General features: G+C 38.2%; 9 protein-coding genes, 1 long non-coding RNA gene, 1 other non-coding gene and 1 pseudogene across 12 annotated transcripts; 2 read left to right on the top strand and 10 right to left on the bottom strand.

Annotated features, from left to right (window-relative positions):
- Window positions 1-8,912: 8,912 nt before the first annotated feature.
- On the bottom strand, window positions 8,913-14,699 carry LOC141612426 (uncharacterized). Its single transcript, XM_074431199.1, has 6 exons — window positions 14,472-14,699; window positions 12,843-12,882; window positions 12,663-12,746; window positions 11,671-11,836; window positions 10,196-10,454; window positions 8,913-9,373 (listed from the first exon to the last, which is right to left on the bottom strand). The coding sequence occupies exons 1-6, from the start codon at window positions 14,526-14,528 to the stop codon at window positions 9,182-9,184; spliced, it is 798 nt and encodes a 265-aa protein (XP_074287300.1). The 5' UTR covers window positions 14,529-14,699; the 3' UTR covers window positions 8,913-9,181.
- A 92-nt stretch (window positions 14,700-14,791) lies between these two features.
- Window positions 14,792-14,865, bottom strand: TRNAV-CAC (transfer RNA valine (anticodon CAC)). The gene has a single exon. It is a non-coding gene; the product is annotated as a tRNA-Val (tRNA).
- A 1,085-nt stretch (window positions 14,866-15,950) lies between these two features.
- LOC141612425 (serine/threonine-protein phosphatase PP1-like) lies at window positions 15,951-19,647 on the bottom strand. 2 transcript variants are annotated; one of them, XM_074431197.1, is made up of 4 exons: window positions 19,214-19,647; window positions 17,770-18,329; window positions 17,334-17,554; window positions 15,951-16,322 (listed from the first exon to the last, which is right to left on the bottom strand). In XM_074431197.1, exons 1-3 carry the CDS (start codon window positions 19,431-19,433, stop codon window positions 17,369-17,371), a joined length of 966 nt encoding a protein of 321 aa, XP_074287298.1. In that variant the 5' UTR covers window positions 19,434-19,647; the 3' UTR covers window positions 15,951-16,322; window positions 17,334-17,368. The 2 variants fall into 2 exon arrangements, with proteins under 2 accessions (XP_074287298.1, XP_074287299.1); XM_074431198.1 differs by having other exon boundaries at window positions 17,330-17,554; window positions 19,214-19,582.
- Window positions 19,648-41,494: 21,847 nt separating this feature from the next.
- Window positions 41,495-43,154, bottom strand: LOC141614746 (protein NRT1/ PTR FAMILY 5.6-like; annotated as a pseudogene).
- A 446-nt stretch (window positions 43,155-43,600) lies between these two features.
- On the bottom strand, window positions 43,601-45,806 carry LOC141612420 (chalcone synthase-like). Its single transcript, XM_074431188.1, has 2 exons — window positions 45,483-45,806; window positions 43,601-44,718 (listed from the first exon to the last, which is right to left on the bottom strand). The coding sequence occupies exons 1-2, from the start codon at window positions 45,658-45,660 to the stop codon at window positions 43,721-43,723; spliced, it is 1,176 nt and encodes a 391-aa protein (XP_074287289.1). The 5' UTR covers window positions 45,661-45,806; the 3' UTR covers window positions 43,601-43,720.
- Window positions 45,807-48,778: 2,972 nt separating this feature from the next.
- LOC141614745 (putative mitochondrial protein AtMg00820) lies at window positions 48,779-49,159 on the bottom strand. The gene has a single exon (XM_074433491.1). The coding sequence runs from the start codon at window positions 49,157-49,159 to the stop codon at window positions 48,779-48,781; it is 381 nt and encodes a 126-aa protein (XP_074289592.1).
- Window positions 49,160-59,106: 9,947 nt separating this feature from the next.
- On the bottom strand, window positions 59,107-63,909 carry LOC141612421 (protein NRT1/ PTR FAMILY 5.6-like). Its single transcript, XM_074431189.1, has 4 exons — window positions 63,633-63,909; window positions 62,874-63,091; window positions 60,743-61,278; window positions 59,107-59,980 (listed from the first exon to the last, which is right to left on the bottom strand). The coding sequence occupies exons 1-4, from the start codon at window positions 63,766-63,768 to the stop codon at window positions 59,158-59,160; spliced, it is 1,713 nt and encodes a 570-aa protein (XP_074287290.1). The 5' UTR covers window positions 63,769-63,909; the 3' UTR covers window positions 59,107-59,157.
- Window positions 63,910-76,109: 12,200 nt separating this feature from the next.
- Window positions 76,110-79,304, bottom strand: LOC141614744 (protein NRT1/ PTR FAMILY 5.6-like). The gene is made up of 4 exons (XM_074433490.1): window positions 79,076-79,304; window positions 78,726-78,943; window positions 77,021-77,577; window positions 76,110-76,947 (listed from the first exon to the last, which is right to left on the bottom strand). Exons 1-4 carry the CDS (start codon window positions 79,257-79,259, stop codon window positions 76,110-76,112), a joined length of 1,797 nt encoding a protein of 598 aa, XP_074289591.1. The 5' UTR covers window positions 79,260-79,304.
- Window positions 79,305-80,319: 1,015 nt separating this feature from the next.
- On the bottom strand, window positions 80,320-82,166 carry LOC141615376 (uncharacterized). The gene is made up of 3 exons (XR_012529826.1): window positions 81,677-82,166; window positions 81,538-81,557; window positions 80,320-80,480 (listed from the first exon to the last, which is right to left on the bottom strand). It is a non-coding gene; the product is annotated as an uncharacterized LOC141615376 (long non-coding RNA).
- A 6,491-nt stretch (window positions 82,167-88,657) lies between these two features.
- LOC141612419 (uncharacterized) lies at window positions 88,658-98,083 on the bottom strand. The gene is made up of 2 exons (XM_074431187.1): window positions 95,267-98,083; window positions 88,658-89,511 (listed from the first exon to the last, which is right to left on the bottom strand). Exon 1 carries the CDS (start codon window positions 97,124-97,126, stop codon window positions 95,960-95,962), a length of 1,167 nt encoding a protein of 388 aa, XP_074287288.1. The 5' UTR covers window positions 97,127-98,083; the 3' UTR covers window positions 88,658-89,511; window positions 95,267-95,959.
- LOC141614743 (putative mitochondrial protein AtMg00310) lies at window positions 93,322-93,999 on the top strand. The gene has a single exon (XM_074433489.1). It carries the CDS (start codon window positions 93,322-93,324, stop codon window positions 93,997-93,999), a length of 678 nt encoding a protein of 225 aa, XP_074289590.1.
- A 1,502-nt stretch (window positions 98,084-99,585) lies between the features above and the next one.
- LOC141614741 (uncharacterized) lies at window positions 99,586-100,518 on the top strand. Its single transcript, XM_074433488.1, has one exon. It carries the CDS (start codon window positions 99,586-99,588, stop codon window positions 100,516-100,518), a length of 933 nt encoding a protein of 310 aa, XP_074289589.1.
- The last annotated feature ends 6,563 nt before the right edge of the window (window positions 100,519-107,081 follow it).

The raw sequence follows: 107,081 nt of genomic DNA, 5'->3' as shown, positions 1-107,081 counted from the left end.
ATGTGTTGGGTTTTAATTTGAAGATAACATTTTGATCTTATCTTTTATATACAAATATTTTATGAATATATTAATGCGAAAACTAGAAATATTATTGTGATATTACCGTAATTATATACTATATATATATAATTAAAAAGTATATAATTAAATATAGTTACAGTTTTTATTACGAAGTCAAATATATAAAGATAATATGGAAAATGCATATATAAATATTATTTTTGGTATCAAAACCCACACAGTCGTAACCTTGGAAATATTGGAAGGGTAATCCTCAATTTAGCAAATCGTTTTGCTTGTATTGAGTTTAAATTTCTGAGGAGGGACGAAAAAAAAGTAACTCATTATATATTGCTCACCTTATCTTCCTCTAGCTTTCTTCACTAGCTAGTTTTTGGGAGATACTTGACCCGTCATATACTTATGACGGATATATCCGTCACAAGGGAGACTTATTGATGTGTCAAATGTGGCATAATTCATGTTGATCTTATAATCCGTTATTTGTTCGTTACACTTACACATAATGCCCATGTGCATAGCGTACAATAATACATGTGATCACTGAAAAGCGCCAAGGCTCTGATTGTCATAGGAGCAAGGATGTATCAATACCTGTCAAAACCTAACTCGACCAAAAAACTGACCGTAATTCGACCCGTAAATAACCCGGTGTTTTCAACCCTAACCCGAAAAATCCTCAAACCCGTTTTGACCCGTAAATAGCGGGTCGAAACCCGACCCATAACGGGTTGACCGTTGGGTCAAGACAATCTATCTTCCTTAAAATTGATAATCTCAAATAGGTATTGACATATAAAATTTTAAGGAAAGATATGTATATATACGGAATGTCACGTCATCACCTTGAACCATACGCCACGTCATCACATCAAAATGTGTGCCACAAATCACACTTTCAGCATATTACGTCGATCCATATTCTACGTCAGCACGGCCATGTCATTATTTCAGGCGACATGCCACATCATCATCTTGAAGTGTGTGTCACGCCATTACTTTCACCGTGTTACATCAAACCGCATTCCATGCCGGCACTGCCACGTCATCACCTCGATCACATGCCCCGTCATCACTTCGAAGTGTGTGCCACACCGTCACTTTCATCGTATTACGTGGAACCACACTCCACGTCAGCACTGTCACCTCATCACCTCTGATCACATGCCATGTCATCATTTTCATCTTATTTGAGTCTCAATGTCATACTTAGCGAGTTAGTGAAGGTAATGATGATGACTGATGAGGTGGTGATGGCGAGAATGGTGACAATTAAGTTGATTATTAAGACGAGCAAGATGAGAAAAAACGTATAAATGGTAGGAATTACGATATAAAAGAAGTTTTAAGAAATGACAGAACCGTTTTTTACACGAAATCCGTATCGACACGTTCGTATAACGGTGTGAATGTGTGATATTGAAAATATTAAGCAAAAAATGTTTAATCTTACAAATATCATATATTAAACTAGATAATAATAAAAATTTAAGAATAATTATGTGTTTATAAGTGGAATCAAAGAAAATGATTTTTTTTAAAAAAGGCGTTAATCTGACACGTTCTGACCCTAAACTCGACCCGAAACGCGTATAAACCCAACCCGTATAAACCCGTATTTTTCAAACCCGAAATATACCCAACCCGTATTTTACTCGAACCCGAAATGACCGAACTCGTAACCCGCCCGTTTGACCCGTTTGACAGGTCTAGATGTATGTATGTCTATAATATGATTGCCATATCACACTATCTACAATTACTTATGTCTATATAATTATGATACGGAATATTGTACTAATTGAGGTAAACTGAATGCAGGTGAAGTAAGAGTTAAATTTGTGAAAAAATTAGCTAAACAGAATTGACTGAAACTAAACAAAACTGAACTGAAATGAGCTGAAATTAAGTCAGAAAGAACATGGCCAGTATTGTATAATTGATCAATATATTATCGTCGATATATTATTTTACATCACTATATTACTCGTATAAAACCGTCTCAGAAAATTTACTATATTTTCTCCTAAAACCAAAGATAATTATGTGGCTGGGTAGGGAATAATTGTCCAAGAGTGAACTCCTATATATTGATAAAATATCTTGAGCCATGCAAGTGTCAAGTATACATAGGAAGTAGAAAAGGATGCATGTGTGAGGTGCAGTCTTATACTTGGTCGAGAGTTAATGAATGAAGATGTTTAAGATATGATGGCAACGTTTGAACATGCATGGTTATTAACTAATTGGATCATGGTCCACATACAATTTCAAACAAATAGCTATACGTGGCAATAAAATTTGTGCTTCTATGTTAGTTTAGTTACGCATGTTTGTTTAGTTATAGATTATTATAAATGTTATAGTTTGAATTATTGGAGATTAGTTAGTTTACATCTCATGCATTGTTGCAAAAAACATGTTCTAAATGGTTGTACAATATTTAGATGATGATAAGGGTTAAAGTCTAGTTCCTTCAATGTATGTAAGAAACACGTTTACGGTTACATGCGAGGTATTTCAACGAGACGAACTACTAATGTCATAGTGTAAATTAGAAAAAAAGCGAAAATTTCAAGTAAAAGTTCCAGTTTTCATTGGTCATGGGGAAAGACATTCCCGCCTATAACACCGCCGTACTTCACCATTGTATGTGCATGTATTAGAGGTCTTTAGAACAAATAATATGAGCATTCGATCCATGCATGCATATATGGTGTACATGTTGGCCGTTGATAACACATTAAGTGAACACGATCATGAAGTCATACTTCACATCATTATTACCGTAGTGATAAATGTACTACGTATATTTACAGGTTCAATATTTGAGTTTTGATATGTATGTATTATATATTTTAATCATATTTTCTCGAATCATTTTCTAATTACATCTTGGAATTGAATAATTTTAATCATTGTCGACCAGGACAATCTCAATGACACCAAATCATACTTACATGTCAAATACATACCACACGAAATTTATTCTAATCTTGGGAAAGAATTAAGCTAATATATACATACAATTGTGTTCTATTACTTACGTACTATGAAATAGACAAGACTTCATTCAATGACGCCAAGGAGATGTACATTTATTTACCATCAACATTCAATCAAGTTATGTTAATAGTATGATGTACTTCTCAACAATGATAACATATTAAAAGCTCTAGTCAAACAAATGAACCATCCTTTACACTTAAAAAATGCTCTTCAAACAAATTTACTTTCGAGTAATCATTATAAACGTAGACATTTTAAGTTGTGTTGTATTCACATTTTAAGTTTAAAGGATATTCGTATATTAAAATATGTCAGAATATAAAACTAATCATGTGACTTCGACATGACCATCAACTTAAACAGTTGATTGAATTGGTTTTTTTACATGTAAATCTTAATGGTTAGTTCATATAAAATTAATTTTTTTTTATATTTTTCGTTAGTGCGTTTGAGTTGAATTATCTCTTAGTCAACATCTTTAGGTGAAAATCAAAACATATTTGGCATCTTTAATTGCAAAGCAAAGCATCTTAATTTGGCATCTTTAATTACACATACAAGAATCTTTTTTTTTTTTAGCCATGCATCACATGTATGTGTCCTACAATTGTAGAACAAAAGCCATACGACTTTTACTAATGCCTACTTAAAAACAAAGAATTTATAAAGTTGAAATAAGATAATAATATCTATTTTAAATTTAAAACGGTAAGCTAGAGATTAACAAAAATGTTGTCATATATATGCATGTGGGGGCATATTTGATCATGTTCATCCTAAGACGGTTTCTGCCGTCCTAAGAGAAACTTACTGATGAAGAAGTCGAGTAAGGCCCTGTACTTTTGAACTGAAACCGTCTTGAACTGAACTGAACTTAATGGAGTTGAACTGAACTGAATTGAACTGATTTGAAGTAAATAGTTAATTTGTGAAGAAAAAAACTTAACCGAACTAACTGAATGATTTGAATCTGAACCTGAATCTGAACTGAACTAAATAGAGTTAAAGTGAATTAAAATGCATTGAAATTAAGTTAAAAAAAAATAAGGCGCAAGAGAATCTCGATTCAAATACAAAGAACTTTAAACATACAATAACCATAAAGTATTAACCATAGTAAAAATATAAATATGCTAAGGTGACAAATTGACAAAAGCTAAAGCTCCAAAATTATCGTATTACAATAAACAGTGAGATTGCAGGACACAAATTTGTCAGTAAATTTCTACATATCATATGATTGTTTAGAGATTTGGTCCTTTAGAATTTTGTTAACCAATGATATAGGTCCAAGTTTCCCAACATTAAGTGGACAGTCTTTATCATTTTATGTTGTATAATCACGATCTAGTACTTTATTACTATGTACGCGGCGAGTATGGGGCCGAGATTTTAATAATTTTCAAGCATCAAATGCCACCTGAACCGTTCAGGTAAACTTTGCCACTTCGTGTAATATATAACCAGTTGTATATATCGTACGGTATAAAATTTGAACTTTGTGATAAAATATCCGAATTTTATGTCAAAGAATATGAGCTTTATTATAAAGTATTGGGTTTATTCATTTACACATTAAAAACATGTATTTTGAATTGGCTTAGAAAGAATACATATAAACTCGAATTCTTATACCTTAGTTGTACAATACTTATGGTACAGATGGTTGTATAATCTTATTTGTAAAACTTTGCCATTGAGAATATATTTTTCAGTTTTTCTAACGTATGTCCTAAAGATATATAATAAGTGATTAATTAGAGAAAAATTCTTAAAAATAACTGAAAATCATGTATGGAGTAACAATTTTTATTCGGTAGAAGTTTAATTTCGATTTCAAAGCTAATTATTAGCCACAACAATGAAAAATTGTTGTTTTATTGTGTTAGAATATGCAAACGGGTTGAGAAATTGTTGTTTTATTGTGTTAGAACATGCAAACGGATCGAGTCATATTCAAATAGAGGAGAGACAGACCACTCAATACAAGCGACTGATGCGAGGTTCCATCCTAAAAGGTGTAACGCCCCGAAAAACAAGCAGGCAGCTTAAAATAGCCCTTTTATTAACAAAATAAAGCAGCGGAATTACAAGGGCGTCACCGCCGTATTCCCCATTCGGAGAATACAAGGCTTATACAATAAAAAAACAAAAAAAAACTATTAAAGCTTAAAACTATTTACAACTTATACTTATTATCCTCTATAATGTCAATTCCTCACACTTGACCTTCCCCGATACATGTACCTGAAAAAGAGTGAAAGTAACGGAATCAGCCAACCACAGGCTGAGTATGACTCTAGTTCCCTCCACCGGCCTTATGTCATATTATATATTCATAAAATTCTCCTTATTACCATATCACCCAATACAATAACTTACCAAAATACAGTATTCCCTGTATTGGGGACCAATCCAGTATCCCAGAAACATTATATGACTACCATACCAACATGATATATATTCATATCACATTAATGTCGGTCTACCATTACTGAAAAGAGAAACATTATGGAGATCCACACTCACCCAGGTCTAAGACCCACCTCCATGTACACAGGAACAGAATAATTTCACTCGAGTCAACGCCCTTAGTTCTCATGGGCCAACACCCCTTTCTTTATATATATATTTGGAGTACTCCCGGAGCCAACGCCCCCTTCTGTGTACACAGGTTACGACATAATGTCACCTCAAATCAATAATCGTATCCCTAATGCTACAATTGGCCAATTATGCAATATAACAGAAGTACCCTTATCACAGTCATGTATTCATAAGACGATAACTAATATAACATGTGAGCAGTATAACAATCATAAGACGAAATTAACAATAAAACAAATATAAACCAATTAATTCTAATCTCTTATTGCAAAGATAAACAATTACTTATATCGACGAAGGGTCCCGAAATCATAACAGGATATTATAAAAGTAGTGCTCAAGAAGTATCTGGTCACACGTTGAATGGTTGCTAAGAGCTCCATCTCCTTCCTCGTCTAAATTCCTTTTTTTTTTTTTTTTTTTTTTTTTTACTTTTGGTTTTACCCGAACATCACTTTTAAGTGATTGACTATGTTTTTCGTATTTACGTTGATGATTCTTATGTACTCAACCAATTAGATTAACCAAGTCATCTATGAAATCATACGTGGAAGTGTGGAACATGCTCCATGATCTATATTATGACAAGGCTAAAAAGTAAATCAAACCCATATTTTCTATCTACTTGATTACAAGACACATAGCCTCCACGGCCCAATTTCGATATGTTTCTCGTACAAACGTCATTCCGATACTTAACTATATCTAAAGACTAGAAAATTTAATGATATATACGAAATATTTTTTTTTTTTGGGATATTACATTCTACCCTCCTTAAAATAAGTTTTGCCCCGAAACTTGAAATAGAAAATTGAAAAGTTAAAAACTTTGTCTTCTAAAAACTTTAAAAAGTTATTAGAATATAACAAAAGTCTTTTAATCATATTTATAAAATGATTAAAAAGCGTAAGTCTTATATAATGGAACGCAAGAATTCCCGTCGTGAACAAGAATTCAAGTAATCCAATTCAAAGACGAACTCAAACATGTGTTAGTAGGCGTTGGACTGGTTATTAGACGTCTTTAATAACAAGTCCTAGCATCCCAACAACTGCACAAGGCCAAAGAAAAACAAAATTGAAAATTTCATTTTCAAATTCTTAGTAAAGGTAATTAATAATATTTTTTTTTTGATATACAATAATAAATTTTCAAAATGCACCAAAGACCTATTTGAACTAATTAAAATCGAAATACGTGATATAGTTTGAGTATCAAAACTTTAAAATCACGTACTAAAACACCACAAAGATTTTCCAAATTAAAAGTAATGAGTAAAAATACGAAAGATAGAATACACAACACTTGACTAGACTTTCTTACTCGATCTAATATATATGTAAGGCTGCACATCACGAGATTAATAACATCAAGCAATTTACGCACCCAAAGAAATTGTAACACACACATATACAACAATCACAAATGTAGGTACTCTTAACTCCTAAGGATATAAGTTACACAAATTCTCATTATAGACGGATACTATCCGTCTATACGTATAGACGGATACCATTTTCCTTCACAAAATACTCATTTGCCATAAAGTGGGAAGCACATGGGGATGCTCCACCTTGTCTCCCCTACCCATTTTATTAGAGGTCTTTACCCGTCTGTTTGCCTCACCCGTCTATACCAAGACCTATTGTATAAGTTAAGGAAACGAAACAATCCTAGCAATACCATATCTACCCCACTCTCTCTTAGTCGGCTTCAAAGTTAGCCTATTGGTTTCGAATTTTATATTAGCCCAAAAATCTTTTCTCTGCTAGACGTGTGGCCGAAGGCTCAACACGCGGTTGCAGGGCGGCTCTGATACCAATCTATAATGCCCCAAAAAACAAGCAGGCAGCTTAAAATAGCCCTTTTATTAACAAAATAAAGCAGCGAAATTACAAGGCGTCACCGCCACTACCAATCATTTGGGTTGATACAGGGCTTTACTTAATAAAATGTGCAGTTGTCATGAGATGAAAAACCCGCCGTTGGTTATTGATAAAATAGAAACGTCGCTGTTCATGTCAGCAGCCACTACCAATCATTTGGGTTGATACTTGTCAAATGCCAAGTGGCAATTTTTGCGAGGTCCAACAAATATCCTTCAAAATCCTTTTTTTTTTTTTCTATAAGAAAGTAAACATTTACACCAAATTTAGGCCACCGCTACAAACAACAGCAAGTCTTGCTGATGGCGTATATTTGGTCTTTTCAAAAGACGCAGCGAAATGTCACCAACATTGATGAAAATGTAACCATTTTAAGGTAAATAATTTTTAAAGTATAATAGTTTGTCATTAAAATGGTAACGTTTTGTAGTTAAAATAAGCGACGTTTGGCGTCTTGTCTTCACCAAGACCAATATATTGCCATCAATGAGAATTTGTGTACAAACATTAAGATAACTTTTTTCATGTTCCCTTTATGCTTTTGATAACTTTTTACTATTAATCGACGTCCCAAATGGCTATTTATTAATGCACAAATTCTTGTTTGTGACGGCACTTATCCGTCACTTTTGAGTGACGGATATCATTTTACCTCACAAAGTACCCACTTTTTCTCTCTCTGCAACACTATTTATGTGGTCCCCTTTCTCCACTAACCCATTTCGTTACCATTTTATCTCACAAAATATCCGCCACAAATGGTAACCCGTCACAAGGGAGACCAATTGTTATTAATGTTACTAGTAATTATAGTGTAAAACGGTTTTATACCGAGAGATAATCCCTTTATATGAACAATAGTTATTGCATAAGACAATCTAACATTGTGATACGGAAAAGCTAGTATATATATTAGCAATAATCGAATAATCTTTTTAGAAAAATGGACCGTCTTATTCTAGCTTTTGTATTACAGTAATTCTTGTGTAGGACGGTCTTATTATATAAAAAGACAACTCATTTATTAACCGTAAATGAATAAACTTCTTACAAAAATGAACCATCTCATAGTGTGAGACAATCTTATTCTAGAATTTATGTTTGTATTATACAAAAAACACTCATTTATTAATAGCAATAAATGAACGATTTTATAAGCATATCCATTTTGTCGTTAAATGTGACGACTTTTATAAGTGAACCATTTTGTGTTTTATATATTCTATGATTTTTTATCTTGTAGACTTGTAGTTGTTGCATTACTTTTGGTTTTAACTTTTATTTTAATTGTAAAATAAGGTCATTCCGTCAATGGTTAAAACCCTTATAGAGTTATAGTCCGTCTATCAGGAGGCCTATTCTTTTAATAAGTAACCCACAAAAAATATCCAACTAAAACCCATCACTCGAGCAAAATTACATTTCATTTACACAATTTAAAGCAGCCCAGAGGAAAAAATCCGTAGGCAATAAGATGAAAAATGTACTCCAAAAGTTTCCCAATAATTTACACTACTCAATCTCTTCCATGTCTGACGATGTCTCTTCGGAATCTAAGTATCTAACAAAACATCAAAATAATAATCCGAGTGGTAAAACGTAGAAAAAGCAGAGAAGACGATCAACTTCATAATATTACGATGAAGAGCAAGCTTTAGACGAAAAACCAGAGTTTGATGAAGAGTCCTAAAGCAAATTGCAAGACAAAAGCAGCTACCAAAACCACCATGAGATCGTTCCCCTCGACACTTGACCTGAGGTTTGAGGCAACAAAGCAGGCTGACACACCACTTGCTAAGAGTATGACCACCCACCTCAGGAATTCCACCGGAATTACGAGCACAAACTGCAGTTTGTCACAAATTGTGTCAAATCTTTATGGAAGCGATTATTTCAGTGTCATGAACTGATTGATAACGACACAAGATTGTTACGGAACCTTGTCGCAGCTAGAGACACCATATAGCAAAATAGAAATATGTGATTACATAACCTTGTATACGACTCAAATAACCAGAACAGAATAACTCGAATCGGGACCTAAATACTAAATACTCTACTAAATAGTGAACCTTATCTGGAATGATCCGAATAACCTAATAGGAGTATAGGACTGATTTAAATCACACTTTTAATTTATCAAAGTAACGAATGACAAAAGCCAATACAGGGCCCAGAAATAACCAAACCCAAACCGATTCACTACCTATAACCATTGACCAACAAAATGACCTTACTTGCCCTGAAGAGAGTCATATACCTGAAATGACCTATCCAAAGAATCATGTACCCGACCGAGTCGTTCGCCCGATCTAGTACTATTGAGGGCCGTTAAAATGTCAAATAGCCAAATCAGGTAAACACTAATGGAATTGGGCCAATGGGCTATCTGAGGAACCTGGCAAGCAAAGGTTCCTCAAATTCAATCATAGCCCTTTCCCAAATACAATGAAATGTAGCAAGGGCTGATTTTGTTCGTGAGACTAATATGGTAATATCTCTCAGTGATACCTAGTGCAAGGCTGCAAGCTAAAAGAAGGGCTGGATGGAGAGTTTAAATATTTTATTCAAGCAAAACTTACCAACATTAGTCTGGACATACATGCAGATGCAGATCGAAATTTGAAATTTGAAAGACGAATAGATATAAATGATGAAGGATACTTACACAACTTAGAATGAAGATGAAAAGTGAATAGCCCCACATGCACCAGAAGCGTACAAGGCTGGCAGGTGACCCCATATACTGAAGTAAGAAATAAAATGCTAATGGCACCACTATTGCATATCCATAAACTGCAGTTGCTGCCAAGCTCATAAAACTGACGTTAAAACTCCAAGTTGAACTCCCTATTAAGTATGTTGCCAGATTTCCCAATGCAGCAATCACAAAGACGAGCGTTGTAGAGATCCAGATAAGGCCATAGCTGAAAAATTCATGACCTTATCACAGTCAGCTTTGCGTTTCCAAAGGAAGACAAGTCCAAACATAGATAAATACTGTTGGGCAGAGAATCAACATTTAATTAGAATGGTTTCATGTCTTCTAAATATTTTTTTGTTTTCAAGCATGGGGTGGAGAAAATATCTCGAGAACTAAAGGATATATGGTTATTTGGTAGCCTTTGAAACAATAACTCTGAGATGCTGACACTAACCACGATTTTTCGAAGATTATTTCAGAATAGGATTGATACAACAAACGTTTCCATGTACATAAATAAAATATTAACATTTACAAGCATCTAGAATTTATGTTAATAGAAATGTTCACACTATGCCGCATGAAATTCTAACTTCTAAGGCTACTGGATCCAGTATTCCAAGTCGCACCTTTCCAAGAATTACTCTTGGAAGGATTTCCAAGAATGACTTTGAAACAACGAGGATGTAAAATATGTGTTTATGTTTAATGAAGTTTAAGCATAATCCTAAAATGTTTACACTCTCAGAATTAAATCACATTTAGCGGTATGTTTAATGAAGTTTAAGCATAATCGCAAAATATTCCATTTCCAGTGGAGCCAAAGACTCGGTACTCTTTGGTTCGGATTATGTTGGAACAAAGTAAAATGGCTCACTAAAGTGGCCGCACTTCTCCTTCGATGCAATTCTCGACGCAATTTGCATCTTGGATCATTCCGAAACAGTTTCTTTGTTTTTTTTGGTGCAAAGAAACAGTTTCTTTGTGTAATGTAATGTTGTATTGAGGCACTGGGGTAATTTAGTCTTGTATTTATACTTCATGACAGTCCATACACAGGCTTGCTCATCATGAAGGCTAAAATTAGTAGAACAGCCGCAACAGCGCCAGTTTGATTTGTAATCAGAATTTGCATTGACTAGTGTTGGTTTTTTTAAGCTCAAGTGCAATAATCATGAGAACAATTCAAACTGGATTTCGTACTTCAGCAGTTCAGCATGATATGGCTATGTGCAGTTCTCCATCGCTAGCTACTGAACCTATTTACTAGTCTCTTTAGCTGTTTAAGAAAATCAAATGTCATATTTTGCTTGAGGCAGTGGGAAGTCAAGAACCACTATAACGCGGCAGATGACAGGTCAGTATGTGACAATGGCAATCAGAAAGCGCTGCATGCCTGCACCCTTATAGATATAAAGTAGAAGAAAGCAAGTACTCACAGATCAGGATTTGCATCAATTTTGCTGAAGAAATCACCCGTTCGAGGATCTAAGGAGCTTAGCAATCTATTGAGAACAATATCTGTATCCACATTAAAGTATTGTGTGTATGAAGAGACGCTGAACATTCCCTGCCAGGTATTTGCCGGTGGCGGTCCACCTCCTTCTGAAAAACATCATGATATCAGTGTCACTGAAGTTGAAAGAATTCAAATACAATGCCTTAAAGATGAAACTCATGAAAGCTCAAAGCATTTCATCCTACATTTTATTTCCTACAAAAAATTCTTCCATGATTATGAATTCAACCTTTTATTATTAAACTTTCCAAAAAAATGCTAGGGAAGATCTTGATTCTCGAGTAAAACACTACAAGTAGGTCCGGATACAACAATTTCAAATAAATAATTTTGACAAAATTTCATTTACTTATGGTGCCAACTGAGAAGTGATAAATAGAGTGTGAAAAATATGAAAGAAGTAAAGAGTTGTGCACTTGTGCAAGCTCCGCAGATTTATCTAGCTAAATCAACACACCCCGAATACAAAAAAAAAACATGATGTATAGTCGCCATAATAAAGGCACCAGGTAGTTTTAACATGGAAAAAGAATATCATGATCATCATATTGTCATTAATGATGACAATTTATGGGAGTAACGCCTCTAATGATGACAATTTAAGGGAGAAACGTCAGTTGCCAAGCTTTCTCTGGAACGCTGCTGTTTTATACATCATTCAATTGCAACACGTGTAAAACATATGGGCTAGGCTATAAGGTCTCCAATGTACAAGTTATATAAGAAAAGCCCATGAATTTTACCTTCTCTATTCAACACAGTCTACCCAGTTATTGTTGTTGGTTTAACTTAAATTTCTATTAGTTTAGATATCATTACATCCGCCATTTCCATTAGTTCCTGCCAAAACTTCTCACTTAAATGCTAAGAACATGCCATCTTAAGAAAGCCAGACGCATTAATGTAACATACCGCTAGAACTCGTAAGATTCTGATATACCGGTCCCTTGTCTCCACCTTGCTGTGGCGGAAATATTTGCAGATTTGCTTCAGGCCCTACAAAACCCCACACAAATTACTCAAAATTCTCATCACACGGTCAACATTAACTAATCCAATCCAAAACTTAACAAATCACTAGTTTGCACATACCACGATAAGCATTCCCCTTCGTGTTCTCAGATATAACAGCCTGCAACCAATTAAAGTCAACTCAACAAGCCAAAAACTCGCAAAAAGTGACATGTAGTGTTGTACACATACAAAGGCGTCACTTGATGTTATATACCCTACTTTACAAATGAATGAATGACTTGGTAGTTATTAGGAAATATTTTGGTACTATGTCAATAACGTAATTTGGGAAATTATTGTATTTTTCTTTGACAGAAACCCACAAAGGGCTTAATTCATCACGGCTTAATCAATCGTAGCTACATCAGCAGTATTTTGAGGAAGAGCGTCCGACCAAAATCGTCTACTCTAGCTTTATGGATTAACATGCGCTAAAGCATGAGCCACTCTATTAGACTTCCTATAACATAAGAAAATTCAACATGTTCAAACAAATTACATAGAGAAAAACTATCATTGTAATTATAATATGTCACTCCTCCCTTGGTTCAGTCGCTTTCTATGATCACTCTCACGTATCCCGCGTCTCTAGCCTCTAGCATCTCTTTGAACACTGCTTCCGCCTCAGCCATCTTTGGCTCCTATGACCCCCGCTTTTGAATGGCTACTCTCTAATTCACCTAACCCGACTTCTCCTTACACACCACACCTATCCCCACTCCCATACCCTCTAAAACACCTGCATCGACGTTGACTTTTTTTATTCTCGTGCTCAGCCTCATCCACTATACAGCCCCCATGCTCCCGCCCTTGCTCCTCCCTTTGCATTTCCCACATCAACTCACAAACCCTTTGAAACACTGCCGTCGAGCACCACTTCTCCCCTTCACATATTACCTTATTCCACCTTTCTCATAGAGCACAACATCCCATCATGACCTCCATCCTTTCCCACACTCCCGACTCCCTCACTTGCTCAAACCCAACCTCCAAACACACCTATGTATGATTTAGTTTACTTTCGCGAGCACAACTCTAGTGTGTGTATACATTACCATCTTACAATATGAGACCGTCCATTTATATATAAAAACACTCAACCGTCTCACATCAGTCTCATTCTACAGTTTATGATATACTCCCTCTGTCCCGATCATTTGTTATCCTATTCTATTTTGGGGCATCCCAGTCAATTGTTGTCCTTTCTATTTTAAGAATGAACTTGATCAGCAATTTGATCATTCACACGCAATTTGGTCCACTTGTCATTTAGTAATTGGCTCCCTCCTCTTTCCTTGGTCTTTGTGCCAAAACCAAAGGACAATAATTAACCGAGCCGGAGGGAGTAAGCATACAACGGTCTCACCAAATCCCTAACATCAAACCTAACAACAAAATCCTCAAAAATCAATCCAATAAATTGAAAAGCCACTTCACCTAACCAACATGCAACAAAAGAATCCAGCTCAAACAACAAGATCACGCCTATCCACTTCATAAATTATCATCAAAATTCAAAACTAACAATTGCAATCAAGAAAACCTAATAATCACCAAACAATTCGATTGCATAAACATCGCGAAAACAAATTAAGAGCAATAATCATTAAGAAAATTCGATTCAATTAGACTACATTGTTCCACAACATCAAAATTCAAAAAAATTAAAAAAAATTGAATTGATTTGAGAGAGTAAAAGGAACATACAGGAACAGAACCGAGTAAATGAGAGCTAGGAAGATTAGAGTAAGGGTCTTCCTCCATGTTCGTCAAACCTTGAAGCTTCAAAAAGTTCGATTGAATGAATAAGGAAGATGGAAGTATGATCGAAATTCGAGTTTATTTATTTTATTTTATTTATTTTTTTTGTGGAAAATAAATGAAAGAGGGATGATGCTTTATTGGTGCGACTTTTTGAGTTGTATTTTGTGGGGGAAATTAAATTAGTACGGAGTAACTAACTGTGTTTATGGGGGGAGTTAATTAACGGCGTTTTTTTTGGTTAAAAAGAAAATAAAAGAGAAACATGTCTGAGCCCGGGTTCGAACCGGGGACCTCTAGTGTGTGAGACTAGCGTGATAACCGACTACACCACCCAGACCTTGTTGTTGAATTTCCGTGTTCCAAATACATGTTCATTAATGCTTAGGTGAAAATTTCCAAGATGCCGATTGTTTAATTCATTTTTTTTCCTTGCCAAAAATGAGTCACGAGATATAATACTCCTTACGTACCATACAAATGGTAACGTGGTAAAAAATGGGCTTTTTAAGAAAATAGGGTAAAAGAAAGGGTAAAGAGGGAAGAAAATAGGTTATGTATGTAACTGTGGGTTTAATTGTGAGTTGGTAGGTGAGGTATGTAGTGACATTTTATGTAAATATCAAATGGGTATAAGGATAATTTGGTAATGTTGTAGGCCAAATAAGGAATGTTACAATTGGTGTAATACAGCCGTATTAATAGGTAAGTGTTACCATTGGTCCGGTACAGTATAAGAAAGAGGGAATATGAGTTTTTTTTAACCTACAAGCCAATTAATTGTTTATTTAGACATGGCAATCTTGGTAATTAAGATTGGGACAAGTAATGAGTCAAACTATCGAATATATAATTCATTGGAAAATTCTAAAGTGCAGCTCTGATTATTTTTCCACTTCCACGTCATACCTTTGTGTGTTAAATTTTACGATGTACAATAACTCTCTCCGTTTGCAGAAAAAAAAAAAAAAAAAAAAAAAAAAAAAAAAAAAAAAAATCAAGCTAGCCCTCCGTCATGAAAGTCATCACAATCGCCTCTAACAACTACACAAATTACCATTAATACTTCCCATCCTCCTCCATGATAAATAGGGCAGTTATAGTTGTGCTTGGGTGGCATGTACGGGTTGAGTGGTGGTGGTGGTGGCGAAGTCAGTTGGTCAATTTTGAGTTGAGCCAAGTTAATTATACCTTATAAAAGTGTATAGCTTAAACCTCCAAAAATCTAAGCTCTAATTTTCCGACAAATCAATTCATAGAATCACAAAACCATGGTGTATTAAATTTGCATACCTACGACGAGCAACCTAAATTCCAAAAACATTCTCAAAGTAACCATCCCTAATTAAGAATCGAGAGAATGATAAATAAGCCGAGCTTAGGCACATGGGATACGGATAGGAAGGTCTAAAGGCCAACAACATACAAACGTAGTTACGTACTGATGATGAGTGATGACCATCTATTAGCAATTTAGCAGTATACCGAATTAATGGGTACATTTTTGCTCATGAAAACAATGACATTATGGCTTTCTTTTCTGGAACTACGCCCACAAATGCAGCTAATAACAGCTGCCGCTACCAATATACAAAAAGACTACATCACGAAATTGGCATCATTCACTGAGAAAAAAAGCCTAGGTAATATCCAATTGTTTCCACTCCGATCATTCTTTAAGATCATAACTCCAGCTCGGTATGATGAAGCTTCAGAGGACGATACAGGTAACACACCTTTTTTCAATCAATTCTACTAGGGACATTTTTCATTTCATGTAGCTCTTCAAACAATCAACTGTCACGCAGAGGAAGGCGGGTCAAACACAAGTAGAAGTGTAAAGCTATATCCATCAAAAAGAAATCCCGTCCCTCGAGTCTAAGGGCCACATTAGATGCTAAAGAGGAGAAAGTAAAAACATAAAGAGACCAAACACAGCAGCAACATTTAGAGCAGGTAGGCAAAATCTGACCCGACCCAAGAAATTCAACTTTAACTGCCCAAACCAGAATCGAGAATGATTCGTCTCCACAATGATTAGAGTAGTAAAAGAACAATAACACCAACCCAACCTGATTACCTAAGACAAAGATAACATGATCGGTGATTCACTAATGCCCTGATCCGAAACAACCCAGCCCTCCTGGTTTCATGCTATGAGCAAGAACAATGCTTCTGCTATTCTCAAAAACTACTAGCAAAGCTAGCAGCAAAATTCACTTCCTTTTTCTAGTCACGGGCAGACAATTACTGCAAAAACATTTCTCCATATGAGAGAGAGAGATCCTTACCCCTGATTTTGGAAAATTTCAGGTCCTTAACCACATCACCTAACAAACTAAACAAAGTACAATTCCTTATTAGGGAGTTTACTTGGGGGAAAACCATTGCTATCTCTCGTTTATTAAATTCGAATAAATGTGGACTCTCGGAGTCATGGTTATAAGTTAAGTTCATTGTGGTAAGCATATAAATATGTGATGAAAAAGGACACTTAAGATATAGTTCCGCAAATGATTCAACCTTGGATTACCGAAAGATTCAGTAAATGTGAGCCTTCAAAAATGAGCTTTTATAGACTTATAAATCACTAGAAAAGTGTGTATATGAAAACCAACACGAAAACTCGGACGATCAATGCACCAAAATCAATAACCTTCCTTTTTACTATTTCGAGGGGAGGGGTTGATGCCGTCAAGTATGATCCATGACAAAAAGTCGATAACAGCATTAAGACGTCAAATAAATAAAAGAGCAATCACTGTAGATATTAACAGCAGAAGGTGAAATATGAAACTACAAACCTACTTTCTCAAATCACAGGTAGCAAAATGTTGCAGGGATTACATCTTTGTCGACAAAAAGTTGTTCTTCTTTTCTGCAGGTTTAAGAATCTGAAAAGAGCACATCAAGTTCTCATCAACACTCATCATTGCTCCGGCATTATCAAATTCACCACAGTAATTGGGGGCTGAGAATATAGTAACCAGCTGCCTATCTGCAAAGAATTCGTAACCATCCTCTACCACCTAAACAAGTCAAATTGTCAGGTGAGTAATTTAACTAACAGAAAACAAGGAGTAAGACCAAAAACTTGTATCGGACGGTCATACATGTGAGACTGCCCCATTAATCCTATAATTAAGGGAGGAATAAATAAGGATTTTGGACAAACTAACATGTGAGACCGTCTCACATTAGAGTGTCTCATTGGAGTGTAAAATATCAACAGAAAATAAATAACCTGATGGGCACGGCAAACTAGGTCCAAATCGTGCTTTGACAAAAATTCCGACACCTTATCAGCACCAAAGGTGTAGGAAACCCCTCTATCATTCATTGCCCATCCCTTAACATCAGGACCAGGATCTGCCCATAGCAAATCACAAAGCAGACCAGTGTCAGGCACAGCAGTAGGACGAGGTAAGTTTCTAATTTGGTCCATGTTTTGGAGGTCCGGAGAAAGGCCACCATGCATACACAATATTTTGTCATCAATTAACGCTGCCACCGGAAGACAATTGAAGCAATCTGTAAAGGTCTTCCAAAGCCTGACATTAAACCTCCGCTTGCATTCATCATAGAATCCATATATACGATTGATGGAAGCACACTCATGATTTCCTCTAAGAAGGAAAAAGTTCTCTGGATACTTAATCTTGTAGGCGAGCAGAAGGCATATTGTCTCCAAACTTTGCCTGCCACGATCAACATAATCTCCCAGAAATAAATAATTGGCTTGAGGAGGAAAACCACCATATTCGAAAAGCCGTAGCAAATCACTGTACTGCCCATGAATATCACCTAAAATATCAGCAGCAAGACATCTTCTTAGTTCTTTGACATTACAAGCATTCAGATTTATTAGTGGTACTGGTACAAGCATGCACCAAAAAACACATAAAAAGAAGTATTGGCATGTCATTTCAAGAACACACTCTGAAAAGAGTATAAAAAAATTGAAAGCTGCTTAGACGGCTCATTAATGTCCAAATTAAGTACAAGCATCCAAATGCTCGATAACTAGAGCTACTTAGAAGCTCATATTGAGCAAAGAGATAGTAAAAAAGGGAGGCATCAAAAACTAATATGTGACGGTCTTACATGTGAGAACTACCCAAAACCCTTATTGTTACTTAACAAATCGGGTTGGTCTCACATGTACGATCGTCTAAAACTCCAGATGGAAGCCTAATAAAGACAATATCCTAACAACAGCCTTTTAGCTTCCATGATAACCAAAACACAGATCATCTGTGAAACGACAAATCACCATATACGATATAATAAGCGTCGTTGTGAGTACACACATCCGCAAAGTCATCCCTATCATCAATAATCTCTACCCTTCTGTCGTAAGACACGATAATAACACATCCAAAGTCGGGAAAATCAACAAGATAAACCCTAACTATTCATTTCAATTTCTATTTACAGCATTCTCACACCAAGAATCATAATCCCCCAACAACCCTACCCTAACATAGTATAATACTCCCTTCGGCTCAATCATTTGTTTACCTTTGATTCAAATACGATAAATATAAAAGTAAACAAATGACTAAGACGGAAAAAGTAGTCATGTATTGCTGCAACAACCTATCAATCATCATCAAATAAATACCAACAAAATATAACTCCAATTTTCACACACGAAATTTAAAAAAGAAAAAGAAAAAAAAAGATACCGCAGATTTTGATAGGGGCTTGAAGTTCAAGAAGATTAGGTTGTTGAGCGAAAATCTCTCTAGCAGCAAGACAAAGTTGTCGGATCTCTGATTCGGATAATTGGACTTGTTTCCCGGGTCGAACTAATCGGACCTCCAAAAGACGGCGTATTATGTCGTCTAATACCGTCGCTTCAATCGTCGCACCGCCGCCGCCGCCGCCATTGTGTGGTGTCGCCATTTTTGACAATTTGGAGAAATCAACGGTGAGAATTGGGAGATTAGGGGATTACGAAACCCTAGAAATTTCTAAGGTTGGATGGATGAAAAGGGGATTTTTCGTTTCACTTGTTTGTTTTGCTCTATGGAAGTAACGGGACTATGGCCATTATGGGAAATGTCAAATGTGTGACGATATTAATTAGATGGGGAAAAGTAAATCATTTCTGATATTTAATAATATTATAATATTCATTATTTTAATAACTATTTTCTTATTTAATGATATAAAATAATATAAAATTAACTTTTAAATTAATTTTTTAATTAAAAATATTAAAATAATATTTATTATTTCAAATATAATATAAAAATATTAATATTTTAATAATATTCTTAATTCATCTTTGACCCATCAGGTCGAACGAGTCGGGTTGGGTTTTCGACCCTAAAATTACGGGTTATTTTGGATTCGTGTCATTTCGGGTCACAAGTTAAGATTTACGTGCCTTTGACCTAAAATTGGGTCGGGTTTGCTGGTCAGGTCATGTTTTGACAGGTCTAGTGTGAGTACAGAGTACACCTTGTAAAAGCAACCTTGTTCAGTTAACCTACCTGATCGAAAATATTTGGGGTTGGTTGATACAAATCATTATCTAAAACTGTATGCCTGTTAATAGGGCTCAAGTCCGGAGAATTAAGTAAAAAAAGTTGGACAAGCATATAAGTAAACATACTTATATTGAAAAAAAAATAATGCGGAAAATAAAATGATAATATAAATCAAATTTTAAAAATAAAAAATGAAAATGAATAAGAAATATAATACTTAAGAAATGTAAGAATCAAACTCCATCATTCAACCGTTTACCTCTCTTTACAGTGTCCTCTCCATCACCATATATCGGACATATCTTTATCATTCTCAATCACTTTTATCCAAGCTTTCTTAAATCTTCCTTTCCCAAATTTTCAAACCTCATAATTGGGATATTAATCGGGACTATCAGGTCTCATTCTCACACGTACAAATCATTTTAATCTATTCTCCATCACCTTATCCTCTATCGGACAACCAGTCCGTCTCATTATAGACGGACACTATCTGTCTATAGCTATAGACGGATAGTGTCCGTCTATAATGAGAATTTGTGATCGAACAACTCTCATTTTCTCCCTAACCATCTCATTTTTAAGTTGATCCTTCCCTTATATGGCAACATATCAATCGTAACATAAACATTTCTGCCCCATTCTTCTTCTTTTGAACATTTGGAGCCATACAACATTGCATGTTTAATCATCGACGGGTAGAATTTATCATTTTGGACATTGCATGTTTGACAAATAGCTTATAGCTTATTCTACAAATAAGCTAGGTGAAATAAATAAACCTACTTAAGTAGTATGTGAAAAATAAGTTAGTTTATTATATTTCTTTTTTCCTTTTTTAAATTACAACTTCAAGTTATAATATTAATTAACTACTTTTTTTTTTTTTTTTATGTTATTTTACTATGTTACAACTTACAAAGTTACAAGTATGTTTTCACTTAGTTTATCAAACAATTTTAATATAATTGACTGCTTTATCAACTCCTAATTTTCAACCAAAGTTTTAGCTAGTTTATACAGGATAAATTTTTAAATATTTTTTCAGTTAATTGTGCGAATAATCAATATAAAATCAAAAATCAAAACAAAGAACACTCTCTCTCTAAAAAAGCTCTCACCTCTCACTACAAAAAACCCCCCAAAAAAACCCTAACTTTTTGTTCCACTGCCGCCGCCCTACCCCCATCGTCCTCCCCACTGTTTCTCCCAAACCTATCGCCGGAGATGTGGCTTCTCTTGGGCCCATCTCCGGTGATTCGATTCGTCTTCACCTTGTCTAATACCTTACCCGATTCCCCTTTTGGCCTTGTCGCTTGATCGGGATGCGTTTCTCCATCGGTCTGCCCCGTGTTGCTCTGTCGCCGGCCACCTCTGTCTTCCCCCTCTTCCGTTCTCGTCTTTTGGCCCCCCGATCTTTCCAGAGACTCTTCCCTGATGGTGGTGATGGTGGTCCTGCCTTGTGCGTCTCAGGGTGGTGCCGGAGAGGTGATCCCCTTCCCCTCACCCCCTTCCCCCTCCTCTCCGGTAAGTGTCATCCTTGTTATGTGGTTTTAGAGTCCTGGTCTCTTGTATGGTGTGCATGGAGGTCATACGGTGTTCCCCTTCCCCTCGCCCCCTTCCCCCACATGTTGGTTCTTTGGATGTCATGCATGGGTCTTGGGTCTGTCTGTGTCGGTTTTTGGGTCTTCTTTGTTTGTGTTGGTCTTGGCTGGTCTTACCGTCTTTGAGTCGTTCTGGTCTTCGGGGTGGTCGTTGGTTTTTATGTTGTTGTTGGTCTCTGTTGATGGGGTTGGGTGGGCTTTGTGTTTGGGCGGCTTCCTGCGTGTGGTGGCGGACCCGGATGTGGGCGTAGTCCGGGTCGTTTGGCTTTGGGTGTCTTGGTATCGGTGTTTTTCATTGCTCTCCAGTCGTTTTGGTTTGGGATTGGTTGGGCTGGATGATGGTGTTGGTGGGGTTGGTTGTGGTGGTTCCCGTCTTTCTCTTTATGAAGGTGGGTCTTTGCTTTCGTCTTATCCTGTTTATAAGAATAATAACCTCGCTGTTTGTGGGTTTTCTGTTTTTTCTTTTAATAAACTCCTGGTGGTTTGGGGTGTCCTGTCCTCTTACCCACGGGTTAATTATGACGACTGGTACTTTGCATCGGGTCCGTGTTGAGCCTAACTCTCTGCGGTCTATAGAGATGGTTTTGGTTAGGGGGAATTTCAAGTGGTTTCCTCCTTTAGTTCCCAACTATTTACTCGTTATTCTTGACTTTGGGGTTCTGGTTAGCGGGGTTTGTGTTACAAAGTGTAGGAGTTTATTCTCCTCTGGAGACAGATTTTTGTGGTCTGCTATCCGCCTTTTCTTTCTACGTCCTTGGGGCGTAAGTGCACTTTGTTTTCTCTCGTTGGGTCAAGGGGCTCGTTGGTGTCAAGATAAGGTGTATCACAGCCAAGGAGATGAATCTCTGAGACGCTTTCTTGTGTCTTGTAGTAGGTATTTCTCTGAAGCTGTCTTTATTAAGACGAGTAAAAATGAGTTTGTGGAGACTCGTTGGTTTTCCGAGGAAGATTTTCACAGCCAAGGAGATGAATCTCCGAGACCCTCTTTTGGGTTTTGTTGCAGGTATTTCTCTGAAGCTACATCAATCAAGACAAGCAAAGATGGGTGTCTTCCTTTGGCCAGCGTTGATCATCCATTAGAGATTGGGGTGATTTTTGAGTTTGAAGAGCGTGTCCCGACTACCGTCGTACGCCATCAACACGACGTTTACCGATGCAATTGTTACCATGCTTTAGTTTATGTTATTAGTAGTTCTATGGTGTTTTATGTTGTAGTTTATAGGTATGGTTTAGTGAGCCGTACCACTATAATGTAAAACTCTTTCTTTACCGCTGCCAAAAAAAAAAAAAAATATAAAATCAAAAAAAATTATCAATGATTTAAAAGGGTCGTTAGTACTGAAGTTAGGCTGCTTTACCCATGTACATGTGTGGAGTGGTAATTATTAATAAGTAGGCCCATTATGCATATGTGTTCGTTCTAAAGTAGAGAACGTTAGATCCAAAATAGAGTGGATTAGCATTATCTAACATTGGAAGATCAAGGATAAGGCATAATTATCAAATAGTTTGTGTCGTGTTGGCGATTGGGATGAATTCAAATAAGTTCAAGTGTTCAACATTTGAAGACGTATACTTTCTGAAGAAAATATATGTTTCGTTTATGAAAGTTCTCTTTAACTTTATCTCTCTCTAACTTTCCCAAAAAAATCCCAAAAAAACCCCAAAATCTCCTAGTCTGCTCCGCCGCATCCTCCGCCCACGCACTACCTTTCCCATCTCCCATTCTCAATCGCCGGAGATGAGGTCATCCAAAGGCCTATCTCCGGCGATTCATCGCATCTCTCCTCTGTCTTCGTCCTCTCCGATTGACCTCGACTATTGACGGCGTTCGGATCTGGGTTTGACCGGCCGATGGTCTTTTCGGTGGCCTTCCTGGTTTGTTTTCCTCAGGGGCGGACCCATGATTATTTTTACGGTGTAGCAAAATGTACACACATAAAGTTTATGAAGTAGATGAATAACATTTTATATGGTTCCTTGTAAAAAGATGCATATCAAATGAAAATTAAGATTATTAATAAAGAAACTAAAATTATGTACCAAAAGAAACAAAAAATAAAGAAACTAAAATTAATTTGAACACTAAATTTTAACTCCTAATTATCAGAGAATAAACGAACCAATTTAAGTGAGGAAACTAGTGATCTATCAAAATTATGTTACCCCGTAAGACGTTACATACCCAAACTGGAAATAGTAGGATGAACAAAACTAATTACTTTACTTTATAATTAAGGGCAAATTTTCATTAAGACAGGTATATTCGTCTTAAGTTTAAGACGGGTCAAATATGTTCATGTGCGACGATGGATAAAAAAAAAAAGCAGAAGCTTCATATATCCCATGTGGGATGTTATTTAACCAGTTTAACATTAAAACGAATATCTTCGTCTCAAGGAAGACTATAATTAAGAGATCCCGAGACTAACACAATGGCAAGCAGTGGACAGTGGTGGAGCGAGGGGGGCTAGCAAGGGTGGCCTCCCCCGCTTACGTTTGAAAATTTTGAAATTTTTACTTCAAAATTTTGAATTTTTTCGAGGTCTCCTTATAATATTACTCTTTCGCCCTCTCTGGAAATTTTCGCCCCCAACTGACTTAACATCCTGGCTCCGCCACTAATGGCAAGGTGGTAAATGGAAATGATAAAGAGAATTAAAGAAAATAAAACAACTAGACTACTTACAAAATAATTAATTAATAATTTTACATGTATTAAAAATTTGTGAGAGGAAGTGAGAGCTTAATGAAAGAAATACAAATACTTAAGTGTAAAAATTACTTAACACTTCATATTAACCAACTGAATCTTGACCAATCATTTAATACTTCGTATTAATTGTTCTCGAACAATGGAGATAGTTAATTAATTTACTACGTTTTCATTTGGAACCATAACCAAGTGCTAATGTGCTATTAATTGCAGCTGACAATAAATGTTTGGTGTAGCAAAATCAAGCTCGCTATTAATTTTCCTGGGATTTGGTGTAGCACTTGCTACACCATAGAACACCGTGGGTCCGTCCTTGGTTTTCCTGTCTTTCCCGTTCTTACAATGCTCTGTCCTGTCATTGAAAGCTTCGCATACAACCCAGGGGTGTCTCCCCTTCCCCCGCCCCTCCCCCCACCCCTGGTAGAAATCTTCCTTGTGTTTTGTCGGTTGGTGTTTATGAGTTTAGCTCTGTTTGTTTGTGTTTTGTGGTCGCGGTTTTGGGCCGGTCTTGTGTTCCCTTTCCCGTCCTCCTGTTTTGGTCCCTTTCCGAGTCCGGTTTTTGTCTGTTTATGTGTCTCTTAAGGTTGATCTAGTTGCATGCATGCCGATGGTCCTGGGGAGTATTGTTTGGTGTCGGGTGTTGTTGTTGATGTCTTGGTTTCGGTCTGTTCCGTTTCATCGGTCAAGGTTTGTGGTGATCCGTCGATTCCGTCAATTGTTTTTGTGTCTGAGGTTGTGGTTGGGGTTTTTTTGGTTGAGATGTGTGGGGTATGGTGGAGTCGGGTGTTGGCTGTGTTGTTGGTTCGGGTCGGATGCGGTGGAATCCATCTTTTACTCATGTTTAATTCGTGGTTTGTGCATTTTCTGCTTTTTCATTTAATAAATTCCTGGTGGCTTGGGGTGTTTTGTCCTCTTATCCACGGGTTAATTAAGACGACTGGTACTTTGCATTGGGTCTGTGTTGAGCCTAACTCTCTGCGGTCTGCAGAGATGGTTTTGATTAGGGGGAATTTCAAGTGGTTTCCTCCTTTAGTTCCCACCTATTTACTCGCTTTTCTTGGCTATGGGGTTAAATCGGCGGGTTTGTGTTACAAAGTGTAGGTGTTTTCTCTCCTCTGGAGTCAGATTTTTGTGGTCTGCTTTCCGCCTTTTCTTTCTACGTCCTTGGGGCGTAAGTGCACTTTGTTTTCTCTCGCTGGGTCTAGGGGCTCGTTGGTGTCCGGATAAGGTGTATCACAGCCAAGGAGATGAATCTTCGAGACGCTTTCTTGGGTCTTGTTGTAGGTATTTCTCTGAAGCTGTTTTGATTAAGACGAGTAAAAATGAGTTTGTGGAAGCTCGTTGGTTTTCTGAGGAAGATTTTCACAGCCAAGGAGATGAATCTCCGAGACCCTTTTTTGGGTCTTGTTGCAGGTATTTCTCTGAAGCTACATCAATCAAGACAAGCAAAGATGGGTGTTTTCCTTTGGCCAGCGTTGCTCATCCATTAGAGATTGGGGTGGATTGTGAGTTTGAAGAGCGTGTTCCGACTTCCGTCGTACGCCATCAACATGACGTTGTCGACCGATGCAATTGTTACCAACCTTTAGTTTATGTTATTAGTAGCTCTATGGTGTTTTATGTTGTAGTTTATAGGTATGGTTTACGGAGCCGTGCCACTATAATGTAAAACTCTCTTTACTGCTGCCAAAAGAAAAAAAAAAAAAAACGTATACTTTCTAAAGTAAGTAATGGATTATATTACGGGATTATCTTGCAGTAAGTAGATTATACAACCAGTTGTATTGGTTGTATATAAAAGAACCTGAGTTTTATAATGTGTTTACTTGAGCTTATACCTATAGATTACGAGCTTTGTTTAAAAGATTCTGAGCTGCAAAAAATTAAAATATAAATAAAAAATTATAAGAGCTCGAGAAAAATACACATAAGCTCAGTTAGATTGGTTATGGTTGTACAATGCTCTTGTACAACCGGTTGTATAATAGTATTTGTGATTATCTTGCGTGCCTTCCGTGTAATGTCCGTTACTCCTTTATATTTTAATGCATCATAAATTTAGAATTTTCGCTGGATATTGTGTGAATACGATTGATGCGTGTCATTTATATGATGTTTTACACCCTATTTTACACGCATTTCAGAGCTCAATTGAGTAGTTTATGCTACTATTTCCCTTGTTTCGTGTATTTCTTCCTTTTCTTGTGATTTTGTAGGAATATGAAGATTTCAGCGGAAAATAAGCCAAATCCGTCCCTAAGTATTTAGCATTGCATTTGACATGGAGTAGTGACTCGAGGAATGAGCTTGGTGTGCGTTTCAAGGCCTAAAGATAGCAAAAGCAAGGGTGCGTACGAGTTTAACAAGCAAAGAAGCATTTCACGATATTGCAGCCTGCTTCAGATGGCTATAGCTCAAGTTCTAGAGCAGATAATCGAGTGATTACAATTGGAGGTGAAAACTTATCCTCTTAACTTTCCAACGCCGTATAGAACGCCTGATTTGACCAAGTAAAGAAATGGCAGCTGTTTTAAGATCGGTGTGCGCTGCAGGGAATCGTCAGAATGCAATTCTGTACAGCGCTCTTGGTCGATCGACTGGCCTCAGTGGTCGATCGACCACCACGCGAACTGAAGCGCAAATTAAAAGATCGAGAATTAGAAAGCCCAATGTATTCTTAGGTTTAGGAATAAGAGTGCGTGATATTCCTATATAACTAACCTATGTTTTCAGAATAATTATCAGTTTTTAGAGGAGAGACATTAGGTCTCGAGTTTAGCATAGTTTACATTCAAATACTTTAGTTTCTCAATAAAGTTCGCTATTTTGCATCTGGATTTCCTTTCGGCCTTCAGTTTCGGTATTTCTCAATCATAATTTCAGTCTTTAAGTTTATTATCTTCGTAGTTAGAATTGCTAGATTAGTTCCCTAAAGCCGTAATTTTCTTTATTGCGAATTTACTGTTAAATCGTTTTAATCATGCTTCCGTTTACTGTTTTAATTGCTTTCGTAGTTGTAGTTAGAATTATTATGAGTAGCTAAATACCCCGTGCTAAGATGCGAGGGGATCTATAGCAAAGACGACGTAAATTAGTAAACCTGATGTCGGCCTTTGGTCGATCGACTGGATTAGTTAGTCGATCGACTGGACCTGTTGGTCGATCGACTGGCTTAGCTGGTCGATCGACTGACGCGCGATAGATTAGCACCGTTTCAATGTTTTAATTGCAATATTTAACAACGAGACCGAGAGGAGACTTGTTAGATGCTTAGTTTTTACCAACCCGTAGATCGAGAGATAGGGAAGGGCATTAATTAATGAATTGAGACGACTAAATTGCTAAGATCGAAATATAAGTAATTTAGGCATTAAGAATCACTTTTCAGGGCGAGAGCTAGTATTAGTGAGACCTAGGGACCAATAGCATAGGCTTAAATGACTAGTGCTTAAAGGGATTGGAAATACTACTCATATCAACAAAGTGCACTTTCTTTTATGGTCATCCATGCGAAAGAACGGACCGAGAGGACTTCTTATTTGCCCACCTATCGTGATTTATCAGACTTACTTAGATAGCGTCGTCGCAGCTGCAGTGAACCAATCGTCTTAGCTTCCCTTTTATTATTTTCTACACCTTTTTATTTAATTGCTTTAGTTATAGTTTTTATTTTGTTTTCGCATTTAGATTTAGTTATAATCCAATCCAAAACCCCCCACAACTGTTATCCTTAGACTAGAATTAATAACAACTATTATCTCCCTACCTCCCTGCGGATCGACCCTTACTACCGCTTGCTAGTAGTAGTTTGGTTTTATAAATATTATTTTTGATACTCACATCGACAGGTATCAACGATCTAGAGCCTTTATAGAAAATAAACTTTTTATTTCTTTTTAGAAAATGGAGAGGATCCTTACCCTATAATAACCTTATGGTTGTAAGAGTCAAAATATACGATCTGGGTTGGACATAATATCTCGTCAGATTATGACACAACAAAAATTAAATGAATATTCATATGAGTTATTTTGCATTATTAAATAATGTATGTTTTTTTAGTTCTTTTAGAGTTCATTTAATTTTGAAACTGTCTTGGTATAATTTCTATCATTGAATTTCGTAACAATTTCTAATAATAACATGTACTCCGTATAACATAAATTTCATGTTATGTAATTTATGCTAAGGTGTTATAAAAGACATCTAGGCTACCAAAATTAAACAAATACTCTTCTGTCTCACTTATTTATTCTTTATACAAGTAATACAAAGTTATAAGTGAATTTATAATGTCGAATTTGAGATCAGCTTATAACTACATTGTTTTACTACTAACATTATCATCTATTTGGAAGATCAGCCATGCAACAACAATAAAAGTAGCTCTGATTAATAACGTAGTGATTAGGGCTGAGAAAAAAATCCGAACCGCATTTTTAAACCGAAATCGGACCGAAACCCGAATAATGGAGACCGAAAAATTCGGGATTTTTCCGGTGCGGGGCTCGAATCGAATTTTTAAGCACAAATGAGGTGCGGGTCTAAATAAAACCAATCTGGAGACCGCTTTTAAAACCGGATTGACTTTTTTCTGAAAAACATAATTTCATCTATGAATTAAACACACCCAAGCCAAGACTTAAGCCCAAAACATCAAAACCCTATTTCTCTCGTTCATCTCCTGCCCTTGAGTCTCTCACCCCCTCTCTATCATCTCTAAAAAAATCAAAAATCTTTATGAAGTAATTTTAGATGTCCGTGACTCTTTAATTGTAGTTTTGAACATTATTTACATGTCTATGACTCTTTGAACTTTAATATGTATGACTTCTTTATGAAGTAATTTTAACATTTGACAACCAAGGTCTTCAAATATTCAAAATGGCAGCATGGTTATTGTGCCAATCAAAAGCATTCAACCAAAAACCGGGTTCAAAAACCTGTTCGAGTAACCGGTTTTCAGATCTAGTTTGAAAATTCCAGAAAAACCGCTTACCCGGATTAAAAGAGGTGCGGGTGAGGTTTGAGAAATTTAAGGTTTTTTAAAACCGGGGACCAAACCGGTTTGAAAAACCGGGACGTGTACCCGTTTTTGCTCAACCCTAGTAGTGATGGTAAAAGCGTCACTCTTAAATGTCATGTATTTTTAAGCCCCGAGTTTGAACATTCAATTCCTTATGGTAAGGGAATAAAAAGGTCTATGAGCGTCTTGATAAGGCATTAGCGTCGAAAGATTTGTTCACTCTTTTCCCGGACACGAGTATTAAACACTTTTCAATACAAATTTCTGATCATGCTCCTATTGAGGTGGATTTGAACCTTACAAAAAATGCAAATAAAAAGCCGTATAAACTTGATGCTTGGGCCCTGGACTACCCAGAATGTTTATCATGCATTAAAGAAACATGGTGCCTAAGAGATGTGGGTTCACCTGCTTTTCGAGTGATGAGAAAGCTATCAAGGGTAAGACAGTGTGTTAAAAAATGGACTTTGGATAAACAGGAGGAATGGTCAGGCAAGTGGGATGATTTTGATAATAGGCTTGAGAATGGTATGGAGGAGGTGATCAATGGAGGATCGGAAGAGGAGTACTCGAGAGTGCATGAGGAGGTTCGGGAATTTGCTAAGGCGATTGCAATTTACTAGAAGCAGCGTGCAAAAATTAGATGGATGGTTGATGGGGACACGTGTACGAAGTATTTTTTCAACTGGGTTAAAGGAAGAGCGGGAAGGAATTTTATTCTAGGCATCAAAGGAAGTGATGGTGCTTAGATTTACGAACCGAATGAGGTGAGTAACTCTTTCCAAAACTATTTTGTCACATTGTTCTCCACTACACATCACAATCGCTATAGGGGTTCTAATGGTACGATGGAAAACAATTTCGAAAGAGTTCTGCAACATGTGAATATTAAAGTAATGGAGGATGATGTTGATCTGTTGGGACGGACTTTTACTGCCAAAGAGGTTCGACGAGCTGTTTTTCAGATGGGTTCTATGAAATCGCCGGGGCCTGATGGTATACCAGCAATTTTTTACCAAAAGTGTTGGCATCTTATCAAAAAGGACTTCATGGAAGCGGTCTTATCATACTCAATTCGAGTATGGTACTCCGTGAGGTAAATCGAACTTTTATTGCTCTCATTCCAAAATGTGACAATCCTGAGGAGGTAAAAGACTATAGACCAATAAGCCTTTGCAATGTCTTTATGCGAATTGTCACAAAATGCATTACGAACCGTCTGACCAAAATTATGGGATACCTTGTGGGGGACTTTCAGAATGCTTTTATTGCTAGACGAAATATTTTCGACAATATTCTTTTGGCACATGAGGCCATCTACCAGATTGATTCCCAGAAAAAGGGTCGATCCGGAAGCTTCGCTTTCAAGGCAGACATGAGTAAGGCATATGATCGGGTTCGTTGGGACTTTATTCAAGTTGTTCTTTATAAGTTCGGGTTCCCCAAAAATATGATTCGACTTATAATGAACTGTGTCACTATAGTTACTTATGAGGTCCTGTTTAATGGTGCCCCACTTAAACAATTCAGACCGGAATGTGGCCTTAGGCAAGGAGACCCTTTATCGCCATATTTGTTTCTCTTATGTATGGAGGTGTTGTCTTCCAATGTGGCGTCTGCTCAGGCTCATGGAGCCCTTAAGAGCATTCCAATCTGCAGAGGAGTGAAACCACTCACTCACCTTTTCTTTGCGGATGACTCAGTTTTCTTCTTACGGGACAAAGGAAATTTTAGCTACTTTACTAAGACCTAACCAAATAGAGGATGATCCTATTTGGCCATACACGCAAACTGGAGCATACTCGCTTAAAAGCGGCTATGGGATCCTTTGTAGTGAATTATTTGTCAGTAAAGCTTCTGCGTTGGATAGATCGAGAATGAATGCAAAACGGAAGGATTTTTGTCGATCTCGGCTATGGCACTTGCCTGGACCACAATCGTGAAAAATTTTGGTTTGGAAGATTCTTTCAAATTCACTCCCGGTGGGAGAGGAGTTTGAGAAGCATCACATAACATGGAATTCGTCGCAACTGTGATATTGTTGAATCTATTGACCATATTTTCAAAGATTGTGAGGTGGCAGCTAGGATTTGGGCCGGCGCACCGCTGGGGGTGAACACTGCACAAGCGGGTAACATCAGTACTGGAGACTGGATTATTAATTGGATTCACTACTTACGAACTCTTGAGGACTGGGAGGTACCAACGATACAATTCCTAGCTATCATAGTGTCTTTATGGAACTTGCGTAATGATGCTAGATTCAGGGGGAAAGGGTTCTTTCCGGAGGTTTTCTTCAGGATTTATAACCGTCTGGTTGAGGTGGCTATGGAGGCTAGGACAGAAGCTAGAAAGGCTTGGGAACAGGGATCTAGTGAGGCAGAAGATGATGGATGTACTGACCAGGGCCTGAGGATGAGTATGCTCCATAATGGAACTCCAGTTTACGTTACGGGGACGGTGGGCTCATGCTCTATGATCAGACTGATGGTTGATGCTAGCTGGCGAAAGTCGTGTGAAACATCGTGGGAGTGGATTGCTTTGGACATGGGGGCCATGTGATTTGTAACGGTAATGGAAGGGGATTTTCTGAATCACCATTACAGGCGGAGGCCCTAGGGGTTACGAAGGCACTTAAATGGGCGAGGGATTGCGGATTATTCCATGTGGAAGTCTCTTCTGATTGCCTATAACTTCTGGTTCAGTGGGCAGGAAATGGAGCAAGACATTACCTAATTGCAGGCATCCTCGATGATATTGCTCTCTTGTCGACTAACTTTCACTGTTTATGTTTTAGTTATGTTTGTAGGGAACGTAATGGAGCGGCTTACCGACTTGCACGGCGGGCCATGACAATGGCTTAGGAATATGTTTTACCAGTTGCCAAAAAAAAAAAAATTCCTTATGGTAAATCTCAAAATATATTGTTACAGTCCACTAATATATTGTTCACGCTTGGGATTTACCGTGTACAAAAGTTTGCAAAATTAGTGTGCAAGAGGGTGTTATTTTGGCCTGGAATGATAAATTACACCATTGGAGTGTTCTCTAGGATGTTGATGGAAAACATAGTAAAATTACAAACGAAGATAATGCACCAACTCCTTTGTAACAAAACCAAGGATGATTCCGATGGTATAATAAATTAATAAGAGTAACTATTTGTATTCTGTACTTTGTTGTACCAAAATCGATAATGATTCCGATGGGATAATAACTGCTTGTACTTAATATGAAATATAATGTTTTATAAGGAAAAAAGATCATATATAATTAACAATTTCCTTTGATGTTGTGTTAACTTTAACAAAGTTGTTTTTACTGTTATATTAAACTCTGAAATAAAGCTAAATCATCATCAAACATTTTTTAAGTTAAATGATTGTAAAATATTATTTTTGGTAGTGGTTGTATAAGCAATTCTTATAAATACGTAAGTTTAAACCATAATGTTTTAAAAACTGACGGTAATAAAACTTTGAGGAGATTAATTACATAAGATAGAATTGCCAATTACCTAGCTAGAGGGATGAAGCCAAGCCAAATTTCCGGGTCATTTGACATTCCTGAAATATTGAATGTCTACTTTTTGCAACAAAAAGTACATTAATTACAAATGCAGCTAAAGAACATTTCATCCCCTATTTACTAAATGAATAGGCGATTCTACGTTTTTTCCCGCCTAAAATATTAACTTCTATTTGCCTTTTAATTTTTGCATTCTACTATGGACCAAGTCTAACGTAAAAAATGATTGCCAAAAAATATGTATAACGTCCTTCTATTCTACTATTGGCTAAATCTAGATCATATCAACTCTTGCCCAAAAATAACGTAAAATAATTTTTCCTCCAAAAAACATCTTTTTAAATAAGGAAGTTATTTATTTAATTGTTTTCACTAAATAAAGAAATTAGTCATTATAATGTATTTCATTAAAATTAATCTTTTTATCAAATTATATAATTTTCACTAAATACTAAACTATAATATTTTAATTAAAATATATATAACATAAAACTATAAAATATTAAATCTTTTATTGATGCTATTATTTAAGAATGACTTGACTCAAATTTTGTATTAACAAAACTCTAAATCGTTTTGATTACTTTCATGACAAAAAAATTGAGATAATTTATAAAATTGGAACTATCAGCTTTGTGGCATAAAAAAATACTTTAAAAAAAATACAATTCAACACATTACTCAATTCTCTTGAATTAATTTTCAGTTTTAATTTTTTTTTTCTCAAAACAAAATATAATAACGAGAAAAATGAACAATTAATGAGATACCACTATTATTTTACAGTTCAATTTTACTCAATTTTCTTGAATAACTTTACAATTTATTTTTTTTTCTATATCAAAATATAATGACGTGAAATATTAAAAAATAATGACTTTTTAATTTAGCATTATTAAGTAATACAAAATAAAAACTTTATAAATACCGCGCATTTTTTTGCGCGGGATCTAAACTAGTTTTGTAATTAATAGGATTTTTCAATTCCCATATTTACAAATGACATCTAAATTAAATTAGTAAACTAATCTAGTTTCATATACATTAGACATCTAGTTGGAAAAAAAAAGACCCCTAAGTACAAGGGCTATCTTTGGTTTGGAGATGGCCAAGGCTAGGGGAAAGGCAAATATAACGTTGGAAAACGATGCTCTAAACTTGGTGAAGGCGGTGAGGACTCTGCTAGGACTTTGCGCGAATGATCTTTATAATTTGCTTATCTTTTCTTTGGTGTAGTAGTGTATCTCATGTTAGGCATGGGGGAATACTGTGACACATTTCATTGCTAAAATGCTAAAATGTGCGAGATAGAGGGATGAAATTGTACTTGTATCTAATTTTCCACAAGATATTATAGGTTCTTGCGGAGCTTGCATTGTAAAAACCCCGCCCATGTTTACCTAAAAAAAAGTGTATTGTGCACTGACATAGAATTTTTTTTAATTTCATAAACAAAACAATGACCCAAAAGGAAACAAAGTCTAAGGTGAGTTACAATATAGCATTATAACATAGGTCCAAAGGTATTGTCTTGAAGTTATTGGACCGAGAGTGGACTAGACCGAATTGAATCACCACCATTTTTATCCCCATTTTCGAGGATGATTCCCCAAACGAAACACCAAGCCTTGCAAACCTCTAAGCATGTATTTCGAGATCCTTTCTCGAAATTGACCCAAATTACAAAAAAATCAAAATATGATTGATCTCAGTTGACCTGGCCTATTGGACCAAAACTTTCCTGAATATGAAATTAATCCGACCCTTAATAATACAATCCAAAAGCACTTGATCTTAATTAACCGATAAAGAACAACCCAACAAATGTCACACGAGATTCCAACCATCCAATGTTTAGGCGGAAATTCAATCGCTAAAAAAGTTAACGGCTCATGTTGAATGGCTGGTCAGGTACTCAACATTTCAACACACACTATGTTTTCTATACCAATTACGGAGTATTATGAATTATGATTCCGTACTAAATTAAGAAAATAAGAAAACTTGTTAATTCACAAAGAAAACAACAAGGGATAATTCACGTGGTGCCCCTGAGGTTTGGCTTAATGCACGTGGTACCCCTGGGTTTAGGAATGTGCACATGGTACCCCTGAACTTTCGTTTTAGTGCACCATCGGCCCTTAATTTTTATTTCGTTATAATGGCGTTAACTGAACCACCTTTCTTGAAGTATTGGACAGTGGGTTTCTGAATGTGATTCCAATGTTTGTTCACAAAATCTTGCACCATTTTCAGTGTGGCTTTGCACCAAGGATATTAAGCTCATATTTATGTCATCTACCCCCACATCAATGGTGTCATAACCTATACTGTTTTCATCAAAGAACAAGTTCATCCCCAATTTCTTTTGCGAATTCATTATACTACTCCAATTCCTGGGATTCGCAGTCTGAAGTCTTCCAGCAGACAAATCCATAAATTTAGGGTTAACAATAAGATGAGCATTAACATCAATATCTATTTGAGAAACCAGATTATTCTCACTATTCTTTACAACATTCAAATCATCTATAACTCCTACGTCTCCAGGAATAACAGTAGATGAAGATAAATGGAAAACAGAATCAGACAAATTCTTCCCTAATTGACATACTGCTGAAGCATTCTGAATAGGCGTAGGACGCAAAGAAGATTTAATGGCGAAATTATGTAAAGCTTGGGCAATAAGAGCATTAACAGTTGGTGAACTTTGAGGAACAGATTTCACCTGGGTTTCAAAATTCTCTACGATTTCTCCATGATTATCCAAGATTTCGGTATCTGCTTGATCATCTCCCGAGCAATCAAGCGATTGCGTTTCTTTCCTTGGTCTTCCTCTTCCTCGAGCCATAGCGCAACCATGGCAGATCAAAAATCGCACAAAGTTGAGAGAAAATCGCACTTTTTTTGTAGAGTTTTACACAAATATTATTTTTAGAGAAAAATCCCAATTATTTGTTACTATAATTTGTTAATTTGTTACTTCATTTACTCCTACAATTTAAGATTATAGCTTGACTAACAATCTTGTATTCTAGTGTATATATAAAATCTTCATCATCATCTTCATTTTGATTACCCTGGAATACAACACCAAAGATGATGATGATGGAGATTTGATCAAAATGAAGAAGTTTTGATGAAAAAAGAAGAAGCTGATTTTGGGTTTTCTCGTGTTTATGTGATTGATTGTTGAGGTGTGGAGGATAATCGTTTATGGTTACGAGGAAGTGAGAGAGGTATACTTTTTTTTATTTGTCTATGAGTGAAATTGGGGGGAAGAGGTGTTAGGTGGAGGAGAGTTAACACCGTTATAACGGAATAAAAATTAAGGGCAGATGGTGCACTAAAACGAAAGTTTAGGGGTATCATGTGCACATTCTTAAACCCTGGGGTACCACGTGAATTAAGCCAAACTTCAGGGGCACCACGTGAATTATCCCAAACAATTAATACTATAATTTGCAAGCATGGAAGCTTCTCAAACTACTAGTTAAATCAATTGATACTATAATTTGAAACCTTAGAGAGGCACATATATGCCATCTACACATGTGCATGCAGGAAGATCAACTTACCATGCAATGTTTTTTTTTGGTGTATGTCATTTGGTTTAATCCAGACTAGAGCTCGGTAGGATCACTAGAGTTGTAAAGCCTTAACTCATAAATTTTAATATTGCTGTATCCATTGGCTTGAATGCAAGACCTCTAGTTAAGTACACAAATGTTGAGTACGTAATTAGAACTGACCTGGCAAAACCGGTCAACTGGTCGGGTTCGGGTCGGACCAATTTAGTCCGGGTCAGTTCGGGTCTCTCATATTATCGGGTTATTTCGGGTCGGGTCGGTTCGTTTCGGGTTTCGGGTTTCGGGCGTTTTTCGGGTATGTTGGTCGGGTCATTTTTAAGTCAAAGCGGGTCGGGTTATTTTGGGTTCGGGTCAATTTCGGATCAACGATTAAGACAGAAAAAAGTACGCTTAGTATTATTACCTATTTTTAGTTTAGTTTTGTTAATTGATTCTCTATTTTTAACATTAACAATATTAGGTGCGCTTTTAAATTAGTCATTTTAAGTTTTTTTTTATTCAATTAGAGTCGTGTTTTGTCGGGTCGTTTTCAAGTCGAGTGGTTTCCAATCGGGTCATTTCGGCCGGGTCAGTTTTGGGTCAACAAAGTTCGGGTCGAGTCAATTTGGGTTTCGGGTCAAAGTCAAAAGTTTGCGGTTCAGGTCAATTTCGAGTCTCGAATCAGCTTTTTCGAGTCAGGTTAATCAGATCGGGTTGATTTTGCCAGGTCTAATTAGAACCAATATTTAAAGTTCTCAGAATAATTAAGGAAACAAAAAATTTAAAATATAGTGCATGCTCATCCTATATAAGCATGATCACTCTTTTAGGTTTGAGTTCAAGAGAACGAAGCATATATTTACATACTCAAATATTCACTTGTAAAACTAGTAACTAGTTTTCAACCCGTGTAATTTGCACGGGTATGAATTTATAATCACTGAAATCACTGTAAATATTTAAAAAATGTTAAGTAATATACATGGATATTTTAATTTGTATTTCTTTTATATATTGATAATAGAATAAAACACGTGCTAAATTTGCAAGGGATTGAAACTTGCACATGTTTTAAATATGTGATATAAACCCCACAAATTCGGTGTTGTAACATGAAACATAGTATATAGTATATAGTATATAATAAATTGAATATATGGGAAATAATAAAAAGCAAACAATATAAATATCGCTATAAAATGGAAATAGTTATCAAATTTGAAAAGAGTTTACAATCAAATTGAAGAAACATAATTGTAGAATTAACGAAAATAGTCTAATATCATTCCAAATGTTGGAAAATTTCATGGTAGACTACATTAGTTGTTGTATTCGAATAACTAAATTAGTACGTTCCGAACAATTTCGCAAATAACATCAGAACAGACGTTATTTTGTAATTAATTCCGTAGTTTTCTCTGTGAGACCCGTATTTTCGGAATTTAAAAAAAAAATAAAAAAAAAACTTGCTATGATGAAGTGGCTGCACATAAATCCTGTAAATGTTCTTGTTTTTATTAAGATAAGATTAAAATGATGAAAACAATGGTTGTAATCTTTGTTACCTTATTATTATGTTTTTCGCCGGTTGTCATGGAAGTTACTCAACAAAATTATATCGTTTACATGGGAGCCAAAACAATAGCCCCAGAAAAGGTTGTCTTAGCTAAACAACATAACGTGCTTCTTGAAAGTGTGTGTGGGAATGATGGTCATTCGAGGCTGAAACATGTTTACCATAGGAGCTTCAACGGCTTTGTCGCTACGCTTACCAAAGAGGAGGCGGCCGCCATTGCAGGTAAAAACGTTACTCCGTAAATAAAACATAATTGTGTTGATCTCCAGCCCAATCCGCGTCACAATAAGCATGAAGATTGAACGGAGTGTCCTTGCGAATATGAATTCCATGATTGAGCGTGCCTTTCAAGTACCTGAGTAACCGTTTGAGGGCAGAACAATGCGTCGATGTCGGATGATTAAGAAACTAAGCAAGTCTATTCACAGTATAGGCGATGTCAGGCAGTGTTAAGGACAAATATTGCAAACTCCCAACGATGGCTCGATAGGAACTTTCATCAGTAATAAGCTGACTTGGTTCACAAAAAAGAGGCGAATGCGAGAGCATGGGAGTAGTAGATGAAATGCAGTTGAGCATGTTGTAAAGGGTTAGAATGTCGGAAATATACTTCGTTTGATTAATGTGGATACCGGATGTAGTAGGGGCGACTTCCATGCCGAGAAAATAGGACAACTGGCCGAGATCTTTGAGTGAAAAACGACGAGAGATGGCATGAATGAATGTTTCGACACTTGCATTGTTGGAACCTGTAATTATTATATCGTCGACATACACTAAAACATAGAGACGAACATTAGAGCAATCATAAATAAACAAGGATGAATCAGAAATTGAATTGCGAAAACCGTAAGATAATAAATAATTTTTGAGCTCGGTGTACCAAGCTCTAGGAGCTTGTTTCAAACCATAGATAGCTTTGTTTAACTTACAAACATAATTTGGAGTGTCGGAATTTGCAAACCCAGGTGGCTGAACCATATACACGGACTCGATGAGGGTGCCTTGAAGAAATGCATTATTAATGTCGATCTGGCGAAGGGTCCAGATATGAGAAACGGCAAGGGATAGCATAAGATGGATTGTGGTGGGTTTGACAACGAGACTAAAAGTTTCGGAGTAATCAAGACCAGGGCGTTGATGGAAGCCTTTAGGAACTAAACGAGCTTTATGTTGCTTGAGACAACCATATGGGTTATACTTAAGACGGAAAACCCATTTACAACCAATAACATTTTGGGCATGAGCAGGCGACACAAGAGTCCATGTGGAGTTTCCAATGAGAGCATCGTATTGCTCTTGCATCGCAGCTCGCCAAAGCCGATCAATAAGTGCCTATTTTATGGTGTTGGGGGTGGCATAAGAAGTGGGTAAATTTGTGAGTTTGGCCTATCGAGGATTAGGTTTGCGAATGTTGTTGGAAAGACGAGTATTGTGTAACGGGATGGAAGTAGTTGTCGATCCCGGGGGCTGCGAAACAGTGGAAGGAGGAGTGGGGGCAGTGGGTGGTTGTTGCGAAGGTGTCGTGGTAGAGTCATGTATGTCGACCACTTGGTCCGAGTCATGTATGTCGACCATTTGGGTCACTCAAGCTCACTTTTGGGTTCGAGTCATGTATGTCGACCACTTGGTCCGAGTCAAAACCACGCAAAACGTCTCCCTAGAGCACATGGGACGTTTTTCTTTCACGAGAACAAAGCCTTATCTCGAAATAGTTTGATTATATATTTCGAAAGGTTTTATACAAATACTGCGATATGCTGAAATTATGTTCGTCACTATCTCTAACAAAGAGTACTTGTTTATGCAGCCACCACCATGAGCCGTCAGATTAACAAGGAAGGTGAATTCGCTTATTGGAGCGGCCAGATTAATCCTCAGTAATCAATCAATCCTAGACATTTCTGAATCAAGTTATACGACATTCTTATGTGCCAATGGTTACACAACCAAAGAGCTCAGGGCAATAACCAAGGATCACACAACTTGCCCGAAAAACGCAACAATATCAAATTTTGATCTAAACTACCCTTCACTCACTTTGGCAGGAGAGTCGGAGTCATTTTCAGGGATCTTCCACAGAGTATTAACGAACGTTGGCACTCTCGTGTCAACATACAAGGTGAAAGTAATAAGTTCACCTTCATTGTCGATAACAGTCGAACCCAAGGTTCTGTCTTTCATAAACTTGGGCCAGAAGTTTGTTATCACGAAAGTGCAGTAACAATGAAAAAGAGAGAATAGAAAATTATAACCCGATTCGTAGTGACGTGGTAAGAGGGCCACTGCCTTGAAAACTATTTTGGTACGACCGTGGTGGCGATCAGCAGTTACCGGTAGTCCCCCAAGGTTTGACACTACAACGCTTAGACTCGCCCACTCGAGGCCAAGAGCTTTGGAACGATGATAGACATTTACCCAAATATATAGACTAAAGAAGAAGATAGGAGAGAGTTGTTGTGTACTTTGAAGTGCAGATCAGAGGCTCTATATATAGCCTGATCAGTGCAGTTAAGAGAGCCAAAACCGACTCCTACAAAACAGTAGTCAAGGGGCTGGAAACGTGGAGTGAGACCCTCACCCACTAACAATATTATTTGACTGAAACAAACTGACTGTTAGGTTAACAGATGAGAAACAAAAACAACAACTCGATCCAGGCCCAAAAAATAGCCTGATCAGTGCAGTTAAGAGAGCCAAAACCGACTCCTACAAAGCAGTAGTCAAGGGGCTGCAAACGTGGAGTGAGACCCTCACCCACTAACAACATTATTTGACTGAAACAAACTGACTGTTAGGTTAACAAATGAGAAACAAAAACAACAACTCGGCCCAGGCCCAACAAAATAGCCTGATCAGTGCAGTTAAGAGAGCCAAAACCGACTCCTACAAAGCAGTAGTCAAGGGGCTGGAAACGTGGAGTGAGACCCTCACCCACTAACAACATTATTTGACTAAAACAAACTAACTGTTAGGTTAACAGATGAGAAACAAAAACAACAACTCGGTCCAGGCCCAAAAAAATAGGCACGATTGCCAATTCCCAAATCCGAATCCGGCTGCGGGCATGGCGCGCACATGCGAGCTGTATTTAGCAGTATTAAGCACCTCACAAAGCCTATACAAAAGACTGCCTTGACCCTCTAGTGATAGTGTAAGGTAAGAGGAGTTATGTAAACACATAAAACTCCCTTTTCCTCATCAATGTGGGACAATTGGAAAAAATAGAAATGGCTCAAAAAGCCCCTATTTCCAACAAAGTTATCGTTCACAGCCAATGTCACGGGCATTCTTGATGTTGATAAGTCTATGCTTTCGCGATCCATTATTTGGGAAGACGGTCTCCATGAAGTCAGGAGCCCGCTGGTCGTTTACAGCAAGCTTACAGTAGCCCTAAGAAATTAAGACATTATAATGGTGTATATAAATGAATCGGAGTATAAGACCGTCTTAGCAAATAATTAAAGTGTTCTTTTTCGAATGTTTATTGATAGACATTTGTGATCTACATATCTTCACAAGAATTAACATCACTAACACGTCTTTCGACATTTTTGTACCTATAATTCCTAGCCAAATACACATAAACACACAAATTCACTACGAAAATGACCGTCAGAAACCAGTAAAAATAGTCAAGACGACTATGATTCAAATCCTTTCCAATCCATTTCTTTGTCGAAAACTTATTCACTATGATTATGAGAAAAGTACTAAGGAAGCTCCCAACACCAATGACACTAAGGTAAAGTCCCAAACCCATGCTCCTCATCGAGTCAGGGACTTGATCATAAAAGTACTCTTGCATTCCTACTAGTGAAAACCCGTCTCCTATGCCTAGCAATAGGAATTGAGGCGCTAGCCAAAACGCGCTCAATGAAACTCCATTTCGAGCACTAGTTAGCCTCTTTTTCTCAACCAAGGCAGATATTATTATCGCTATGATTAAGATGAACATGCCTATGCCCATCCTAGTAAGGATATTGATTCCTCTCTCGTTTTTGGTTGATTTCCTTACTAATGGGAGGAGTACCTTGTCGTAGAGGGCAACCGTGATAACCATCCCAATGGCGGTCATGATGAATAAAGTTGCCGGTGGGATTTCAAAGTGTTTGGAGAGTCTTCTATTCATTAAACTCCCCTGCTTGACATAAAATGTCGTTCCTTGTGCAATTCCTACACCAAATACTAAGCAACTTAGCCATATTGGTATCATGTGTATAACTAGCTTTAGTTCCTCGACTTGTGTTACGCTTGCTAGTCTCCATCGACTTGCAGGTCCATCGTTTTCTTGATCTTCTATGATAACGGCTTTATCCAAACATCTCTCGCAAATTAAATATTTTACTATTATTGAAAATCAAAATTATTGATTAGATTTTAATCCTAAAATTCCTGTTTATTAAAAAACAAGTTCAAATATTTTTTTTAATTTTTTTTTGGCGAAAAATGTTTCTAATATGTGAAAATTATTAATGATGTTACAATGAAAAGTTACATGACCGAATTTTTGTTTATACTAAAATTGGTTCGCATTTTTCGTTGAATATGTAAATATTATATTTAATTATTTAAGAAATATATTTATAGTAGTTTTTATAATAGAAAAAAATAGGTTTTAGTTAAAAAAATGATAAAAAAAACTTGATTTGTGCTTAATTGCACATTTTTGGAAAGTTGTGGGGCTAATTTGCTACAAGTGAAACTTAGTAGGGTTATTTGCACGTAGTTCATAAGTTATGGGGGTAATTTTCTACATCCTACATCCCCGCAATAAATTGATGGTAACTTTTTATCAGGAAATACTGACATTTGCTAAAACCGTATATATGTGTTACTTGCAATAATCAATGACTTTATCAGCTTATACATATGTATGAATTTATATATAGGTACCTGAGTCTATTGGTGTGACTCAAAGAGGGCTTGCCAGGCGACATGGAACCCTCTTACAAAAAGAGAAGGATCGGAAGGAGAAGGTAGATTTCGCTTGACAAAAGCAGCGACGAAGACTTGTAACAAAGTAGTCAAGGGACTACCAAGAGGGAAATTCTTGTACCTATAAAACGGCCTTCCAAGTTCATTTCTCCTTCGTATCATATTCCGATTCATTGTACTCCACTCCACCGTCGTAATACAACCCGTCAAAGAGTCAAGACTGTGGTGAAAACTACCTCATCGATTTTTGATTTCATATTGTAAAACGTTGCATCGATTCATTTCTAGATGTCAACTAGCTCATCGCATAAGGTGATAACCTCATTATGTTGCTATTCAAGAGTTAAGACTAAGGTTGAACACTAGCTCAACACGATCAAATGTTACAAGCCAATTTTGGTGAGCCCAGTGGCGTAGCCACCTTATAAGCAATGGGGTCTTGAGACTCCACAGGTTTTTCTAGATTTATTGAATCGTATGCAGACATATGTACGATTGTACTGATTTTTGACTAGGTAAGACCTCTTTATTTTATGAGTGGTTATTAAATTTACGTTAAAATCCCGCTGGTCAAATTTTCTGGCTATGCGACTGGGTGAGCCCACCTCTAAACTCCATAATTCAAAAGAGCAAATGAAAATGTTTATTAATCACACCACTAGTAGTACCACATTACATTGCCAATATGGCTAACAAACCAGTAAATAATGATTGATCCTCTTTAAACAAGGCTAATGATATTAATTATTCACAGGCACACTATGAAGCACGACCGTCTCAACAGTTAAACCCGGTCCAAACCCGAACAGAACACCCCAATCCAAACCTTCACCGGTGGTGGCAGCCCCTTCTTTCAAAGACTTCTTCCTCATTTCATCTAGGATGAACAAAACACAAGCACTAGACATATTACCAAATTCACTCAACACGTTACGGGTGGCAGCGAGTTTTTCCTCTTTAAGGCCCAATTTAGCCTCAACTTGGTCCAAAATTGCCGGGCCACCGGGGTGAGCGATCCAAAACAGAGAGTTCCAGTCACTAATACCGAGTGGAGTAAAGGCATCTTCAAGGGCTTTGTTAATGTTCTTTGAAATAAGCCCGGGAACGTCTTTTAACAAGTGGAAGGTTAAGCCGACTTCACGTAAATGCCCATCAATTGCTCCCTCGGAGTCCGGGAGAAGTGCTTGGGCCGCCCATACCATTTGGAAGAGGGGCCTTTCGATAGACAAGTCCGGATCTGACCCAACAATCAAAGCCCCAGCACCATCACCAAACAAGGCCTGGCCCACCATAGAGTCCAAGTGGGTTTCAGTGGGGCCACGGAAACAAATAGCAGTGATTTCAGAACACACAACTAAAACTCGTGCACCCCTGTTATTCTCAGCAAGGTCCTTAGCCATACGAAGGACTGTGCCTCCAGCAAAGCACCCTTGCTGGTATAGCATGAACCGACGAACTGAGGGACGAAGGCCAAGGAGCTTGGTGAGCTGGTAATCGGCCCCGGGCATGTCTACACCCGAGGTCGTGCACATTATGACATGGGTGATTTTGGACTTGGGTTGGCCCCATTCCTTGATAGCCTTGACCGCGGCCTCTTTGCCTAGCCTTGGAACCTCGGATACAACCATATCTTGTCGAGTGTCAAGTGACGAGCCCATGTACTCGGTCAAATTCGGCTTTTCCTTAAGGATGTCCTCGGTTAACAACATGTAACGTTTCTTGATCATTGACTTGTCGCCTGTAAAAATTCAAGCCATAAAAAGAGTCACCAGAAATGTACAAGTAGTTTGTCATTGTGTGACAATGAATGGCCTCTTAGCCTCGAGGCCCGTACTCCTTGTGATATGTCTAATTTGTGAATTAACAATTATCAATTGGCATTTTGCAATTATTATAATGCAGTTAGTCTTGCTGAAGACGGGTCGGAGCAAGTGACGAGTAATGCTACTCACAAAACGGGGGGGGGGACAAGGTGGCAAGACTTACGCGCTTCCCTCTCTCCTCTATTTGGGTCATTTGTGAGAGGAAATGGTATCCGTCACTTCAAAGTGACGGATACGTGTCGTTTTCAATGAGATTTTGTGATTATAATGATATTTTACAAATTACAATTGGCATTTTGCAATTATTATAAGAAATTTGTTACCCAAAATTTTAATTTTAGGCACGCGCCTAGTCATCTACAATAAGCTCTAGGCCTAGAGCATAGTATTTGCAATGCAGGTAATATAGCTAACATTATTTCTCCATCACAATCACTTATTTACTTTTGATTAATTACCTCGTATAAAGAATGAAAGATGTAAACGATTAGCCTAGACGGAACGAGTTATATGTACAACATGAATAATTTTTTAGGTCAGATGAACAAATATTCATACAATAACGATTTCCATAGAGCATTGGCCGAATGTTAAGATAGAAAAAAATTATAATTCTACCATAATATCATGGTCAGTCTATTACAGTGATAAGATAAGATTAGAAAATAAAGTAACTTACACATTCGCCTGAATTTCTCCTTAAGATCGGTCATGTGCTCACTCTTAGTAACACGAAAGTAAAAATCAGGATAATCAGCCTGGTACACACAATTTGGCGGAGTGGCGGTACCAATGGCCAAGATAGTCGCAGGACCATCAGCACGTTGCGCCTTCCTAATCTCTTCAAGTGATGCCATTTCTTTACTCAAAAATTCACCAAAAGTGATCAAATCTCGTAAAAGACTGTTACACGGTGTACAACTCTTGTTCGCTCCTTAAGTCTTGGAATTGTACCGTTGTACTTGGAAATGTAAATATAAGATATATTTAGGGGACAAATTATACAAGTGTAATATGTAATGTGAGAAATTATATAGGTGAAGGTGGTAGGTTGAATGGACGGGCAGATGAAATGCACGTTGATTTGGGAGTTAGGCTTGGTTATAGTATGGTAGTTGCATGGCCACATGAGCTTTAATACGACGTATTGTAATAAAATTGAAAATGCTGTACGTATTCAAATTTCTTAGTAATGTGTGATAACCAAAACCCTGTACTTACCAAATGGGCAAATAGTACCAAATAAATGAAATAATGCATCGACGAAATGAATGGCTATCATATATCTTAAGCACGCATTCTCATTTGTGATCGGTATATGCGTGGCAAATTAATAACGGGTTAAGTATTAATTATGTGGGTAGATAAGATAAAATAAAGCAGAGTGTGTAGGGAGTAGCAATTTGTTTTGTCTTATCTATCCACATGGACAGTATGTACTTGACCCGTCACAACCTTGTGATGGATATGTCTTTCGTCACAACTCACAACTGATCACAAGGGAGACTTGTTGTACGTATCTCAAGATTACTCCTATTATTATTTAACTTGTGAATATATAGGATCTAAATAATATGAATATTTATAATAGTTGGGCTTCAACCATCACCTTAAGGTTTTGGTTGAGTTGGTTCATCTATCATGAGGTTTTGGTTGAGTTGGTTCATCTATCAAGGTATCGGAGCCAGTGTGACCGAAGGTCACGGGTTCAAATCCTGACAACCTCAAAACACCTCAAAAACTCGAAGTGGAAACCCAGCACACGGTACGGGGGAGCCGGTGCACAACTAACCACTCTTCAAGCCCGACGGGCATTTGAGTGAGGGAGCGTAATAGGAATATTTATAATAGTTGGGCCTCAACCATCACCTTAAGATTTTGGTTGAGTTGTTTCATCTATCACTAAATACTGCGATTAAGGAATAGTCACAACAAGCGTAATCCTATGTATTTGATCTAATGTAATTTGGCAGGGCTTGTGATGACGAAGACCAGGTGATGAGAGGCAAGATTATATTGTGTGAAATCGCGAGGGGAACCAGTAGAGCGGTATTGTCATTTGGAGTAAAGGGGTACATGACTATGTATGCCTTCGACGAGGATGATGCCGAGGTAACACCTTACTCTCAAGTTTGCATGTCTAAGGACACTGGCTCAAGAATCTACTCGTATATCAATAGTTCCAAGTTAGCCACATCTTTAAAATAAAGATGGAAGATCATCTTTATAAGTGTCCATAAAATATAATAGTACGAGGCTTTTTTGGAAGGAGCCCAAGAGTAAATCCGTGAGGGGTTGGTCCAAAGCGGACAATATCGTACTATTATGGATAGTGAACACCGGTGTAGCAGAGGCCCAACACGAGATATTCACGCTTCCGCACAACAGCAATAACGAATGATCACACCAGTTGTCCGATAAATGCAACAATTTCATCTGTCTTTCATAAACTTGGGCCAGAAGTTATCGTTCACAGCCAAAGTCACTGGCACTCTTGATGTTGATAAGATGATGCTTTCCAGTTCCATTATCTGGGAAGACGGTCTCCATGAAGTCAGGAGCCCCGTGTGTTAAGGATTCAATCCCTTGATTAGAGTTTGATATTATTCACAAATATATAATATGAGGTACAACTAATTATAGCTACAATTATGAGATATGTTTACCTAAGTTAGTAAATACAATCACACTTATTTAGGAGAGAATAATGGCTAAAATATTTACACAATATTTACTAGCTAACACGCCCCCGCAGTTGGAGCGGTAGGGGACCGAACACTCAAACTGGGCAAAACCGTTGAAAAAGATGCCGGGGTAGACCTTCGTGAAAATATCAGCGTATTGGTCCTCGGCTGGCACATGAAGAACACGGACTTCTCCAATTTTTACTTTATCCCGAACAAAATGAATATCCAATTCGACGTGTTTAGTTCGTTGGTGCTGAACTGGGTTGCCGGATAAATAAACCGCAGAGTTGTTATCACAGAATACAATGGTGGACCGTTGGAGTGGCACATGAAGCTCAAGAAGCAAATTTCGAATCCAACTAGTCTCGGCAACGATGTTGGCAAAGCCCCTGTATTCAGCTTCAGCGCTTGATCGGGAAATTATTGCTTGTCGCTTTGACGACCAAGAAATAAGGTTGTCACCCATAAAGACACAATATCCGGATGTAGAACGACGAGAGTCGGGACACCCGCCCCAGTCAGCATCGGAATAGGCCGTGAGGTTTAGGGACTGAGATGGGCAAATAGTAATGCCGTGGCTTGCCGTACCTTGCAGGTATCGAAGTATCTTCTTAAGAAAATGAAAGTGCGAGGCACGCGGATCATGCATAAAGAGGCACACTTGTCGGACGGCATAAGAAATATCGGGCCTAGTAAAAGTAAGATATTGAAGAGCACCTGCTAAGCTTCGATATAAGAACGGATCATCAATAGGAGGACCGGAGTCCGCACTGAGTTTCGAACCGGGATCCACTGGTGTAGTGCTTGGTTTACATGAGCTCATTTTAGCTCGACTAATAATATCACGAGCATAGTGTTCTTGAGAGAGAAAAAGACCGTCTTTGGAGCGAGTGACTTTAATGCCAAGAAAATGATGAAGGGTACCAAGATCAGTCATTGCAAATTCTCTAGACAACACGTTGATAATGGACCGAATGAGAGCATTACTGGAAGCAGTGAGAATAATGTCATCCACGTAAAGAAGTAAATAGGCAGTATCAGTAGCCTTTTTGTAGATAAAGAGGGACGGATCACACCGACTACTAATAAAGCCTTGAGATAAAATGAACGTGTCAAAACGATGATACCATGCCCTTGGTGCCTGTTTTAGACCGTATAAAGATTTGCGAAGCTTACACACATAATCAGGGGCATCTGGATCAACGAAACCGGGTGGTTGATGCATATACACTGTTTCTTCCAAGTCACCATGTAAAAAGGCATTTTTAACGTCAAGTTGATTAATTGGTCATGACCTGGTTATAGCTAAACTGAGAACAGTGCGAATCGTTGTTGGTTTGACAACCGGGCTAAAAGTTTCATCACAATCAATTCCGACCTGTTGTGCCTTACTATTAACAACGAGGCGCGCTTTGTAGCGTTGTAATGTGCCAGCTGCATGAAATTTATGACGATACAACCAAAGACAGCGAATAACTGATGCATCAGTGGGTTTGGGGACCAAGTCCCATGTATGATTGTCCTTTAATGCGGTAAATTCGTCGGTCATAGCACGTTTCCAGTTAGGGTCGTCTAGAGCAGCCTTGGGTGATTTGGGAATAGGTGAAATGGAGTGTGTAGCAGTGAGGGCTTTGGGCTTAAAAATCCCATGCATGGCGCGGGTCGACATGGTATGGGTGGGTACGAATTTTACTCGTATTAAGAGGAGTAGCAATCATACCTGGGTCGGCTGTGAGATGGGATGAAGCACCCGTATCCATGTACCACGGGTCAACCTGATGTTGCACAGAGAGAGCCTAGAATACCTGACTTAAATCCGTGGGTTGAGGAGCCTCGGATTCCAGCATAAAAGCTTGGCCTTGATTGCGAGAGGACTGATTCCGAGTATAATTAGGTGGAGGCCGAGGGGTTGAGGTTGGCCAGGGGGTCCAGCCAGGGTAGGTTGGGTACGGGCAGGGAGGTGAGGTCCAGAGGGTAGGCCATGAAGGTGGTGGTCCCCACGGAGATGGGTAAGGCGTGGTTGGTTGAGGTGTGGCAGAGGGAAAACGAGAGGCAGAGGTTGAGTTGTTATTATTTGGACGATAATTATTATTCGAATTATTATTGTTGCGACGATAACGATTATTATTATGAGAATTATTACTACTACTATTGTGTTGTGGAGGAGCAGGGGTGGCCTTAGAGTTCTGGTCAGTCCACGAGTCAGGGGAAGGGGCGGCCGGAGCAGCCAAGGCCGTGGCAGGCTCATCACGGCCATATTTACGGTGGAGTTCTAATTCCAACATACTACGGGCAGTCTCAAAACTAGGCGTAGTCTGATTTATATAAGATGCGACAGTGTTATATTCATTGGGTAGGCCACGTACCAGTTGTATGACAAGGCGACGGTCGGTGACGGCGGCGTCGACATCCTTGAGCATCCCGGCCAATTCACGGAGGCGTTGACAGTAAGCCTCGAGTGATGGCATGCTTTCGAGTCGAAGTGAATTAAATTCGGCCTCGAGAGCGGCAGCGCGAGAACCTTTGTATTATTGAAGATATTTTCCACCCGAAGTCATGCTTCACGGGCAGTGGACTCGTCTTCTAAAACACGAGGTAGGAGCTCGTCACTCATGGTACCATAGATCCATTGCAAGACATGTGCATCAATTTTAACCCAAGCGGCATACGACTTATCGGTCTTTGGTGGAGCAGCCGTCCCATCTATGTGTGACAGAACGTCATGACCACGGGTATGGAGCTTGAAGAGGCGAACCCAAGATGCATATGTCACCTTCGTGCCGTCGAGAACACGAACCTTGTTTTGGATATTGGTAACCGTAAATACGGGATGTAATGGAGATTTTGTGGAAAATGAATGGGAGGCATCATCCTTAGTCATGGTGACTGCTATTTTCGAAAAAATAGAGGAATGATGAGAAGGCAGGCACAGAAACCGAGGAGAGATCGAGATGCTCGTCCTTAGCTTGATACCATGTTAAGGATTCAATCCCTTGATTAGGGTTTGATATTATTCACAAATATATAATATGAGGTACAACTAATTGAAGGAAATGTAGATTCATATACATACTAACATACTCATATATGTCTAATTAATTTGTCATAAAATTAAAACGGATTTTATGCATGCAAACAAAATATAAATAGAAGAGAAATCACATCCTTATATTGATGTTTCGGTTTTATTGGGCACAAAAGAAATCTTCTTTTCTTTTGTTCTTGAGCTTTCCTTATGGATGAACAAGATCTAAGTATAAGATCTCTCCCTAAGCTTTATACCCAAGGCTTTCTCTTAATCTAATTAATATTATTTTGAGCTAGTATAATATTAATCTAGGTAGAAAATTGAACCAAAAATAAATTGTAACACTTGAATATTTTCGGTTTTTATGAGAGAAGATTAGGAGGATTTATTCTCTCTAGGATTGTTATTTTTGGAAGAACAAGTGAATGAATATGATACAAAACATTTTGTATATAATTAGGTAAAAATATGAGAAAACCATCATGGTTTTCTCTTCTCAAAAACCGGGTGGTAGGGGGGCTTTTGGGTGAGCCAATGCATGAAGTTGTTGCTCTTAACAATGTTCATAGGCTTGCATGGCTAGACTATTAGGTAATTATTATGTTTACTTAATAAATTAATCAACACAATATTAACCCAATACCCCATTATTTCGGTATAATCATAATATGGTGTCCATATTATTTTTGTCAATTTCTCAATATGTAACATGTCACATGTAACATAATTTGTTATGTATTTTTAACATATTAAAAATCAACGTATTAATAAAAATACGTCATATACAAAAATCGATTTAGTAATTTCATAATTACTTGTGCCGAAATATTTTTACCAATTTATAAATCGCATTTACAAAAATTCATTCAATTCCGATTGTTTCCTTAAACAATAATTTCATCCGAGTAATGAAACAATTCGATTACTCAGACCGTATCTCATTTAATCACATTTCAATATGATACGTAAATTTTACTTCCAAAATCGTCCGTCAATTTTCAAGTAATTTAATTAACTCGTAACGTTATACGATTAATTAAATAATCAATTAAGAGTATTGCCCTTTAGGTATGACCTAGGGGTCAACTGATCACCACCGTCACACGACAAGAATGTCAAACTCTAGTCGACCAATCATTACCGATATATGTTGACCAGTTGACAGTAACAATATTACTTCCCAATTGCATTCATTTTAATGAGACTTAAACATGTGATCATCATGATCAACAGTCGTGATCGCATTATTGTCGGAGGACATATATTCCAACACTAATTATAACTACAATTATGGGATATGTTTACCTAAGTTAGTAAATACAATCACACTAATTTAGGAGAGAATAATGGCTAAAATAATTACACAATATTTACTAGCTAACACCGTGGTCATTTACAACTAACTTACAGTAGCCCTAAGAAATTAAGACTTTATAATGGTGTATATATAAATGGTTATCATCAAGACGAAATGTTTAAATGAACTGGAGTATAAGATCGTCTTAGCAAATAATGAATCCATTCTCTAATAAAATTTGTAATACTACGGTTTTATGAGCCTCTGGGTACTCTATCGAGTGGGCCTTACACTGTCGAGTAAGGGTGTTTTGCATTTTAAAATAGTTTCTGAGTTGTAGGGTACTCGATCGAGTACGTCAGTTACTCGATCGAGTGGCTCGGTTTACGGGTAATGTTTTGTCGGGTTTTGTTAATGATGCGAGATAAGTATAAAAGGTTGCCCGTCACTTTTCTTAGTTTCTTTTATTTATTCTAAAACCTAAGTGAGGAGAAAAGGAGTTACGTAGTTTGTCTGTCATCGCATCATTAGCAAATCCCGGAGCTAGAGGTGTCGGATTTTATCGTTCTTTACACCGTTGTGATCCTTGCGTCGAGGGTAAGCTTTACATATAATTTTTATACTGTTTTGTTAAAGTTGGTTAAACCCTAATTTTGGGATCGGAGGTTTTCTATGTTTTGTTGATGTTAGATTGTGATTGTATGACTATGTGTATATGAGGAGGGTTCATAGAAGAAAGATTTTGAGACAGCTGCTAGATCGTCTGAATAGTGATTGCATACCAGGTAGGGTTTCCCTACTCAGTATTAGTCCCATAATGTGTTGGTGGTGATTTGTGTTTGTTGATTGCTATCATACGAGTATTGTGACGGTTGTTGGTGTTGATTGTTGTTTAGTAGTTGTGATTGTTTGTATCTGTCTGTGTTCTTCGGGGCGCGTCCCTGGCTGAGTGGAGTCACTTGCGGGAGTGGCTCCACGCCCATTATTCGCCTTTTGTGGAACCCGCCACAGAAGGGATGTGCACATTAAGGAATTCGGGTTTATCGCTCAACGTAGATGAGCGGGGATTAGGTGGGAACGGCTGCGGTCCCCCACTGGCGGCGTGGAGTGACCTGTTGCGATGGGCACTCTGGCAGGGCTACACACTTTAGTGTGTAGTCAGTATTGTGGAGTTGGTGATGGAGTTCGTAGTATATCCGTGACGATTGAGTGTGTTGTTGTTTGTTGTGTTGTTGGATTATATAAAGTGTGTGATTAGTACGACCCGTTTAAATGTTTTAAAAACGTGGTGATCCATTCGGAGGTGGTGAGCGATTATTGAGCGGTATGATATGACGCGTATGGGATAGCCGGGATGAGTCATCACGTGGCGCTTAGAAGTCTTCCTTGTGTCGACGATGTTTTATAGCTTTGATAGTTTTATCGGATATCTGTCGAGAACCTTGTATTTCAGTTTAACAGTTTTGGTTTTGATCATGTAATCACTTTAAACTATATTGTTATTTAAATTATGTTTCTTCATTGTCATTTGATTATCATTGCCTCGGGTAACCGAGATGGTAGCACTTCCATACCTTGAGTGGTCCTGGTAAGGCACTTGGAGTATGGGGGTGTTATAAAATTAGTTTGAGGAAACTTGATTTTGTAAACATTCTAGTTAGAGTCTCTAGACGGAGTAGTCTTAGCTTGTTGGTCCTTTTTATTGTAAGTGTTTAAGTAGTCGGAGTAGATCTGTAACACCCCGTAAATTTGAAGACCTTTATTATATTTTAAAAGTAATATTTTAATCTATTTTAATTTAATATTAATTTATTTGAAATAAAATTTATTTGATAAAGTATAATCTTATTTTATTTTGAAGAAATGTAATTATTTTTGATAGTTTAGAAATGTTTAAAAGTGATTTAAAATATATTTAAACCTTTTCCTTTAATAAAATAGATTTCGGATAAAAGTCGTAAAATTGGGATTTTCCCATTTCTTACGGTTGTCGGGTAAACGAGTTTGGATATTGGGCATATGAGTACTTAATCTTTTAGTAAAATCGTGTTTAACAACTTTAATATTCTCGGAAATCGCGTTCGACGAATATTTCTAATTTCCGTCGAAACGAACCAAAACGTAAACAATTGAAACTCACCCAAACACTCTACCCCAAACCATGCACCCTCCATCCTCCATGGGTCTCCTCTTCATCTTTCATTTCCTCAATTCTCATTCTCTCTCTTCCTTTCACCAAACACCAAATTCATCTAAAAAAAATCCTCCTTACAATCCCTAAATCCTTCATAAATCCTTCATTCCTCCACCAATTTGCATAAAAATTATATATTCGGAATCCTCTTTTCATCCTTCATCTACTAGTAAGCTTTATTTTCATTTCCCCCAATTTTTGTTTAAGACACTTTTTTTAGGGTTTTGAATTTAAGCTTAATAATTGTGTTTTTGTTGTTCTTAGAGGTGAAGAATTTGAAGATGAGTTAGGTGACTCATATGTTGTTGAAGATGAAGAGTAATTTTGGGTTTTAGAAGTTTTCTCAAGTTATTACTTGTCTCTTTGCTAGCTTAAGGTAACTATTCCTAATTACTCGACGAATTAATGTCACATTAGTAGTTGTATTTGTTGTTTGTTGTTGTTTATTGTCGTTTGTTGTTGTTTGTTGTTGTTTGGGACGATCTTGTTGATAAATGAATGAATGGAGTAAGATGAGTATGCTTATATTTAGTTTATGTTACCCATTTGTATATTATTGTTTGAAACAAATTTGGATGAGGAATTATGTGTTGTGAAAAGTCCGTGTTTTGGCTGGAACGCGTCAGTACCGGACCGAGACGGTTTCCAATGTTTCCAAAAATATGACAGATTGAACGACATCGAAAAATTAGGTGGTTTAGCCACTTGAATCACTCAATTCGGAGTCCGTATGAGTAAATGGCGTCGTTTTATCGATTAAAATTTATAGAAAAGTTTACCCTTGTGTGAGACGGTAATTTATGCTATTTTATTATGCGAGGATTTTGTGGAATTAGTTATTTTGTAAGTTGGAATATATTTTCTTATGTTGATAGTCTTTCACATGATAGAAATTGGGAATGACATGAGAATGATATTGTGATGAATTTTGTGATTTGGGCCAAAGTAGGCCAAGACTACGAGTGGGCAGTTGACCGAACGAGTTTGGTCAAACTAGGTTTAAACCGGTCAGTCTCGATTTGACCGATGACCCGTCGCGGGACTCGGGTCGAGGGTTTGTCTTTGAGGTGAGATTGATTGTTATAGGGTGTTTTATGTTATGCCTTGATATTTGTAATTATCATTTCACATGTTGGTTGTTGGATGCTTTGGATGCCTTATACTTGAGTCTTGTTGCCTCTTTGCCATTTTAGCTTGTTCTCATGGATTATGGTACTGTTGGTTAGCTGGAATTTGGATTATTATTGATATTGGAGATATTGTTGGATTGTCAGTTGAATATGCTTTTGCGTAACCTTTCATATGATAGAGTGTGTATGATAATTTGTGTGTGCAAGTTTGGACTCTTTGCCCCTCTTATGGTTAATTGGGTGTCCTACTTGTCTTGTGTGGCGTGGGCTAAAGTATTCAAGCTGGGACTAGATCCTAGGTGAGTATTTCGGCCTTCGTCATAGATAGGCCATTATAGTCTTTGACGAGTGTATGTTCACATCTTAATAGCCTTTGTGTCTTAGCTTGGTGGGTTTATATCCAAGTTTGGGCATGACCTTCTGACGTACTCGTAGAAGTATGTTGTAACACCCCCATACTCCAAGTGCCTTACCAGGACCACTCAGGTATGAAGACATCACCATCTCGGTCGCCCGAGGTATGATAATCAAATAGACAAAACAGAAACAACATTTATTATAAATAGTTTAATGAATAAATACAATCCTCAAAACCAAACCAAAGTACGATACAAGATTCTCAAACGACTGTTCTAACTGAAATGTAAAATAAACTAAGGCTACAGCGGAAGACTCCTATGTTTGTCGTGGCATCCCAGCTATCCCAGTACTCATCTCAATACCTGCTCAATATCTGCTCACCATCCCCGAATGGATCACCGCAGGTTTACAAAACAACACCGGGGTCAGTACTAATCACACAATCAATATAGATAACAATAATAAGATAACAGACAGCTGAACTGTCACACACACACACACACATACCACCAACTCCCATCATCTCAATACTGACTGTCCACTGGACCAGCCCTGCCAGTGGGGGACCGCAGCCGTTCCCACCTAAGCCCCGCTCATCGTACGAGCGATAACCCTGTCCCATTAATGTGCACATCCCCTTCCGTGGCGGGTTCCATGAAGGGCGAAACTAGGGCGTGAAGTCACTCCCGCAAGTGACCCCACTCAGCCGAGAACGCATCTCGAGAACCACAGACAACCAATCACAATCACAATCACCATCACAATCATCATATCAAATAACTAATTACAGCACATCACCAATATCCCATTATGGGACTAATACTGAGTAGGAAATCCTACCTGGAAAGCACAACAAGCAGACGGTATCTACAGCTGTATCAAAACGCCTCTTCTACGAATCCTCCTCCTATCATATAGCACATAAAGACTACCAATCACTTACTACTCATAAAACCCCCAATCTCTAAATTAGGGTTTAATCAATCCCAACAAAACATTATAAAAATTGTATTAAAAGCTTACCCTCGACGCAAGGAATCCAACGATACGAACTACGACACGAACTGACCGTCTGAACTCCGGGAATTGCTAAGAATGCGATTAGGAAGATGAAGCGGCTGCTTTCTTTCTTAAACAGGTTTTAGATTTTGTAAAAGTGAATTAAAACAATGACGAATATGTTTAAATACCTTAATCGCATAATTAACAAAACCCGAGAAAACTCCCCGTAAAACCGGACACTCGATCGAGTACCCAAGGTACTCGATCGAGTACCCCCTTACTCGATCGAGTACCCCAGCTACTCGATCGAGTACCCAACAGGTCAGAAACTATTTTATTTCGCAACTTGCCCATACTCGACAGAGTAAGGGCTACTCGATAGAGTACCCCAAGACATATAAATACGGAGTATTACATATGTGGTCAGCTTAAGTACTAGCCAACCCTTTGGTAGACTCCTTAGGGGTACTCATGTGTGTAATCATGGGTCTTGGATGCGGTATTTTCCGCATGTCGCTAGGTCTGTGCAGGTTTAGGACTAGGGTGTTTACCTTACCTCGTGGTATAGACTCGAGTTACAGAGTGACTATTAACTGTCCTAAGAACTTATGTATGTCTCTAGATATATTGTCCTTTCTTGTTTGATGATTCTATGAATCATAGAAGGTGAGATGCAAGCCGGCTATGGTTGATAGAGTTTGGATTCCTGGATGTTATGTGATTCACATGATAGTGTAATATGAGTCGGTCTAGTATTCACATGCTAGGACTATGTGTTGTTATATTGTTGTTCACATGATAAGCACGATTGTCTAGCATCTATATGCTAAGGCTATATGTGATTCGTATTCATATTTTTATGTTTACATGTTATATTAATTATGACATTTCGTGGCTGGGAGAACTCGGAGTTACTCCCCACTGACTGTGGCTTTCGTATTTGTATAAAATGCGATTGGCATGTAGGTGATGCATATATGGGGTACATGGACGAGCTAGCGAGCAAAGTAAATTTGGGACCTAGATTAGCTTTATATTATTGTGACCCTTAAACACTTTTATGTCATACACTTTTTAGGGACATATGTCTCCCTTTTTCATATTTGGGTTGTATAACTTTGTTTCGCGACTTTAGCGATGTTTTATGTATGTGATTTATTTTGGACCTTGCATGTTTGACACCTTCCCATTTGAATTTTTTTCCAAAATAGGTTTTTTTCACAAAATAATTAACAAAATAGGTTAACTTTTAACTTTATTACCGAAAATGGGTCCACGTAGGATCGGATTTGGCGAAGCTGGGCAATGGGTAAAGTCGTTGAGGCGGTCAGCGACTTGCTTCCACGCTATATTCCATAAAACCCCTCTTCTTTCCCAATTCCCAGTCCTTCATTCCCAAATAAAAAAAAATACCAAATCAAAACCCTAACTCCTCTTACCCGATTTTTCCTCCAAAAACCACCCCAGATCAGTCAATTAATTTGATTAAATGTCAAGTTATTGGTCTCTATTCAATATCAAACAAGTATTTGGTGTTGATTTGTGCTATATTGTTCTTCATGATGATGATGATGATTTTTTACCTGACAAATGGAGGGATACTAAAAGAATGGATTGTAGAAATGGAGAAAGGATTCGTGAAGAACACTGATGCTGAAGTTGGAGAGGACGCAGATGCAAGTCGCTTGGGGGGCTGGCGACTTGAGCTATAACCGCCCACTCCCACAGCGACTTTATCCTGAGAGGGGGTATATTTGTGCAAATTAAGCCTGCTACTGGACTTCTGAAATCGCCTAGGGGGAGGACGACTACAACTCAAAACGCTCGCTCACCCAGCGACTTTGTTTAAAGTACCATACTGAGGTTTGGATTGGCATAAAGTGGCACCTTGGGTATGGTCGCTGATCGGGTGAGCGACTTGAATACGAGCCTAGCTTCGGTGATTACGTGGACCCATTTTCGGTAATAAATTTGAAAGTGAACCTATTTTGTTAATTATTTTGTGAAAAAGCTCCATTTTGGAAAAAAATTCTTCCCATTTGGATATTTTTATAACAAGTTCAGGTTTTAAAAATTACAAATTTTTACCCAAATGAACCTATTACAAACATATCCATGCAGTTTTTATCTAGAATTATGTATTTACTTTTCCGCAATGAATGAGGGTGTCACAAGATCAGTAGATCACTTCACTTATTAATAAAACATCGTGTTGATCTCTCGTTACTTTTATTTCCGCTGTATTTATCTTACTTGTTCTTCACTTACATTTTTATTTAACAACGGTTCTAGACACGGTTGCTTTTGGTCAATAGAATTAATCTCTTGTGCTAAGACAAACAAGCAACAATCAGATCAACCGTTGCCTTACAATTCAACAATCATTCTTAACAACGTGATACACTCTTAATGAATCGATTTATTTGATGTATCCACTTGTTCTTCATATCATTAATCAACTTGCTTTAATTCAATAAAGATTAAGTTGAACTTTTTAAAATAGTACATAATTCACCCTCTCCTCCTTTTAGGTACTTAGAATCATAAACTCTTTAGTAATTTACTCAAAACAAAATTATTAAATGAATCGGAGTATAAGATCGTCTTAGCAAATAATTAGTTTTTTTTCCAATGTTTATTGATAAACATTTGTGATCTACATATCATCACATGAATTAACATCACTAACACGTCTTTCGACATTTTTGTACCTATAATTCCTAGCCAAATACACATAAACACACAAATTCACTACGAAAATGACGGTCAGAAACCAGTAGAAATAGTCAAGGCGACTATGATTCAAATCCTTTCCAATCCATTTCTTCGTCGAAAACTTATTCACGATGATTATGAGAAAGGTACTAAGGAAGCTCCCAACACCAATGACACTAAGGTACAGTCCCAAACCCATGCTCCTCATCGAGTCAGGAACTTGATCATAAAAGTACTCTTGCATTCCTACTAGTGAAAACCCGTCTCCTATGCCTAGCAATAGGAATTGAGGCGCTAGCCAAAACGCGCTCAATGAAACTCCATTTCGAGCACTAGTTAGCCTCTTTTTCTCAACCAAGGCAGATATTATTATCGCGATGATTAAGATGAACATGCCTATGCCCATCCTAGTAAGGATATTGATTCCTCTCTCGTTTTTGGTTGATTTCCTTACTAATGGGAGGAGTACCTTGTCGTAGAGGGCAACCGTGATAACCATTCCAATGGCGGTCATGATGAATAAAGTTGCCGGTGGGATTTCAAAGTGTTTGGAGAGTCTTCTATTCATTAAACTCCCCTGCTTGACGTAAAATGTCGTTCCTTGTGCAATTCCTACGCCAAATACTAAGCAACTTAGCCATATTGGTATCATGTGTATAACTAGCTTTAGTTCCTCGACTTGTGTCACGCTTGCTAGTCTCCATCGACTTGCTGGTCCATCGTTTTCTTGATCTTCTTCTATGATAGCGGCTTTATCCAAACATCTGTCGAAAATTATGAAGCAAACCATATATAACCTTAATAAACCAACTAAACCAAATAAACAACAAGTTTCCTTCCTTAAAAGACGATAGTCTTAACTTAAGACGAGAATATGTAAACATTTTATAATAACGAGTGACGCTTAACTTATAAATGTAGCAAATCAACCACATAAGTTTCTCTTAATGTGCAATTAACCACATATCTTATTTTTAAGAATAAAATTTGTTAACTAAATATTTTACTATTATTGAAAATCAAAATTATTGATTAGATTTTAATCCTAAAATTCTTGTTTATTGAAAAACAAGTTCAAATATTTTTTTAATTATTTTGGCGAAAAATGTTCTTACTATGAGAATTATTAATGATGTTACAATGAAAAGTTACATGACCAAATTTTTGTTTATACTAAAATTGGTTCGCATTTTTTTGTTGAATATGTAAATATTATATTTAATTATTTAAGAAATATATTTATAGTAGTTTTTATAATATAAAAAAATAGGTTTTAGTTAAAAAAATGATAAAAAACTTGATTTGTGCTTAATTGTACATTTTTGGAAAGTTGTGGGGCTAATTTGTTACAAGTGAAACTTAGGGGCTTATTTGCACGTAGTTTAAGTTATGGGGTAATTTGCAACATCCTCGCAATAAATTGATGGTAACTTTTTTCAGGAAATACTGACATTTGCTAAAACCCTATATATGTGTTACTTGCTATAATCAATGACTTTATCGGCTAAACTGGCTGACATAGGTACCTGAGTCTATTGGTGTGGCTCAAAGAGGGCTTCCCGGGCGACTTGGAACCCTCGTACAAAAAAGAAGGATCGAAAGGAGAAGGTAGATTCCGCTTAACGAAAGCAGCAACAAAGACCTGCAACAAAGTAGTCAAGGGACTACCAAGAGGGGAATTCTTGTACCTATAAAACGGCCTTCCGAATATAAACACCAAGAGAGACACAGCCATTGTTAAGGCAAGTATCAAAAACCCGAGACCCCATGCGACATTATCTTGCATATACACAATCAATGTTACTCCGAAGAAGATCCCACAACAAAGGGAGATATTCCACCAGTTGAAGAAGGACATCTTTTGTTTCCTTTCCTTGGCATTGTTTTCGTCGAATTGGTCAGCTCCGAAGCTTTGTAAACATGGTTTGTAGCCGCCGGTTGCGAGTGAGACGAGGTAGATGGCTAAGAAGAAGAGGACTTCATGTTTTTTGTTGCCATGCTCACATGTGGTGCAAGGTTTAAGGGTTGGTATGTATTCCGCCATGGTTAGTAGACTTAATCCCTGACAAGATTTAATTAAAAATATAAATTGTACTTCGTAACTAAACTAGACTTGATTAAATAAATGATATATGTGGTTTGCAAGCTATCACGTATACTCGATAATTTATTCAGTACGCATCAAAAATAGCGGTTATGGGTTTCCTCGTCATCAAAAACAGAATCAGTAGTTAAAACTTAAAAGTGTAAAGGGTAAACATTATAATATCAAGATTTGTTGCTGATTCTTATACGCCTAAAAATAGAAATGATAACTATTAATCGGGACCAAGGAGTAACACTTTGTAACTGAACACTCCTTATTGTTCCAAGTGTTATGGGACTCCCTAAAAATAAAGCTATAGTTAGTGCAACAATGTAACAAACTAACAATTAATGGTAGAATTGAAATATTTGTTTTTCATTAATCACACCAATCAAAGATACATCAATAAAACACTTCCAACTCTATTCAACACTACCAACAAGGCCACAACATTGGGCCACTTACCCATAATACTTGACTAAACTAACCCACTAGCATGACCCCCACTAATGACTTCACCAACTTATCCAATAATGAACACATTCAACAACCAACACATGCCTGCCTAAATTAGTAATCTCACTAGTAAAATTGATCTGACCCGAATAATTCAATTTGATACCCAAATTCAAGACCCGAAGTTGACCCGAACCCGAATTCACCCAATCCGATATAACCCGCTCGAATATTTATTGTTACAAGCTGATTGTTATCCATAAATTATAAATAACTTGATAATAGCTGATCCGAAAATGACTCGAACCCGACCCGAAGTCTACAGACCCGAAATGACCTAACTCGAAATTGACCCGAACCTGACCTGACCCGTTTGCCAGGTCTACCCACCGTCTCGGTCACATGTTTACTTATTTTTTTTACGAGTGTCTTATTTATTTATTTATCTTTTCAAATTAAGAAAGATTTTGCCGAGTAATTTGATCACTCAAATATATTATTGTCCACTTAACATCCAATAAATATACTTTGTGCCAAATTTAAAGGTAAACAATTGACTAACACGGATGATATTATTGATTTTGAAACACTCTCAGTCGTGCGTCGGTTGATAGTTGCACATCATCACATGCATCCATTTTCTGTCATGAAGCCCCCCTCCTAGTGGCGTGTCCAAAAAAATATTAAAACTATTTTTACAAATAAAGGTATAATTTTATATATTTTATTTATATTTTCCCTTAAATGACGGATAAAATACACAAATCGTTTTTCAGTGTCCTTGGACCTCGGAACTTTACACATGGCTCCGCCAACGAGCCCCTCCTAGGCCGAAATCTAACAATCTAATAACAACTCATCGTAATAATCATCATAATCACGATCAATATACACGTGACGAGGATTTAAGGGTCAAGACACGAACTCGATTGATGAAGTCACAAAAGTAATAAACTTAGGCCTAGTAAGCAAAATTTGGCAAAATAATTACTCTCTTTGTTCCCGTGAATTATTTACATTTGTTTTATTTTATAATAGCGAAATAGAATAAATGTAAACTATTAACTGTAACGGAGAGGGTAATATAAGAGATTAATAATAAGAAAGGAACTTACACAAACATAGAGGGAGGCAGAAAAGAGAATCATAGCATAAGCACCAGTATAAGAATCAGCAACAAATGCACCAACCAGAGGCATTACCGCAGTAACACCAGACCAAATGTTTACACTTTTAACTGCTGTTTCCAGATCTTGTTGCATCACTTTTGTCATGTATGTTATCAGATTTGTTCCTATTCCAAAGTAACTCAGCTTTTCACTAAACTCTATTGCTGCATTTCAAAAAAAAAAAAAAATCAACACAATTATTACATACTGTATATTACATCGCAATAAACTTGGATAAGACTGTCTTACGAAAAATGTTATATTTGTGTTGGATCAAAAGGGAGATTGTGTTGGATTACACAAAATGACGTGACAGATTCAAATTACAAGCAAATTACAAAAATAAAATTACAGTAAAGTATATACAAAAGATTCACTTTATCCATAGAATCGACCTGAATTAAACAATCAAACTGAAGTAAAAAATCAAACTAAACGAACTGACTATAACTATCTGAAATAGTTTCATTCAACTTTAATTTTCTAATATACTTAAATTTCGATTCATCAAACATTTTCCTGACATTACTTAAGGGGTTAGTCACTTAGTCTTGCTTAAACCGCCTGAATTTTACAACCTACTAGTATTGTTTTAGTCAGCATTAAATGAATCACATAGTATAAAAGATGTCATCTTAAGCTTAAGACAGTATGAAACGAGACTCTATGTTAGTAATGAATTCGAGAGTAGTTAGGTGAAGTTACCTAGGATGAAAAAGGCAGCTTTCCAACAACCAGTAGAAGCTCGAAGAGGAACTCTCCCTTTGAAATCAATTGATGAATCATGAACATACATTTTTGTATTATCTTCATCACTATCTTTTCCTTTTGTTACATTCATTTTCTCTTCTTTTATTTGTAGTTGATAATATGAACAATGTTCCTTTGTGTGTATATTATACGACTTTATTAATTATTAAGTCTTTATATATAAGATTTGATGAGGGAAGAGTAATCTTCGAGCAACGTTCTTGTAATGATTGTTGTTCCAAATATGAATACAGCTACTACTTAAGTAGTAAATAATTAAATATATGTCACTCATATCAGATAATGTTATTTCTTTAATATATTATTATATATCTCTTTTAATATGATCATCTTAATCCATAGGGTATATTACCAATACTATATTTAAATTTGTATTATCCCCCTAAAATGCATTTTGCTAAAATTTCCATGAGTTTGCAAAAGAAAGAAAATCAAAATCTTACCCGTCATCATTATTCTTCTTCATTTTCGGAAGATTGACATGATAAATGCGTATAAAACTCGTCAGCCAATTTTGATAGGTATAGAACTCACTCGACGATTTGAGTTATGTATACGACTTGCTAAACAATTCATGTTACGTATAAAACTTGTTAGACAATTTAAGTTGCATAACATACCTATCAATTTACTTGCACATACTGAATTAATCAAGTTGCAAAGAAAAATGGGTTAGGGGTAATCTTTCTTTTTAGGGTTTTTTCGACTAAAAGACATTTTTGTGTTTTCTTGGAAACTCTTCGAGAATTTCACGAGTGGGCGCCATACATTATCGTCCCATCGGCAGGATAACAAAATATACCCTAGACTGGGTAAGGCCTAGCCTTGAACGTAAACCAGAAAAACAAAAAAAGGCTGGACAACTCTATGGTAATTTATACTTTATGTATCTTTTTCAGTATTATTATTATTATTAATATGGGTTTTCTAAAATATACAATAAGAATACATGTTAAGAAGACTGAAATAAAAAGTTTTATGATAAATATTATTATCGTATAATTATTGGTTTTATTTAAGACTTTGTTCAAGTGTGTAATGTCATTATCTTATTACAACAACATGTCATCTACACGCTAATTTAATTTCCTTCATTATCACCATCGTATTAATTGCTCCGCGACTTTGATGTCATTAACATGGATGCAAGTGTATAATAACAATTACCAATTAGTATCATTGTATACAGGTATATCCGTCTATTAGACATGTCAAATATGTCACCACTTTTATAATAAGAAAATCCCGACCATCCACTTGTTGTTTGTCTTATTATGACCTATTTGACCCGTTTATAACTTTAAACGAATAATGTTCGTCTAAAGTCACATTTTGTGAACAATTATTTTGTTTTCTTAAAGACTAAAAGAGTGTCATGATGTAGATCTGGAAACATATTCACGTAAATACGGTGTAAAAAACAATTGTTATACTTAAACATGTTTGACTTTTGTCTTTTAGTGGCAAATTAGAACTTTAATCTTAGTTATTTTTTTATTTAAATTAAATTATGATTATAAATTTGTCATTAGATGCCCTCAATTTGGAGTATTAAATCTCTTAAAAATACTGGAGTGTTGACTAAGTCAATTAGTCAAGCCATGTTATGCTAGTGATTCATGATGTCTTAGGGTTGACTTTCCACAGCCTGTGTTACTACACTATCCCACCTAGGGGTGTTAACGAGCCGAGCCGAGCCCGAGTTTGGCCTTGCTCGGCTTGTGCTCAAGAACCAAAACACGAGCTTGAGCCGATCTCGAGCTTACCCGAGCTTGGAAAAAATGTGCTCGTTATCAAGCTTGCGAGCTTTAATGCAAGCTCGAGCCAAACTCGAGCTCAAATCGAGCCTATATATAATTGCTAATTTTTTGATTTTTTTCCTTCCAATATTTTCAATAAAAAGGCTCGAAGGTTATATGTAAAAATATTTGACAAATCAGTGTGACATTAGATATCTGTGATACAAATATATAATCATGATAGAATATTTTTAGAACATATGAGCAATATTATATCTAATCACACAAGTTCGAGCCGCTCGCGAGCTTTTCAAGTCGAGCCAGCGTTTGCTCAGCTTGGCTCGTTAAGCTCTCGAGCCGAACCCGAGCCCGAGCCCGAGTCGAGCTCGCACGAGCCGAGCTTTAACCGAGCCGATCTCAAGTTGCTCGCGAGCTGTCTCGTCTCATTAACAGCCCTAATTGCAACCTAATCACTTAAAATAGGTAATGTGTTTATAACAATAATGTTCATGTGATGCCAAAATTTAAACAAAAACAATTGACTAACAAAAAGATCGATGTGATTCACCAATGGCCAATTGGCCAGGGCTCAAATATGAGTGTTATGTAATTGTTTCACTCTTTATTTATTGGTGTTATTTTATGGGTAGAGTTGGTCCATCGTCCTACTCGTAAACAACACTGATAATTCCATATCTACTAAGAGTGTTATTCGAAATATGCGAAAACAGAAGGAGAATAAATATACCAGTCGAAGACGAAATTAGAAGCGATGAGAAAGAATAAACCCGAATGTAGTGCCGTGTATAAACCACTGCCTTGAAAACTATTTCTCCGGTACGACCGTGGTGGCGATCAGCTAGTGCCGGTAGTTCCCCAAGGTTAACACTACAGCCTCGACGCAGTTCCGCCCACTCGGAACTGAGAGACTTGGAACGAAATAATAGTAGAACTTTACCCAGAAATTTATTAGAAGAGCAAAAGAGAAAGAGAGAAGATAAGTGTGATAATTGATGTGTATAAACTGAGAGGGGATGCTCTATTTATAGCAAACATAGAGCAACAGAGGAGCAAAAACGGTTCCCCATAATCAGAGGTCAAAGACGTGATTAGTGGAGATTAAACAGCTCCTTAATCGCCCCCACTAACAGTCTTATTTGACTGATTCTCAAAGCAGTTAAATACACAGCCCACTTCACACTCAAAAGCCCAAAAAGGTAAAAGGGGGCCTTTGGCCCGCACCGCAGGTGCTCTACCCAAACCCAAACCCGAGCCCGAGCTCGAGCCGGGCCGGGCCGGCGCGCGCGCGCGTGTGTGTGTTGGACCCAAACCCACTGGCCCAACAAACACACACAAAACCCACCTTGGACCAATCTCTTAGCCCATCAGTAGAAGGTAGCAATATAAACAACAAGAAGAGGGAGTTTCCCACCGATGTGGGACAAACTCCAACAACTATTGTTGCTTTTCACTGCATCACTTCCAACAATCCCCCACTGATGGAGAAGAAAAGAACTAAGAAAAAACTGGGTAAAGGAAGGATTGGATACTTAGGTATCAATATCTTTCGATTTGAATTGACACTTTAGTGCAATGAGGAAACAACTTACTTACAGCGAGAGAATATCTTGCGATTTGAATTCCTAGCCGAGCTTCCTGTCGATACCCCCACAACACATATCATACCTTCATATTAGGATCGTTCCGCGAAAGTGCAACGCGCTCTTTTAGAGTTATGCGTTTACCTCGGTACTAATAGATGTGTTCAGAAGACTTCTCATAGTCTAATGATTGTTACACCTACGTAGGTGACTCAAGTGCTTCTCAATAGCACTTCTCACATGAGTCATTAAGGACATAAGTCCAACCTGGTGTATGATTCATCAAGTGCGTCTCAAAAGCACCACCATAGAGGCTATGAATCATACAACGCCATAGAAATAGAAGCTTTAGACCTAGTCAAGTCTCACTCTTGACCTAAGGACTTAAGCCCCATTCCCCGACGTATCAACGACTAGTCTCCTAGCCACCCTTTAGTAAAGGGATCGAAAGATTGTTTTCGGACTTCACATAGTCCAAAGCAATCACTCCGTTGTCTTGGAGTTGTCTAACTGCAGCATGCCTTATTCGAATGTGTCTCTTCTTTGAATTGTAGACACTATTCTTTGCAACACCAATAGCAGCCTGCGAGTCACAGTGTAGGGAGACCGGTGTTAGCCGTCCGCCCCACACTGGTATATCAGCTAAAAGGTTTCTCAACCATTCACCTCTTGTCCCGCCAACTCAAGAGCTATGAACTCGATTCCATGGTAGAGCGTGCGATACAAGTCCATTTTGAGGACTTCCACGATATAGCACCTCCACCCATGGTAAAGACATAACCACTAGTAGAACAGATCTCATCGTTACTGCAACCCGATTTCGCATCACAATATCCCTCTAACACAAAGAGAAATTTACTATAATGCAAACATAAGTCAACTGTTCCTTTTAGGTATTTTAGTAAACGACGAAGAGCATTCCAGTGTTCATTACTAGGGTTATGTGTATAACGACTCAGTCTACTAACTGCATAAGCAATATCTGGTCGAGTACAGTTCATTAAAAACATCACACTACCTAGGATTTTAGCATACTCTTCTTGGGAAACACTCTTGCCCAAGTTTTTACACAAGTGTACACTAGGATCATAGGGTGTTCTAGCAGGCACATCATTAAAGCAGTTAAACTTTTTCAACACTTTTTCAACATAATGAGATTGACTTAGACAGATTCCATTGGGGTTTCGGATGACCTTAACTCCTAGGATAACATCAGCTTCTCCTAAGTCCTTCATCTCAAAATGTGATGACAAAAAATCTTTGGTTCTAATTATCACCTCTAAATTATTACCAAGTATTAACATGTCATCAACATAAAGGCATATAAGCACACAATCAGATTCTATCACTTTGGAATAAACACATGAATCAGAATTGTTAATCATAAAGCCATTACTCATCAAAGTAGTGTTGAATTTCTCATACCACTGTTTAGGTGCTTGTTTCAGACCATAAAGTGACTTGTTCAGTTTACACACTTTATTCTCTTGACCCTTAACCACAAACCCTTCAGGTTGCGACATATAGATCTCTTCCTTTAGCTCACCATTCAAGAAAGCAGTTTTAACATCCATCTGATGTATAATAAGGTTATGAATAGCAGCTAAAGCGACAAGAGTTCTTATAGTCGAAATCTTGGTCACAGGAGAATAGGTATCAAAGTAATCAATACCCTTCTTTTGTGTAAAGCCTCTAACTACAAGTCTAGCTTTGAACCTCTCTATTGTACCGTCAGGTCTCATTTTCTTTTTAAAGATCCATTTACTCGTAATGGGTTTACTACCTTTAGGTAAATCAGTCAACTCCCAAGTCTGATTTGACACAATAGAGTCAAGTTCACTTTTAATAGCATCTTTCCAAAAATTAGCATCAATGGATTTCATTGCCTCACTATAAGTTTTTGGGTCATCTTCTATTAAAAAAGCTGAAACAAACTCATCACTAGCACAAACAGTGTATCCTAGTTCAGACAACATAGTTGTATCATAATCATCACCAAAGTTCTTTGGGCATCTAGGTCTTTTACTTCTTCTAGGTTCAACAGGAACATCAATAGAAGTACTACTACTACTAGCATGTGAAGACAAATCATGAGATGCAACAGATAAACTAGGAGATGGTACAACAATTTTCTGAAAAGGAAAAATATGCTCAAAAAATTCGGCATCTCTAGCCTCAGATATATAACGGTCACTCAAAGACATAAATCTATAAGCAGAGCTATTTTGAGCATAACCTATAAACACACAATCATAGGTCTTAGGTCCAACGGTAGGTCTCCTAAAGTCAGGTAAGCCCACTTTAGCCAAACACCCCCACACTCTAAGGTAACTTAGGTTAGGAGGATAGCCCTTCCAAATCTCATAGGGGGTCTTGTCGATTTTCTTATGAGGTACACGATTAAGAATGTGACAAGCGAAAAGTATTGCTTCCCCCACATATCGTCAGATAGGCCAGAACTTAAAAGCATAGCATTCATCATTTCTTTTAAGGTTCTATTTTTACGTTCAGCTACACCATTGGATTGGGGTAAATAAGGTGGACTAGTCTCATGTATTAAACCGTTTGCAGCACAGAAGTCAGCTAGATAACTGGATTTATACTCACCACCTCTATCAGATCTTACCCTTTTAATTTTTCTGTCAAGTTGGTTCTCAACTTCATTCTTAAAGTTTATAAAAGAGTGTTCAGCTTCATCTTTAGTCTTAAGCAAATAGACACGGGTGTATCTAGAACAGTCATCTATAAACGTAACATAATAATTCTTGCCACCTCTACTTGCAACATTTTTGAAGTCAGCTAGGTCGGTGTGAATTAATTCAAGAAGACTCGTGTTCCTAGTAGTCACAGGTTTACTAGGTTTCTTTGTAAACTTAGCCTCAACACAGCTAGCACATTTAGAGAATTCTTGACTCGTCAAACTCGGAATTAAACTCATAGTTCTAAGTTTTTTAATATAATCCACATTCACATGACCTAACCTACCATGCCAAATATCAATAGACTCAGCGATATAAGCAGAAGAAGATGCAATATTATTAATAGCAGAATCAGAGTTCAATACAAAAAGACCCCCAGAAAGATAACCCTTGCCCACAAATTCCCCATTACGCGACATTACCACCTTGTCAGCCTCAAAAACAAGTTTCAAACCAGCTTTGTTTAATAAGGCACCAGACACAAGGTTTCGACGCAATGAGGGTACAAATAAAACATTACTGAGAGCAAGTGTTTTCCCCGAGGTGAGTTTGAGAAAGATCTTGCCTTTGCCTGTGATCTTTGCAGATGAAGAATTACCCATGTAGACACATTCCCCATCAGCAACTTCCTCGAACTCAAAGAAATAAACCCCTATCAAAGACAGAGGTGTCTCGAAGCTCCAGTGTCCAAGACCCATTCAAAGAACATTACCCACCAGGTTAGCTTCCACAACCACAAACAATAACATCATCATCACAGCAACATTGGCCTCAAAGATTTCTTCTCGAGCATTGGTAGGCTTTGTGCCCGGTTTTCCGAGACATAGCGCATAATAGGACCCTTAGCAGCTTTCTGAATCTTAGGAACTGGTTTGGTATGCTTCCCTGGACCATTCTTCTTAGCAGGACCCTGGTTCTTACCCTGACCAACCTTGGCCTTACCCTTACCCTTGTAATTCTCAGCATTAGACGGACCACCAGACTCAACCAAATTAGCTTTAACAAAGAAGAATAACAGCGGAACATCCACGGATTGATTGGCGGGAAGGTCTTTAAGGCGATTAGCCTCCTCGGTCCTCATATGTCCTATAAGTTCTTTAAGGGACAGGTCTTTCTTTTTATGTTTGAGTTGGTTTCGGTAATCAGACCAGGAGGGAGGGAATTTCTCTAGCAGAACATTAGCTACGAAAATATCATCAAGTTTCATGCCCTCATTGACAACATCAGCACATAAGTTTTCATAGACATGGACTTGATCCATGATAGGTTTCCCGTCAGCCATCTGAAATCCCAACCATTTTCCCACAACATACTTCTTTTTCCCAGCATCATCAGCCCCATACTTAGTTTCTAAAGACTCCCAAATAAACTTAGCAGACTTATTCACAGCAAATAAGTCGAAGAGGGTGTTTGTCATATTATTCAGAATATGCCACCTAGCAGTTTTGTTATCCTTTACAAATTTCGCAATGTCCTCTTCATTAGATTTAACATCTTTCGCAGCAGGAGGGGTCGTCTCAACATCAGTAGGGGTGATAGGTTTAGGCGGGTCATTAAGTAAAACATAATCAATTTCTAACTGCTCAAAATACATGAAAAGTTTCTGGGACCAACGCTTATAATTGTGACCGTCTAACGACTCCAATTTCGCCAATTCAGGAGCAATTTTCGACATAACAGACATAGTTACAGCAACTAATAGTTTTCAAATTGTTATTCGAAATATGCGAAAACAGAAGGAGAATAAATATACCAGTCGAAGACGAAATTAGAAGCGATGAGAAAGAATAAACCCGAATGTAGTGCCGTGTATAAACCACTGCCTTGAAAACTATTTCTCCGGTACGACCGTGGTGGCGATCAGCTAGTGCCGGTAGTTCCCCAAGGTTAACACTACAGCCTCGACGCAGTTCCGCCCACTCGGAACTGAGAGACTTGGAACGAAATAATAGTAGAACTTTACCCAGAAATTTATTAGAAGAGCAAAAGAGAAAGAGAGAAGATAAGTGTGATAATTGATGTGTATAAACTGAGAGGGGATGCTCTATTTATAGCAAACATAGAGCAACAGAGGAGCAAAAACGGTTCCCCATAATCAGAGGTCAAAGACGTGATTAGTGGAGATTAAACAGCTCCTTAATCGCCCCCACTAACAGGTCTTATTTGACTGATTCTCAAAGCAGTTAAATACACAGCCCACTTCACACTCAAAAGCCCAAAAAGGTAAAAGGGGGCCTTTGGCCCGCACCGCAGGTGCTCTACCCAAACCCAAACCCGAGCCCGAGCTCGAGCCGGGCCGGGCCGGCGCGCGCGCGCGTGTGTGTGTTGGACCCAAACCCACTGGCCCAACAAACACACACAAAACCCACCTTGGACCAATCTCTTAGCCCATCAGTAGAAGGTAGCAATATAAACAACAAGAAGAGGGAGTTTCCCACCGATGTGGGACAAACTCCAACAACTATTGTTGCTTTTCACTGCATCACTTCCAACAAAGAGAACAGGCGAATTCTATTATTTTCCGACCAAAAAGCATATTCTCAAAAAAGGAAACTAATAATAATTATATTCATTCACTAAATAAGTAAACTAACTATTACAATTTAATTCATCTATTATATTTTATTAGATGATGAGTTGACCTATATTCTATATAAAACGATCGTTGTAATTATTTCCATGACAAAGAAAATTGAAAAAAAGAAACATAAATTGAAACTCATTAGTTTTATGCTATAAAAATATTTTCATTAGAATATATTCAACTCATTACTGAATTCTATTAACTAACTTTCAGTTATAACTTTTATATATCCAAGCAAAATACAATGATGACAAATGTAAACAATTATAAGGTATCAACATTATATAAGTAATTTTATAAAAATATTAGACTATAAATAACGTGCATATAATGCACGGGGTCTAACTAGTTAATGTCTAAATGGCTAAGGCTATGTTTTTTTAGGTTGAATGGAGCTGAACTAAACTGAATTATGCTGAACTGAAATGAGCTGAATAAAACTAAACTGAATTGAAATTTAATAAGATAGATATAGCTGAAATAAGCTCACCTAAACTAAAGTGAGTTAAAGTGTAACTTAATGAAAATTAAAATTAAGCAAAAAAAATGGCTTAAATGTTTCACAACGATGTGTAAGTGGTTTGTGTCGTGTGAAGATGTTGATACCTTTTTAGTGGGCTTTTGTTGTGTTGGTGTACACACTTGTGCCACCCAAACTGATAAAGGCCCACATGATTAGAAGTTTTAATACACAAACGGTTTCTAGCGTCCAACAAAACATATGGCATCATGCATCTAATTTGCCATGGATTGCGCTTGCTCAAGGCTTTATGTCGAGCTAGGAGATCCATGCCTTATAACAGATTTTTTAGCCTTAGCTCTAATACCAGTTGTTTACAAAATCGTTGATACCGATTTATTAAGCTTCTGTCATGCATGATGCATCTAATTTGCCATGGATTGGGCTTGCTCAAGGCTTTATGTTGAGCTAGAAGATCCATGCCTTATAACGGATTTTTTAGCCTTGGCTCTGATACCAGTTGTTTTGCAGAATCGTTGATGCCTATTTATTAAGCTTCTGCTACGCTGTGTCCATGGCCCAAAAATGTATGCTCTGGGCCAGTTTTATGGCCAGTTTTACATAGACTCCTTCACCAAAAGTTCTCGCATTATCAGAATTGGTGGATACTTATAGTAAGGATAGTCTTCCATGTTTACAATACAATCTAGTTGGGTTAATCGGTTTTGAAAAACAATTTTTTTTCCAAACCAAAACTGAACCGATTTGAACTAGTGCAATCAACGATTTTATGTCTTAATACACCATTTCCCTCAAATGTCCTTAAATTGGATTTGAAGTTGAAACCTCAGAGTTATCACAATTTAATAATATCACTTGAATATACTAACTCAACAAAATATGTAGTTACAAGTTGAGTCACTAATAAATAATTTTATGCATTGATAAATATAAAAATAAAGGAAATGAGTTAAAAGGACATAAGTAACATCCCCTATTTACTAAAAGAATAGGCGAAACTCAGATTTTTTCGGCTAAACATATTTTCTAAAATAAAATTTAGTTATTTTTAGCATATTCTATAAGTATGGTGGGCTATAATACACATAATCTTTCAGATTTATATATTTATGTCATTTAGTATTTTACATACTACACAAAATTATCTCCAATCTTTTTATGATATAAAAAGGAATTCTTTTTTTTTTTGTTTAAAGAATCATACGAAAAAAATTCATTGATTTTCTATGATAAAAAGTTCCGGCTAAAAATATATTGTAAGTAAAATTTTATAAAATAACACAATTAATCTCTCGCTAATAGGAAAAACTTTCATTGAAATACTCATTTCATGATTAATACAATTTTGACTTTGATTTTTCAAATCAAAATATAACGATGAGAAACGTAAAAAAAATTTAGTTAATTTAAATTTCATAAATATAATACACTAAAAAAAGTAAAACTCTATATATACTGTGCATACATTGCACGGGAGCTAAACTAGTTGTATTACTAAACAACATACACGATCTCCTATTTTATTATTTTCGGATTTATATATGACAAAAAATGTTTGGTGTAAAAGGAACTGTGACACCCCCATACTCCAAGTGCCTTACCAGGACCACTCAGGTATATGAACGTCACCATATATCTCGGTTACCCGAGGCAATGAATATCATAAGACAATAAAGAAACGTACTTTAAAAGTAAATATAGTTTAAGTGATTACATGTTCAAAACCAAAACTGATAAATCCAATACATCCAAATCCAAAAGTGTCTACTATCAAAACTGAACAACTAAGACACCACTGACACAACGGAAGACTCTTCTAATGCCAAGTGATGACTCATCCCAGCTAGCCCAAATGCATCGTATCAAACCTGTTCAACAACTGCTCGCCATCCCCGAATGGATCACCACAGTTTTACAAAACAAACAACGGGGTCAGTACTAATTACACAATACAAACCAAATGCCAAACAACTCAATCAACACATCAAAACCCCAGTCTCCATCACCAAACTCCACACAACTGACTACACACTAAAGTGTGTATCCCTGCCAGAGTACCCATCGCAACAGATACTCCACACCGCCAGTGGGGGACCGTAGCCGTTCCCACCTAAGCCCCGCTCATCTCCATCGAGCGATAAACCCATGTTCATTAATGTGCACATCCCTTCTGTGGCGGGTTCCACAGAAGGCGAATCAAGGGCGTGAAGCCACTCTCGCAAGTGACTCCACTGAGCCAGGGACGCACCCCGAAGATCACAGACAGATACAACAACAATCAACGATATTAATCAACAACCGTCACAAACACCAGCAGCATGATAAATCAACAATAACAATACAACCACCACACACATCATGTAATTAATACCGAGTAGGGAAACCCTACCTGGAAGGCAATCACAGCATCAGACGATCTAGCAGCTGACTCAAAAACTCTCCTCTACGAATCCTCCTCCTATACATACATTCATACAATTACTACCTTAACCACACAAAACATAAAAACCCCCAAATCCCCAAATTAGGGTTTAACCAACATCAACCAAATGCTATAAAAATGATATGTAGAACTTACCCTTGACGCAAGGATCACAACGGTATAAAGAACAAAGGAAACCGACACCTCTAGCTCCGGAATTTGCCAATAATGCGAATGAATCGAACAACGTAACTTGCAATCTCTCCTTTTTGTGTTTTTAGGTTTGTAAAAGTGTTTAGGAAAAAGATGACGGAGTATTATATATTAATCCGCATTATTAACAAATCTGTCGCAAATCACCCGATAACCGACTTACTCGATCGAGTAAGTCACGTACTCGATCGAGTGCCACTTACTCGATCGAGTGCCAAGGCTACTCGATCGAGTACCCTACAGGCAGACTACTGATTCGTATACAAAACATAACTCGACAGAGTAAGCCCCACTCGATAGAGTACCCAAAGACTCATAAAACCGTAGTATTACAGGAACCACCACAATGGAGAATTTGATGCCGGCGGTATTTAAACCTAGGTCATTAGTAACATCTCTCATAACATTACCAACTAGATTAGTTAACATCGATCTACAATGTCACATTGTCACCAAACCATTTCGATGTATGCATAACATATACTCGCTCCACCTTTACGCTTTCTTTATTTAAATGTATCAATCTTAACTCTTTATACGTTTCTCTTAGTAAATAATCGAACTAATCAAAATACATGGATGCATATATTTTTACATATAATTAAAAATAATAACTATTAGCATTAGACAATGGGCACAAATTTCAGTCTCACTAATGTCCAAATATTTTCCTTACGCACGTTCCTCTCCCTTATTACCCTCATCGGACTCACTTACACCAACTGATCTTTGCACATTTTTGTATCTATAACCCTTGACGAAAACCATAAAAACACACATATTCATAACAAAGATCACGGTCAATAACCAATAAAAATAATCAAGACGACTATGATTCACATCCTTGCCAATCCATTTCTTCCCACCATTCATCCCAGTGACAGCGTTAACAATGATGATTAACATGCTACTAAGAAACGCACCAACACCGATAATACTAAGGCAAAAAGCCATCCCTAAACTCCTCATTGAGTCAGGTACTTCTTCATAGAAAAACTCTTGCAACCCAACAATAGAAAATGCATCCCCTATACCGAGAATAAAGGTTTGAGGCACGAGCCAAAACACGCTCAATACTGTTCCATTTTGCAATGCCAATAATCTTTTTCGCTCAACTAAGGCCGAGACCATTATTGCTATGATTAACAAGGCCATGCCAATGGCTATCCGGTTGAGAATGCTTAGACCCCTCTCAGTGCGTCTAACACGCCTAAGATAAGGGATTAAGAACTTGTCATAGATAGGAATCACAACTATTGTTGTCACAAAAATTACGGCGTTTACAGATGCCGGTGGGATCTCAAATTGGTTAGAGAGTCTCCTATACATCGAATTTCCTTGCTTGATGAAAAATGTATGGGCTTGTGAGAGACCTATTCCAAATACTAGACAAGTTAACCATATTGGTATCATGTTTATTATCAGTTTTAGTTCCTCCACTTGTGTTATTGTTGCTAGTCTCCATGGTCCTCGCTCTTGTTCTTCGACTATAGCAGCTTTATCAAGAAATCTGAACAAGCTCACAAATTCAATAAATTGTGATAATGACTATATCACATTGAACTCAAACATCAAATAATTACCTTAGTCGATTAGTATGATGAAGTCGTCCTAGACCTGACACTGGAGCTTCATACAACAAGGAGGAATCCGAGGGACATTGCAAATTTCTCTTTGCAAAAGCACTAACTAAAACCATGAGCATTGGAGTTAAGGGACTTCCTTTAACAATCCTATATCGATAAAGGGTCCTGCCAAAAATGAATGTTACTACAGTAGTCAACCCCATAGAACTAGCAAGTATAATAAATACGACACCCCATCCGACATTGTCTTCTATGTAGACTAACACGGTCAATCCAAGGAAACCTCCGCCATGCAATGCGAGGATCCACCAGTTAAAATAGGACATCTTTTGCTTTCTTTCTTCGGAATGATTGTCGTCAAATTGATCTGCCCCGAAAGCTTCTAGGCAGGGCCTGACTCCTCCCATTGCTATTGACAGTAAGTAAGCCGCGGTGAAGAAGACCGCCTTATGAATCTTGATGGCATTTTGGCATGAAGTCAAGGTTGTGTTGTAACTGTTGTTGCATGGTTTAAGGCTTGGGATGTATTGTGTCATGATGAATAAACATAAGCTCTGAACAAAAAAAAAAAATTAGATGAAAATACTGAATTCCAACTATAATGAAACTGTGCCTTTCTTTCCCAAAATTACCTATGTATTACCTTACTTTTATTACTGTAATAAATTGGGGAAATTTATATGATATATGGAGTATGAATTTGGAATTTAGGGTTATTGAATTAGAGAAATTATAAAATGAAATGAATTTGGGTAATCGGTAAATAAATGAGAGTAATTTGGGATTTTCGCATAAATTATCACTTAACAAGTTGAAAAATAAGAAAAACGATGTTCGGTGTAAAAATTCGGTGGTGGTTGGGAAATACACAAATGAAATTTTATTTAAAATTCAGGTCACCAAATACGTGGTGGTAAAAATGCAAATACGTGATGGTAATAATTTATAAAAAACACAAATACGTGGGGTTATTTGTAATTTTTCCTAAAATATATATTTTGAACATTACCTAATTTTATTTTTTGCAATATTATGTTATTAGGAGTATTATTCTATTTAGTATGTATTTTAATATCTCATTTTGCATTTTAATATGTCAAAAACATACTTAATTAAGATTAAAGTTGACTATTATATATCTTAGATAACCTAAATGAATTTTTCATTAAAATTCAGGTCACTAAATTGGAAATACCCCAAACTTTAGGACACTAAAGTGAAATTATCTAAATGTCAGAATACTAACGTGCAAATAACCCAAACCTCAACGCAACAAAGTGGACATTTTTTTAGGGGGAAGTAGTCATTTTATTATTCAAAAGCCAACATAAAATCGGAAGTTACAACATCAGCGATGGAGTCGGGATAGGAGTCCGCCCATACTCTGATCGAGAAATCGAGCGGGCGAGCAGCAAGAGAAAATATAACGTTAAGAAAAAAAAAAGATAAAAAACCAACTGGTGTTAGTCCAGTGGTAGCTGGGTTAAACCTTGAAGTTTGCAGAAATGCAGGAGTTGAGAGGTCCCAGGTTCGACTACCAGCTGGGGCGATGATCACTTGGCCACTGCAGCCTCCGAAGAGGGTGGCTTACATGGTCCAGGTGGTGGTGCGGGAATGCATGGGCCCGGAGGGGACTCAACCCCCTCGTCATCAAAAAAAAAAAAAAAAAAAAAAAAAAAGATAAAATGTATGGAGTACTAACCAAAACATAAAGAAGGCAAGAGAAGAGTGTAACGTAGAATCGACCAACATAAGCATCACCAAGAAATCCACCAAAAATAGGCATGATAAGTGATACTCCAGCCCATAAATTCACACTATTCGCTGCGGTTTCGAGGTCTTGATGCATCACCGTCGTCAAATATGTTATCAAATTCGCTGATATGCTGAAGTAGCTCAATCTCTCAATAAACTCTGTTGCTGCATTTCCACCATCATTTTATTGCTTATATTAGACAAAAATTAAAAAAGTTATATTCCTAAAAAATTATAAAATATAACTAAGACGATCTTACTTAATAATGGTAGAAAGTAGTACGGAGTAACTCTTACATATGAAGAACACGGCGGCTTTCCATGATCCGGTAGACGCCCGGAGAGGCAAATTGCCTTTATAATCGAGTGACGAATCATGAACATATAAATCTTCACTATAATTATTTTTTGGGCTATTGAATAATTGTGTATTTTCGTTTTGAATTTCATGCATGCTTATTTCTCTTTTCTCCGGTTGCATATTTTCTCAAAAGTTTATTTGTAGCGTAACACTTTTGTTATGTGTTTATATCATAAAAATGGTGGGATTGCTCGAAGCTATATATATCGAAATTTTCACATAATTTAGTGCCAAAGGTTAGGTTGAATGTTTAATACCATATCTTTAACTCATATTTTTTTTGATCAATTCAATTTTCTTCATCAAGATACATCATAATAACTTAAAATTAAGAGCACGAATGGTAGAACGTTCGACGCCATTTGTTTACATTTAATGTGCATCAGAAATACAATTGTTTACTGTTGCCAGATTGTGATTGAGAATGATTTTTTTTTTTTTTTTTTTTTTGATAAGGTAAGAAAACTGAGAATGATGGTTTTGATCAATTCAATTTTTCTTCATCAAGACACATCATAATAACTTAAAATTAAAAGCACGAATGGTCGAACGTTCGACTCCATTTGTTTACATTTAGTGTGCATCAGAATTCAGAAGTACAATTGTTTACTTTTGCCAGATTGTGATTGAGAATGATGGTTTTGATTCCAACTACGTGGGATCAAATAACAACTACTCCCTCCTATTCAGAATAACTGTCCCATTTGCCATTTTCGTCAATTCACATAACTGTCCCATTTACCATATTTGGACATGTTTTTTTTACTTTCCTACCCTTGACTCTTTTCTTTATTTACCACCCAAACCACCCCTAAACCATCATATTCAATACTTTTCATTATTTAACTCCTATATTCTTATCCCTATACAATACTTTTCATTATTTTAACTCCATTCCTTAATTTTCGTGCCATTGTCCAAATGGGCCATTTATTCCGAATAGGAGGGAGTATTAACTTAAATTATACGGAGTATATAAAAGAGTAAGTCTCCACGATAAAACATTGTAAAGTTATATAAGAAAAAACTTAATGTACTTATTATGGAAAATTGGTTGTTGTTGAAAATTATTATGATGGGGATACTTTGGTAAAATATCATTTGATTTTACAATAAAATTTAGGGTTATTTAATGAGAATACTCCAAACTATTGGAGTACTTCTCAAAATACTACAAACTTCAATTTAACTACCAATATACTTAACTATTACACTGCTTCTCCTTAAACAGAATTAACCTTTTATTAACTTGTAGCAACAGGTAAAAGCAAGCGCGGGTCCTACAATTTATAAGATCTTCATCTTCCTCCTATCCTTATTTCCTTTCACTGATAACCTAACCTGCAACTTAAAAAAAAAAAGTTAAAAGAAGAAATCTATCTTTCCGATTTTGATTTCTCATCTCCTCCAACATTATCTCTACTGGAGTTACGACTCTCCTGCTCACCAAAAGACCATCTATCAAATTTTGCATTTAAAAGGCATACCCCACTTCTACCAAATCATTATACATGGAAAAACAGTATTCACGGAAATCAGGGAATAAGGGAATAAAGAAAACATAAACACAATTAACAAAGTATAATTAGAGTAAAAAATTATAAAACAAAAAATAACGTCATTGCTCATTCATGTACATAATTTACTCAATCATGGGCATTTTTTCGTAAGTTTTCCATTTGCTACCCTTGCCATAGAAAAGAAAAACCAAATTCTCTCTTCCTCTTCCTCTCAAAAGTTAAATCGGATTTTTCCGAAAATTTTCACTTATGAATCTTAAAACTCGTACTTCATATCAAACAAGTACTCCTAATGAATTTATATTTTTTGTCAAATTAATTCAGCTTTTGCAATTTGTTTTAATTAGGTATATTGTAATTAGGGTTAATTGATTGAAATTGGTACCACAAATACAAAATTACTCAATGGAAGCAAATACGTAATGAACTAATGATAGATAGTTTGCAAGTGGTGAATTGTAAAAGGCATGATAATGGGTACACATTTAACAAACGCAAAAGCGGTGATTTGCTTCTAGAATTTTAGTCACAAAATTTGGAACCAAAATCTCGACGACGGGAAAACCAAATCTCACTGGTGGCGGTGTGTCAGATTTGGCGGTGACGAGGAAGTCAACGGGGAAGATGGGTTAGGAGAGGGGATCCCAATGGCGGCATGACAAGTTTTCTGGTGAGGAGGCGATGGGTTAGGGATGGTGGTACCGGTGGGGGTGGGTGTTCTATGGTGGTGGTGGAGGAAGAGCTTGAAATTAAACTAGAAAGTGGAAAGGAGAAGGTATGGAGGAGTGAGGAAATAGTAGGGGTAAGACTGTCAAACATGTACATGATTAAGTAAAACATGTACATGAATGAGCAACACCCAAAAATAAAGCACTTACCGAGATCCTGGCTTGAAAAACTGAAAAGAAGAAGAAAAAAGGATGGAATTAAAGAAGGCTAAATGAAAATTCTGAAACCTGAAAAGCTTAGAAATCAAATCGATTATAAAACTAAGATCTTCGGTAATACAAAATATACCATCTACTCCATTTCTCCCAAATTCCTCAGAAATGTCACCGTCAGCGGCTTACAAACCTGAGCCCCCTCGGATCCTAATTTCGTCTGCAATTCAATTACGAGCATTGCAACTTAGCTTCAACTCTGGCGCCTCTTCATCCATTCCTTCTATTAATATAATTATAGTGATTCCGGATAACCCATTTTCAGTTAGTGTGCTCATCTAATGCTCACTTGAACGATTTTAATAATTGTAATGATAACAAAATGCTTTAGATGATCAATTTGGTAATGAGAGCTTTGTTTTCAAGAATTTCAATAATGGAGTAAGGAGTAAAAGTTGGGAACAATCATGTTGTGGAAAAACTTGAACAAAAAAATGAAGGAAAACAATTAGGTAAACAAGTTAATAGTGCCAAAAACATACCCCGTAATCTATTCGAATGGTCCAGAAAACATAATTATTAAAGGAAAAATTTTGATTATAAATGTACAGAGATGAAATTTTTGAGTAAGAATACTTTCCCATTGGAATGAGAATAGAAGAAGAAAGAGAAGGGGTAAAAATAGAAAAAGATACCGGTTTAGCAGGTAGCCCTTCTCATATTTTAGTGAAAGAGAAGAGGTCTAATAGTTGAGTATATTAGTAGTTAAATTATAGTTTGTAGTATTTTGAGAAGCACCCCAAAAGTTTGGAGTATTCTCATTAAATAACCCTAAAATTTATGTAACGCGATTTTATACAAGAATTATAGTACAAAAAATGCTCCTTGAGTATGATGGGATTAGTAATTAAATATAATCTTTCGAGATCACATTTGATAAAACCTTTTTCAATCAAATTTTGTTAAGGTAGTCTTACACAAATACTGTGTAAAACGGAACCTAATTCATCAGAAAATCATGATCCATATTAATGTAGTTTTAGTCATAGGAACGAACTACTTCACGATATATAGGTCTACGTTGACGATTTATGCAAGACTCATTCAAAGGACTCTTAAACTCGACGTGACTTGGTGTACTTACACTCTTAAATTCTATAAAATCTATCATAAATCTCTCTGATATGGTTCATTATCACCAAATAAAGTTGATTCACTTATGATTTCGATCATGATCATCCCGATGTTATAAGCGACGTAAGAGTTGCACCTCTTTCGAAAACCATCTTACACTGTGTTATCGTACAAACTAGTGTAGATCCAGTGCAAATATAAAGTTTTTTAGATTGTAAAGTATAGAGAAATAAGCATTTGGTAATTAACTTTTAAATTTAATGTTAGAGTCTAAAATTATTAACCAGTAGTATTAATTATTAAGAGATTGAAAAATGAAAATTTAACATTTTAGTAGAATATATTTCTGTATAAAGATTGCAATTAAATACGAATTATAAGTAGGCAAATATTTGTATAAAATAACAAAAAATATTAAGCCCAGTATTTGAGAATAATCAAACATATTAGGCCCAGTTTCTAGTTTAGAATGATTTGAGTGGGAAAATATCTAATTTCAATTATCTAATCTTTTAGTAAATAGAGGATTAAACTAGTACCCCCTCGACCCCTCTATTTCAATCATTTCTATACCCTTTTGATGAGTTATATTTTAATCAAATGTATATAATTGGTTAAAATGTAGAAAGTATAAAACATTTCAATTAAATATATTACAAAAACTAACTAAAAAGTGCCGATATACATCTCGGTTAGAGGGCAGAAGGTGAACCGGTGGCGGCCTATTTTGCGAGGCCAACTTCTTCGAGTGTGAGCATGGATCGTGCGCGATAGAAAGCAAGAAGGGGATCTGATGATTAAACATTCGGCCACTTTTTACCCTTCTTTTTGCTAATCTTTTGGACTACTTAGGCACAATCTTAGGCCTTTTTCTTGCATTTTGCCTTTTATTCCCGCTATTACCGACTCCGGCACTTGATTGTAGGTAATTGAGCTAGCTAAAGGAAATTTGGCAAGAAACAAGGCACACGAGGAAGTTAGCAAGGAAGAAAGGGGAGGAAAAAGCAGAGGATGCTCCTGGGCCGACCAGCTGGCTTCTGGTCAACCGGCAGAGCATCAGCTTGGCCATTTCAAAGCTTCAAATTTGACATGTCTCGGCGCCGGAGGGAGCCGGCCGCCGGTCGACCGGCTGGCGGTCGCTGCTACCCGTATTTTGTCTTAATTCCCTTTTTTGTAACCTAAGTAGGAGGATACTATAAATACTCCCTCAAAATCGTGTTTAGACAGATAACCCTAGATCTAATTTATTTCCGATTTTCAAGTTTCAAACTTTACTAATTACCTTGTTAATCTTTCCCTAATTAGAACAAGTTATTCAACAATTATACCATTATTAGTGTAGAAATTGGGTTGTAAGAAGATTGAAGGCATCTCTTTTCTTATTTTTCAATCCAAGTTTCTTTCTTTGCTATTGAGTTGGTATAATTTCTCTTCCTAATTTCATTTGTTTACATTTGCTTTTCTCTTGAGTTTTATTTAGTGGTTTATGTTAGAATTCCAATTTTAGTTGTTTGATTGTTGTATTCTCTCTCCTGTTCATCTTTTCTTTGTTCACCATTGTTGTTTCCACCCAAAGATTGAGTCTTTGATTTTCTCATGTTAAAGATTGAATCTTTGAGTTACTTGTGTGAAAGTTTATGTCTTTTAGTTTAATCCTCTTCCATTCTTAGATTAAATCATCTTTCTTGGTAATTTGTGTTGAATTATTGCATGATTAGTAGTAGAATTTATTCTTCCACCATGATTATGCCTAAAGAATCCATCTTTATTGTTTCTATTGCTTTTAGAACCATGATTAGTGAGTAGTCTTCTACTAGGACTCGGTTTGACCCGACATGAGTAACTTCACTAATTGAATCTCATAAAGGCTAATTATTTGGGGAAATTGGCGAGGGTAGTTTAGAGGATTGACATGGTTTATGAATTGATTTCGGGTAGTGTCGACTTGTGACCCTTGTCCACCAACGAGAGTTGGTTAGGTTGTAATTTGGATACCCGGAAGTTGGTCCTATCGCTAACCTAGGTTGAGACCGAAAGGGAGAACCAAGGGAGGGTACCTCTAAACTAGCGTTTGAAATCGACCTCCGAGAGGAGGAGTGGGATGACCCGGAATACGATGATTACTTAATGACCTTGACCAAGTTCTTGACCTCCTCGGAAATATGCATGTTTTTGGGGTTGTTGGGTGTTGAGTTAGGGATTCCGACCTTCGAACCCGAGAGGGGGGTCTTAGGCGAATTAGAGCCATCTCCTCCTCACCATTCTACCCTTATGATTAGCCTAGGGAATTAATTGTGTGAAGTTATGAATTGTTGTGGGAGGACCGAGTTCTAGGCTTTTAATCATTTGATTTACAACTTATCCTTCCTTCTTGCTCATTTACCTTTCTCTTGTTAAATTTGCATTTCATTTTGTTCTAGGTAGCATTAGTATAATAATCTCATCCATTATCGTCGACTTAGCTAAACAATAGAGTTAAAACGATTAGTAGTCTTCCTAGCTCCTTGTGGGATCGATCCTCAATTTTGCACAACGATAAATCGTGCACTTGCGAGGTATTATTTGAAACCATCAAGTTTTTGGCGCCGTTGCCGGGGATTTCGGCTAGATATTAATTGTTTTCGTTCTAGTTTAGACTAAGTCTTTTGTGTTACTAATCCTTCTCTTGAGTGTGTAGGACTTTTTGCATGAGTAGGAGAAATCGAAGAGGCCAACCAATTTATCCGATTGACCACGAGATTGAAGCTACCGCAAGAAGACTAAATTCACTCCGTAGAAGAGGATTTATAGAAACACCAACTTCCCAAGAAAATTTAGTAGTGGAAGACATTCAAGAAGAACCGAGTACCTTTGAGTCTTTTGAGAATCCCTTTGGAATTCCCGAAGAAGTAACAATGGCCGCGGTTCCTATGCGGGATAATTTGGCTCCGAAAAAGGTGGTGAACCCAAGTATTGTCAAGCCACCTATTCAAGCTAACAACTTTGATGTGAAGGCTACCTTGTTACAACTAGTCCAAGGAAATCAATTTGGAGGGGGAGCTACCGAAAACCCCAATGAACATCTCAATGAATTCTTGGATAGTTGTGACATGTTCAAAGCAAATGGAGTGTCGGAGGATGTCCTCCGCCTTAGGCTCTTTCCTTACTCTTTGAGGGGGAGTGCTAAGGAATGGCTAAAGAGTTGTGAACCCGATTCTCTTCGGACTTGGGATGATTTCTCCAAGGCCTTCCTAAACAAATACTTCTGATAGTGGGTTTGTCGCACTCCCCAAATCAAACAAATAACTCAACTAATGTAGTAGGGTAGTCGAGGTCGAACCACAGGGAGATCAAGTTTGAATACTAGTTTTGTCTTAGATTATAAGTTAGCTACGTGAATCAAGAAATTGGTTGACATTAAACTAATTAACTAAATTAATAACTACTAAAACAATTAAAGTAAGAAAGCAAGTAATAGAAATGGCAATTCAACAAAAGAAGTGAAAATGAGCAAGAAAAGATTAAGTTGTAAATCAAATGATTAAAGGGCCTATAACTCGGTTCTCCCACAACAATTCGTAATTTCACATAACAATTCCCTAGGCTAATCATAAGGGTAGAAAGGCAAGGGGGAGATGGCTCTAATTCGCCTACTAACTCCCTCTCGGGCTCATAATAGGACACTAGCTCTACCCACCAACCCCCCTCTCGGGTTCGAAGGTCGGAATCCCTAACTCAACACCCAACTACCCCAAAAACATGCATTTTCCCGAGGTGGTCAAGTAATTGGTCAAGTTCACTAAGCACTCATCGTATTCCGGGTCATCCCACTCCTCCTCTCGGAGGTCGATTTCAAACGCTAGCCTAGAGGTACCCTCCCTTGGTTCTCCCTTTCGGTCTCAACCTAGGTTAGTGATAAGATCAACTTCCGGGTACCCAATTTACAACCTAACCAACTCTCATTGGTGGACAAGGGTTACAAATCGACACTACCCAAAATCAATCCATAAACCAAATCATTCCTCTAAACTACCCTCACAAATTTCCCCAAATAATTAGCCTTTATGAGATTCATTTAGTGAAGTTACTCATGTCGAGTCAAACCGAGTCCTAGTGAAAATACTACTCACTACTCATTACTAATCTAACATTAATTACATTTTTAACTATACTAAACATGGTGCTAAGAACGATAGAACAATAAAGAGTGAGACTTTAATCTAATTTAATGATTAATAAACATGAGTAAACTAACATTAAACAAGGTAAAACTAATAAAGACTAAATCTTGGACTAATTAAAGTAATTAAACTAATTAAATACATAACAATAATTAAATAACAATAAGAGAAAGGGAGAGAAGAAATTATACCCATCTTGCAATTAAATGGAATGAAATGAGAAATCTTCACACAAATATTGTAATTTGAGATGATAAACTAAATCTAAACTAAAAACAAGGAAGAAAAATGGGATTTTTATTTGATTTTATTGTAGAACAAACCCTAACTACTCTCCTCTTCTTCTCGGTGCGTCTTCTGCCTCTGAACAAAACAAAAATGGAGGCTGCCCCAACCAACACACTCCAGACCCTTCAAAAAATGAATGAGCTGCTTCCCTTCTAGTTTCCTCACGTGCCAGCCCACAACACCCAAATGAAGGCTCCGTCATTTCCTTTTGTTGAGGAATACAAGACAAACTTGAGATTCACACTTGTTTCCACTAATTGTTGTGGACTATTAGTTGTGAAAGCCCACGTGAAGAGTGAGCAAGTAGCATCACAAACAATGCATCGTGGCCCAAACTCGTTAGCTTAATTATTGACCCATCACTCGACTGCTCTGTTTTATTTGCTTTACTCGACTCGGGTTAGTACCTACAAAAATGAAACGTCCAAAAGCAATACCAATTTCCAAAAAGTAATATAAATTACATTATATAAAACTAGACGACTAATATTTTATTTAGTACTAAAATGGGTGAATTAACTTAACTCGGGTTATTAATTAGACTAAATAAGAGATAAAACGTGGGTTAAAAGTGCGTAAAATATCGAGTTATCAAATCTCCCCACACTTATCTCTTACTCGTCCTCGAGTAAGCTCATTAAAACCAAAACGCGACCCATAATATAAAAGGGCTAGCTAAACTAATAATATCCGATGAAAGGCAATTAACGGGCCTTCTCCGTCCCTTCAACTCACAACGAAACACAATGAGGTATGTGCTCCGTTGCAAGGCAAGTGGGGGCTTGCGGAAAATTGCGACACATCCAACATTAAGCACACAAATAAGCAATGAATGCATCTACAAAAAGTCAAACCGCTTTCCTCATCTAAGCGGTCGTTTTGCTTTCAAAAATTAAATAGAGAGAGTCATTAGTGGAAGATGTCGTCTCCGAGTCTTACCAAGTTGTCGGCTCCCTAATTCTAGCTCAAGCAACCTAAATTGACAACACGGGGTGCCTAAGAAACAAATTCTAGGCGGGAAAGGGGAAGTACTTCGCTATACTCCCAAGAATGACATGACACACACAAGATTCGACTCCATATCAAACCTTTGACCAAAAGGAGACCAAAGACCGACTCTCACGGGTTTCACTAGTCACTCAAATGAAAGAACGGGGTGATTTTTGTGACAAAAAGTAGCCAAAATCACTCTCCTAACTCGACTTGCGAAGCATGCCCGCAATCTAATATGGTACTATATCCAATTTCCGCAAGAGAAATGCCAAATGATGCACATACAAGAGACAATCGGGTTGTAATGGGGCTTGGGTTAGGTGAAAAGGGATTGGTGCAAGCACCGTTTTATGACATGTGAGGCTATCGGATCGAGTAGTCGCCACATCTAACCAATTCACTAAACCGTATCAACGCAAATGAATTCCTCCACAAAAATTTGGCAAAGATTGCCACTTCCAAACATTATTCAATTCATTCTTTTCAAAGTATGACTCAATTGCAAATCCATCCACCTTTTATTGAGCACAAATACAACATTCTTTTCTTTTTGTTTTTCATTTCATTTTTTTCTTTTTCTATTTGTTTTTCTTCTTCATTTTTTCTTTTCTATTTGATTTTCTTTCTTGCATTTTTTTATGACTTGTTCACCTCTTATTCTTGCAAAAGTAGCCAAAGTTGCATTTCACTCATGTGGCATTAAGATCATACACCTCAAGTTGACTCAAAATTTCAACCCAAATATACTCCACAAAAGAACCACAATGACGAACTACTCGACCAAGGTGAGTTGTTTAGGGGATGTAGTTATTTTGTTGGCAATAAAAATGACAAGGCTTAGGCTCAAAATGGGTTAACAAAAGGAAACAATTGACTCAACGGTATAACAAAGGCTTATTTGGCTATGTGAGGTTACCTTATTTGAACAAAATTGTCTCAATATGCACACCGACACTTCTACGGTAAGGAATAAGCACCATACTTATGCGTTTTGACATAACATACCACGTAAGGAGAACTACTCTCATAACCTAAACGGGACCGGTTTGATGGACCGGCCATATGGAGGTTCTATCCTCACATTTTAGTAGCTATGTCGGTCCTAGGTCAAGTCTCGGGCCTAATACGGTCTCACAAGGTGGTCGCAACTTGGTTGATAAGCTAGACTTCCGGATTTTTGCAAGCAAAAACCCTAACATGTGTCATCAAGAGGCACGAGCTATCAAGAGGGAAATGACACGGGCAAGACAAATTATCATCATTGGCAACATATGCCCTCCACATTTAGACTCCCTATGCAAAAATTTACAAACAAGATGCAACGTGTATGAAATGCAACTAATCATATGAACAAGCTATGTGAATGCAAGAGTGAACACATATATACATGTCTAAACTAAATGCATACAAAACATCACGCGATCAAAACTTTCTCAGGTCTAGGGTTTTTCGAAATAGATATTCTCCCACATCAGGTCTAGGGTTTTTCGAAATTCCTAGGGCTTCCGTCTACCTTTGCTCTTAGTTTTTCCTTCTACTCGAGGTCTCCTCTCACGATTTTTAGATCGTGAGACTTGTTTTTTCGTTGTTCGTTTTGTTGTTTGTTGTTTTCTTTATGCAGGGTCAGCGGAGGAGTGGATCATCGGGTCAGACACGGAATGGGAAAGAGCCTCTGGGAGAGGGGGGCAGTCACGCAATTGAATGGGACGAGGATATTGATACAGTGGAGGATAGGAGTAAGCTGCTGTTGGTGGGAAGAATATGGGCGTCGAAATCGATCAATGTGAGAGCGGCAATTGATACCATGACCCGTCTTTGGAATCCGTCACAGCCGATTATAGGGAATGTGGTCGATGCTAAAGAGAAATTATTCGTCTTCAAATTTGGTGCGGAAAAAGACAAAGCTAGGGTTTTGGAGGGCCAACCATGGCACTTCGACAAATTTGTGTGGTGTTTCAATGAACCTAATGAGCAAGGTAAACTTACAGACGTGCCTCTTTTTCATTTCCCTATATGGGCTCGGGTGTACGATTTGCCTATTGGTGGAAGAACTAGTGTGACTAATGCCCGAAACATCGGTTCATGCTTGGGGACCTTTATCAATGCGGAGTTTGGACCGAACCACGAAATCGATAGAGCGATCTGGTCGCATCCTCCGGATGTAAGGCCCATTGAAGGACTCTATCCCAATAAAGATGAAGGGAGGGAAAGTGGTGGATTTCATCATCAAATATGAACGGCTCCCAATCTTTTGTTACGGGTGTGGGGTTATGGGGCATGGGGAAAAAGACTGTGAGGATGGACCGTATGATGAATGTGACCTGAAGTTCGGGGAGTGGCTTCGGGCCTCGCCGTGGAAAGTTACGAAGACTACTCCGGAGGGGTCAGGGAAAGCGAGAAGGGATTTGAATGCGGAGTTTGATAGGATGGGGAGGGCTGAGGAGGAAGATGAAATCAATAGAATGATCGACAAGCTGCAGTCGATTGCTCTTAACTTTAAATGCAAGAAAGGCGGGAATGGGGAGGGAAGTAAGCAGCTGACTTCGATGAGTGGGATGGGAGAAGACAGGGGAGTTCTTAGTGGGGGGGGAGAGAAGATGATGGAGATGCAGGAGTACAGCCTTGGGCAGATGAGCAGTGGAGAGGAGAGGGGGGTGATGCAGGATGGGCAGGAGCAGGTGAACAGGAGTGGGGTGGAGAATGGGAGTGCGGTAGGGGGAAGAGCAGGAGGGGTAGGCGGGGTGCAGAATGCGGAGGGGCGGCGGGGCGAGAATGGGGAGAGGAGAAACGATATGGAGGGGAGGCATCGTGGAATTGTGGGAAAGACATGGCGGAGATTTGAACGGGCGAGAGATGGTGGAAGCTAGGGAAATTCTTTGGGATAAGTGGTGGAAAAAGAGGGAGAGAGGAGGGGCGACGAAATGGAGGGGGGAAAGAAATCAAGATTGCTGATAGACGGGGGCGTCTTAGTACCTGAGGCGGAGGTTGAGGGAGCTCAACCCCGCCCGGCAAAATGAATATCTTAAGTCTCAACTGTCGGGGATTGGGCAACCCCGACACGGTTCGTGCCCTTCGTGAGTTTGTGCGAAGGAAGCCCCGCCATACTTTTTCTTTGCGAGACAAAATTGTGTGGTCGTGATATGAGGAGGGTGAGGAGCGGTTAGATGGGTATAATGGGATGAAGTGGACAGGTATGGGTCGGTCGGGGGGTCTCGCTTTTTTGTGGCGTCGTGATATCCAGTGTCAGTTTATGTCGGCTTCAGTCCATCATATGGACTTCACAGTGAAAGAGGAGAGTAGAGAGTGGCGGGTGACGGGTTTTTACGGATGGCCACCGTTTCGAGCGCCACTGTCTTGGGAGTCGCCGGTTGCTTCATACTAAATCGAATCTACCTTGGCTTTGTATTGGAGACTTTAACGAGATCTTGTATTCGACGGAGATGAAAGGAGGGAGTAGACCGCAGTGGCAGATGAACAATTTTCATGCAGCTGTGGATGAGTGTGGGTTGAGGGATGTGTTATGGGAAGGGTATCAATTCACCTTCGACAATGGGCAGAGTGGGGAAGCTAATAGACAGTGTGTGCTAGACCGAGCTATGGGTACGAGTGCATGGTTCGAAATGTTTCCATATGCTAAGCTTTTCCATCTAGTTCGTGAATGGTCGGATCACTCACCAATTCGGCTTGTTCTTGACCGCGTGGAAGAGGATAGTGGCCCAAGAAAAGTGTTTCGATTCGAGCAGATATGGGTAGGGGAGGAGGGATGTGAGGAAGCTGTGGTTAGGGGAATGGAGAAAGGGAATGGCAATCTAAGGGGCATGCTTAGGGAATGTGGGAAGGAGCTTCAGGCTTGGAAGAAGACTAGTATTGGGAAGATTGGATGGTCCATATCGCGCAAACGTAAACAGTTGGCTCGGTTGGATGAGGGGACTCGAACTGAAACAGAGGTGCGGCAAAGGCGAAAACTTGTGGCGGAGATTGCGGAGTTGGGTCGGCAAGAGGAACAATATTGGCGGCAACGCTCACGGGCTCTATGGCTTCGGGATGGTGATCGGAATACGAAATTTTTTCATATGAGAGCTGGGGAGAGGAGAAGCAAGAACTTCATTGGGAGCCTTGTCGATGAAGCGGGAGTAACTCGGACTGGGAATGAGGATATTGGGAAGGTGGCCATGGACTATTTTCGTGACCTCTTTGCTACGTCGAGACCGTCACAGTTTGATGATGTGCTTCAAGGATTGGAGGGAAGAGTATCTGACCGTATGAATTTGGTGTTGCGAGCTGAGTACCGTGAGGAGGAGGTGGTGGAAGCCCTTAATCAGATGCATCCGCTTAAAGCTCCGGGACCGGATGGAATGAACGGGTTATTTTATCAATCATACTGGCATCTCATCGGTCCCAATGTGGTGAGTGCTGTTCTCGGCGTTCTAAGAGGGGAGGCTTCAGCAGCTGAGTATAATAAGACTAATATTGTCTTGATTCCGAAGAAGAAAGCACCGGATAAAATGCGGGATTTTAGACCAATTAGTTTGTGTAATGTGGTCTATAAACTCGTCTCTAAGGTTCTCGCCAACAGAGTGAAGGTTTTTTTGGGAGAGATTATATCAGACAATCAGAGTGCCTTTACGCCCGGAAGATTAATCACGGATAATATTTTAATTGCCTTCGAAATGTTTCATTATATGAAGAACTCCAGGTCGAGCGAGGGACATATGGCAATTAAACTGGACATGGCAAAAGCATATGATAGAGTGGAGTGGGATTTTTTGAGACGAGTGCTGCTGACTATGGGTTTTGATGGGAGTTGGGTATGCCGTGTTATGGATTGCGTGACTACGGTCCAGTTCGCAGTGCTTATTAATGGGTCACCCACGGAGGTTTTTTGTCCGGAGCGAGGGTTACGACAAGGGGACCCGCTATCCCCCTATCTCTTTATTTTATGTGCGGAGGCCTTATCAAATTTGATGCGACGGGCGGTTGAGAGGAATGCTCTCCACGGCATTAGAGTGGCTACTAATGCACCTGCAATTTCTCATTTGTCTTTGTTTGCGAGACGATAGCATTTTCTTTGTTCGGGCCACTATGGAAGAGGCGGATATGGTCAATGATATTTTGAGACGGTGCGAAGCGATTTGGTCGATTAGTGAGTCTTGACAAAACGAGCGGTTTCGTTCAAAGCAAAGGAGTTCCAGGAGGGCAGAGGGATATGGTGGCCGAAAGACTTGGGGTAGCTGTGGTAGAGGAGCAGAAGCGTTATTTGGGGTTGCCGACCGTTATTGGACGGTCTAAGAAAGTAATTACCGATATCATCCGAGATAAGCTAAGCAAGAGACTTCAAGGGTGGCGAGGGAAAATATTGTCGAGGGCTGGTAAGGAAGTTCTTATAAAGGCTGTGGCCAATTCACTTCCTACCTATGTGATGAGTGTGTTCAAAATTCCTTCGAACTTTTGTGACGAACTTAGATCGATGGTATCGCGCTTCTGGTGGGGGCATGGAGAAGGACAAAGGGGTATTTCTTGGGTGGCATGGAGGAAGATTTGTACACCAAAGGGAGTGGGGGGTCTTGGCTTTCGGGATTTTCATTTGTTTAATCTTGCTTTACTTGCCAAGCAGGCTTGGAGATTAGTAACGTGTACCGACGGGTTATGGGCGAGAATTATGAAGGCTAAATACTATCCGCAGGGGGAGTTTATGGGAGCGGGAATTGGTCATAACCCGAGTTATGCGTGGCGTGGTATTGTGGAGGCCCGAGGAGTGCTAGAAAAGGGGATGAGGAGAAGGATAGGAGACGGCCCGAGTACGTTGGTGTGGCGGATGCGTGGATTCCGAACACGCAAACGGGCAAGATTATATCTCCGTGTGGCAGCGGGAATGAGAACATGATGGTGGCGGGTTTGTTGAATGGTGCTGGGACGGGATGGGATGAGGGGAAGGTGACACAGCTGTTTCTACCTTTTGAGAGGGAGCGAGTCCTTAATATTCGGTTGAGTTCGAGGCGTGGCCCGGATATGTGGTATTGGGGTTTGGAGAAGGACGGGTTTTATTCGGTTAAGACGGCGTACAGAATGCTAGCAGGGGAGGGGATGGATATGGAGGAACAATCGAATGGAGAGAGGGGGAGGTGGCTGTGGAATAAACTCTGGAAAATTCCGGTCTGGCCCCGTGTCAAGCTCTTCTTCTGGCAGCTGTGTAAAGAGGCCCTGGCAACGAAATCAAACATCATCACTCGAGTTGGAGGTGAGTCTTCTTTCTGTCCTTTTTGTCAAGCTTTTAATGAGACTAGCCTTCATTTGTTTCGAGATTGTCGGGTGGCACGCTGGGTTTGGGAGGGTTTGGGGTTCGAATGGGAGGGAGAGGGAGAGAGCGATGTACTGCAGTGGGTGGAAGCCAAATGGAGAGAGCTAGGAGAAGAGGAGTGTGGCAAATTCATGGTGGGCTGCTGGGCGATTTGGGAGCATCGTAACAAGGTCGTCTTTGATGAGGTCGATATTGAACCGGATAGAATTGTGAGAAGGGTGTGTGATGTGATGAGTGAGGGGGTGGGAGATATGGTGTATGATAGGGAGGGGCGACGCAGTAAGGGACAAAACAGGGGTGAGAGGGATGGTGGTGGATGGACTACGGCACCGGAAGGGTATGTGAAGGTTAACGTCGATGCCGGGGTGAAAGAAGGGGAGGGAGTAAGTTCGGGGTTTGTTTGCAGGGATGGCCGAGGACATGTTCTGTGGGGTGGAGCGATTGTTCGAGAGCAGCAGTGGGAGCCATGTATGGCGGAGGCGGTAGCTGTTCTTGATGGTCTTCAAGCTGCACGGGATAGAGGGCATCGAAGTCTGGTGGTGGAAAGCGATTGTTTACAGGTGGTGGATATGTTGCGGGAACGAAAGCAAGGAAGGAGCATCCTCTCGCAAGTTATAGACGACATTTTAGATCTTTGTACTGATTTTGATTCTGTTTTATGGTCTTATACATCTAGAGTGAACAATTGTGTCGCGCACGCTTTAGCGCATCTTACGCCTCGGGTTGTTGGTAGCTCGACTTGGGCGAATGTTTTACCTTCTGTCGCAAACAATGCTGTAATCTTTGATCGATCGTTATTAATTTAATACCCTTGCGGGTGTTTTCCTCAAAAAAAAAATAAAAAAAAAAAAACTAAATGCATACAATATCTAGTTCTAACAACACACCAACAACACAAGCATATCCAAAACGGTTCCCAAAAGGAACACCAACATCAAAAATCCCGTCCTCCTCCATGCAAATATATACAAAAAGAAAAGGAAGGATAAAAGAAAAAGAATTGGAAGAATTTTACCAAGCGTCTTCTCCGATGCTCGCATGTGTTGCCTATCAAAATGGTTAGGACAAATGCAATATATATAATATAAACAATGCAAAAATTTTGAAATTTTTGAAATTTATCAATTTTTAGACATTTTTTGTAATTTTCTCAAATTAACAAGTAAATATATACAAATATAAACAAATATACACAAGGTGGATATTTTCCTCCCCACACTTTAAATTTACATCGTCCTCGATGGAACACAATGTAGGGAAGAAATAAGAAAAATAAAAGACATGTTTTTGTATTTTTAAATAATAGAATTTCCTCCCCACACTTATTTATTTACGTAATTTCCAATGGAAATAAATGTGTGGAGGAAATTCGGAAATGAAATACATGTTTTTTTTTTTTTTCAAAATTTTTTTTTCAAAGAAAAGAACATATTTTTGGATTTTTAGAAAAATATATCAAAAAGAAAAAGAATGCATAAAAAGCTTGGGTTGCCTCCCAAGAAGCGCGGATTTAAGGAAACCGCCAAACCTAAGCTTGGTTCCAAAACTATCCGGGATCCCACAACCTATGAGCAAGGCCACTTAACTCCTTGCCCAAGTCAATGAAGCTCACATCTTTAAGCCTCTTCCAATCATCTAGGTTGTGATCATTCTCCTCGACATTTTCAAACTCGATTACATAAAATATTTCCTCTTTCATTGGAGGAGAATGATCAAAACCAACAAGTAAGGGACAATCAACAACATATGAGACTTTATTAGTATCATTGTCCCTTGCTTCTCCCCTCCATTCATCCATTTCAAACACAAATTTTTCCAAAAGGGAGGGAAAAGCATCATAATCATCACATGTATAAGGGAGGGGGGTTTCAAGCAAGTCACCCATGCAAGCTTTATCAAGTAAAGGAGCATCATACTCCTCATCATCATACATGATTTCAAGTAAGGGGGCATAAGAAATGAGGTCAATGTCATCGGTTGGTATAAGGTACTCATCCTCGCCGCAAAAAGATGCCTCAAATTTCTCATAGATAGGCTCATCAAGAAGATGCACCTCACAATCCCTCTCACCATCAAAGCTCACAATCTCCTCCTCAAGAAATTCGTCATCCCATTTAACCTCCAAATCTTCAAACATGATGCTCTCTTCATCACTCTTACTCTCATAATCCTCAAAGAGAGCATCCTCATTATCAGTGGGTGTGGCTAAGGTAGTGGGGAAGGTAATATTTATATCCTCAAAAGTGGTATAAGGCTCATCCTCAAAAAAGGGGGTCTCAACCTCAAATTGCTTCAAAGGTCTATCCTCCTCAATCTCAAGCCTCTCCTCTAAGACATCCTCACTTTGCTCAATCTCCACAACACCCTTACTAACACCCATAATCTTCTCACCAACATCCTCAACACTCTCACCAACATCAACAATGGTATTCTCCTCAATACTCGGCAAAGAAAAATTAGGCTTTCGGCTTTCCCGGTTCAACCAATCAAAAAGATTATATGCTTCATCATCCGATTTGGAAGATAAATCACCATCACATAAGGAATCAAGAAAAAATTTAACTTGACTATTCATGCCCTTCTCAATTGTAAGACGCAATTCTTCCTCACTAAAATCATGTTCATCTAGTGAGTCAAGAAATTGCACAAGTCTATCAAGATAAGCCCAAAATTCTTCATTTTCATATTGAGGAAAACCAAGATAAAACAACATTTTGAAATGACAACAAAGAACGTAGACTAACAAATCTAAGACTCAACAAATATCAATCCGTTGATCTCCCCGGCAACGGCGCCATTTTGATAGTGGGTTTGTCGCACTCCCCAAATCAAACAAATAACTCAACTAATGTAGTAGGGTAGTCGAGGTCGAACCACAGGGAGATCAAGTTTGAATACTAGTTTTGTCTTAGATTATAAGTTAGCTACGTGAATCAAGAAATTGGTTGACATTAAACTAATTAACTAAATTAATAACTACTAAAACAATTAAAGTAAGAAAGCAAGTAATAGAAATGGCAATTCAACAAAAGAAGTGAAAATGAGCAAGAAAAGATTAAGTTGTAAATCAAATTATTAAAGGGCGTAGAACTCGGTTCTCCCACAACGATTCGTAATTTCACGTCACGATTCCCTAGGCTAATCATAAGGGTAGAAAAGCAAGGGGGAGATGGCTCTAATTCGCCTACTAACTCCCTCTCGGGCTCATAATAGGACACTAGCTCTACCCACCAACCCCCCTCTCGGGTTCGAAGGTCGGAATCCCTAACTCAACACCCAACTACCCCAAAAACATGCATTTTTCCAAGGTGGTCAAGTAATTGGTCAAGTTCACTAAGCACTCATCGTATTCCGGGTCATCCCACTCCTCCTCTCGGAGGTCGATTTCAAACGCTAGCCTAGAGGTACCCTCCCTTGGTTCTCCCTTTCGGTCTCAACCTAGGTTAGTGATAAGACCAACTTCCGAGTACCCAATTTACAACCTAACCAACTCTCGTTGGTGGACAAGGGTTACAAATCGACACTACCCAAAATCAATCCATAAACCAAATCATTCCTCTAAACTACCCTCACAAATTTCCCCCAACAATTAGCCTTTATGAAAATCAATTAGTGAAGTTACTCATGTCGGGTCAAACCGAGTCCTAGTAGAAGACTACTCACTAATCATGGTGCTAAGAGCAATAGAAACAATAAAGATGGAGTCTTTAATCATGAACATGATGTGAAAATGGATTCTACAACTAATCATGCAATTACCCAACAAATCTAAGAGGAAATGCTAATTTAACTAAGAAGAGAAAGGATTAAGACACAAAGACTCAAACTTTAACACAATCACCCAAAGGTTCAACCTTTAGATGAGAAATAACAATGGTGAACATGAATAAGATGAACAAGATAGAGACAATAACAATCTAACAACAAAAGAGAGGAATTCAAACATAAACAATTAACAAAACTTGAATGAAAGTAAATGTAAACAAATGAAATTAAGGGAGAGAATTATACCAACAACATTGAAGCTTTGAATTGATGGAAGAACTTGGATAAACAAGAGAACAATTGTATTATTTTTTTGAGTAAAGATTACAACTTGGGTAAGAGGAAAATTAATTTAGGGTTCTAAAATATTTGAGAGAAAGATGAACTAGTCTAATTTTCTAATCTAATTTCTAAGGTAAGTTAATGGGACCATTTACGAGGCTTCAAGGCTTCACTCAACAAGATGATGAGACCATTTACGAGGCATGGGAGAGGTACAAGGGACTCCAAAGGTTGTGTCTCCATCACGGGATTGGAGATGATGAGTTGATTAACAACTTTTATGAGGGGTTGAGCAATTAAATGAAGATGAACCTAGATTCCGGCTCGGGAAAGGGGGCGTTAGATAAAATCGATCACAAGACGGCCAAAGAACGTCTTGAGGAAATGGCTTCTCGTACCTTTCATTGGAATAATGATAGGCACAAGAGGAAGGGAAAGTCAACGGTTGAATCGGCCAACAATGTTGAGGTTAAAGGGTTGATAGAAGAGCTCAAGCAACAAGTTGCCTTGATGAGTTCAAGCAACACATCTAGCAACTCCTCTTCAATGAGGAACCAAGTTTATAGTTGTGAGATTTGTGGAGACCAAGGACATCCACCAAATGAGTGTCCTTTGATGGTAGGAGAGGGCAATTGCATGGAGCAAGTGAACGGAATATGGGAGTCTAGTCCGGCAAAGCAAGCATTTAACAACAACCAATAACATCCCGGAATGAGAGCCCACCCAAACTTTTCCTATGGTTCACAAAATGTCCAAAACCCCACCTTCCAACAAAAATCACAACAACCAAACTTTCAAGCTCAAAAACCAAACACAACATTCAACCAAGGTCAACCGGGCTTCCAAGGAAGATCCTTCCAACCAAGACAACAATTTCAACCACTCAATCCACCAAACAACCCACCTTTCCAACAAAATTCCCAACCTTTCCAACAAAATTCCCAACCTTTTCAATAATCCACCCAACTAAAGTCAAACATGGAACTCATGATGGAATAATTGATGAATTCTCAAAACCAACTTGTCAACACTCAAACACAATTCATCAACCATTCCACTCAAAAACAAGAAGAGACAACCTCATCCATCAACCAACTTAGAACCCAAATGCAAGCTTCTCAACGGATGACGGACAATCAAATCTCCCAATTGGCTTCCCAAATGAGCCAACTACAAGCCTCAAGTGGCAAATTTTCGTGTAAAACCGAGGAGAATCCGAAAACCATAAATGTTATTCATTTGAGGAGCGGGAGAGAGTTGGAGGACTGGGTATTCATCAAGAAAAGAAAGAGTAGCAAACCGGATGTAGAGGTTGAACCACCCAAGGTGATTGAAGAAAAATGGGTTGAAGATGAACTTGTGGAAATTGTTGTGGAGACTCCAAAGGCGATTGATGAACCCACAAAAATTGTTGAAGAGCCAAAACAACAAGTTGTGAGGACTTATGTGCCACCAATTCCTTTTCCACAAAGGTTGGCAAGGGCAAAACTTGAACAAAAATATGAAAATTTTATGGACATGATGAAGGGAATCAACATTACCATGCCCTTCATTGATGCCATCAAGGAGATACCAAGCTATGGAAAATTCTTAAAGGAGCTAATTTCAAACAAAAATTCCTTGAGTCCAACAACGGTGAATTTATCCAAGGAGTGTAGCGCCATTATTATGAATGAGGTTCCTAAAAAGCTTGAAGACCCGGGGAGTTTTTCCATACCTTGTAAAATTGGGACCGTGCAAATTGAGAGAGCCTTGTGCGATTTAGGGGCAAACATTAGTCTTATGCTCCTCAAAATTTTCAAGAAGTTGAAGGATTATGAGCTTTCACCAACAAGGGTTTCTCTCCAATTTGCGGATAGGTCGGTAAGATACCCTATCGGTCTTGTGGAGGATATCCCAATCAAAGTGGATAAACTTGAATTCCCATGTGACTTCTATGTAATGGACATTCCCGAGGACTCAAATATTCCCATCATATTGGGGAGCCTTTGCCTTGCCACGGGGGGAGCCATGATTGATGTGAAGAATGGAAAGCTTTCTCTTCAAGTGGGTGAATAAAAGGTAGAATTCTCCTTGAATACGGCTATGAAGGAGCCTTCCGAAGAAAAGTCTTGTTATATGATTGATATGGTAGAGGAATGTGTCGACATGAAGAAATTTTATGAAGACAAGGGTTTGCAAGGATTCCTTGAAGGCAAGGTAAAATATTGCAAAGAACACCGGGAGTATGCTTTGGCCATGGAAGCAACAATTGAAGAAGACCCGGATAAAGAATTTGAGAGCTTGAGAAGGGATGGTAAAAAAGAGGAGAGATCTACGCCTCCTCAAGTGGAGTTGAAACCTCTTCCCTCTACTCTTAAACATGCTTTCCTTGACCCTAATGACACTTACCCTATTATTGTCAGTAGTGCACTCAATGACACCGAACTTCAAAAGTTACTTGATGTTGTGAGAAAATTTAAGGATGTCACTGGGTACTCAATTGATGATATCAAGAGGATTAGTCCTTCTTTTTGCACTCACCGCATTCATTTGGAGGATGAGGGTGCATCTTCCATTGAGCCTCAACGCCGCCTTAACCCCGCAATGAAAGAAGTGGTTAGGAAGGAGGTGTTGAAGCTCTATGATGCAAGTATCATTTACCCTATCTCCGATAGTGCATGGGTGAGCCCGGTGCATGTTGTGCCAAAGAAGGGCGGGGTCACGGTAGTAACCAATGACAAGAATGAGCTTATCCCGACAAGAATCACAACTGGGTGGAGAATGTGTATAGACTATAGACGCCTTAACAAGGCGACTAGGAAAGACCATTTTCCCCTCCCTTTACTTGACCAAATGTTGGAAAGACTTGCCCAACACTCTCACTTTTGCTACCTTGATGGGTTTTCGGGGTTTTTCCAAATCCTGATTCACCCTAATGACCAAGAAAAGACCACTTTCACGTGCCTGTTTGGCAGCTTTGCCTATAGGCGCATGCCCTTTGGGCTAATGCAATGCGCCGGCCACATTTCAAAGATGTATGCTAGCTATATTTTCCGAATATGTTGAGAATATAATGAAGGTGTTTATAGACGATTTTTACGTTGTAGGCACCACCTTTGATGGATGTCTAGCTAATTTGAGTAAGGCCTTGAAAAGGTGTCAAGAAACCGGTCTAGTCTTGAATTGGGAGAAATGTCACTTTATGGTGACATCCGGGGTTGTTTTGGGTCATGTTGTGTCGAGTAAAGGCTTAGAAGTGGATCAAGCCAATATTGAAGTGATTAAAACCTTACCCCCTCCCACAAATGTCAAAGGAGTTAGAAGTTTTCTAGGGCATGCCGGTTTTTACCGGAGATTTATCAAGGATTTTTCTTTGATTGCCCGACCTTTAACATTGTTACTTGGGAAAGACGTGCCCTTTGAGTTTACTAATGAATGTTTGAATACTTTTAATAGGTTGAAAGAAGCTCTCATCACCGCTCCAATTATGCAACCTCCTACTTGGGGAGAACCTTTTGAGTTGATGTGCGATGCTAGTGATGTAGCGGTGGCAGCGGTGCTTGGACAAAGAAAAAGTGGCAAACTCCATGCCATATATTATGCAAGCAAAACCTTGGATGAAGCTCAAGCAAACTACACAACCACCGAAAAGGAGCTTTTGGCGGTTATCTATGCTATGAACAAGTTCCGTTCTTACTTGGTAGGCTCTAAAGTAATAGTACATACCGATCATACGACGTTGAGGCACTTGCTAATCAAGAAGGAATCAAAACCACGCTTGATCCGGTGGATACTTTTGCTTCAAGAGTTTGATATTGAAATTAGAGACAAGAAAGGAGTGGAGAACGTAGTAGCCGACCATCTCTCTCGACTATTCCATGAAAATGTAAAGGATGGACTACCAATTGATGACTCCTTGCCGGATGATCAATTGTTTGCTCTTTCTCTAATGGATGTCCCTTAGTACGTGGATTATGTCAACTACATGTTATCCGGGGTCATGCCACACGACTATGACTCCCATAAGAGGAAGAAATTCTTTCATGATCTAAAACAATATTTTTGGAAGGAACCATGCCTTTACAAATCTTGTGCGGATGGGATAATTAGAAGGTGTATTCCAAGTGAAGAGGTAAAGCCGATAATCTCTCATTGTCATGACATGCCAAGTGGAGGGCATGGAAGTTCAAGAAAGACCGCCGCAAGGGTGCTCCAATGCGGTTTCTATTGGCCTACCCTATTTCATGACGTGGCAAGCTATGTCAAGGGATGTGACAAATGTCAACGAAGTGGTAACATTTCAAAGAGACATGAGATGTCCGCCAACTATATCCTTGAAGTAGAGCTATTTGATGTATGGGGGATTGACTATCAAGGTCCTTTTCCCTCATCACATAGGAATGAGTATATCCTTGTTGCGGTAGATTATATGAGGAAATGGGTTGAAGCTATCCCAACGAAAACTTGTGATGCAAAGTCGGTAACAAAACTCATGGAGACAATCATATTTCCAAGATTTGGGGTTCCAAGAATTGTGATTAGTGACCGTGGAACACATTTTCGGGAAAGGACTCTAGATGCTCTTCTAAGGAGACATGGGGTGCAACATAGGCGTAGTCTTGCCTACCACCCACAAGCTAACGGACAAGCCGAGATTTCAAATCGAGAGATTAAGATGATTCTTGAGAAGACCGTGAGCCGGTCAAGGAAGGATTGGTCAATTAAGCTCAACGATGCATTATGGGCTTACCGGACCGCTTTCAAGACACCGATAGGAACTTCGCCATTCCGGTTAGTGTATGGAAAGCCTTGCCACTTACCGGTAGAATTGGAGCACAAAGCTCATTGGGCAATCCGACTTCTCAACTTTGACTTGAAGAGTGCAGGGGAAAGGAGACTACTTGACCTCAATGAATTAGAGGAGTTTAGGCTAGAGGCTTATGAGAGCTCTAGGTTGTATAAGGAAAAGACCAAGCGATTCCATGACAAGGCTATTATAAGGAGGGAATTCAAGGTGGGAGATTTGGTGCTCCTCTTTAACTCAAGGTTCAAGCTATTTTCGGAGAAGCTAAAGTCAAAATGGTCGGGACCTTTCACCGTGTTCCGAGTTTTTCCCTATGGAACGGTTGAAGTATCCGATGGAGACCAATCTTTCAAAGTAAATGGACAACGGCTTAAGCACTACGTTGCCGGCCCTCCCATCTCGAAGGATGTAAGCTTAATTGATACATATCTTGTCCAATCTTGATTGTCACTCACTATTTGGTGCATTGTCCGTGTACATGGTTATTTTTGACTTAGTCGAGCCTACGACGTTAAACAAGGGCGCTTCATGAGAGGCAACCCATGGGTCACACTTTAGTATAATTATTTCTTAGCCTAACTGATGAGGAATCGAAACAATTTGGTGAGAAACTAAGCTTGGCATTTGATTTTTGAAAGGAGGATGTTATGTGGTGGCATAACAATGATTTTTAGGAAGGTATGACGGGGGGAAGGGTGACCGGCGACCGGTTGGCGTACCGGCGCCGAGGCATTTGGAATTTGGGGGAATTAAAATTTTGAATTCAAGCTGAGGAAGGCTGAGAGCCGGATGACCGGCGACCGCTTGTTATACCGGCGCCGAGATATCTTTACTTTGACACTTAAAAATCGATTTTTTTTGAAAAAAAAGGCTGGATGACCTTGAGCCGGGTGGCCGGCCGCCGGCACCCAACCGGCTCAGCGTCTTTTGTCACGGGTCTATATATTCACTCATCCTCCCAAATTCACACCACTCTCTAAAAAACACTCTCTCTCTCTCTACAATCCCTCAACCTAAAATCCTCTCTAATTCCCCAATAAACCCACCCACCAACACTCAACATTTCCAACCAACTTGAAGATAGCATCCAAGAGAACAAGAGCGGACACTGCTAGGGCCGCTATGGACTCGTTTAATTCAGAGTGGCTCAAATGACGGATTCCTCGCCGGATCCCGACTTCCCTAATCTTGTGTTCGCATCCGGGGCTCAAAAATGTAAGTTTCTTTTGTTCAAAAATCGTCCTATTCATGCTACTAAGTTCATTTGTAGCCAAACCATGAAAGATTTAGGGATCGATTCCGATGCTAAGAAACTATTTAGGGGGGTTGGAATGGGATTCTTGTACACCCTTAAACGATTGACCTACCCTTGCCTTACTTGGGAATTCTTGAGCTCACTCCAAGTGGATAAAAGGAGAAGTAACGGTGAAATTGTTGAGATTAGGTTCCGCCTTATGAACCGTGACCATACTATGACCTTGAAGAGGTTTGGAAAAGCTTTTGGCTTGAATTACATGGACTCCTATAGAGCACCCGCTGATTTCCATCATTCTCGGGTTTGGGAAGCTATATCGGGTAAGCCCGAACCCACACAAGGGAAAATGAATGCCAACTCTATCCATTTTCCGGCTATTAGGGTTTGGCACCGATTCATGGGGTGGACTATTTTTGCTAGGAGTGAACCGTGGACCGTTAGAACCGATGAACTAAACATCCTTGGCTCTTACCTCTTCCAAAAGCCTAAGCCGTTTCAAATGAACATAGCCCACCACTTTGTGCTTCACCTTAGGAAATTGGCGAATTTCTCGGATCAAAGTGTGGGAATCTTTGTGGGCGGGATGATCACGCAATTGGCCAAGGATATTGGCGGGTTTTATGAGTCTTTGTACAATCCGGTTCAAGAGCCTAATGTCTTATCAAAGTTCTACTTGACCCACTCCTTGGAATGGTTTAGGGTTGACCCGGCCGGTAATCGTGAGTATTGGCAAGTCGATGACAAGGATTCAATTGTCCTACCAAACATTAAAGCAACAACAATCAAGCAAGATCAATCGAGTTACCTCCTCTTGGTACGTGAGCGTGACCACACCGAGGGTGCCTGGAAAACACTTTCTCGGCGAGAACGCCATGGCCCGACCTCGGAATCCCACCCATCCACTTTTACCTCCTTACCGCAACAATTTGACACTCATTCTATGCCTTCCACGTCTCAACAACCGATATACCAATACCCTCCCCTCGACCCGACTTTAGTAGGGTACTTTGACAACTTGAACTTAGGATTAGGTGAATTGAAGAGTAAAATGAACACTCGGTTTGACATGGTGAACCAAAGGCTAGATCATATCTACTATAACCAAGGAGTAGGGAACTTCCCAATTTATGATGACTATGCCCGCCGCAGGTTTGTCACTAGGGATGGGCCGCACCCGGATTTCTTCACATGTCCTACCCAAGGATACACCGCGCCGACTATTCGTGGAGGGTTCCATATGCAATCGGATTACTTTAGTAACCCGGCCTTTCCTACTCCTGTGGTTCATCAAGAGAGTGGTGCGTGGTATAGTGGTGTGGCTCCTACATTCAATGGTGATGCGGGGGCGTCGGGGTCCGGAGGAGGGTGGAATATGAGTACCGATGATGATGTTATCCGTGATGAAGGAAATGTCGTTTTTAATGTGGAAGATGATATAGATTTTGATAGTTGAGTTGGTGAAGTGGAGAGGGTACTTTCAAATGTGAGCTCTTGGCAATGGTGCCTTCCTATGCATCTCATTCCATGACCCTTTGTAAGTATTTCATCTCTCCATTTCTTGAAAAAATTCTTGTTGGTTGGAAGAGTCGAGTGACTCTTGGTGATTCATAGCCTTGCAACACTATGAGGCCAATGCTCCCGTTTGAAAATCCAAAAAGACAAGTATGATCTCTCCCCTAATCCAAATTCTCTCATTCATATTTAATTTTTCGCATGCATTTAGCTTAGAAACTCACGTAGTTGCATTCATTTAGGCTTGCATTAGATTTCAAATTTGTAATATATCGTCACATTTAGACATTGCATTCACGTAGTATACCTTGCATTGTAATTCAAATATTGCATATAGAATAGACCATGCATTGCATTCCTATTTTAAAATCACAAAAAAAAAAATTGAAAAATGACAAAAACCAACAAAAACATGTTCTTTTATTTCTCAACATGCCCTCCCATGTTTATAAATAAGTGTGGGGAGGGCCTAAAAAAAAACTTTCAAAAAAAAAACAAAACAAAATTCCAAAAACATGCATTTTCATTTTCTTTTTCCTCCACACATTTATTTCCATTTGGAAGTAATGTAAATAAATAAGTGTGGGGAGGAAATTCATATATTGAAAAACACCAAAAATATGTCCTTTTAATTTTCAAAAACAAAAATACCAAAAACATGTTATTTTTATTTTCAAAAATTAAAAATACAAAAAACATGTTCGTTTCTTTTTCTTATTCACTCCCTATGCTTTTGTCCATTGAGGACAATGTACATCTCAAGTGTGGGAAGGGAAATATCCACTATTGTGAATATTTTTTTATATTTGTAAATACTTTTAAATTTGATAAAATTTCAAAAAATCCATAAAAATTGAAAATTTTCAAAAAATTTACAAAAACAATTGCATTGTATATATATGTCTTATCTAACCTTTGGCATAGCGCATTGAACATTTGAGGCAAAAAGGAGCTAGAAGACCGCTTTGTATAATCCTTCCTATCTCTTACTCCTTTTTACTATTCTTTCTTTTTGGTATCTTGGATATTTTGAAGGAGAATGGGAATTTTGTTGCCTTAGGTGTCTCC

Source organism: Silene latifolia, chromosome 11 (assembly GCF_048544455.1).
Source record: "Silene latifolia isolate original U9 population chromosome 11, ASM4854445v1, whole genome shotgun sequence".
In the NCBI taxonomy this organism is placed as follows: domain Eukaryota; kingdom Viridiplantae; phylum Streptophyta; class Magnoliopsida; order Caryophyllales; family Caryophyllaceae; genus Silene; species Silene latifolia.
This window is presented reverse-complemented; position numbering and strand designations above follow the sequence as displayed.

Excerpts from the sequence above, each read along its gene's own strand:
- LOC141614744 (XM_074433490.1), bottom strand. The coding sequence starts at position 79,259 with ATGCAACCGGAGAAAAGAGAAATAAGCATGCATGAAATTCAAAACGAA. Across the intron at positions 78,944-79,075 it reads AGCCGCCGTGTTCTTCATAT|CAACAGAGTTTATTGAGAGA; the intron begins GTAAGAGTTACT and ends GTGGAAATGCAG. Across the intron at positions 76,948-77,020 it reads CATCATACTAATCGACTAAG|ATTTCTTGATAAAGCTGCTA; the intron begins GTAATTATTTGA and ends GAGCTTGTTCAG.
- LOC141612425 (XM_074431197.1), bottom strand. The coding sequence starts at position 19,433 with ATGGCGACACCACACAATGGCGGCGGCGGCGGCGGTGCGACGATTGAA. Across the intron at positions 18,330-19,213 it reads AGCCCCTATCAAAATCTGCG|GTGATATTCATGGGCAGTAC; the intron begins GTATCTTTTTTT and ends CTGATATTTTAG. Across the intron at positions 17,555-17,769 it reads TAGTTTGCCGTGCCCATCAG|GTGGTAGAGGATGGTTACGA; the intron begins GTTATTTATTTT and ends TGACTTGTTTAG.
- LOC141612421 (XM_074431189.1), bottom strand. The coding sequence starts at position 63,768 with ATGAATGTAACAAAAGGAAAAGATAGTGATGAAGATAATACAAAAATG. Across the intron at positions 63,092-63,632 it reads AGCTGCCTTTTTCATCCTAG|CAATAGAGTTTAGTGAAAAG; the intron begins GTAACTTCACCT and ends TTTGAAATGCAG. Across the intron at positions 59,981-60,742 it reads AGCCACACCAATAGACTCAG|ATGTTTGGATAAAGCCGCTA; the intron begins GTACCTATGTCA and ends AATTTTCGACAG.
- LOC141612426 (XM_074431199.1), bottom strand. The coding sequence starts at position 14,528 with ATGGAGGAAGACCCTTACTCTAATCTTCCTAGCTCTCATTTACTCGGT. Across the intron at positions 12,883-14,471 it reads ATTTACTCGGTTCTGTTCCT|GCTGTTATATCTGAGAACAC; the intron begins GTATGTTCCTTT and ends AATTGGTTGCAG. Across the intron at positions 12,747-12,842 it reads GAAGGGGAATGCTTATCGTG|GGCCTGAAGCAAATCTGCAA; the intron begins GTATGTGCAAAC and ends GGGGTTTTGTAG.
- LOC141614741 (XM_074433488.1), top strand. The coding sequence starts at position 99,586 with ATGACGGACAATCAAATCTCCCAATTGGCTTCCCAAATGAGCCAACTA.
- LOC141612419 (XM_074431187.1), bottom strand. The coding sequence starts at position 97,126 with ATGTTGTTTTATCTTGGTTTTCCTCAATATGAAAATGAAGAATTTTGG.
- LOC141612420 (XM_074431188.1), bottom strand. The coding sequence starts at position 45,660 with ATGGCATCACTTGAAGAGATTAGGAAGGCGCAACGTGCTGATGGTCCT. Across the intron at positions 44,719-45,482 it reads GGAGAAATTCAGGCGAATGT|GCGACAAGTCAATGATCAAG; the intron begins GTAAGTTACTTT and ends GAATTTTTACAG.
- LOC141614745 (XM_074433491.1), bottom strand. The coding sequence starts at position 49,159 with ATGTCGACCCGCGCCATGCATGGGATTTTTAAGCCCAAAGCCCTCACT.
- LOC141614743 (XM_074433489.1), top strand. The coding sequence starts at position 93,322 with ATGGTGGCCGAAAGACTTGGGGTAGCTGTGGTAGAGGAGCAGAAGCGT.